Source organism: Anguilla rostrata, chromosome 16 (genome assembly GCF_018555375.3).
Source record: "Anguilla rostrata isolate EN2019 chromosome 16, ASM1855537v3, whole genome shotgun sequence".
NCBI classification, from domain to species: Eukaryota; Metazoa; Chordata; class Actinopteri; order Anguilliformes; family Anguillidae; genus Anguilla; species Anguilla rostrata.
The window spans coordinates 25,831,040-25,975,218 of record NC_057948.1 but is presented as its reverse complement, the minus strand read 5'-3'; the positions used below and the strand labels follow the sequence as shown (position 1 = coordinate 25,975,218).

The 144,179-nt window shown below is 41.5% G+C and overlaps 3 protein-coding genes across 9 annotated transcripts; all 3 read left to right on the top strand.

Annotated features, from left to right (window-relative positions):
- Positions 1-8,798: 8,798 nt before the first annotated feature.
- LOC135242594 (ubiquitin-conjugating enzyme E2 Q2-like) lies at positions 8,799-28,857 on the top strand. Of its 4 annotated transcripts, none has more exons than XM_064313744.1 (13): positions 8,799-9,423; positions 14,256-14,360; positions 16,720-16,842; positions 17,528-17,584; positions 17,675-17,818; positions 20,375-20,459; positions 20,888-20,948; positions 21,071-21,161; positions 21,285-21,343; positions 21,692-21,740; positions 21,832-21,927; positions 24,550-24,616; positions 24,842-28,857. In XM_064313744.1, exons 1-13 carry the CDS (start codon positions 9,265-9,267, stop codon positions 24,871-24,873), a joined length of 1,128 nt encoding a protein of 375 aa, XP_064169814.1. In that variant the 5' UTR covers positions 8,799-9,264; the 3' UTR covers positions 24,874-28,857. The 4 variants fall into 4 exon arrangements, with proteins under 4 accessions (XP_064169814.1, XP_064169812.1, XP_064169815.1 ...); XM_064313742.1 differs by having other exon boundaries at positions 17,675-17,833; XM_064313745.1 differs by having other exon boundaries at positions 8,800-9,423; positions 17,678-17,818.
- Positions 28,858-55,248: 26,391 nt separating this feature from the next.
- LOC135241625 (SH2 domain-containing adapter protein F-like) lies at positions 55,249-122,850 on the top strand. Of its 4 annotated transcripts, XM_064312165.1 has the most exons (8): positions 55,250-55,967; positions 71,726-71,855; positions 103,909-104,127; positions 104,719-104,820; positions 110,043-110,189; positions 116,021-116,195; positions 116,420-116,539; positions 121,884-122,850. In XM_064312165.1, the coding sequence occupies exons 1-8, from the start codon at positions 55,536-55,538 to the stop codon at positions 122,068-122,070; spliced, it is 1,512 nt and encodes a 503-aa protein (XP_064168235.1). In that variant the 5' UTR covers positions 55,250-55,535; the 3' UTR covers positions 122,071-122,850. The 4 variants fall into 4 exon arrangements, with proteins under 4 accessions (XP_064168236.1, XP_064168235.1, XP_064168238.1 ...); XM_064312166.1 differs by lacking the exon at positions 104,719-104,820 and having other exon boundaries at positions 55,249-55,967; XM_064312167.1 differs by lacking the exon at positions 110,043-110,189 and having other exon boundaries at positions 55,254-55,967.
- An 8,521-nt stretch (positions 122,851-131,371) lies between these two features.
- Positions 131,372-141,278, top strand: scamp5a (secretory carrier membrane protein 5a). Its single transcript, XM_064313976.1, has 7 exons — positions 131,372-131,586; positions 132,595-132,662; positions 133,264-133,383; positions 135,339-135,495; positions 139,585-139,686; positions 140,308-140,425; positions 140,867-141,278. The coding sequence occupies exons 2-7, from the start codon at positions 132,656-132,658 to the stop codon at positions 141,053-141,055; spliced, it is 693 nt and encodes a 230-aa protein (XP_064170046.1). The 5' UTR covers positions 131,372-131,586; positions 132,595-132,655; the 3' UTR covers positions 141,056-141,278.
- Positions 141,279-144,179: the final 2,901 nt, after the last annotated feature.

The following is a 144,179-nucleotide window of genomic DNA, read 5'->3' as shown; positions in this document are numbered from 1 at the left end:
CAGTTAGGCCAAATGAGGAGAGTCTGAGCCCGCTTTACAATGCTGATCCATAGATAACTGTTATCCAATTAGAGCAGCAAGGCCATTACTCCATTATGCTGGCTGCTTCGTAATAAACATAGTTGGTGTTTGTTTGGGTACAGATGCCTCGCTGATGGACTGTATGAGATTTACATACATATCTGAGCCCAAAGTATTCATTTCATACTGAGCCCTGACAATATTCAACAAAAGGGCCAAATGGACAATTCTCTGATGTCAGCAGGTTGTACAGCTGTACAGATAATCACAAATAATTCATTTTAACACACACACACACACACATGCCATACACACACACACACACACACACACACACACATACGCACACACACGCACACAAACACACAATCACAGTGTTCATGTGATGTGGTATCAACAGGGGCAACCAAAATTATGCACAGTAGAATAGCTAATTATGCGTAGCAGAGTAGCTAATACAAAATAGTACGTACTATGCAATCACTAGTAATTTTCCAGATTGCTAGACAGAGAACATGACTCTGCAGACACACTGAGGTTCAAAGGCCTTGAAGAAATCTCACCCTCACCAATGAGTAACAACATCCTACTGACTGGCACATGAGCTTTGGTGGTGCAGTTGTTTTAAATTTATAAATCAACAAATCAATTTTATTAATGTTAGAAGACTGTGTTTGTGCATGTTTATATGTGTGTTCGTGGCAGTGTAGTATCATGGTTAGGGATGAGGCTTGCAACTCAGCAGTTGTGGGTTTAAATTCTCACCTGGTTTGCTGCTGTTGTGCCCTTCAGTTAGTATCCATCTTCATAACAGGATTATAGGTGATAATGTAAACTGAGTGTAAACAGCACCACGTGCGATGCCACACTACAGCTCCACAGTCCTGGGTGTGAGCTGGGTGTGAATTATAAAACACAGGTAACATCTGGTGAGGCAGCAGGAGGTGCTGTTTGAGGCTTAGAGTTCACTCACCCGCAGGACAGTGTTATTTTCTTCCTTATTTGTTTAGTATGCATGCTCGCCTGTCACTTTTGTTTATATATTTTTTATGATGAATGTTAAATTCTTTGCTATGTAAAATACAACAGCACGTTCTGTGGCTGTGTTTCCACCAGTAAGGAGACTAATGAAACAGGACTAAATTAACCTAGTGCTAATTTTGAATGAATGGAAACCGTTATTTTGAAGAGGTCTGGAAGAGACAGAAAACAGAGTATTCTTCCTCAACATCAGAATTTTTTGTTGCTGCTTCTTAACTCAGGAATGTCCTGGCACTGTTTTACTTCTGAAACCACCACACCACCCTGATGTTGCCAGATATTACATAACATAACGTGCCTTGTTGCTCAAGGGTACAATGACAGTGTCCTACCGGGAAGTCAAACCTGTGATTGGAGCCTTTAGATTACAAGACCAGCTCCTTATCCATTATGCTACACATGCATATGAGCATGCACACACTAACTCTGAGGGACTCCGAACGAAAGTTTGTGTGCAGCCTCTGTCCTGAGCAGGGGTGTGTTACAATGATAGATCTTTCTATAAGTTTTGGCAGTATGAGAAGCTTATTTCTGTGAATGATTTGGCTGTTGTGGAGCCATAACGCCATTCACACAGCAATTCCTCACCCGCAGACATATTTCTGTCGCTGTCTTAAAAGATGCAATCTCATGTTCATATGTGTCTCTCTATCTCAAGATGGATAATGCCAAGTAATGCATTATACCTCTATGATACATAAATGCATCAGAAATCGGACCAGAGGACATCAGCTTATTATTACATAGAAGAAATACTGTAATGGGTCAAGATTTGAACTCTCCAACTCACACCCTTCATTATAAATGCAGCAAGAGCACATCCACTGTGCCAGAATGGAATTAAATTCTGCATGCACTGTCCAGTATGGAATATAATCATTGAAAACCTGTCCTAATTTGACCTATTAATATAGCACATTTTTGGCCATTCTTTCTTCATCTGATCTCCCCATTATGCTAGACTACATTTCCCATCTGTATTGTGTAGTAAAGAAGAAACCCCACTTTATATTTATCTTCATCTTGCACCTGGATTTCAAAAACCTTGATGTTTGTTATAATTTCATGTTTATTAATACAGCTTACCTTTTAATGTTTTCTGTGCTATACACATCAACATAATGTCATGCACACACACATCCAAGATAACACTTCTAGTTGTCAGAACATTGTCAAAGGTTAATTATAATGATTTTTGACACATAGTACTAATTACCGATATTTTAATCTGTTAGTACTGTTAAAAAAAGGGTTAGCCTGAGCAGATTTCCCTGAAAAAAACACAAAAAAATTAATTAACTTTTTTCAAAAACAGGAAAACCAAAAACTTGTATCTGGTACCATCTGCTGGCTAAAGTAATATATGTATCTTCTGCGATAAAACACTTAACTGCGATACTTAACACTCTGAATTAAATATATTGACTTCCATCCACCACACAAGCTCACATATGATAAAGGAGCTTGTCAATTTGCATGTGACTAGCACAGTGATAATGTGCTGATCTAACTGTTATTATCAGTACTATGATCAGTATTCATTTTCATACTCTGTTAGTGTGCGTGTGGTGAAGGGGGGTGCTATTTTTCACTGTGTGTGTATGTGTGTGGAGGGGGGTGGTATTTTTACTGTGTGTGTGTGTGTGTGTGTGTATGGAGGGGGGTGGTATTTCATTATAATGTGTTTTATAGTCTTAGTTCAAAAATGTAAATAAATTGAAGACAAGAATAACATTTCTCTCGGCACACAGTGGGGCTGTGTCAGAAAGGGATCGTTTGCTCCGTGTCCAGTGGATGGTTGTTGGTTGAAGAAAAGGCGCAGCCATGGGGGGTGCTTTCTTCTGAGCTGCTGGCTGATGCCCGGGTGAAAAACACTGCGTTATTTGAGCTGACAGCCCGGCTTTGTCCAGCTGCAGTTGGCTGCACACCCGCTTCTCTTAATAACAGGCTTACTCCTCAGCTATACCTCAGACTGTTTACTTTTAAAGTTTGGTATGCTCCACAGAACCCATCCTGGTTGTCCAGTCTAATTTGGGAGCCTTCTCATCTCCTGCTATCCTTGACTCCCCCATGCTTCTCCCTGTCTGTACAAGCAACGGTACCAATGATTGTGTCATTTCATGCATTTTAAAGGATTCTCTCCATTTTGTAATTATAAAAGACAATTCAATCTGCCTTACCGACCATGGACATCGGTTTCGTGAGGATTAAAAACTATAACCAAATCAGCAATGTTACAATAGGTGATGACTGCTTCCATTGCTACCCTTACCATAAGGTTTTGCCAAAATAAAATTTAAAAAAAGGAAATTTGTAAAATGTTGACGCTTGCAGGTGGCATGTACTTCAAAAAAGTTCTTAAACAACATCATAAAGCGTGAAATAAACACAAGATTCAGGTAAATTTAAAATATGCAATCACAACTCAGGGCTTATGATCACTTAGTGTGTAGTCAAAAAAAAAAAAAAAAACCTTACATGAAGTGTGTGATTCAAACTGCTGTGGTGTTGAAAAATGATACTAGTTTTCTTCCTGAAAATCAAAGTGGACAGCCTGACATCTGTTGGACAACAAGTAGAATTGCATCAAAGAAAATGGCTAAATAATTCCTTTTGGCAGTTCCCAGACTCACTTCTCAGGCGAGAAACCTGCACTGTGCATTTTTGGAGTAAACTGGCCGAACTGTAGACAGCAGTTCTTGTGGTTCTATCTGATTGTTCTAGTCTCTTAAAACAGTATTGAATGCAACTAGTCGCACAAAGTTCTGAAAACAGGGATTCCAATAATTTTGACACCTATTGCTTTGGGAAAGAATATTATTATTAGTTTTTCTATTAGTAATATATTAGTAATAGTAATATAATTAATCACTTTTGAGCATACAGTGAAGCTCTTTATCTGTGTTGTTTATTTTATACAAATGTCATCTTTATCAAGGATCCCAGTAATTCTGGAACTGACTTTATAGGTTGCTACAGTAGGAAAATATGACATAAGTGGAATGCTGGATTTCACAGACACACAACACATTTCAATGGTCTGGTTAATTCTTTCATTCTTTCAGTTTACTTCCTTGTTAATTCTTTCTTTCATTCTTTCAGTTCACTTCCTTGTACTTTCGGGAAAGCATTTAAATAGACCCCTACCAGTCTGGCTTCAGACCTGGCCACTCGACAGAGACCGCACTCCTCTCGGTCAATGAGTCGCTTCACGCCGCACAAGCAGCCTCCCATTCATCTGTCCTGATCCTCCTAGACCTTTCTGCAGCCTTTGACACCGTCAACCATCCCATCCTCCTGTCCTCCCTGGCAGCTATGGGGATCTGTGGCACAGCACTTGACTGGATTGAGTCCTACCTCTCCGGTCGCTCCTTCCAAGTCGCCTGGGCTGGTGCAGTATCAGCACCTCGCCCCCTTGCCACAGGAGTTCCCCAGGGCTCTGTCCTTGGTCCCCTCCTATTCTCCCTGTACACCCAATCTCTTGGTCCTGTAATCTCTGCCCATGGGTTGTCCTATCATTGTTATGCCGATGACACCCAACTCTTTCTCTCCTTCCCGCCCTCTGACACTCAGGTCTCTGCTCGCATCTCTGCCTGCCTGAGGGACATCCAGAGCTGGATGGATAACCACCATCTTAAGCTGAACCCAGGCAAGACGGAGATGATCTTCATCCCTGCTCCATCCTCTAACCTTCTTGACTTTTCTATTTCCCTGGGGGACACTGTGGTGTCATCATCACCCACCGCAAAAAACCTTGGAGTGGTGATGGACAACAGACTGTCCCTCTCCCAGAACATCACGGCGGTGAGTCGAACGTGCAGGTTCTTCCTGTACAACATCCGGAGAATCCGCCCCTTCCTCACCACCTACGCAACCCAGCTCCTGGTTCAAGCGATGGTCCTGTCCCGCTTGGACTACTGCAACTCGCTACTGGCTGGTCTGCCAGCATCCGCCATCAGACCCCTGCAGCTCATCCAGAATGCTGCAGCGCGTCTGGTCTACAACCTCCCCAGACATTCCCATGTCACCCCCCTGCTCACTGACCTCCACTGGCTGCCTGTTATGGCTCGCATCAAATTTAAGTCCTTGGTGCTTGCATACCAGGCAGCTAAGGGGTCAGCACCAGGGTACATTCAGAGGATCATCAGACCCTACACACCAGCCAGACCTCTCCGTTCTGCCACCTCTGGACGCTTGGCACCTCCCCCTCTTCGCGTCTGCACTTCCCGCTCCCGTCTGCTGTCTGTCCTGGCCCCTCGCTGGTGGAATGACCTCCCCGTGATGGTCAGAACAGCAGAGAATCTCACCACTTTCAAACGCAGACTGAAGACTCATCTCTTCAGGCTGCACCTCTCCCCACCCCTCCCTAGCCTATAGTTCAGCTAATTGTACCTAGCTAGGATAATTTGATTATGTTAGTGTATCTGGTAGGATTGTTTTTGTATGATTAGGCGTGATTCCAGTGCTAGTTTGTACTTTGTACTTGGTAGGATTCTTGCTGCTGAACAAACTTACTCTACAGGGTTGGAGTCCTGATCGATGTGGTCACTTCTGGCACTACGATCCTTACTTCACTCTAGTGTTTCTTTTGCGCCTCTACATCTTGAAACCTATGCACTTGTTGTACGTCGCTCTGGATAAGAGCGTCTGCTAAATGCCTATAATGTAATGTAATGTAAATATATAGTCCATATACACATTCATGCCATAGTTATATGAATTCCTGGGCCTATTACATAGCTATTACAGTACATCTCACTCATTTAGGCAAGTACATAGCAATATACATTTCCAGGCCATACATACATAGATTATTTCATCTTATATTCATTATAAATAGGCTATTCTTGGTCATTGTGTGGACTACCTCCCACTGCATAGTAGGCCTGTTCTAGGTTCACTTGCTCAGGCCAAGACACGAATGTTAGCCTGGGCCAGAGGGAAGAAGGTTCTCAAGAATCAATTAAGTTTCTTCTCCTATCTGTTTTACTTTATTTGTTTTATTATTGCAAGAACAAATTACATCTTATCATTGTGACAGAACTCCACAGTCAGCTCTTTCTGGAGGTTGGCTGGCAGCCGCCACCTTGGTCACCAGGGACTGTCAGAAGTTTCTCCCCCTTGTAAAGAGCAACCCTGTAGGCTTGGCCTACTTCAGAGCTCTCACTGACTGCCTTCTAGTTTCTCTCTCTCTGTCTGTATAGGCCTGCATTGGTTAATTACCCTCATTGTTTACATCTGTTGCTGCCTTTTCATCTCCTGAATCCTGTAGAGTATGACTTTGGATCTCAATGACCTCTTCAGTACGAAGAAATAATACCAGTTGGAACAGACTGAAAAACAAGTAACAGTGTATTACAAAAATATTTTCAAACCATGGCTATTATGTGTAGTGCTTTGTTGCATCAATAGTTACAACTATTTAAAATAATAATATTAATAATAAATATTAATATGTAACATTATAAAACAAAGTTGAGTAGCAGCTTAAAAGAAACACAATCACATATGCATCAACAATACTCAACCTACATACAGAGCCTAAATAAATAATGTAGGGTGAGGATATATAATTGCTGCATGTTATGTGGTTTTATTGGTGAACTGATAATAATTTAGATTGCCAGGAAGATGAGGTGGGTAGATGATTGGTGAATTGCAACTTCTGATTCTTTCGTAAAATTCTTCATAAAAAATAGTTTGTTGGAAGCATTATGATTAATGGTAATGTTAGTTGGAACCACAGGGTAAAATTAAAATTTTTAAAATAACAAAAACCTTATATTAATATTTTCACTGATGAACACTGGACAGCATTTTGTTCTTTTTTTTTGGGTGGGGGGTGTGGGGGGGTAAATGTAATTCCATTGTGCTTTTCTGTTGCCAGAACAGAATCCCTGCTCATAACTGCGAGTCTGGTGCTTTTCTTCCCATTGCTGTGTACCAAGCTAACTTCTCCAATATTCCATCGGGAGGCAGTCAAGATGTCTTGATTCTAAATGAGTTTTTCAAAGGGGCAACAGTTTGGAATTCAATTAAAATGGCATCATGATTTATGCTTGTGAATGGTTTATTGTATACCACTCCTGTTGCTTTCTTTCACATATAAAAGCATGGAATATTAATTGGAATAGCTTACCAGGACTCATAGTAGAGCACAGATATGTGAGTATGGAAGCCTGGACGACACATTGCAGGGTGCACTCTGGCCTGTATGTAAAATGGGCCTACATAAGCTAATTATTCTGTTAATGTTATCAAATGCTCTTGTGCTCTTATACTGTATATTAAAATGATGGGTGGGAGGTATTCAACTCAACATCTTAAGGAATTTCCCAAAAGAGATGGATGATTACTAGCTGTACAGCCCAGAAACCCACTCAACCATTACACTCAAACTGCTCAAGCCAATTCACTGGCCCATGCCCACTGTAGCGCCTTGAACCAAGCCCAAACCTCCTTTCCTGTGTAAAATACCACCTGCTGGGAGGGGCTATTGTGCTTAAGCATAATGTGACTATTTCAGGGCAGAATGGAGGATTTCCATGGTAATGGAGACTACAGAGTGGATGTAAATAATGTTCTGAATGTGCGCAGCAATCAATTATGAAGGTGGAGGGCAGAATAGTCATACAGTAGGAGGTACATACAGTGCATGAGCACTGTTCATGGCCTGGGTAAAAGACAGTTCATCAGTACCCCATGCAGACTGCAATGTGTCCTGCAGCTCTTCAAGCTTCATCTCACTTCAGCTATGCCCTTAAGTGTCTGCTATTTCAGCCAACTTTAACAGCTATCCCGAGGCCAAATCTTCAGCAAGTGAAGGCCTCACTTCCAAGACGATAAGGCGTCATCACTTTCCACAGAACAAGCGGTTCCAACCAACAAATCTTGTGAAGGCTGATCCTCTAAGTCTTTCACGCTACATTCCAATTTCAAAGAACTCTTTTAATACAATTTTTTCTTCTACAAATATTAGACATTGATAAAAGGAATAATATTTTGCTTATTACTGTACTGGCTATTGTCACTAACTTCTAGTAGGTTCTCGTTGTAAAATACACTTGCACTATCCATATGTTCTTTTGAATAACTATGATTTAAGGGTAGCTCCCCACACTAAGAGAAATGCATTCTTGTACACTGATCGCTATAGTGGGTTATTTATCATTAGAACAAATTATATTTGCAATGTGATACCCACATGTTAAAGTTAGCCACCTGAATGTATATTGGTGATGTTCCTGAAGACAATGTTAAAGGAGAGGAAATCCTAGACATTGGAGTAACACTGCATGACCAAATGCAGGGTCTTTTATTTTTTTGTCATTTGTCTACCTGTTTACTGGGAGTTCTGATCATATTAACCCTTTAAGGTATACGATCACATATGTGATTAGACTGTTCTTAACCAAACATCCTAATGCTGATGTAAAAGTCACTACTGGTGAGAGCAATGGAGTTCCAGAACATTGGCCTAGAATCTTAAAAAACATTCTAAACAAACCTACTCTTCAAAGGGTTGAACTGGAGAATCATTTATTTCTAAGATTAATCTTTTTATTATCAAGAAGCAACCTGGGTGGTGAATTAGTTTGTGGAAATAGATAGCTATAACTGACTGCACACAATACAAACTGTAACGCTATACACCTTTCTCCTTAACGAGCTGTGACTGGTGAAACTGGTTGTTTTTTCCCCTAGTCTTTCTTTTTGGTGCTCTCCACCCCTCTCCCATTGAACGCGCATGGTATGCTGGGACTCTGCAGGCTCGGGCAATAACGCCATCTTTAAACCCCAGAAAGAGCCACCGTTTAGCACCGGGATCAGCAACTCACTGGTTCCGTCTGGAGATTAAAATTCAGCGCGCTCCACCGGCTCCTAAACCAACTATAAACGCTGGCAATTGTTTACTTTATTATTTAAACAACGCCAGAGGCTAATCGAATGATTACAGGACAATCAATACCAAACAGCAAGGAAAGGCGGAAAAGCAGCGATCAAGCAAACAAGGCGTTGTTATTTAGCGAGTTAGCTACCAGGCTAGCGAGTGCATTAAGATTCAGAAAACGTTGATTTATAAAGGCGTTTTTTTCGCTTCTTTGTTGTTGTTAGCTGCGCTTGGTTTAGGCTCGACTGCGTGGTCGCAGTAGGTTCCGACTTCTCCCCCTCCCCCGCCGCCCGGCCGGAGATGAGTGGAAGATGTCGGTTTCGGGGCTGAAGGCCGAATTGAAGTTTCTGGAGTCCATTTTTGATCCAAACCACGAACGCTTCCGAATTATCGATTGGAAGCCGGACGAGCTCAGTTGCCAGTTTAACGTAACCGGAGAAAAACTTCTGATCATCCACTGCAACATCACGGTAAGCAGACAAACTGTAAGAGACTAAATTGGGCCCGGAGAGGTTTCAAGCAGCTTACGTTAGCGAGTCGAGGCCGAGTAAAAACTCGGAACACACGCATTTTCCCCGGACAGACAGACATCCATATATCCCGTACGGACGACTGTGGCTAACGAGTTTGCTATATATCCAAATGTACTTGAATTAATAATTTCTTGAGATATTTGAAGAAACATGTTCTCCCATAACGCCACGAAAAGTTGTGTGTCAGATGGATAAAGTAGCAGGTCAGTTGTAAGTAAACGTATTGCATGTTTTATTAACATCGCACATGAAACCGGAAGGCTAGCTAGCTAGCTACGTCACATGTTTTGGATTTTTTGTTAGCTAGCTTGAAAATTAGCGAACATTAGCGTTCTAGTTTTTTAAAAAAAGAAGAAACTGAATTAATATAGTAAACTGTGGGAAATTTTTCATATTTAACTGAACTGATTAGTTCGCAACGAACACTAGGTTTGCATTTAATGAAACTATAACAAAATGGTCCGTCAAATATTTTCTCAATGCATACTATAACGTCTGCTAAGGTTACAGAAGCAAACTACATTGTGTTGCTAGTGTAGGCTGACAGATACGTTCGCTAGTCCAGTATCATTCGCATAAGGTGCTTGTTATAAGGTATTAGTTATGTGTACGTAGGTAACCAAGAGTAAATGTGCTTGCTAATGACGATTTTGGTGTATAAGTTACGCACAACGTAAGTGACCATAAAAGTTGCTTTCTGGCTCGCACCTATTTCTGAATTTGGCTAACGTTAGCTTACTGACTAGCTCGCAAAGTTATATGGTTATCTTGCTAAACAATGGCTAGATACCAGTATACTCGTGTGTAAGTGACATTGATTCTTTGCTGGCTGAATTGTTGTAGCACAAGGCAAGCAATCGCGTCAGAAAACATTGGCTAATGACTATTCTGTATCCATAAAATGTAATCATTTAGCTAATTAACGCTAGCATCGACATGAAAACAGGAAGAACGATGTTCTGGCTGGTTACGTCACAGCGTTGGCCTAGCTAACTTTAGCTAACGTCAGTGTTGTGCATACTGCGCAATTTGTCTTTGTGATTTATTTTATATTCGCAAGCTTGGGAATGTGACACATTTGGCCAGCTAACCTAACTTGATAGTGGTGCCAACAGTCCCATCGATAGCGAATTTATAATTTTATTTTTATTTGGCGAGGAAACCATTTGCTCTCTTGGGGCAAGATGGAAACTTTGCTAGCCAGCAGGGTAGCGTTAACATAATTTGCGCATCTCTGCAACCGACCGAGATTTTTAGGTTTTGCCACTTTTTATATGGCTTAAGAAAAATGTATATCACTGATTTAAGGACTGGTAATTCACCAGTACCTTGTTGTTGTTGTTTTTTTTTTTATTTAGCTAGTAAATATAAAGTAATTTCTACGTTATTTTTGTTGTTTTCAGTTAAGTCATTTAAACCGATTGTCTGATACCTTCAATGCCCTTGACAAATGGTTCTGTTTTCGCAGGTTCCTCTAAATGTAAAAATAATAGAAACCGTTCACAGAACTATTTGTTTTCCTAATGTAACGGAATGTTGAATATGCTGCCTCTTCTGCGGATCTCAACATTCGGACGTTAAATGTGTAAGACTTTGTGCATAGTGTGGAGAATGTAACCAGTTTTACCTGGGCCATATCTGGCTGCATTTTGGTGACGTGATTCCCCAATATTCAGATATTATCGAATGCTCCCCCCTATATTTGTGGCTTATCATTGTATTTATCTTTCGCTGTCCTGTGACAACCACGTATGGGTTACTGACCGAAATAATCATATCATTTTTTACACTAAGTAATGATAACATCACCATCGAAGTTAATAGGCGACGCATAAAAGTCACTTATGCTTTCTTTAATGGGAACATTAATGCACCTCTGTCCGTTTATTGGATCACTATTGCACTGCACGCGCGGAAAATGTATGGCCCACATCCTCCTCTGTATGATTAAACTAATTGTTTTGGGGAATCTATAAGATGATGTGGTACTATATAAGGTCATTCCGATGCATTATTTAACTACAGTTAAATATAATGGTTTAAATAGCTGTATCGTTAGGTAGTCTGTAACCACCCATGTGAAAAAATAGTATGCTTAAGGGTTCATGAAGTGTACTATTTTATACGTAAGGATAATTTAAGTATCATTAAAGTTTCTATCTAGTATGCTTTGTACACTATGTTTTCACGTGGGAATGCAGCTGTCAATGTTCCTGTACGGAGGGCAACATTGAGCTTTAGAATGTAATCTGCGGAGTTCATGTTAATAACACGGTGGAATTAAGATTCAGTTCAATTCAGATTCACGGGTAGCACAGGCCACCAGTTTGTAGGTTGGTAGGTGGGTAGCTTGCTGACATTAGCTAAATCAAACGGGGAAATAAAGTGGCCTTCACTGATTTGACACTGGATGATTAAGCAGTTTCAAGGAGCCTGCAGATCTCCTGGGAGAATATTTTTAGAGAAAATGAATGCATTTGAACCTTAATTCCTAGTGAAGTCTGTGTCTGTGTGTCAAATAGGCATAGTTGTAAGTTAACTTGCATTGAATGAGTTTCCAGTTTGCTGTTAGACTATTTTGGCTGCTTAATTTCAAACTACAAGCAGTGAAAAGGACTGCAAGTGACACTTATTTGGAAAAGCACACAAAAGAGGTCTCTTGAGAGTAATGGGATGTGTGGTAGCAAACAATACCAGCAATGCAGCTATGTACATGAGAGATATAAGCTAATATAGCCTATCTTCTGGTTTTATCATTAAGCACAAACTGTTGCTAAACGATTTTTGAATAAAACAACATGACACACATACACCAGTGGTTTTCATATTTGCTATGCATTTGCTGTCTGGGCAAATTGAGGCAGAGAGGGGGACAACAGTAGGATGGTAACAACAATGAATGCTGTATAACAGAATACAGTGGTATTGTCTAATAGTCTGGCCCTCATGTAGACTCATGTTCATCACCTTGTATGTAGGCTATCAGTAGGTAGTTGAGTACTAGTTTTCACTGTCGCGTTTGCTGTGGTGGGTGCAGGACTGAGAGAGTGAGGTCAGTGAGGACAGGCAGACTGCACGTGTCATGGAGGCGAGTCAGGAGCAGATATTGAAAGTTATGATGGAATACATTGACAATAGTCTGATCCTCATTTTGGCCAGCTTGGATGTATTAACAGTAGGCATTAGTTTTCTGACTTACTGTCATGTTTGCTCTGGTGGGTTCAGGGCTAAGAGAGAGACAGAGTACAGGATGATGTTAACAGGGAAGAAAGAGAAAGTGACATGGAGGTGAGTGAAGCTTATTCGATTGGATTCAGATCAGGTGAATGACTTGGACAGTCAAGAATTTTCCTGTTTCTGGCTTTAAAAAAAAACTCCCTTTTTGCTTTAGCTGTATGTTTAGGATCATACCGTTACGGTTGCATAATCAATGTAGACAAGTGAGCTGGTTCTGCTGGCAGCCATACATGCCCAGACCATAATGCCCCCACCACCATGTTTCTCAGATGAGGAGGGTGCTTTGGATTGTGGGCAGTCTCTTTTGACCTTCACACTTTGTTCTTGCCAACACTCTCATACAAGTGAATCTTGGCCTCATCTGTCCACAAGACTTTTCTCTAGAAATCTGCCGGCTCTTTTATGTGCTTTTTAGCGAACTATAACTTGGTCGTCCTGTTTTTGCGGTTAATTAGTGTTGTCCATCTTACAGTATAGCCTCTGTTCTGTTTGTGAAGTCTTCTGTGGACAGTAGTCACTGACACGTTCACACCCGCCTCCTTTAGAGTGTTTCTGATCAGTTGGACAGTTATTTATGGGCTGTTAATTCTCTGTGGTGAAAATACTTCCGTCATTAATGAGAGGTCTTCCTTGGCCTACCAGCCCCTTTGGGGTTACGTAGATCCTTAGTGATCTCTCTTTTCTTAATGTTGATCCAAACTGTTGATTTTGGTAAGCCAAAGGTTTGGCCTATGTCTCTTAATGTTTGTTTTTCTGAGCCTCATAATGGCTTCCTTGACTTTCATTGGCACGGTTCTGCTCCTCATGTTAAAAATCACCAATAACAGACTCCAAAGGCAATCAAAGGCCTACAGTCCTGACTACATATTGAAAGCTGTCTTATACCTGCACTAAGGAAGCAATTGAACACAACGGACTAATTGGAAACTCCTGTAAACCATTTTTCCTAACATTATGGTGCCCTGAAATAGGAGGACCATGTATAAAAAGTCTTGTTATTTCTACATGATGAAACCAAAATGTATAAAAAATACCATTTAATAACGGCTGAGAATATTCATTTTAACCACATGTAAATTGGTTGATTATAAATGTAAAATTGTGAAATACAGAGCCAAATCAAGAAAAAATGTCTTTGTCACAGATGTTATGAAGCTTAATGGTTTTCAATGGAAAAAATATTTTTTTTGGCAATTAATATATATTAATCGGTAGTTCTGAAATGAATATTCTTACGGTGTTATTGTGGACAAGTGCTCATTAACACGCTGATTTGCCTAAAACCTCAAAAAATGTATTTTGTCTTTTTTCTTTAAAAAAAAAAAAAATACCCCCTCACTCTACTCTCCACGCCCACGTTTGTCATATTTGGCCCTCACCAATGTTGAATACATGGTTACAGCATTGGATTTTACTGTTGATTTATTGCTGCGCTGTTTGGCAATTTTGGCATTTTAAATTTGGTGCGGGAGCCGCACTTCAGTCGGCATTTATCTGTCCCGGGTGTGAATGTTTTCCCCTCCCTGTTTCAGGAGTCCTACCCCTCAACGCCCCCAATATGGTTTGTGGACTCCGATGACCCGAGCCTGACTCAGGTGCTGGAGCGCCTTGAGGATGTGAGGAAAGGCAGCACTCTGGTAAGGAACGCTGGGGCTGTGCACCTGGGGGGTGGGGCGCGGTGTTCTCATAAATAATGTGAAGCAGGAGCCCCCCCAGCCTTTTGTTTGAAGTTTCCCTCCTATTTATTTACCAGGAACCCTGTAGCCTATTCTGCTGCTCCGAAGTATTTCATTTGGTTTGCTTTGTGAATTTGTGTATTTGCAAGGGACACAGAGATGACGTGGCTGTTTTCATGGATAACCCAATGAAAATGAATGAGAAATAATAGTGTGTTGTCTATTTTAAGTTTTTTTTTTAAAATTTTATCTTTTATTTAATTGTTTAATTTATTTTTAAAAATTGGCAGCATACATTGTCACCTGGAAATACTCTTTCTCTTGTAGAATAGGCCAGTTCTGAGAGGCCCATTTTTGTTTTGAGTGATAATACCAACTATATGGTTATGGCTTTCTTGCGCCAAGTTTATTTTTGCAGCTCTGCAAGGATTGTTGGTTTTCATAGGAAACGGTTCTGTTGCATAAAATTCAGAACCCTAATTTAAAGCTGTAAAGTTGTTGTCTATTTGAAATGAAGTGACTATAACGATATGGGATTCTGGCAAGGTCAGAATGAAAAATGAGGATAGGGAGGCTATTGACGAACTTGAGCAATATGGAAAGCAGATAGTTTGAATAGGCCAGCTTGCAGCTCAGCAGGCGTCATAATCTCTGTACATTATTATGGCAACTCAGCTCTGGCCTGCTGTTCAAAGTGTCATCAAAAGTGTGCGGTTAATTGAGCTGGTCAATCTTCAGCATGGATGTTTAAAAAAAAAATTCTTTTTTTTTTTTTTTTTCTAATTCCAGAATTTTAAACTGAATGCATAACCTTATATGCATAAGCTTATATTTGGAATACAAGCCCACCTGACGTTTTCTTTAGCTAAGTCACATGTAGCCTACATGGTTAGAAAGAATGAGCTTCATGACGTGTGCTTTCTGTGGATGTTTTAAGGATCAGGTATGGCCTCATGATTAACCACTTGATCTCAGAGTAGTCACGGGCATTATCGTTTTTGAGAGTTGAGTGTAAATTTAATATTTGTGGGGTATTGTAGAGGGTCAAGAGACACGTCAGCGGAAAGTGTAGTCCCACCAGTTGAAAGGTGTGCTCTTGGCTTCCTGATGGCTTTTCCCCTCGGTCCTATCCCAAGCTTATTGAGCGACAAGTCAAGGTTTTTCCCAGCTAGAGTTTCCGTAATTTTATTTCAGATTTTGATTTTCCCTTCCTGTCCCTGGTTTCTCTTTTCGTTTTTGATTTTGGTGAGTCTTCCGTGCTCACAGCTGATGTGCTGGTGAAGAAGGCCTCTCGCTAAAGTGTGATGCATGTGCTGGATAATTGGTGGAATGAGCCAGCTTCCTCAGCACTGTGACCGTGCCCACACTGAGAGAACTGCAGCTGTCAGTCTGAGGATCCTTCACACAATGGTTCAGGCTTTACACTGTATTTCACAGCTTAGAGCATGTGAATATACTGCTGAAGTCGTGACTGCTATTTTTTTAATTAATATTTTCCAAGGATATTACAAGGATAGTTTATTGTTTGTGTCCTAATAAGATTTTTTTGACAACCATGGAAACCTTTTTCTTTTTTCTTTTTTTCTCTCTCTCAGTTTTTTCCTCATACAAGCATTAAAGAATGAACTTTTAAATTACCTTCACTGTGATAGCATGAGACAAGGTTTAGCAATGCTTGAAACTGCAGCAGCAGGATACTTTCAGTGAAAAATGAATTCTGTAAACGTGTTTTGCGTTTTCTGAAGGAAATGGGCCATCCTTGTCTAAATACTGCTGCACTGGGCAGAATGGGGTTTTGAGTTGGTATTAGTTTCTTCATTGTAGAAGAGGAAACCTGCACTGCCTGGTCCTGGTGCTGTGGCACTGCCTGGTCCTGGTGCTGTAGCACTGCCTGGTCCTGGTGCTGTGGCACTGCCTGGTCCTGGTGCTGTGGCACTTCCTGGTCCTGGTGCTGTGGCACTGCCTGGTCCTTGTTCTGTGGCACTGCCTGGTGCTGGTGCTGTGGCACTGCCTGGTCCTGGTGCTGTGGCACTGCCTGGCCCTTGTTCTGTAGCACTGCCTGGTCCTGGTGCTGTGGCACTGCCTGGCCCTTGTTCTGTAGCACTGCCTGGTCCTGGTGCTGTAGCACTGCCTGGTCCTGGTGCTGTAGCACTGCCTGGTCCTGGTGCTGTGGCACTGCCTGGTCCTGGTGCTGTGGCACTGCCTGGTCCTGGTGCTGTGGCACTGCCTGGTCCTGGTGCTGTGGCACTGCCTGGTCCTGGTGCTGTAGCACTGCCTGGTCCTGGTGCTGTAGCACATGCATGTCTTTTCCATGTCGCAGCTCCTGCAGCAGCTGAAACGGCTCATCTGTGACTTGTGCCGGCTCTACAACCTGCCCCAGCACCCGGATGTGGAGATGCTGGACCAGCCCCTCCCCGCCGGCCCAGTAGGCCAGGACAGAAAGGCAAGACCCACTAATGCCATCTTAACAAAGGCGTTTATTTAAAAGAGGATATGCGGCCTCCAATGCTGCATGCACAACACTATAGTTTTCATAGAATATTTTTATTCAAAAGTGCACATTTTTCTTATTTGTAGGTTTTAGACTTTTTATGCCTTTAAATGCTAACTCATCCCTAGGCTGTTCTTTTGTCTAAGTTGTAGATAATTCTAGTCAGGTGTTTGTCCCTGAAAAATAATAATTATATGTGTGCATTTAGGTACATGCATAGTTCACCCTGGGCTCAGATTACCCATCCTGTGGATCTTGGGGCTAAATCAATAGATGCATCATGTTGATAGGAAATGCAAACCTTTGTCTTCCTGACCAAATCAGATAAATGGAAGTTTGTTTCATTCTGAATGTGTCTGCTTATGTGAGTAGGGTGCCAAACTTTCATTGTTATGCGCAAATATGAGAACAGAAAAAAATCCAGAATTTCATTGCTTTAATTTCCCTCATGAATAAGCATCAGGGTGATGCACTTGGAACCACTGACTGAACCAAATAAATTAAGGAGGGTGGATATAAATTTACATAAAAAGTTTATATGAAAACAAACATGTCTGCCGAGAATTCTAGGGTTGGTGATGCTGGTTGGTGTAGTCATTTTTTCTGCAGTCTCATTCATGTATGTTGCCTTCCTCAGCATGGAACAACTGATGAAGTCACATCCGAGGAAGAGGAGGAAGAAGAGATGGGAGAGGTCTTATTCTTAATTGCATATGAAATGCATATTAGAAGTTGTTGTTGATGTTCTGTGTGGATATTTATTGTTTCGTTCACCTTGTGGCAGCAGGACATTGAAGACCTGGACCACTACGAGATGAAAGAGGAGGAACCGGTGGACGGGAAAAAGTCTGAGGATGAGGGGATTGAGAAGGAGAACCTGGCCATCCTGGAGAAGATCCGAAAGAACCAGAGGCAGGACCACTTGAACGTAAGTGCTCATTCGGTAAGGTGACTTTTCATATGTTCAGGGGGGGTTCTGGGAGTGTTTATGTGGTTGTCAGGACTACATGTGTTTTGTTAAAAATAGAATATGCTGTGAAAAGTTTAGCTATCATTGTTCTGGATGTCAGAATAAGTAAGGGTGTGTGAAATGTTCAGCACTTGTTTCATATCCTGCTTTTGCTGCCCTTTGATCCACAGATCTGCCCTGTGCTCTGTGTTAATTTGAAAATCTACTGCCTAGCCGCTTTATCTGGGACATGCAGCGGTCAGACTCCTCTGTGCCAGGCAGTACTCTCCCTTTGGAGAAGAGGCACAGAAGTGTGCTGTGACTGTTGTTACAACTATCCATGATGGGGATGTCACGATACCAAAATGTTGGTAGTCGATACCAATGGCAGTAAAAATTCACGGTTGTCGATACCTGATTTGACACTATGGTTAAAAAAAAAAAAAAAAAAAAACCCTGTGTACTTTAGCAAACACTCCTTCATTAACCCTAAAGTGTAATATCACAAATATGTACTTGTATCGTTATGCTGATGTAAAATCACTACTGGAATTTGAAAACATTGGAGTTCTAGAAAGCTAACTTAAAATTGAGAAAAAACCTTTTAATAAAACCTGGTCTTCAGAGGGTTTTAAAGTGGGTTTTCTTGTGACATCCCTAATCCATAGTATGGTCCTGTAACAGAGCTGAGCAGATATGTGAATCAAATTACATACTTGCAAAGATGTACGTTTTCTGGTCGTCGATTTCCTTCTCTTATAGATGGATTAGGAGCAGGACAGGCTGTCCTTGGTGTAGCCTGATGAACAACTCTCTATTTTCCTGGGAGTGTATTTTAAGAAGAGCTGTGCTTAATTTAAAATGCACCCTTCCAGTGGCCAGTCTCAACGCTGGGAAACTGATCTCTTCTTAACCATGCCCTCTGTTGCAGCTAATGCTGAAATCTACTCTAGAAATTGAACAAAGCAGGGTCTGTGCTTTCAGGGGTTTGACACAGAAATACTGCAGTGATCCGGATAACTGCAGATGTAGGAGGTGCACCCTACTGTCTTAACAGTAATTCTGCATTGTTTAAATGCAGCCCAGCTGGATTTAAGCAATGTGTGATTGGCTGTTATGGATCCTGACAGTCATCTTTTTTATATGCAGATGGCTCGAAATGTGATTTTTCAAATTATTATTTCATTGATTGAGAATTTCAATTGCCTTCAGAGGCTCATGTAAATCTTCCTTTTTACTTGTAATTTCACATTTGGGTCATTTTTGATCTCCGTACTAAATTTTTAAAAAGGCACTGACTTTATGGAAATATATACAGTATTACCCTTCCTGGCATAACAGTAATAATGTTAAACTCCTTGAAAGACTTGAGGTTTATTTGTTACTGGATCAGAGCTGTGAATGGGAAGGACTGTGTATCACTTCAAGACTGTGATGAATGTGAATATGTGGATGTGAATAATGTGCTTCTTTTCCAGGCTTGTCATTTTGAATATTGTCAGAAATTTGGACCTTTAGCCTACAGACAGATGTGCTACTCTGTAATGAACTGAGTTCATAGCTGAAGGGTTATGGATTTTAGCATGGTTGTACTAGCAATTATGAGTCTGCATTTTAGTCTGCCAGTAACCAGACATGCGTCACCGATGTAGATATTATGTGCTATTTTAAAGTTATTTTTACACAGAGAGCCCTTGACTTTGAAGCAATGCTACTGGAAATGTCTATATCGCATCCCACTGGTATCCATATCGCTTGGGAGAAAAGCTGAAAAGATGCAACTGCCAAAAAGTGTTATCCTTAAAAAGTTCATTGCAGAGTAAATGCAATTTTATCTTCTGATGTTGCACACACACACGCACACACATTTGTATGCATACACATCTTTTTTTATTTTATTTTACCTTAACCACAGATTTACAAGAACAGTTGTTGTATTTGCTGTAATAGTGTAATAGAAAATTTATTCAACACTGATACAACTTCAGAAGTGCATTGATAGTAAAAGAGCATTGACTTTTCCCAAGCAGACATTGCAAGGCTTGTCTGTAGAGCAGACTACTGTCCAGGGTCATCTTGTCTTTTATGGTGTTCAGAGGTTAAGTTGCAGCCTTCCTATATTGCGTTATCTGTCAGGAAGGAGCTACGAATTAGAGCAGCGAGTTGTAGCAGAGTGTTTGTCTCTTCCCACAGGAAAGGCTGCTTTTTCTCAGGCTACGATATCAGATAGTGACCAGATAAAGCTCGACCTTGCGCAGTCCCTCAGTGCTATATGGTGTCATGTCAGTTCATATTGACACCCAATTTAAAATATTTGCCACTTTTACACTATGTATTATTGGTAGTGGCATAGGAATTGCTCTGATTACATAATTATCAGGTGCAGATTGTGTTTTACAGTTATATTTAAAAAATATTTAAATGATGGCTGTACTTTTTTAATGAAGTGTGAATTGTATGAATTGTAAATGTTTTCTGTGTGTAAAGCGTGAATCTGTTTAAGTGAGCTGGAGTGCGATGTTTGCTGTGTTTCAGGGGGCGGTGTCTGGCTCCGTACAGGCCTCAGACCGACTCATGAAGGAGCTCAGGGAGATCTACAGGTCACAGAGTTATAAGACAGGTGGGAACTGGGCGCAGTTAGCATGCTAACTTCCAAAGGGAGATCTACAGATGACAGTTTTAAGACGGGTGGGAGCTTGGTGCAGTTAGCATGCTAACTTCCATAGGGAGATCTACAGATCACAGAGTTATAAGACGGGGGGAGCTTGGTGCAGTTAGCATGCTAACTTAAGCAGGGAGGACTACAGATCACAGAGTTATAAGACGGGGGAGGTTGGTATAGTTAGCATGCTATCTTAAGTGTTACAATTAGTGTTAAAAACTTTATTATCCGACTTTTCCAGTTTGTACAAATTTTCAGTGGACTGAAATGTCGGCTTCTTCTGTAAATTACTTGATGGCAGTGACATTGAAAAAGAAAATTTTTTTAGTTGACACTGCTTTTCACATATATAATATAACCAAACCTTTTCCAAATATCATTTGCAGGGATCTATTCGGTTGAACTTGTCAATGACAGTCTTTATGAGTGGCACGTCAAGCTGAGAACGTAAGTATTCTTGTGCCTTAGCTCTTTACCAAGCTCTGTGTCAACCGTAAAAGCTCCAACATCAAGCCTTTTGTGTGTCTTCCATTAACCATGTCAGTAATACTGTTTTCTTTGCCCTCCAGGGTAGACCCAGATAGCCCATTGCACAGTGACCTGCAAGTTTTAAAGGAGAAGGAGGGCATGGACTACATTCTCCTCAATTTCTCATATAAAGTATGTCGCTTTTGCCATTTGACTGCTTGTTTATTAACCATTAATCGCTTAATTCTTTTATTAATGGGTTGTTTGAAGAATGTGGTTCCAGGGTTCACTCTTTGTGCATTTTTCATCTTCCAGGATAATTTCCCATTTGATCCGCCTTTCGTACGGGTAGTGTCACCCGTCCTTTCTGGAGGGTGAGTGTTGTCTTTTTTACATTGTGATGAGGGTGTGTTCCATTTTTATTTCCCTCTCAACCATTTAGGAAGGGTGTCTTTTTCTGGTCCGCAATAATGTGTCGCCAACACCGACAGCTTGTTGTGAACATTGCAGATCTGTGCTGTTCTTCTCTGTGCTTATGAGAAAAGGACCTGGCTTGTGTTATCTTTATTCTCTGTGATTTCTCGTCGTCAGGGTATTGCTGTTTTCAAGTGTGCCTATGGTCATTAGTGACTACCCCTGTTGTTTGCTGGGTATTGTATTTATTGTATCTCTGTATGATTTTTGTTTAAGTTTTAAGTAATTCAGATCATTTTGTGTGTTAGTTACGTTCTTGGAGGAGGTGCCCTGTGCATGGAGCTTCTCACGAAACAGGTTTGGATTTTTAAAACAAATAAATGAAAAAATATTTCTGTTTTGTTGTAATTCTATGTGATTGTTTTTAAATATCTCTGTTTTATTACAGGGTTGGAGCAGTGCCTATTCCATAGAGTCTGTCATCATGCAGATTAATGCCACTTTAGTCAAAGGAAAAGCCAGAGTGCAGTTTGGAGCCAATAAGGTAAACTTTAAATACTGCATCACACTGCTTTTGACACACTACATGTATGTGCCACCTTGTGATTAAATACCAAGTCTACTTTAGCGCAGCTTGCATTGTTATGTCTAGGTGTGTTACAAAGAAAGCGGTAATCACTGTGAACAGAGCACTTTTGGTGTTAGGTCTATGATGACAGAAGGCTTTCCTTTCATTAATGCAAGCCTGTTCATGTAAAGGTACAAATTGGAACATTTTTGCAGATGCACAAAAGCTCGGAAAATATAAAAGACAAAAATAAAGTCACACAACTAGTAAAATATTATTTCCCAGACTTTACTGAGATCCTTACACGAGTAGCTGACTTCATTGTGTTTGTAATTACTTAACCCTATTCTAAGCTTTTACTACAGTAGGTTTGGCTGTATGCTTTGTCAGTCTTTTTTGTGGGTTTCCACTGTACAAAGCTGGGCTTGATGGTTTAGTTTTTATTTCCCTTTACAGTATTGTAAATTAAGAGTTCTGTGGCCTTGCACTTGGAGAGTCGGTTGTGATGTTGCTTCATTCCTTTTTTGTCATTGGTTGAATGCTGTCAGTCTTAGGGTTATTACCTAGCGGACAAAACTGAGCTACGTTTTTATAGCTCACTTCCTTGTCTTGTTGAGAGACATTGCTCTCTAGCTGCAGTGCCCCTTTCCGTGTAAGTCAGCGGTAACAATATGGTCAAAATACAAAGTCAATAATTTTCTTCCACAAGAAAATGTAGTCTCAATAGGTGTTTTTTCTTTGTATAGCCTAATGTTTCCCCATTTCCCTATTTAAGTTATTGTGTTATTTGGACAAGACCGTAATATATTGTGGCCGAGTCACTGTATCTCACACGCTTAGTGGACGACCAGACTTTGTGTCCCTACTGCGCAGTTTCTGGCTCAAATTTGTGCAACCTGGCGGTGCATATGAGCTTCACAGCGCTTTTCTCCAAGTCCATGGAGAGTCAATGGGTGACATCACAGCGGCTTTGTCCATATGTTTCTGCAGTCCATGTTTATTGCAAGTCAGGCCAGGCGGTCAGGATTGTCTTTGGTACTATCAATCAGTAATGAACCATAAAATAATCACTTTTGGTCCATCCAGCTGAGTGACTTAAATGACTACTTAATTTTTTACTTTAACACCGTTACATTCATCAGTCTTACATAACAGGACATAACGCAGCATGAATAAGGTGCTGATGATTTAGTAGCAAGCAGTGCATTTTCCAGTGTGGACATTAAGGGTACGTTTTATGAACTACAGTAAAGCAGTGAATGGGCTGACTGTGAGAAGGCATATGTGACCTTTTTAAGGAATTGAGGTAAAGCTGCTGTACCATTATGGGCAATCAGCTGGCTTGAAATGAGTAGGGGTTTATATACCAACAACAACAGATGGCAAATCCAAGGGCTGAGCCAACTTTTTTTTTTTCCCATGACTTCCCACATTCTGCTGATGAGGAGGTCCACTCCCTGTTTTCAGTGAGGAGAGCTGGTCTGCGTCTGCATCAGCCAGACTTCAAAAGTGTCGGGGGTCTTCATTTAAACAAACCTGGAGAGCCATTAATCTTTTAATGCCAAGGTTTCAGATGAACCTGCTTTATGCTGTCACACCTAGATGTCCTGGGCCCATAGCACATAGTAATCTCTCCACTGGGGCTGAGGTCTTCAAGCCCTGGATAATGCTGGAATAGTCTGTCAGGTAGCTGTTCAGGGCTGAGCATTTCAGTGTTTAAATGTCAGTGTCTGCAGAAAAATAACCCTCAAAGTGGTTTATTTATGTCTTGAGAGGGTGGAAGGAGGCAGGCCAATGAAATTATGTGAAGAACTGATCTTGTTTTAATGTTCTTGGTTCGGTTTTCAACACATTAGTATGACAAACAGGCAGCATTAGAAAAGCATTTTGCCCGCTGTCAGATAATGCATTCTTCTTGGTTAAATGTTAAAATGCACAGCTCTGCATGTAACCTTTTCTGGCCAATGTTTGTGGTCTAATGGGAAGTATGAAGACCTGCATGGCCAGTGGGTTGGTGCCAGTGCAGTGTATGGCATTTAGTACTGGCTAGCCAGACCTCTGAAATGGCCTAATTTGTCAGACTTTTCCCAGGTCTGTCGAATTAGGCCTGTCCAATCACGTAGTTTTCCATGACCATGAAATGCACTTTTGTACGTCGCTTTGGATGAAAGTGTCTGCCAAATAAATGTAATGTAGGTCATTATAGAAGGCTGACTGACAGGAGTGTGATAAATTTAAGCTATATTTAGTATATTTCACAACCTGAGTAAGACAAGACTGATATTTTCACATCTGCCACTCCTTCTGCAGTGTAGGGAAAGTGTTGAAAAGCATTCTTTCAATTAAGCTGATAGTATAGCTAGCATAGTGTCATTGTGCAACGGCTCTCTTGTTGGTTTAACCAGAGAACAATCTGTATGAACTTTACCGTCTGCTAAGTGAATGTGATCTGTGTGTGTGTGTGTGTTTTGAAACTTGAGTTTACATATTTGGCAGTTTAACAGTGGGGGTATGTTTATGTGACTGGTATGTAAATTTATATGAATTCATACTTAACATGGCAAAGTTAATTGTTTATTATTTTTTTATTTTTTTCAGAACCAGTACAATCTTGCCAGAGCACAACAGTCATACAAATCCTTGGTTCAGATTCATGAAAAGAATGGTGGGTGTCATTTGTTACATTTTGCTTGGTAACTTCACTCTTCACTCTAGAAACTCCAAAATACATGTAATACATACAGTTTATAGCTGACAGTTTTATGGAGTGGAATTGTGATAATTTAACCGTGGTGGACTCATTGAGTAATTCCACTTTTTAGACTGTTTTCTGTGTGTGCAGCATTTGGAAGGGTGGCTTGTGTAGAAGTGTGTTTGTGTGTCTCTGCAGGCTGGTACACACCCCCGAAAGAGGACGGCTAAGGAGGAGGCCTCCCCGTGTGTGCGCTGGGACCACTTGTCTTAGGGTCAACTCTTTTTCCCCTTTTATTTTTGTTTTCCTATTTTTTATTTTTTCCCCTCTGACTGAAGTTTTCTTTATCGGGAGTGTGACCCCAACCAGCTTTGACCCATTTGGTGACCATGAAATCTAACGGGTAAAATCTCCTAACTGACCTCTCCACCCACAGAACAACAGGCAACCCCTCCCCAGCTCCTCTCTTCCTCTCCCTCTGCCTCTCTCCCTCCTTCCTCTGTCCATTTCTCTTCCAGCCTAAACCAAGGGAAACTCCTCCTCTCTTTCCTTCCCTCTTTCTCTCCCACCCATTATCCTTCCACAGTCCTGAGTGAACTACTGCAATTCATGGGCTATTCTGTTTTTCTCTTCACTTGCCAAGATACATTTTTTTTTATTATTTTTTTTTAAAGCTTGGTTCAGAATGAAACCCATCTGTGAGCCACAGCGTACACAGCTGGAGGCTGCGAACTCGCTGATTGCCGTGCGCTGAGCTTGGCTAACAGTGAAGCGGCGCAGAGGGGCGTATCTGGGCTTATCTTGTAAAATCTTCACGGAAGCCAAAAATTTCAAGCGAGAGAAAAGGACTGGCGTTGTGTCCAGGCTTTGCCGCGTGTGGAAGGGACGTGTTGGCCTGGGGCTGGGGCAGGTCCAGCCGGACGCTCGCTGCGTCCTGTTTGTGATGCAGGACAGAGCCACTCCAGCCACGGCAAGGCGACAGCCTGGCCTCGAAGCTCCAGCTGGATTTACACACTCTTCATTTGCTTTATTCTCTCTTGACATTTTTTTCTCTCTCCATTTTATGTAATAAAATCTTCCTGTATAAAATGCTAAAATTCTAAAAGGAATAACACGCCGGAGATGTTTTATTGTCCTGCTCGTATAATAACCTGTCAGCGCGAGTCCAAAAGAAAATGGAGGAGATGGCAGGGCTTCATTAGAGATCTCCTGTTGTCTAATGACCGAGATCAAGTCATCCGTCACCTCCGCGTCTCCTTAGGCACCATGATGTATGACTCTTTGGGCAGCAGAGTGACAGGTGCCCCAGCCGAGCAAGAGGCAAGTCGAATTTAATCATTGTAATGTAGTTTGAATTTAACTCCATATAACTTGTAAAGATGTGTTTCTGAGATTGGATTTGATTGTTAATGTACCTTTGCGTGGGGTCTGGGGGTCTGGGCACATACCTTGTCAACACAGCCCTCATCAGGAAGGCATTTCTAGCTAGGTGACAATATTCCATTAGTAGAAACAGGAGGCTGATGTGTGTGACCATATTGGAGGGAAAGAAAAAAAAAAACTTAACCATGTATTAATATTAGCATTATGACTAATTTCCCCCCATTTAAGGATTAAGTGAAGTTGCCCTCTCTGACCCATGTGACTTGGTTTCTCTGGCAATGCTTCTGATCTCAGTCTTAATGGCAGCAGTGATGACGCTTTCTGTTTTATCAATGAGTTAGTGAAATGTTTATGGAATCTAAAGACAAGTGTCATTGCAGCTGAGCACCGATTTTTGCCATCGCCATAATCTTAGCCCTTTCACAGTAAGTTTATGATCCCCTTACTATCAGCATAACTATGCAGAAGGTCAGCTCTGTGTTATTACCAGTGAGAAGCTTGTATGTGTGTGAAATAAATAATATAAAAGGCAAAAAAAAAAAACAAAAGAAAAAAGAATTCTTGCAGTATCGTGACATTGGCTTTAGTTTCAGTGATGGGCCTGTAATGCCATCACAGTAGCAGCTGGCTTGTGCTCCTGAACCACCTGCCTAGAGCTCCCGAACTGCACCACAGACTGTCACGTGACCTGCAGAGACAGGCACCAAGCGGACAATGAGGAGCTCTACAGCGCGCCACCTCCGTTCTCGTCTTTGACTCCGGAGGGAAGTTTTTTTGTATATAAAACGGCTTCAGGTCCACTGTGCCCAATTATGGAGACTGCAAGATATCTGTACTTGCCTTATTAAGGACACATTACCTTTGAATGGGTTCGCATCCCTCTCCACAAACATGGGCCAGTGTCCCCCCCCCCCCCCCCACACGTTGTTTTTTCATCTCCTGTCCACACCCAACGCTTTCCCTGGAATTGTTGGCGGGATGCAGCATAGCTGATTCAACGGAAAACTTTATTTCTGTTATTTTCAATAACTGCAGGAGTTTGGAATTATCTGAGTACCGGTGCAAATATTATGCAGAGTACTTACTGATGCACTATATTGCCCCTCACAATGTTGTAGAAATACATTTTTTGGGCCATTCTACAGTGTTTTCTTTCAAAATTTATATTCTCTAAAATGACATCCAGATTGTTTTTTTTTTTTTAAATATACAAAATTAAAGGTTGAGTTGAACATTATCTTGTAGATTGTCCTGTAGACTGGCCCCAGTACTAACATGGCACTAGAAACATCCTTGTTGTGAAATATAGTGATGGGCATATATTGTAATGTTAAGATCCATCTTCCTTGTGTACTCTCATAATATCAGTCACTCACTTGTAACCTGACCCACAGTATATAATGTATTGTCAACATCACGTCAGTGGTATATGAATGCTTTTACGTCGAATACTCGCATCTTTTATGCTGGGGAGTGCATATCTCGTTCAGGTGGTTCCCTGTGTGTTTCTGGGCCCTTTGATAGCCACAGAGAGTTTAGCACGGCCTTGTTTAAAAGCTGAAGCCAATGGCCAGCTGTGGTGATTGGTGGTTTGGCACCTCCACAGTGTTCCCTGTACTCTGGTCAGTTGACTGCTAAACATCTTGCTGAATTTTTTTTTTGGCAAATTCCATCTGACAGAACACAAACTTTGCCGCGTGTCGCCGGGGTAACATCGCAAGCTGTAACCTGGTGGGGTTCTAATCCCCTTTGTGTTAAATCCAAAAATTAAGTTTCATGCTTTATCTATTGTGCAGAGAAAAGTTTCTCTGTGTGCATCACTATGGATCACCATTTGGAAAGGACAGCTGGAGATGAGAGCTTCGTGCTTGGGGACATTTAAGAGCACTTAATTTGAAGGCTTCCACTGGGGAGCAGGGCTGCAGTTGCACAGTCCCGTCTTCATGTTGTACCTGATCATCACTTCCTCCTGCGCAGGCATCAGAGGTTCCTCGTGTGGCTGCCGTGTTTGCGTTTGTGTGGCAGGTGACCCCTCCCTGACGTGAGCAGATGTGCGGTAACTGCACTGGCTCAGCGGTCCTGGACGTGCCTGTGGAGGGTGTTGTAAGGAAAACGCAGCATTAGCCAGGGGAGCCCAGAGCCAGTCTGTCTGGCTGAGGCCTTTGGTAAATAAATTACATTTCTCATTTTGGATATATTTATTTCTTTAATTAAAAGCTTCAGTTAACTTATTGGAAACAAGAACTGTGTAAAGCCACCAGTGTGGTGTGTGAGGCCCCACAGTTCCTTTTCCTTTCTGTGGAAGAAAAAGATATCTACATATATTTTTAATTTTCCACTGTCATGAAACTGCATAGGCCTCAAACCACCATCTTTCAAGATCACGCAACCAGAGGAGCAACTTGAGGCCTCTTCGTTAGACACACAAAGGGTTGTCATTTGACTTAACTGAAACGAAGGCTTTCGGGACCTTGCAGTGCTCAATACTAGTGTTCTGGGCTCACTCTGGCAGAGAGGATGGGAGTTTTCACTGTACAAGGATTTGTTTATTTTTTTGTGTCGTGTCAGATATGCTGTGACTTATAGCTTCACTTATACAAACGCAGGCCAGTTGTGGACTGTGTTTAAAAAAAAAATAAATAAAATATCCTGACTAATTGTGGATTCCTTATCTGGCGCCATATTGTGGTGGGCAGGTTATCAAGTTATGCACCGTTGGCATGCTTTGAAATTTTTTTCTTTTCTTTTTATTTTCATTGCAAGAGTAATTTTGACCATGTACAGTAATTTGTAAACTTGCATCAAGTTTATGAATAAAGAATTTTAAGAAATCTTTTGTCTTGGATTTTAATTTTGAAATTGACTTTGTGTTTTATTATGACCAGCAGGTGGTGACATTTTATGTGAAGTCTGGAGCCATATGCATTTGTGGGCAATCTGGGGGCAGTTAATTCTTTATAACACAAGGTTGCCGATACTAAGAAAATGAAATGCATCACTATTTTAAAGGCATAGTTATGGTATGGCTTCTAATAATAGGCTGATATGCTTAAATTATAATATGGATACATTAATGTAAATCCGCACACATTGTTTAATCCAAATTCTTATGCTATGCAAATAATATCCCTCAAACAGTAGTTGCATTGTATCTCTTGTAAGTCTGAACACTTCATGGCATCTAGTTTGCCCTAAGCAGTGAATGGTATTGGAGTTGTAATGAGCTGATTAGGCAGTACTCTAAATGAGACCAATCTGACACCAACCATACACTTTTGTTAAACTGAATTTTATCCTTTTCCCTGGCACAACCTCGTCCAGGCTCGGCCTGAAGAGTACATTTCCCTACGTAAGTGCTGTGACTTCCTATCATAATTTTAATGTTGTAACAGCCCCCGAATATACATGTACCAATGTCTGATTTATTGTTATTATTATTATTATTATTATTAACAATAACAACAGTTAATGTTATTGTGATTATTATTATTATTAATTTTGTTATTTTAACTATCCTGTTGGCGGTGTTACTATTGTTTATATGTCCACTAGAGGGCGTACTCATCTCGTATCTCACACTGCGGGCTTTACATCCCTGACCTTTTTTTAGATTTAGATTTATATTGTTATAGCTTATATTTATTTGATGAATAATGGTGATAATGGGATGCTCATTTGTTATTCACCAGCTGTCTTTCTATTAAAACAATCTTAATTGCCTCCTAATTACCCTTTATGAAACCTTGTTGTCTTTCAACTGATTTAGCAAATATCCCCATTTCATACACCATAAAAGTGTGATGCATTGCAGAATTAATGGATTTTTTTCCTGGTTGCTTTAATTAGACATATATTAGAAATGTAACAGGTTTATTACGTTACTTGATTGCCTGTAGTTAATTTAGCTGCACTGCTGAAGCGTGATCTCATGCTGTTAAAAATCCCCCTGGTTTGGAAAAAGCCTAGACAGCATGCTGATCATTTTTTTATGTGTTGAAATGTGACTGTCTGCGTGCATTTCATGCACACTAATTTCCCAGAATGGTAATGAGGTGTCATGTGCCAAGTAAGCAATTGGCTCACCTAATGTCCATGTTCTATGAGGATAACATGCAGCTGTTTCCATGTTAGTATTATACAGAGCTATTAAAACCATGATCTTTATAATGAGGTGTGTTCTCAAAATTCAGTCTGTATGCCCAAAACGGCCATACACAAAGACTACAATTGGGTCAGAGTTGTGTATTGGTCTGATCTGTTTCGCTCCTGATAAACTTGTTGTAGACTTGCTCTGTTACCATTGTGTTGCAGGTGTAGCACAGAAATGCAGGGTTTGTGTTGTTCTCTTTCTCTCCTGTTCATGGTTTCACTCAGGAGTGGGTTGGGGTGGTTGCTATTAAAGTTGCATGTATTCCATTGTGCATATTAACTCTGCTATGCACAGTTCTGACTAAATTTGTCAATATTGTTTAGTGTTAATTGGAGTGAGTAAAGTAGGCATTTTTGACATGTCATCTGACACTTGGTGTATTTAAACCCATGTGCTGTCGTCAGTGAGGAAGTACTTTGGTCATTTGGGTTATCTAACCAGAGTGAAAAAATGTTCATCCTGGATTGAGGAAACCTCTATAGAAACCTCAAGCCTTTAACATTGAACGCACAATTCTGGTTTACTATCCAAACCTTGCATTTCCAAAAGCTTTCAAAATCTACTATTGGTATGCAGAAAAGACTCTGTTAAGCAGTAGTATCGCTCACTTTTAAGGTTTAATGAGACATGTAAGGGCTCAGCAAGCATGGAAGCGACAGCAAAAACACATTTTCAGACATAAAACATTGATCACTGTCATGTTGCGGGTTTGCTCTGTCTGGTGTGCTGGCTCAATTGTTGCAGGAAGAAGAGCAATACTTATACTTTCCATTAAGGGGGAATTACCGTAATATTCCTTTTTATTTTTATTTATTTATTTATTTTATTTTTTATTTTTTAATCCATGGATTGAAAAGATTTTGGATTTGTACAGGCATGAACTCATTCATTAGATTTTATATCTGTGACTGAAGATACGCTGCTTTGTTTTCATCCAATATCAACAGCAATGGAAAATTACTATTCCTATATGAAATATCTGATTTTAGTTTTAATAAAAATGCCCTCGAGGTAAAGCTCCATGTCCTTCTCAGGCCCTTTTGGGACAGATGGTGACCGTGGAAGTAATGTAGAGATTTGTGCAGCCTAGCAGTTGATTCTTCCCAACATGCAGTTTTGTGTGAAACAGCTGTCCCTGAAGGGAATTGTGCGACCTGTTCCAGCTGTGTGGTGGGGGAGAACACCCTTGACAGCTCTGCAGGAAGGATACCATGCTCACAGGCAAGAGGATAAAGGATCTGTCCTTGATCGGTCCTCTGTTAATTCCCAGAATGTGTCTAAAATTAACAGGTAATTGTGCATCCAATTGTAAGTTTGAAGAATGATGGCTTTTTTACTGACAAAAATGACAGCCCACAGAGAAGGTGAATCACAGTCCTTTTTTTGCTTTAAGATGAGGCCTGATCTGGAGAGTGTTGCTGTCTTGAGATGACCTGCATATGATCATGATCCTGAGTGTCTGGTGCTATGACATCGACGCTTGGCAGTTTCCTTCTCCCAGGGTCTGTGAGTGAGTACCAGAGAGATGTGTCAAGTTACGCAGAGAACTGGATTTCAGTTTAAGATGCTTTTATGGCTCAAACTTAATGCTCTCACTTTCTGTCCTTGAATTTGCTTTAAGAAGTGTTCGTTAGTGCACGTGCTTCGTGACAATGTAGTATCACCGTAGTCGTCCTCATGTGTAATCAGAAAGTGATGACATTTGAAGTGGATAGAGTTTTTATATGATTTGCACTGTGTTCTCCCACACCGGAATCAAACCCATTTGTTTCCAATTTTAGGACCGTTTAATTGCAGCTAGTGCAATATAGGGAATGACTTTCATTGGCTTTTTATTGTTTCTTTTCATACATTTTCTCAAATATATTCATAATCTGCCCTTCACTGCGTAGTGCTGTTATAATCAGGAAATAGGGTGTGTATATTATACTAAAAGGCCAGTTTGCCAATTCAGTTTCTTCCCACTGGAAGTATAAATATTAATGGTATTGGTATCTGTATTTACATGTTTTGTTGACTGAACAATTCAACAATAGCACTGAATGCTTTCACCCCGAAGACATTCATTTTAAACGCAATCTTCCCACAGCGCTTTTGAAATTATTATATTGAAGTCTCATGCAATCTTATTCTCATCCATCAGAGTACTCGAGCCTTGAACTATCTTTCCAGCGATACACAGTTTAGATATAATATAGAGCACTCAGAGAGGGTCCATTCATGTGGCACATTAACAGGAGGATTTTGATTTTAAAAAGTGAGATATGCAGCACATGCTGAAAGAGCCTGAGATGAAACGATTGCTTTGGCGTCATCAGCATGATGTTCCTGTGTGATGACGCATGCTGGTTGGGCACACCCAGTTGCTCCCCTGTAATTTCAAAAACCCATCATTTACAGCTTACACTTTCACTCCTATTACTGACACATTGACTTTGATGAAACTTTATAAGATGCCATGCTTTTACACATTGTTCACAGCAACCAAGTGCCATACCATTGCAGAAGTGTGGTCTTTCTCTTCACTTACCACATGATAAAATATCTAAAATCTTCTGTGTTTGTTCACTGTGATGACGTACCTCTCTGTGGAGGGTTGTTGGTAAAACTAAGAATGGATTTAATTGGCTAGAACATTGTTCATTCTGGACATATGCTCAATACCGCTTGTAAGCACTAGCAGAAAGAGTCAGGGGGGAAAGCCATGGTTTTGAATGCTCAGCCCTTTTCTCATTTCCCTCAGTTGTTAACCCTTGGCTCCTATATCAGTTGGCCAGATAAGGTCATTCCACATGTGTCACTTCTGTGTTTACATCCACTGCACCTGTCCGTCTTATCGACAGGCCAATCATTGGTTTTGTGATACATTTTAATTCTGTACCTGTGTGCTATTCTCTAAGACTGAGATGGAGCTGGGCACACTGGGTCCCTCATTTGAGGCTCCAACCGCCCACTCCCTCAGAGAGCGAGCTAGCCCTGGGCTTCTGAGGTCAGTGTCATCCACTATAATTAAGCACAGCATCTGTGGGTAGGTTGTCTTAATGGCTCCATCAGATGACTGGGCTGAGGGAAGGGAAGCCAGCCAATCCTTCCCCTGGTCTCTGCCTCTTCTCATTCCTCTACTCCAAGGATGCATTGGGCTGGTGACAGATAGCCTCGGGTGAAATAAGCTAAAATGGCTGATGGATGGGAAGCCAAGGTTGGTCTCAAATGGCTCTGCTGCACAATCAGAATGAAGAACCAAGGTAGACAGAGTAGAGGACCCCATTATCTTGTAACAATGTAGTAGACAAGGAAGCAGTGACTGGACATGTATAGCCTCGATAAAGAGGACAAAATGATGTTTACCATTCAGTAAACAATGCCTTGCCATGCATCTGTGTGTTGGCCAGTATGACATTGAATGTATCTGCACTCAGGTTTGAAAAATTGTTCTACTACATTTTTCTAGCATCCAAATAGTGAACCTGAAGAAATAAGCAATACCATCTATGTTATTAAATTTCTTGGCATATGGCCTCATCCTGAGCTACTTCCATAGCTCATAGATCTTACTGATGCATTCATACACCTGCAAGCTTTTGAAGAATGTGCTTTGCTCTGAGGTACATGGTGCTCCATAGATTCAAACCTGCAACCCTCTGATAATCAACTACGATGGCACACTACCACAAATAATCCGAAAATAATTAACTGGTGCTGATGAAGTGCTAATGGATATTTTAAAGATGCTTATGGATTTGTTTGCTTGGGAGTTTATGTGACTACAAATCAAGTTAAGTTACCTAACCACTACCCCACAGTGTGCTTCCTCTGATAAGATGAGGTACTGTATGTGAACAGTATTATTGTGAATGTCTTGGCTGTCTTTGGTTATTAGGCTTTAGGTCCTATTATGAAATCTCAAAACTCCAACTCATCAAAAATGAAGTAAAAACTGAGCCAGTGTTCCGTTTTTTAATCTTATATCAGATGTACATGTCAAAGCTAGTAATCGTGCTACATGGAATCAAATCAGTGCCCCAGAGAGATTATCTACAGAGCCAGCATCAGCCACTTTGGCCACTGTATATGCAGAATTTTTAGAAATGAGAAAAGTTAAAATTCTCAATTTTTGAAATTATGATGTAGGATCTTATCTAATTTTTGGAGATGATATAGTAAATCACTGAAGTTTGAAATATATACATTACTAGTTCTCTGGGATTCATTGCACTTCGTTTTGCATGCCCATAAGATACGGCCTAAATAAACTGCTTGGGCCTTCTGCCAGGCAGACTGTAAGGTTGGGGAGACATCACAGGTCCAGGATCATCAATCAGCAGATTCATTCTGTTCACAAAGGGGGGTCCTCCTTCACTCCTGAAAGCAGTCGATATCTCGGCACACCCAAGCAACAGCAATCCCATTAAAGTGGCCCTCTGCACTAGCTTCAACAGTCTGTGAGGGGGGAGGGGTGGTGGCAGTCTAAAAATAAGAGAGGTGAAAACACCCTGGCCCAGTCTAGGGGCAGCCTTCTCTTCTGTCTACCTCTGTCAGGGGAGCGCATCACCCCAGTTTGAAGGTTCCTTTTTAGAGGCAGTGCCACTCTCTGTAGAAAGTCCTGGGGTGAGGTGAGCTGGCCTCCATTACCTGAGAGTCACACTATCCTGCCAATGCTGGCCTGTGAGCTTGAGCCCATCTGAGCATGTCCTGCTCTTATTTGATGCTGGTGTGACCTATTGACACTTGTCACGGTACAAGAAGTCTCGTTTGTTATTTGGAACCAGTGGACAATACTGTTTTCCTCAATTACATTCACACAAGTGCACAATCATTCCCAAATGCTTTCAATTACTTTTGCATAGATTCGATTGGTCATCCATAGCCACAGTGACCCATTAGGCTTACATCCATATGACCTGGGATGTCCAATAATTCCTTGCTCTGGTTTTTTTTTCTTTTCCTGGAAGTGTACAGCACCACTAAAATGTAAACATCACAAAAAGGTTTAAATGGTCAATGCATCAAATTGTTTTTTTTTTTTGTTATTCAACATGCTGAAGTCTTCTTTGGTATTCTTAACATCTTTAAAATATATTAAGAAGGACACTTAACACACTGGGCCCTAAAGCGTGGAGCAGAAATGACCATAATGTCTCCCCAGGGAGGATGTTGGCAGGGTTTCTCTTGTCTCATCATGCCAGAGTGACTCCTCTGGTCGATTGGGCAGCTGCAGCCAGCCTATTTCTGGAGTCTGCCTGCACCATTCACACACAAAGTGTACTCCTCTGACACTACGCCTACACAGATCTTCTGGCTGGTGGAGTGTGTACAGAAACAAGCCGTGGCTGGCAGCCCAGATACCTGTTTGTGAAGTCTCGATATGACAGAAGGCACAGCTGTAATTGGCATGATCGTAAGATTTTGATGCACATGATTCTGTGAATACAGGTGGGCGTGGTTGTGGTCTGCTTTAATTCAGATGTAACAGAAATATTAGAAAAAAAAACATATTTCTATTTTACATGTGTGTAAACTAGAAATGGAAAAATAGTAGGGTAAATACAGCGGAAACTAATGGTTTGATTTTACAACTTCAAAACATTTTTTAATGTTAGACCACTCTTACTGCTGGCACTAGCACATCTCTTTTTCAAATTAGTCATTGTCTGCCTTATTGTTTGAGCCCTGGCACTCAATCCATCTGAATTACCAGGTCATTATCTCTGCTGATTTTTCTGCTTGTGGCAGGTATACAGTATATTCTAATAATCTACTGCCAGCCAACCATGTCCATAATGCCCTGTCTAACCTTCACAAGCAGGGAAGAGATAGTGATCATTGCCACAGCTGTGTAAAGGACGATAAGGGAGATTGAGATGAATGCGCAGACATTGTAATGTTATTTTAATTTTAGTTTCATTCAAATTCAGTAAAACATCAGCAAATCCACTCGAGGCAGTCGTTGTCTAGATCAATATAATGGCATTAAAACATGTGGTCTAACTGTCTGTACTTAATGGTTATTTTGGGCGAGAGGAAAAAGCGTTTCCATTTGCATGCGTGAAGCACCAGTGGAGAGAATCGTTTTTGGATGTTTTGGTCTGACTGTGCAGTGATTAGACACGTGTTGTTATCTGAAGCCATGCCAAAGCATCTTGTGCTCTAATGAGTTTTGAATGGGGTTGCATTTTGTGTGTCCTGTTACTGGTGGGTGCCAGTGTTTCCTTAGGCGTTGTGATGAATCTCTATGCTGCAGCTCACCGATTGAAGATAATTCTTCCAGACTTCTTCAAGGGCAAAGGCCATAAGTGACCAATGTGACCCAATACTCTGTATTCTTCCCTGTCCCTCATAAAGGTGATAGTCACCCTCTACACAATAAATATTCATGGCAATGCAGTCCTGAGAGACATTTTGGCACAGAATGATTTGCAGCTACAGAAATTTCATACACATCCATGGTGATCATAACCAAAGCCCAAATGAGTCTGCTAATGCTAATGAGTCCTCGCAATTAGCTGCCGCCAGAGCTCCTCAAGTGCAACAATGCAGTGCCTGATTATTAAATGTAAAATAAAGGTAATCATCTTAACTGCTCGTGTAGCATCTCTGCTGTATTGGGAGTCTTAATCATTAGTCTTAATCAATTGTGTTATTTTAGCTTCCTACTGATGGAATTGCCTTCACTTCACTTATTATGCACATTTGTTGAACATATTGTTGTAGGACTTGGATAAAAATCCTAAACTGGCTTCTTGTCTGTGTGGCTTGCCTGTTTTTTTGTGTCTAGTCTGTTGAATCTCTACAGTGACCTGGAACAAATGATTTATCATACCATCTTCTATCAAAGAGACCCTCAAACATGCAGCCAAAATTTCAAACCTAAATTGGGCAACTGACCACCCTTTTCTCATCATCAAACATTTTTATGCTCTTATGGGCTAGAGGTCAAAAACTAAAGTGTTCTCTCTGTGTGAGGCTATGGAGCTCTTCATAATTTTGCCACTATCAAAGACCATTCAGATTTAGAATGGCAGAGATCAGAAGAACCGTTGATATGTAAAGTTCAGTATATTTTGAGACTGATTCTTCTGACAATGCAAAACTGAGGGCTCCTCTCACCAGCTGGCTGTCCCATCTCCTTAAGCACTGGGTAGCCTCTCCTTGCAGCCTTGGTTCTTCTCTGGCCTACCCCATCCCCCCTGATGGTGGATGGACCTTCCCCTTCCCCAATCTGTCAGGATGGCAGATTCGCTGGATGTTTTCTACATCTCAATATTTCATTTAATAATTTTTTTTTTTTTCAAAGGAAAGCCTCTCCTTTTATCTCGCAAGCACAGTGGAACTTACAGCCTATGATTGTAACTGCCTATTTAGCCCTAACCGTTTTTCTTGTCAGCCAAATGATAAAATTGTAAATTGTATGTACTGCAGCGTTATGAAAATATTTATTTTCGAAATGTGTCAAGCATGGTTGAATAAGTAAACTCTAATTGCTTTTTAGGTCTGGCTGAATACTTTCTGATCTTTAACTCTTTTTGTGAATGATTTGCAACACATCAACTGTATTGTTAAATCCAGAATCATGGCAATGCCAGCAGTCTGTAACTTTTTTTGTGCTCTGCAGAATAGAAACCCTTTCATAAAGACTGATGTATATTCTGAGTGCTTGAAGGGAAATTCTAATGGCTGTACTGCAGATACACTTGGCTGGGATGTCAGCAGAACAATGCAGAGGCTAACTGGTATTCATGTGATGTCTTACAGCACGGCACCATCTTACTGACTTTCTATATTTCTTCCTTTCTGACCTGTCTGCTGTCAGGTGATTGTAATGGAAATGTAGTGGTTATAGATTTGTGGTAATGGCAGTAATTCCTTGACACATATAGCTGAGTATGCTGGCATTTCAGGATCATGCTGGTGAATGCTGAAATAATGGGTGTAATTTTGAAACTGGATCCTATAATAATATGAGCTAAAGCTAATGTCCAGGCCCTGCACAGTTCAGCAATGATGACTTTGTTTCCCTGTTATCTCCCACAGAATTGGCTTATGTGACACAATATTGTTGACCAATGCTTTGAAGTTAAAAATCGGATTATTAAAAAGATTATATGCATTTGTTTAATCAAAGTGCACCTGCTGAATGTGTTAACTCTGAATTCTCGCTGAGGGAAAATAATACTATTGACTGCTAATTTGCAGTTGATCACTTGATTTGTGGATTTTTAAAAATGCTTCCATCCCACTGCACAAGCATGCATAAAGACACACATGTATTCACAAATAATCCTGGATCAACCTTTTACTGACCAACTCTTTTGTTCCTGCAGTCATCCAGGGGATCCCTGGACGGGTGGTGGTTAGAGGACAATGGCTGCCCATTAAAGATATGGCTGATGTATATAGTTTGTGAATTATCGTTCAAAATGGTAACTGTGTTGGTCAGAAACTAGCAAAGGCACTTACACTTTGCTTATCACTGCGTTGCGCTGAATGTAAGCTAGAGGTACACTCGGTGCAACGTGGTGGTTTGGTTTACTTTTGCGTTTGGGTTACCACCACATGTGTACTGCACTGGTGTACGATAGAGCCCTCAGGGTTGCAACACGGCAATAACCCAAACATGACAGAAAGCAAAACTGCCGTGTTGTGCCTTGTGTAAGATATATAGTGGGAAGTTACCCAAATGCAAGTGTCTTTGCTAGTTTTAGTCTGATTCATTTGTCATTTTCCCATCTAGCACCCACGCTGTTTAAATAGCTAATGACCTTACACCCATGTGGGTGTGTCTTAACATGAGGCGTGGTTCACAAAATGGATGGAGGAATGGATGGAGAATCCTTTCTGTCGATAGCAATAACACCCCTGGTATTGTATTTTTCCTATTTTTTATTGTAAGGGTTTATGGGTCTGGGTTTTCTGTCTCAAAAAGCGAAAACATATTGGTTGTGCAGCCTACCAAAGTTATGGCAGGAGTGATAAGGGGCCTGATTAATGAGATATGAATGTTCATTATTATTAATTTATTGCATGTATAATTACCTTACTTGCTCATAATGATTTGTGTAATTAGCCTTGTGCTGGTGGTACATTCTTTCATCTGCTAGACTTACAGCTCCGCAGCATCTGTAACCACTGGGAGAGTGAAAACTCCTTTCACACAGTGCATTTTCATTATTTTCCTTTGGTTATCTGATTCCTTAAAGAAGCACCTTATTTTAGGCAAGGCAACTGAACTTGAAACCGGAACCTTCCAGGTTCAAAAGTGGAGCGGGACACACTTACTGTGCCCTTGAGAGAGTTATAAACCCACTCTTGTGCAGTAGTTGTCTGGGTGTATAAATGGATTATCCTGGGGGAAGGCTTACAGTGGGCAAATAATGTCATGTGGTGAAATAGTTGTAAGCTGTAAAGTGCTGGAGGGAGAGCAGAGGTTAGGATGCATCATCTCGGCATGCATTTGTCCGGTTTACTGTTCTTATCTCTCTTCATGGTTTTCTCCTTATCGATATCAACCTGATATGCTGGGTTTCTGTCTTCCACTGGGCCCCGTCTGTACTGTGACTGCCATAATTGTTTTTGCCTGCATCTAATCCCTCCTGCTGAGATGAATAATTGCTATTTAATCAAAGTGAAGAGACAATGTTCTTAACTCCAAGGAGCTCTGAGAATGGCTGTTCTCTGTGGGACGCTTCTCCTGGTCAGAATGGATTTGGAGCCAGAATCTGCCTGTGATGGGCTCTATGGGAGCCCAGCCCTCTCTACACACCCATGTTCACTGTATCTATTCCCAAAGCCGAAGGACAGTGCAGGACTTATTTTAATTACTCCCGCTCCCCACAGGTTATATTAATGACCTCTCTGCCCCTTAAATAGGCTATTTATATGCAAAGTCTGCTTTTGATGGATTTCTTCATTACTTATCATTAATGTATTAATGTGCACCGATGGGGGGGTGTTATGTGAATATCTGGCTTACAGGGTATGGCTCTGATGGCGATAGAAAAAGAGGAAGAAGAGGTGATACAAAAAAGAGCAATGGGAAGATATATAGTCTGAATTACACAGCCCATGTAGTCATTCCGTTGTGCAAATGTCCTGAAGCACTGCGGAAAATCTAATCATAAATTGACCAAACCTCACCTGGAAATTGGCCTGTCCTATATTAGATTTTTGTGAAAGGCTATTTCATCGCTGCCTAATTCAGCCTTGTTTCGCTTGATGAATGGCTTCTTATGGATTCTCTTCCTCACAGTCCACGCTCGTCTTGCTCACCCCTTGAAGGACACCTCAGGTGGCACGGTTAAGAAACTCAGGGTTCATCCGGCATGACTTTGTCTAAGAAATCAATCCTGAGCCAAGGAGTAGAGTCTGTCATTAATCTGAAATTAGTATCCTCATTTCATTTCCTTGATCTTTCCTTTTTGGGAGGTCAGTGTTGAGGTGTGAATGGACAAGTTCTGCTTCATTAAATTGTTGGTCTGAAGCTGCACAATTAATCATTGATCCACTCATAGTGTAAAGTTCATTACACCCCACCCCCCCTGACTGTTTGTGTGATTTTTTATGTATAATGAATAGTTTGCAAAAAATACTGGGCTGTAAAAAAAAACAAAAAAAAAACTTTGCACTTTAAACAAATGATTCTTGCAACCTTTCTGTAGCCATGCTCCTCTAGAACGTGTGGGACTTTTCATTCCTCGCTATTTATGTAGTTTTCTTTGTAGTTATTAAGAAGACTCGTATGTGGCCATCCCTTTATCCTACTTCAGTTTCAGTTTCATCCATGAAATCTTGTCTGAAATGTGTCTTACCCAACAGGAGGGCAGAGAGGGAGGCGATTGCTCCTGTAATTAAGAGATGTGAATTACACCAACTTCATTTGAGGAAGTGGCTTAAGGAGGCCCATTGGAGAATACTATTAATTCTCCGCCTGTCTAGTTTAATAAGACTGTGTTAAGCCATGGCAAAGGCAGGGTAAAATGTCTGCAGTGGCCTCTGAATCAGCATTTAGCAATTTTCTCTCCAAAACATTAATCGCGTATGATGTGATTGCATTATAGGGCTAGATCACCCATGCATCAACATGGCAGGCTTCTGCATACGTTTGCAGTGTGAAGTATTAGTACTTCATGGGGCCGTGTTTGTAAGATGGAATAAGTCGGGTTCTGTATGATAGAACGCTTTTTGTTTCCATCTCTCTGCAGAGCTTAAGAACTACAGAAATCAGGGACATGGGTCACATGATGTTAGTACTTTTACTATTTATTGCACACAGCAAGGATTTTTAATTCTAAAACTGCAAGTGGAAAATGGATATGTTGTCCAACATAATTAAGGACCTTCGGACGTTTCAGTTAGGTGGATTCCAGGTGTCACTTTGCATCAGTGGTGGAGCGGGTGCCCATCTGTGGAGTGAAGAGAGCAGGAGATTATATATGATTTAAAGCATAGGGGAATGACATGCCCTGGCCAGCCCTCGTGTGTGCAGAGAACTGATCATATCTGCCGGGTCGTGCTCTGTGTGCTCACCGTGGTGATTTCTCAGTACCCACTGTACAGTAGCACTGTCCAGCTAAATGCAATGGAGATATTACAAGGGGATCTCTTGCCGTGCTGCTGGACAGGGGTTTGTGAACACGTTGGGGAAGGGGGTGGAGGGGGGGGGGGTTAAAATAAAGAATGGTTTGTTTGGGCTGCGGTTTATTTGATTTTCATGAAATGTCAGAGAGATGGATCGAAAGAAGCATGCTATAACAGCATGAAGGAGGCACCCAAGCAAAAGCTTGAAGGTGCGTGTATGTGTCTCTGTCTGTCAACTTGCATTTTAAAAAACATCAGAAGTAACACAGGGAGAATTGAGCCACACCAAGGCATAATTTGCACTTTCTATGCTTTATATATAACTAACTTAAAATGAACAGGATATGTATGCATTTATTGACCAGAATACATTCTTATCAGAATAGTTCTTATCTGAAATGTACTGCTCTGTTAGTGGCAGGCACTGCTGATATTGTGCTAGCTGATTTAGACACTCTAAATGAACCTGAATAGAAATCAGCTAGATTAGAAACCCAGTCCTCTTACTATGTTGTCAATTGCTCTCACATTTGCCTCCATATCACAGTTGATATGCACTGATGCATTTTAAGTGTCACAATCTCTACATAAGGTAGTTTTCGGAGTTTTCCTATAAATGCTGTTATATTTTCTTTCGGTCTTTCTTTCTGGATGTGTGTCTTTTACTCTGAGAATTTTACTCTTGTTCTCCTTCAGAGAGCATCTAGAGGATCGCTTTGAAGTCCAGACCCATTTGTATCTTAGCTCTCTGGAGGTGTGATTTGTGATGCAATTTCATGTTCTCAGAATAGAACCACTGATGAGCAGGCTACACTTCCATCAGCACTACAGCGGCAAGAAGGGGAATAGGACTTCACTGGCTGCGGCTGAAACACAGCGTTAGCAGTCATGTCATTACTGGCCTGGCCTGAGGGATGCAGATCTGCTAAATGGATCACCATCTGAAACACACATGAACACAAACATACACACACACACACTCACATGAACACGAGCACACACATGCACATACACGTACACACATACACATGAAAGCGAGCACGCACATTTACACACACACAGCATATCAAACTGAACCATTTAATTTGCTTTTTAAGTCCCATTCTCTCGCTACTTTTTTTTACTTCTAAAGAATGTTTGAATTAAATCATTCCAAAAGAAGAATTCCCTCCTGATTCATAATGCAAATGTGTGAGGAGGAAGACTTCCATTAAGTTTTATTATGGTAGGAAGATGAGCAGGATTCGACACATTTAATTATTTGACTCTTTACCGCTCAAACACGTGTGAAGTATTCTCTATTGTTCCCTGTCTCACCTTCACCCCTCACCTGACTTAATGTAATAACACCGAATGCAACACGGAGATTTGCTTTTCACCTTGATTAGTGACATTTCCCAAGTGTGTCACTCCGTATGGTAGTACGCCCTTCTCCCTCACTGGAGCTGTGGAGAGATGGGGGTTGGGGAAACCACGGCTGATTTGTCTAGCCACCACAGCTGTGTTTTAAGACACTTGGAATTCCAAGAGTTATAGGCCTGTCAGCTGTTTACTGAGCAGCCATTGGGTCCAAACAGAACCAAATCTTCCCCTCCTGGAGGGTGGACCTTGAGTGTAATCGCTCTTCATTCACACACGTCACCCCGCAGATGTGAGATGCTTCGATTTCGCATTTGTGTTCATATGAAGCATGTATCAATGTGTCTTCATTCCCTTCCCCCGAGTGAGCCCTCCCCCTCTGCCACCTGCCCAATGAGATGCTGGCTGACAAGCAGGCTAGGCAGGGTCACCTGGACAGGTTCAGATTAATGCGCTCCATTGGGTGGGTGAAGTGGGCCAGCCTCTTTCATTTTTTCCATGCTGAGAGGGTGGGGGGGCGGTCTCGGACCTTCTGCCAGGTAATGGTGCAGAAACGCATTACAGGGTGGAGGCACAGTCCCTAAAAACAAAAGTATTATGCTCAAAAATAAGTATTAGTACTTTTCATTCATTAAGATATTTGTAGCTCTCATCAGGGAATGTCGGGTGGTGACGCAGGCATGTACAATCTTGGAATGGAATTCAAACACAGACACACACTCCCAGTCATTCCTATGTGATTCCAGTCATATCACATAGGAATAGAAAAATGTACAAGCAGACACTTGAGAAGGCCCCTGTTCCTGGAATGCATGCTTGTCATTGCGGCTGTCTTACATTGCCATTTGTGTCTTCTGTGAGTGTCTGCCAAGCAACTTACATACTGTGGAGATTATGTACATTGCTGTATAGTATGAAGCATGAATCTGATTCTTTGAAGCAGCACCTTATGTTGCGTAAGAATGGGAGAAGTGAATGAGGAATAAACCCCCTCCCCCGCACCCAAGTTCTGAGCTTTGTAGTCTCTTGATGTTAAGTTAAATTAGCTTGCCTTCTCCTTTCTTTCAGGGGAGACATAAACTTTTACGTGAAAACTGTTAAATGCAATAAAATGCTGTCATACATAGATATACATAAGAAGAACCAAGACTGATATTACATATTACTTCACTTTAAAACACCACACTGAGTTCCTCAAAAGAGCAATATATGTTTAAGCTCAGAGCGCTAGTTCTGCTTAAGCACGGAGTACTGTCCTCACAGGTACAGAGAGTGCATTGGGAAACATGTGGCCATGGCAGTATTAACCATTTAACGATTTAAGGAATTTCCCCTGCTAGACACCAGCCCTGCCAGAGGTATCTGTGAGAACGGCTTATGCACAGAAAAGTGAAAAGACAAAGACTTGTCAGATAGGGGAGTTTTGTGTGTGTGTGTGCGTTTGTTTGTGCGTGCATGTGTGTTTGTGTTTATCACGGTCGGTATGTGACGGTGTAACTGTTTGCCTTTGTAACGTTCCATTTTGTCCACAATCCACCGAAGCCATTTTATCTGATGAATGCAGAAATGTAAAACGCTTTAAGCTTGTAATCTTTTATAATAGATTTCTTTTCCAGGCAGCTCAATACTACTTACGTTTAATTATCCCTCAGGATCCTTTAGTTCAATTAGATATATTGTGTGTGCATGGCTCCCTTGGGCCTTGTTTTATTACAGAGTGCTTGCTAATCATGTCCATGAAGGAGGAACGGGTATTACTTTTTTAAAGATGTGCCGTGGGTGGGTGAGGTAGTGCAGACTTGGTTACAAGTTCAAGGTCAAAGTACGAGTCTTGTATAGAGCTGGCTCCTGTTCTTTTCCAAAGGGTGGATTTCTGTCCTATTGCCTCCAACTAAACCCTGGCCATGCTCAGCTATAGCTGAATCTGTATTAGCAATAGATTAATGCCAGAAGGAGTATTGTTTGTGTTTATCTAATGTGCAAACCCGCTTATGAGAAGAGGCTCCAGGCCTGCTGAGTGGCTTATGTTGTTAAGGCACTAGTGCATGGATCCAGACCGTGCCAGTGCCGTCTGTGGCTTGTACCCCCTCAGGGCGATGCATAATTGAATTTAGCTTTTCCCAGGTATGGGGTGCCTGGAATGATAGCATGTCATCATTCACCAGGGATCTCGCTGGTCGATTGCTCACCCGTAAGTCCGCCTGATATGCTGCTCGTGATGTGTCTTCCTCAGGCTGATATCTGCACAAGACCGACTAGGAAACTACAGTGTGATAAGAAGCAGCAGCTGACATCTTTCCCAGTTTGATAAGTGAAATTGCAGCAGCGATCATTGCGAACTACAACTGGGCATTCCCAAAAAGAATACAATTTGTCTTGGAAGATTTTTTTTCTTACAGGTGAGGTGCAATCAAATGAACAGACAATACTGATAAATTACAACCATATTTTTAACATAATATCAGTGACCAAAGCCATGCTTATTGAAATACAGCAATTATAACACTGCACAGATATACTTTATTTATAGGAATGAGATTTTTTACAACTTATTCTAAATGTATATTTTATTCCAAAAATGTGGTGTTGCAAAATTCACTTTTGGTACATGCATAAGCCATTGTATACATGTCATTATGCCATTCATAACTTGGCAGTAAGGTTGCTCTTTGATAAACATGTCCAGTTTTAAAGAAAATAACTTCAAATATATGTGTGCTCAAACTAGCTTTGCCAGTTCACATTCCATTTATGTCTTCCTCATTTGTCATGATTTTGCCCCTGTCTTTAAGATTGTATGCTGGGGGATGTTCAGAGACGTCTTCTCATTTTCATTTTCAAACTGAAACTGAAAAAGTATTTTAAATTGGTAGAAACCTTTTTTTTTTAATGTTGTTTACTGAAACATTTTAGGCTGTGAGATTCGGGCAGCTTATATAAAAGGATGCACAGATTTCAAAGGAAGATGCCTTTTAATTACCTCATTTAATATGCTGGAAAAAAAATGAAATGACAAACACATTATCTGGTATGAAGAGATTATGCAATCTAGGACTATTGTATTGATGTTAATGTTTTGACTGAACTGAAAATTATTCTTAGGATTGGAGTGTTTTATTGGAGTATTTAATTAACATTTGAGGAGGAATAATTCAACCCCATGGATTTTTAACACTACATCTGGGATATTCTTATCTGATATGCTAACAGTGGGTTCACTGTATTGTTTTCTGTATATATTAAAGCAACCGTGTTCTTGTTTGTGAATTTGTCTCAGCTGGGGTCTTCATAGACTTGAAATTAATTTAAATTTTAGGATTTTCTTTAGAAAAATCAGTCGCATTTAAAGCAAGGTACCTTCACGGAAATTTTAATGCTGTATGGTAAACATCTTATTTGTATCAAGAGGTGACAGATTCTTTCAGAAGTGTACAGTGTGAAGTGTAGTTTGGTAATTTCCAACTAAACATAATTTTGTTACATTAGTGCCATTATACAGACATTGGCTGATAGCTTGGAGGAAACAGTAGTGATTTTATTATCATTATTCGCATGGTCCTGTGTGACACGCAGCTCATTTGAAAGACGCTGCAGAGAAAGTCAATATTAGGCATGATGGATATTGTGTTGCCCAAGCAAGTGGTTGTCCTTGACACAAATGGAATTTATTGGCATGAACATCATTTGGAGCTTGACTTGGTGGCTGACCGTAATTCTGCAGGAACTATGAGGCTGTGTTGAACCCTGGGCTAATGCTTCTGGAAAGTGGTTTAATGGACACAAGGACTTACTTAATGAATGGTTGTAAAGTCCGTGAGAAGGCCTCTTCTCAGCAGAATTAACCCCGGATTTTCAGTGAAGAAAACGGGCGTGTATCCGGGTGTGAAAACAGGAGAGAGAGAGCTGAGCCTGGTGTGAGTATGGGCTGTGAAAGAGAGAGACAGATATACAGTGTCCACTCTCTCTAATGGGTCCCTTGCTCCGCTGCTCAAACACTGCAAGGAGGATTAGTCTCCCAAGATGGAGAAGGACAAGATGTTGTGTGTGTGTGTGTGTGTGCATGTGTGCGTGTGTGTGTGTGTGTGTGTGTGGGTGAGTGAGTGCGTGTGTGCAATATGAGTGTGTGTGTGTGTGTGTGTGTGTGTGAGTGTGTCTTTTAATCAGTCAATCCATCAATTCTCCTCGTCATAATGTCCAGGCATGCACGTGGAATTCATTAGCTTTCCACTGTCAGGCAGAAAACCCATTAGTCAATGTCTGTTCCTGAGCTTCCTGGTTCTATACACAAATGTCATCTCTGACAGGAGCACACACTACATACACAGACTGGCAGTGAATTATGGGATATATTAGTGATGGGTTTCCATGAGGATAGTTTTTATTTGCCCCCCCCCTCCTCCATTTTAATCCACAGTGCTGACAGCTTTTAGACTAAGGCATTGCATGCTGCAGTGGTCACATTCAACTGTAATTACCAATTTGGCAATTAGATTTTTTTGCATACATTTTAAAAAATATACTTGCTTTCTTCGATGCCCTTATTCCCTAAGGTAGCACTCATGGCACCCATTTGACTTTTTTATATTCAGATAAACAGTTGGTTGTTTAACTGAAGAAATGCAGGTTAAGTGTATTGCTTACAGGCTCAGAAGCAGAAGCTGTCCTGGGAATTTACATTGTCTAATTACCAGTTTCTCTTAAAGCACATTTTCTATATTGATGTTTCTCTGGGAGTAAAAACAAAACAAAGCAGTCCAAGGAAAAGCATTTCTGGAAATTCTTTGTATCTCTTTTATTATCAACCCGTCTCTACCCAACCCATAATATTTCCCTGTTTAATGCCGGAAATCAAATTTTTATTCCAGGTTTTCCCGTTCAAAGTTCCAACATGTAATTGTGATGTAGTCTGAAGTGCATAAACTTTCCAGCATTAGGGGTCAATGACTGATATCAACTATTGTAAATTATATTTGATATTTAATATCAACAGAATGGTAACTACCAGATTGGCGCTGCCTACCTCCTTAGATTTTGTGCATCTACCAAATTGGAGGCCCTACTGTGATCCTATTTATCCAGAGGTGATTCAGCACGCATCTCAAATAGAGCAAGGATTATAAAATCACCTGTGTGCGTCTCACATGATAGACCATTTAAATGGCACCGTGTACATAATGGTCACAACCACCGATTGAAATCATCGGCAACTGTGTGGTCCGCACGTCCTCCTCAGACCCCTGGATTGTACACCAATCATCAATCATCTTCAGCATCTAATCATCCCCTAGACATCCGAGCATCTACTGAGTCACCGAGATTGGCTCTTCCACATCATCATATTCCGGAGGAAATGACTTATCCATCATTCACAGCCTGGTGATCACCGCTCGGCTCTCACCATCTCACCGTCGTCTTAAACGATTCTGCCAACTGTCCTTATTTCTCTTTTTTTGTTTGCAAAGTAGCAAAACGCTTGCCATACAAAGCATACCGCCTTAATTTCCCCAGGGTGTACTTCATTAAAATCAAATCGGCTTGTGTCTAATTCTTTTCCGGAAAGGTGCTTAACTTAAGGTATACTGGAAAGCAATCTGATTCGTTACCTAGTCGCATATAAAATATGCAAAATAGGCAAGCTTCTGCACTTGGAAAAAACACTTGCACATCGGCCTTAAAATGTACTCAAACATTCCCCCAGTGAACTAATATGTTTAATCAAACTACTTTCATCTACATGCATTTCAGAGCAAAAAAAGCCAGGGTGATCATGTACAATTTTTAAAAATTTCATTTAATTCTTGGTTTTATTTATGCATTTAATTAAAATTTGTTTTACTTAATGAAAGTTCATATATTAATTCACACATTAATTTAGGAAAGTTGACCGTCAGTCTACACATATAGTTCTTGAGTGCTGATTTGTAAGCACAAAAGTCACAGAACAACCATTGCACAAAATGGAAATATGTTCAATCCAATTAAAGAAGAAAGCCTTTCCAACAGAAAATAAAATGTTCAATGTAACTTGGAAACAAAATTACTTGCATGCCAGGGTAATTAATCCTGAAAGCATCTTGTGGTCTTGCTTGCCACACAGACAAGTAAAAACAACAGTTCCAAATTCCATGCAATGAATCAATACATAATTAAAAGGCAAGTAAAATATTGATATTTAATGAAGATTCTCCCGAGTCATCAAAACCAGGACATTAAAACACAAACAAGAAATCAATACATAATTAAAGAGGCTGGAGACACGAGTTAGCAATTTCATGACTGCAGAATCCCCAACACCTCTTCCTAATTTACTATTTGGTTAAAAAATATTCTAGTGCACAGTACAACTATGTTTCCTTGTCTATGTTCACAAATTCACAGAAAACATGACAGACAGTAATGAAGCTGGTAGGTAACAGTGCAATACAGTAATGGTAGACAGTAATGGTAGAGTACCATATGATTACATCACTGTAAGACCTGTAAGACTAAGTGATTTTTGCACTGACTGTCACTGGGCTTACATGGCTGTCTCAGTCAAAATCAAATGGGTGCTATGACAACCATCTGTCTCAGGCTATATCTTTCACTTCCACTACTTTTTAAATGGGTGCCATCTACACCTTCATAAATCATAAAGAACACACAGAGCATGCCATTTCTGTAAGGACCCAATAGAAAAAGCAAAAGTAATGTTAAATTCACACCCACAGTGTGCAGTATCAGGGAAAGCTAATGCAGTATTGCTGATACTAGAAAATCACTTAATAACTGTCACATGTAAAAATGTGGCTGCTACATTTCCATGAAAATAACTGTTGCCAAGTTGGGAAAAAGGGGTAAATAGCTTTCCAACATTTTATTAAATTATCAACGTATAATAAAGCTTTAAGCCACTATTTTTCCAGGCTTGAATGAATTGGATTTTCTATTTTCTTTTCTATCTTTTCTTTAAATGGTAAATGGACTGCATTTATATAGCGCTTTTATCCAAAGCGCTTTACAATTGATGCCTCTCATTCGCCAGAGCAGTTAGGGGTTAGGGGTTAGGTGTCTTGCTCAAGGACACTTCGACATGCCCAGGGCGGGGTTTGAACCGGCAACCCTCCGACTGCCAGACAATTGGTCTTACCTCCTGAGCTATGTCGCCCCTGATAATTTTGATATATGCTCTTTAAATGATTGCGGTTTTTGCACTTATGTATTTCTCCCTAAATTTTTTCATTAATTTTGTTAATTTTGTTATGTGTGCATAATCTGCTTTTACATTCTAATGCTGTACCACAGAAATGACTCATTATAGCCAGCTGATATCTCAAAAGACCTGTGTTTGCTTGTGCGTGAACATTAATTTGACTAAACCCATGGTCAATGGCAGATTCGTGACTCAGAAAACCACACAGAGAGGTGGTCATTATCGACCATGTCTGGTACACTGCAGTGGGTCAAGAGTAGCCCAGTCATGTGATCACATCTCCTGAGGCACAGTGACTCACAGAGGACAGCTGGCATATACTGGATTTCCAACTTGGATATGAAACCAGGCATGACACTTCCACATACAGTATTTTTAGTAATATTTAACCTTTATTAACCTAGAAATACAACTGATATATAAAATCTCTTTTACAAGAATGCAACACAATAAGTGAAAAAATGATACAATAACAGACATCAATTACACACAATATAAACAAAGAATAGCAGTAGCTAAAAAGAGTTACATACTTCCAACATAGTTTCCTAATCTATATTTTATTTTATTTATTTATTTGTTAAATTATGTCAAGGAAATCAAGTAACCTGGGCAGGGTGCTTTCTGAAGGTTACTCCAGAACTAAGGAACCAGGAAAACAAAGCCTCCCAATCCAAATCAGTTCCCACTGAACATTTTTGTGGTGAAAAGTTTATGAAAATTTGAAACGCTGTCTAGGCACTCAGGTGAAAGCCCAGCTACATTTGGTTGACAAGTAAATGTTTTCTAGCCAATTAGGAAGTTGCCAGACAATACCAAGGTAAAAGATGAGCTACATTGAGGTTAAAATAGTTTGTTTATGTCAAAACATCTCTCGACCTCAATTTCCTCCCCTCTAGATATCTAGATTCCAGCTTCTGTTCACTGGGTTCCTGCTCCTGGAACCTGGGATTTAAACAAGTATCGAGAGCTCATATTATAAGAACTATGATTATAAGACTTTATTGTACAAAGATGCGGCGGTAGAGTACCTAGCATAGCTTTTCAAATGAAAGTGCACAGATTTTTATTATGTGGGTTGCCGAAAAAGGACATTGCCAACTTATCATAGGTTTACAACCTACGATAAATCATAAAGTCTCATGATACAAGGCCAGGATGTATAAGGATGATATAATGTGCATATAAATTATGTTATCAAAATCAAGTACAGGAAGAAAACTTGCAGAAACAAGTTTTGTTTCTCACAGTGAAAAAAAAAAAAAACATGGCTCATGCCAAAACAATAATACAGAAAACTGGTTCCAAAGTCAATCATGAAAAAATAAACTAATAATAATGAACTAAAACGAAAGGACTCAACCCCCTAATTAAGACACACACACACACACACACACAGACACACAGGTTTGTCTTCCAGGTGTTTTTCAAAGGCCTTACATAATGCACACAACAGGTGCTTGCCTCTTAGACGAAATCCTTGGATCCTAGATGAAATGACTTGATGCCTTTGGAATATTACACCTGAGTCCATGGCATTAGATGCATTCACACAAATCACAGTGGTAATCTTGTAATCTTGCCCACCTGCATGGACCAGGGAGCAACAAATATTGCATTTCATTTACACTCCTGAGGCTGCTGGTGCTAGCGTATGTGTACTGCATGGACAGTTTCCCCTTACCTGACAAGCAGGGTCCCCCAACACTGAGCCTAAGGAAAGCTGGGCAGAGCTGCTCATTCCAACATTAGTGGCAGTGAGGCGGATTAGCTCCCTGGCTCAAATAAAGATGAGAAACTGAAGCTTGGCTCTGCTGCAATATTGATGGGTGGCTGGGGATTCAGGTGGCAAATTCTGCTTTGCTCGGTGCTCATGCACTTTAATCTTCCCTAATACTTAGATCATTTTGTATTTCGTGGCGCTACTTTATACTTGTTGTGCAAGCTTACTGACGGCCACGGCTGGTGCATTGCTTTGGAATGTAATTCAAACTGCGTCTGGGTCTCTTTCCCCCGAGACCGCAGCTATCTGGAACAAAGGTATGCTCTCTGACTAAAGCCTGGCTATATCCACTGGCACTGAGAAGCTGTCAGCAAGGGCTGCTGTGGGACTGCCTGATGTATTTTAAAACTTTACCCTTTGTATGAAATGCAATAAACCTTTAGACCTTCAAATTGTTGTTGATCCTTTGAAATTGATTACATTTGATTTATATTTGGAAATTATATAACGGATAAATACATCCTGTAACATGTAACTGATAAGAGAAAATCAACATGCCTCTTTTCTTAGTTTCCAGCATTACTGCCATTGTGTGCCTTGATTAATGCAGCAATATATCAGAAAGCACATTATGTGAATGCACATTGCATATATTTGATCTTATACTGGCCAAGAAGCCGAGAAACAGCTGTCCAATAGATTTTCAGCACATATAAAGAATGTATGTGTTTTGCAGCTGTAAAAAGTTGAAACATGTAATAAAGGAAATGCATTTTCCATGCATAAAATACTGCAAACATCTTGACAAAGCATAGTCCTCTACTGTAAATATTGGATTTGATTGCAGTGAAGTCAGCATGAATCCATGTGGGGTATCTGTAGACCTAGCACTTTGTATTACCTTATTTCAGTGCCTTTAATCTTCTACTCCAGCAAAGCTTTATTGCTTTGTATGTTAGTTCATCTTTTGACTGTAGCAGTATATACTCATAAAATTCCATTGAAATAAATAAAAAAGCTGAAAAAATAAAAACTGTGTGGGGCTCCATGCAGCTCTCATTCTCTTTCGGAGGAGAGTTCATGGCTGTGGATGTGAGTTTCGAGATTACATTTGGTGAACAACTGCATTTGTGATTTCTTGTAATTGAAAGCTTTCTTGTTTTGTAAATGCAAACTTTCTTATAAGAAAACAGTGAGGTGTGGAGTTTTTCTTATTGTAAGATATGATACCTGTGTTGTTTCAGCAGATTTTTATTTTCTGTTGTTGATAGATAAGAGCCTCAAATGTTACTTTGTGTTCCCATATTCTCAGGAAATCGCTTTTATTTTCACAAGTTTCAAAAGCATTTGTATTCTGATGTCCTTACTTTCAACTGAAATGCATTGTGGATAAATGGAACAATTAACATGGACAGACGACCGTCACGCCAAGGTGGCTGCAAATTAAATGAGCAGGCTCAATTGTATAAAAGGGTATTAATTGGTCTTGTTTAGACTCTCTCCCTGCAGCATGGCACTAGCCGTGCAGAGGACTCCCTGGTTCCTATGATGATGCACATTGCATATTATACATGCTTGTAAAAATAAACTGTGAATAAATAAATAAATGTGAAAATGGCAGACTGAAACACATGGCGCACTTGATTTTGAATAGATTGTGGCTCTGTGGAATGCAATGTTATTGCTTCATTCAAATTATACATTCTGTTTGAGTCAATCAAGTTCAAGAATGGAAGCACAAACTATAAGTCAGCTGTCACCAGCAAATTTTCAAAACTTGGCCAAGGCTTGATCTGAGTCCTCTAACCTTTTTTTTTTTTTTAGCACTTACACTAATTATTGTTTTTTACACTTTTTGAAGCTTCATTTGTAAATGTCATTGTAACAATAATTAGTAGCCTCTATGATTGGTCTGGTGTAAGTACTATTTAAGTGAATTATATATGGATTTATGTGTCCCTGCTTGCATGTTTGTCCATAGAAAAGGAGAAAAAAAGAAAAACAGTCTTGAACCAAAATGTATTCAGAAATACAATGCTTATTCTCTTTTTAGGGTCTGTTTAGGGTTATACTCCCAAATGCACCATGTGCTCTTTTTAGAGATGAAGATTTATTGCATCATATAAAGTCACTATGCCACAGCCCTGGCTGTTGTCCACATCTGCTGAAGGCTGTTCCTTTGTATGTCTGTAAAAAAAAGAAAAAAAAAAAGAAAAGAACTGATGTCAGTCTACCTTTGTAGATTTCAAAGTCAATTACCCTTTGCCACATGATTTTGAGGCTTATGTTATATGTGGGTGACCTTGGAGTGAAATGTGTGTGTGTGTGTGTGTGTGTGTGTGTGTGTGTAAATAGCTGTGAAGTGTGTTCAAGCCATATTTTCCCTCAGTCTTCTATACACAGTAGGTGTCACTAGCATTTTTTATTTCAAATGGAAAACTGCTCTAGGCAGGGCAATATTTTTATCCCATGCATGCTGACAATATAAGGTATTAAAAGGTCTACATTTTCACAACATGATTCATTCCACAAAAGCTGCATTTCAGATTTAAAGTATATTTTTTAAGTTGAGATGTGCCAATATAGGAAACCATTGCATGCAAATTAGCTCATCTGCATGCCATGTTTGTCAGGCGATGAAGGATTTGTGATGGTGCCACCGTAATCACTGCAACTTTTCTCCCTGCTCACGGTCATTTGCAATTCTGATGATCGCTTCAGCCAGGAAAATGGACATGACGACATGCATGCATCTCACTTCAGTCTGCGTGTTGGCTGACACATCCACCCCTTCCTGTATTGCTGTGCCAGAATGCTGTCATACATGGAAATATTGAACTGTTTAGGTACGTAAGGTAGGGTCTGACAGAATGTTCATCACCAATTACAAATTTTATTCTCCCGAGACGCAAATTATTTGTGGGACAAGACTAGGAAAACCTGCTCTCGAGACTTGGAAAACATCAGTTATTTGCATCAATAGGTTCCAAAGAAAATGCTGATGGCATCTTAACTACAACATATTAATAGGCTACTTGACTTGTACCTTTATCTATATATAAGTACACGTAGTTAATGTAACTGATTCACATTCATAATAGTTATGTGGATGCGAACTAGTCACCGTTTTTGTGAAGAGCTATATCTGACTGTTTAATTAACATATTGGTCCAGTAGGTGGCAGTGAGCGTTCCCAGGTAAGTAGACAGAGCAGATGACTTTAAATACCCAGTTGCCAGCTCTCCCATATTGCTTAGCGCTGTGAGTGTGCTGAAGTGTACAGTAGCTACTACGGCTGTCCTTGCAATTTAGTTCTAGTAGTTGGAGAAGGTTTAAGCTTCGCAGACTCCTGAGCGGCGGAGGCAACAGAAACGGGATCTGACCTAAATAAATAGTCAATACTTCTGGTCGGGGAGAACCAAGGACCCGGACGCGGAGAGTAGATGAGGACTTAGGACAGGAAAAGTGGATCGAAATTTCAAAACTGACTTGTAAGCGATGCGCTGGCAGCATGGCCAAATGGTTCAAGGAACACCTAGGGTTCAAAACCACCAAAGCGCCACCTCCGGCTCCCCCAAAGCCGGACTACAGGCATTGCCTCTCCGCTGTGTCAGGCAACCACCAGCCAAGCTCGGCGGCCACTTGTCACTACCCGAGTCCCGCACAGCCGGACATTCTAGCAGCTTACAAACTACAGAAAGACATGGATTTCGAGGACCCTTACACAGGAGGTGGAAATGTTTCACTCTCAACAGGTTTGAGTTCTTTGGGCTCGCCAGATATAAAATACGTGTCACCAAAGCACCGTCTTATCAAGGTGGAAACGATCGAGAAAACCAACTCGACTCCAGGCAGCGGCATACTACCAGCCACAGCGGTTTCTGCTGTGAACGTGAAATCTCCTACTTCCCCTCCCGCTGAGCAAGAAAACAAACAAGAAAAGGTAAGGCACTTAATTAATATGCAGCGTGAACACACGTGCAACTTTGTAGTTTGTATAACAACAATCTAACCCTTTAAAGTTTCAAAGAGACTGTAAGGTCAGTGAGAAAAGTTGAGTACGCGATACGCATTTCGTGTAGTCAATGTTTGTGTACGCGTAAAATACAAAGGATACTCGCATATAAAAAGCCGCAGTGGATAACCTAAAGGCTAGACTGCTTGTAGTTTCCTAAATATTCAAAGCCGTATTTTTTGTTTTTGCGTTTGTTTAATCTATAACTTGCAAAACGGTGTTTTAGTCCGTTGCTTAGGGTGGAAATTAAATTTCCGCCAGCCACTTCCACGCTGGTATCAGTTGGCTAACCTGCAAACATTTTCAAACATGTTTAGCCCCATCATGTAGGATATGCTATCGCTTCAAAACACGCGTTTATTCCAGACTACCAACATAAACTAAGCCACGTTTGCACACGTTCTGATTGTTTAATTTATGTGATTGAATAGATATACGCAAATAGCCAAATAAGTTGGCTCAGGGATTTAAAAAAGGCACTGAAGTCTAGTTATGGCACAGGAATTGTGCTTGAAGGCGATATTTGGAATGGAAGCGTTGAAATCATTCCAGGAAATGTATTCTTCCGACATGCAGGTGCCATGTAGTTTATGAAAGGGGTTACTCCTCTGCCTTAAACAAACATTAGCCTGCGTTCTTTGTTCTCAGATAAAATACATCTGTACACTATTAATTTTTACCGAACAAATTTAGATTTCTTGTCAGTACCGCTTGGTTTACTAGGCTGTCACTTATTACAGAAACAATACACAGAGACCGATTTGAAGGTGAAAACAACCGAAAATCCGATTTAAAGGTGCTTCTAGAACATACAGACTAAGTACTTTAATCACTTCCTAAAGCAAGGGTCCATTGGATTTATTCACTAATCATATCAGTTTGAACCTCTGATAAATGTCTGACAAGGTGCACAGTTCAAAGATCATTTGCATTTTTAAGAGCGCGTCCCTGTGACTTTTTATGGGTAATATTATTAACCCATCCAAGAATACATGGGATTCTGTGCCGTGACATTGCTGCTTCACCATATATCAATGCGAGGAGGAGGAGACGATCCAGGAACTACACCTACGCTTTTGAGAAGGGGTGCAGAAGTATTGCCCAATGTAGGCAACACCCTAGCTGCACAACTCATGTACTCACCATTACCACTCACCACGTCAAGAAGTTGCTTAATTTCTGTTTGCCAACTTGACTCACCATGACAAGTGCCATCACGGGAGTGTGGAAAGCTGGGTCTTGCCAGAACACAGTGATATTGAACACAAGCACAATTCTGATGTTTTGCCTGTATTTTTATTGCAGTACATAATTTATGTCACCATGACCTCCAACCCATAAATGTGTTACTTCCTCTGAGCTTCATGCTCCACTCCCCTTGCCTCAGGGTGTGACGAACACAGGTGCTGCATTTGTAATACTTGGTTAGAACTAATGTGCAGGTTGAGGGGGAGGGATATCAGAAAAGGAGAACATTTAGGCTCTTGTCGTTGCACACTTTCTGTTGAGCTGTTCTGGAGGAAAATCTCTAGTAGTTCAAAGTGATGTAGAATAAATGAAGACTGAAGTAATTTCAATAAATTGCATTTAGTCTATTTGTCTGCGAATCAAACTACTTTATTAATACTGGGCATCTTACTGTGTAGTCATAGTAGTAATTTAAGTGCTCATTTGTTATACTTTAATGTATGTGTTTATTTACCATAGCTAAGACTTCTATATTATAAAATCCAACACAGCAACAAAAGCTACTAACTGCAGGTAGTTTCATTGCATTATGTGATATTGTTCATGCAATGATTGTGTTTATGAACTCAGCCATTCTGAAGCAGCCCATAAAGAGAATAATGCACAAATCAAAACATTTATTTATTTATTTATTTATCTACCTGCATACTTACTTAATAATTGAATAATTACTCTTTCTCCCTCTCCCTCCCCCTCCCTCTCCAAAAAAGACCTTCAGTACAGATTCTGTTGTCTCATTGTGGTTTGATGAAAGGACTAGTGGCAGGGAGCAATAAGGAATGATGTTTCACTTCCACAAGTAGATGCTATCTATGTATTTTAGATTCTGCTGAGATGTTTCTTTTTACATCTCACTGGAGTCTGCAATGCCTACGTTTGCTTACTGTGAGCATTCCTTGGTGGCATTCAGTGGGCAGTTGTGCCAAACTGAAGAAAGCATGTGGAAATGCAGGAGAGAAAATTAATAAACTCTTTCTGGATCAAGGAGCACTAACTGTGGATTGATCTTCAATGAAAAAACATACTGGGTATTTAAAAGCATTCAGTGTTGCAGAGGATATGAACTTGAGAAAGATTGAGAAGTTGCATTTGGTTTAGTTATTGTATTTTTGCTTGTGTTATTAAACCATATAGTGCTGTCAGTAGACATCAGAGGTAGACCAGTACAGAAAAGCCACCTTACACCAACTTTACTTGCTCACAGTTGCAGTTGGGAGCAACAGCTAAGATTAGAGTCAGGTTGTGGTTAGGCTTTGGATCGCATGGCTGTAGGCAGGGAAATCCATGAAAAAGTAGTCTCATCCAAACCAACTCTGTCTCATATCAAACAGCAGCTAAAGTGCATACTTCTGTTTTCGTATAAATAAACTATCAGTACATGGCTTTTATGTTACTTGGTTGGCTCAGTGATATGACTCAGTGCTAATGCCTCAATTCCCCCTGATTTTTTTTGTCTTTTTTCCCCACATTGCATTGCCACACTTTCCTGTTGAAACAAAGTGAAAGAGTGACACAGACAGTGAATGAGTGGAGAGAGGAATGCCACTGCTCTGTGGATATTATAGCTCATTCAGTATTAATAGCCCTTTTTAAACTCCCTTTTTTAATAGGTGAATCAGACATAGGACAATGCTTCGGTAATGCTTACAAATATTTTTATTTTGATGAGATGGATGTGTCAGCAACCTTGGAGGAAAATCATCACTGTATTCTCATCACAATCAGAAACAATCAGAATAGCTGTGCGCAATATGGATGTCATCGGCCAAACCTGCTAGCATTGGCAACTGCACTTAATAAAGAGTGTAAAGAATTTTTTTTTTTTTTAAATAAACAGCCAATGGGCTGGTAAATTATGATGGCACACAAGGGTCCATTTTGAATGGCTATGACCAGAGAAATTCAGGCTACAACTCCTGTTTCTTCACCACCCATATTGCCGTTTTGATTGGGATCCTTCAGCAATGCGTGGTAATTCTGTACTTCCCGAAAGCCTGCTTTATCTTGTCCAAGCAGTGCTTCAACATGTGCTTTGTAAGTTCATTATCCTCTCTAGCTGTTTGAAATGGTTTGCGCAGGGGAAACGGACCCTGCGGCTGTCTCCATTGGATTCTTTGATTGTGCAGTTTAATATACAGTGATTTAAAAAGAGTGCAGGCCACCTGAGGTGGTTTCACCGTTTTAGCTATTGAATGATTGGAGTTGTGAAATAACAAGCACGGCACAGAATTTATCATGGATGAAAGCACATGCATTGATTAAAAAAAAAAAAAAAAACAAGTTTTTTGTTTTTGTTTTTTTTGTTTGTTTATAAGGTACAGTGAGTCATAGTGGATGATTAGCCTACCGTGCCACTAATTAAACCTCCCTCTCTCAGCTGCCCCAAAAGTCACAAAGAGGATGAATTGCAACCTCAATGTTAAAACAGTTCCCTTCTCCTCAGTAGAATATTTGCATGCTGGTGTTTGTGGCTTGTGTATGCTTGACTGGGGGGGGGGGGAAATCACCCATGCCAATCATAATTTGTTAGTGCTAATATGTTTTCTGCCTACTGTGATCATTTGTTTACTTTTGGGAATGTGAATTTCACTGTTACAGCTCTATTTTAGTTATTAAGTTCATTGAGAGAATTTCTGTGTTAGACGTTGGAAGGACCAGTTCTTTGCACTTGCATTGGTAGGTCTTGTCTATAGACGTGCTTTGTGTTTATAATAGTGTACTAATTGGGATGTGTCATGACTTTTTTTTTTGGGCTCTCGTTTGCTTCTCTGCCTAGACACACATCTCTTTTCCACTGGAACTAAGATAACTTTTTGTACTTAGTGTCTGATTGTCTCAGCTCAGTGCAAACGTGTTACTTGTCAATGCTGGCATACTTAGTTGAAACGGTGGATTCAGTCAGCCTTTTTTCCTCTATTCAGTGAGATTACTTATTTCATCACAAGCACAGCTTAGTGAGTTCAGCAATCTCCAAAATGAAGTGACGCTTGATTGAATACACGCCAAAGAGCTGCATAACTTGTGCTTCCATCTGCGCTGACGACAAAAATGAGAGCATCATATGCGTAAAAGGGGATGGACAGTCTGCTTTTGATCATTTTGACCTGGGTTCAAATCATTGCGTAAGTGATATGATTGCTACACCAATTTTTGATTTCACAAAGCCTGATTCTCAGTCAATATATAGGAGCAATGTGGAGTTTATTTTGGGAAAACCTCAGCTTTGGACAGGATCCACCCCTGAATTGCAGGTAATGACATGGAAGAGCAGCTGCACTAGGATCAGTCTGCTTTAGTTCCAGCTTGTGCCAGGCCTATGCAGTAATCAGCCAAGTCTGATGGTTGTATAACATCAAGGCCATTACAGACAAGTATTTGATTGCAGCCTCCTTAAAGAACAATGACTCTAGCTAATCATCCATCACAGTACTCAGTTTTTAGACACTTTCAGTACTGTTAATCTGCAGCCTACTGAGGCTTTCCATAAAGCGCTAAGTACAGAGTTGTGGTTGAACATCTGAGATGATCATGTTGCTATGTCTATTGTATACCGTGTGTTCCCCTCATTAAATTACTTAGCAGTGAAAACAAAAAGCACTTATTTCTCTGAAACTTGTGCAGGAGTATGGCAATTCTAATAATTCTTTTTTCTTTTTAGTTTTTTTTTTCAGTTGCTAGCCCATTTGATCCCATTTTGCTAGCTTTTGAACTTTAAATCTCTTGTTAACTGCTAACATGGCATTTATGTCATTTTAAGGAGTAAAGAACAGATGTTTACATGTGACTTTAATTTTCTGTGTTGTCCTTAGCCTTTGTATTCAATTTTAAGGTTAGTGATGCTGATTTATGTTAATTGCCTAATTCTTTGTCAGATGTAATTCACAGGGCCAGGGCCCTGTCAGTATGTTTGGAATTCACGGTTTGATAGGAGGCCTAGGTGGTTACAATATTGTCAGATTTTCTTCTGATGATTTGAACTGATGATGAGGGTTTTTTCTGTGATCTGAATGAGTTTTTGCTTTAATTATGGGAACACAGGGCACCATTCCCAAACCATTGGAAAGGAAGCCGTGAGAACCAGGAGTGTTAGCCTGGTTGCCAGTACATTTTCCCACAATCTCAAGGTCTGTCTGTTTTAAGGTTTAAGTTTGGAAAATCATTTCTCAGGTTTAAGGGGGAGGGCTTAAGGGTTTACTGCATCCTTGCTAGGCCTTTGTTCTCTACTGGGCCCACTGTCTGCTGCTGGCTGCATATACATGTCGGCAGGGTTCCTGATCTTCTAACGGTGAAATCGCTGTAAGATTTTCAGTTTTATTTCAAAGCATTGCGCTCAGGCTGATGGCTATTGCACATCCCCCCTGTTAGCATCCAGTTAAACCTGTTGGGTTTAATAACCACTTCTGCTAAATGTCAGAACTGTATTGGAAATGGCCCTCTTAATTCAGTTTCCAGAAGTCAGCATCTTTTTGTGCAGCATAATCTGTAGGCAAGAAATTGCATGTTTGGAATATTTCTCTTTTTGTCACCTTTGAGTCTCAAGTGTAAGAACGACCGATTCGTTTGCACTACCATACAGTTAAGGATATCTGTCTTGATTGTTTTTTAGATCTTATAAGTCAACATGAAGAATGTAGGAAGTAAAACAGGAGGACCTGTTCTTCACTGTCTGGCACCTTACAGTGACAAGACTATCTGTTCTGAGGAAATTCTGTCAGATTTATCATTAGATTATGCACTTAATACATATGCAGCTCGGCCACCAACCAAACAATAACATAATTTATTTGGGATTTTGTATAATTAAAAAAAGAAAATCCCATGAACAGGGAAAAAGGTTGCAATGATACCTACATTTTTCAATAATATCGACACAACGAGGCTGAAATGTGTGTATATTGTCTGCTTAATTAAATTAGAAGTTTTTAGAAACTTTCTCACAGTCGTTGTAGCTCCATAGAGAATCTTGTGTCCTCTCTGAATGTAAATGAATATCCGGATATTCAGATACTCATTTGAAATTTAAAACTCGGGTAATGCAAATGAATAACAAGTGCTAAATTCATTTCCATAGCATTCTTATTCATATCAAATTCTGTAGCCTGTGTTAAAACTCTTATATAAACCTTGTGTGAGTTAACAAAATAATCAATTTGTTTAATTTTTACCCATCATTTTTGGCGTGCAACCTACTGCCACTGCCAAGTATTTGAATGCTATTCAAGTAGAGGGAATGAGTATCCAAATTATTCATTTATTTTACTTCCGAAGCCCTCTGCACTATCCAAAATCATCTGATTTGAGCCTCTTGAAGTCTTCTTTGGGGGAAGGAATTTGACAGTTAGAGGTGTGTGCCAGTACTGGCTGTGTAATTTGTATTTTTTATATATTCCAGCTCATTATCTCGGTGATGTCACTGGAAGGACATTGCGGCAGGAAGATGAGTTTGACCTGGGAAAGGAATTTTTCTCAGAAATTTTGGCTACGTGCTGTTTGGAGTTCAGAACTTCTGATTTATGCCTTTTCTTTAAGTGTATGTGTGTGTGTGTGTGTGTGCACGTGTACGTGCGTATGTGTGTGTGTGTGCCATTTATATTTTGTCTCATTCTAGAGATTTAGACTAGACTGAATATGCTCGTGCAAAGCTTAGGCTGGATTTATCTCTTGAGACACCTCAGTATGTGAAGTCTTCTCCTTCAATCTCTGGCAAAGCACTGCCTGCCAGTAAGAAAGCTGTGCTGGTCAGTGTGTTGAGAGAACCAGTAGACACATGGAAGTGTTTTATTTAATGACAAAGTGCTGCCAGCAAGAGGGAGCAATGGTTGGGAAACCAGACCATTACAGGCTGATTAAAAGGGGAACAAAATGGAGCCCTGAGGTTCTATGCCATCTCGCGCACGGATGTTCGGGCCGCACGAAGGTTGGATATTTTTAGCTGCCTCGCTGGTACATCTTGGCATGGTTCTCTCTCTGAATGAACAACGCTGTAATTGGGATAATCAATTCCAGTCCCAAAACAACACCTTGCTGTCTGACCATGTTTTCTTCTCTGCTGTTTAAAGCATTGGAGTGCTCCCTAATAGTGTAGACTAGCTGTTTTGGACTCTGTTTTAACGAGGTTAGAGGAGAAACCTTTTATGACCAACTGATGTGGGTCAAAAGCGTGAGATCTGTGCCTCTGATAGTGGCGCTACCTTGTTAGAGTCTTCAGTCACTGACGAGTTATACTGGTGGGAAGCATGCTCCTCTCAGCTGGACTGTGCTGTGTCAGTTTCCCCTGCTCGACTCTGTTCTGCCCCTTGCTGATGTAGTGGGTTTGCCTGAATGTGCCTTTGCCTCCATCTGCCGTGGGGGAGAGAGTCGTTTGCAGTGCAGGCTTGGAGATTTTTTCCCACTGTCCCACTCAGGTTCGCCTCATTTTCATCAGTTTCCTCATGTTGGTGCACATGTATGCGCACCTGTCGGGTTCACTGGCTGGACCAAGTCTGGACAACTAATGTTTGAAAAATGCTTCATTGATGAAACCTAATTATATTGTGTGTTTTTTATGCTTCTTTAAAGATACATCTCCTTATGGTATAAATGCAGACTCATGGCAGGCCCCTATTTGTTGCTATTATTTCACTCCTAATTGAGAATACCCAGTCACATTTATTGACCCATCCCACTGTACCCTCTACATTGGGCTTGTGTGTGTAGAGAACACTGAAAACCTGCGGCTCTTGTTTCTTTTTCCTCTAGAGACCCTTAGCCCTTTCCTCATTATACGGGAGGACTAGCATGTCTTTGACAGTTAGATATTCACATTTTGAATCTAATAGAAAACATAATATAGCCGCATCTTGGAAAATGTCTGAAGTTTTATGTTAAATTTTATTAGTCTATTTCTGCAGTATAGTTTGAGCAAGCAAAGGTCATAGTTTCAAGACAAAATCCCTTGCCTATCTCTATCTTAATGTATTTTCTACTTTACTGGCAGGAAGAGCTTTGTAGTTAAGGAGCACAGAAGGAATCATTTTCTTTGAGACTAGAGGCAGGCCATGTTTACTTCTGCTCATGGAAAATAATGGCCAAGTGGGCCATTTCAGGATTAAGGAAGTGCTCCCTTTCCTGAGAGGAAGTGTTTACAATTTGGTGACATTCCCTTTTCACTGAGCTCACCACTTGGAATTCTGGTAGGGTCAGTTTATTTTATTTTATTTTTTGCACACATTAAAATCCAATGGGAATTCTTAAGTTTATTCAGAGCTGTCTGACAGTGTGAGATGTCCTGGAGAATCATGCTCTCTTGGTCAGTATTTTAGATGTAATGCCCTGTGAAGATGGTTGTTTGATATAGGGCGCTCCCAGTGTCAGCCTGTCTCTGGTCTTAATTGGTTGAACTGTACTCTCACCACAGAAAGCCTGAGGTCTGGTGAGTAGGCTATACCATGAAGGAAGCTTAACTTGCCCAGGGTTTCTTTGCATTAGCTGGCTTCACAAAAATGAACAACCGCAATTCGAGCCTAACCGGTATCACAAAGGTGGTTCACTTGCTAAAGTGAATATGGGCTTTGTTAATTAAGCTCAAGGAGCATTCCCATAAAAGTGGCATTGCTAAAACAAGCCTTTGGCAGTACTGCATGGACTGTACTCAAGCAGTTTATTCTTTACTCAAGCAGTGTATTTCTCGCCTGAGGGAAAACGACCGATAAGGACGGATATGAAGAACATAAACTAATCATAATGTAAAGAAGTATCACTATTGCCGCCAACAAAGCTGGGGACGAGGGTTTGGCGAAAAGATTGCTAACAGTATAAATTTGTTAGTTAAATACCTTATTTATCTAACCACTACTTGCAAATAAATGTACACACATAAACTGTCCTACAGTTTATTTCTAATGTGACTGCTCATTCTAGAACGCATGAACCTTATAATTGATACAAGATTTATCGTAAAGTGAAGAATTATGGGACTTTGGCTATGTCCCATAATTAAGGGAAGTAGGTATGGCCGCGGAGGGTTTAAGAAGCTTGCATATGTACTGTACTCCCTCCGTTGACAATCTACATCTTTCATGTGGTGTATCCAAGGAGAAAGCCAGTGGATTATTTCAGTCTCAAAATAATCTCTGCCCTGTGGAAACACCCCTGTGTTGTACAGGATCGATCCTGCAGGAATGGAGACGCCCCTTTTCAAGTTGATTGGTCAAAGGGCGGTGCTTTCAAGTCTGATCATGAACATAACCTGCTCCGGAACAGGTTAGCCATGCAGTTTAAATTACTATTACCATACAGTATACCCCAATTTAAAGTGGGTAAACCCAGGATTAAATCTTAAATTAGTTTGCTAGTCCTGTAATCTTGCTTCCTGACTTGGTGGTTGTCTACATTCTCCCCAAACATCCCATCTTAACAGTAGTAGCACAGTTCAGTATTCTGCACTGTCCTATTATATTACAGAACAGTTTACTGTAGCTACAGGTTGTTTTTACTCACGTATGCAAGCCCTCTTTCAACACCTCAATCCAGTGTCGTTGGGTTGTTGTGTTAAATTTGCAGAGGAATAATAATTGCATGGACATGTAAATTTCTGTTTCGTGTATGTGTATGCTTACGCGCCCAAATCCATTCATCCGTAACAAATTGCCTTAAATGATATTATTTTATTCTGAACAGAGGCTGTGACGGATAAATCTGTAACGCGGTTCGAGAGAAGTGCAGTGAAAGGAAATTGGATTTTGTCAAGCATGTCATCAAGTTCTTGATCTTGAGTACCTTTTTGTATATTAAGAGTGCTTTAATCCAGTAAAGAAACACTTAAATCGAGGTCTTGACAGGAGTCGTTTCAGTCAGCGCTTGGGTCACTGCGAGCTGTTCCCAGCGGGAAAGGTGCAAATGCAGCTTCTCCTCGTATCTGGACTGCACAGACAGAGCCAGCCATGGAGAGGGAGAAGGGCTGAGCTCCCTAAAATGAAGGGAGTGAATTACCCATGAGGTAGAAGAGATAAAAGGGATATTTGATCCAGGAATTCCAAAGAGATTCAGGCCTTGTGGGGCAGGGACAGAGGAAGGGACAGCGCTGAAAACACCTGCTGTAATTTGGGAAATGGAAAGGCATTTTTAATGAGGTTATTAAAAGGGGATGGGGGGATGCTCTCTCCTTGCTTTATTCTGTGACTCTGCCAGCCATGGGGTAATTAACGTGTTAATCTTTCCTGTGAATTTGTAAAGAGCAGCTTATAAATAAATCGACATTAAGATCTAAACTGTTCTAAAGCACAGGTGATTGTGCTTTAGATTTTATTTAATGATGGCATATATTAATGTCCAAGCCATTTAATGGCTTGAGTAAATGCACACATCACATATGTCTCATGTATAGGTAAAAAAAATGGCCTGCATATTGATGAATCAATTAATCATGACCTCAAAATTTTACCACAGAACCGAGTACAGGCAGGGAGGCTAATGATGCTTTTAGTTCCATACCCTTTAGGGGTTTATCGCCTAGTCATTTGTCTTAAATTGTTTTTGTTTTTTTTTGTTTTTTTTGCCCCTCTCTTTATTTACAGCATTGAGCCACACATTTTTAAGTTCTGTTTTTGAAGCTTTTAGTGAGGCTGAAAGCAAATCTTGTAAATTAATTTACCTGTGGACTTACATGCTTTTACTGTGAGAATTTTTCATTTTTCCATTCATCTTCCTTTTTAAGCACACAACCCTTTTGTTTGCTGCTTTACATGATAATGATCTGATTCCTTATTGGATGCAATCTTCTCTCTTGAAAATAGTTTAGATTGCTGGCTGTACATCACATTGACCAATATGACTTATGTAGGTCTTTAGCATTCAAAAAATAATAATCTTATTGCAGTATTGCTAATCTCAGGACTTATTTTACTAATGCAAAAAATCACTATGTCACAGTACAGAAAATATGACTTTGAGGCACAGGAGATGAGTCTTTAAAATTATTTAAAATAGTGTTGTTCAGTGTTTAAATCCTGAAAGTACTTGATGGGGGCAGAACATCACCCTGGCACTCACTGTTGATCCTGAGCTGGTGAATGAGGGACACACGGTGAAAACTGTTCATCAAATATTAGGATTTTGTTTATTCCAGATTAATGCTTAAGAGCAAGTGTTAGGTGGTATAATTATAAAAGAACAGCTGCCCCTTGTCGTCTTTAGACTAATGTAGAAGTGGTAATAATGCACATGCACCTTCATGACATTTTTTTTTTTTTTTTTTTGCTTCCCGGGAATTGTTTTTGCAAGTGTTTGCGGACATGTGGCATCTCCCAGGATTTCCCCCAGGGCTTACAGTGGGAGCCCGCTTTTATTTCCATCCTGAAACTGTTGTGGTCGATTATCCCTGATTGTGAGTTCGCTCTGGCTTTGTTTTGATAGCAGTTTTTTTTTTTAATTAAGTGGCAAAGGAGTAACCGTATCAACTAGATCCTCCAAACACCTGAATGCAGTTTAGTGGCTTGCTGAACCCCTGAGTCTTATATCCTTGTCTTTGGCTATGATCCTGCGTGTACTGAAAAGACAAATGCAGTTACTCTGCCCCCTTTTCTCAGTGTGTGTGTGCACTGTGTGTGTGTGTGTGTGTGTGTGCGTGGTTGAAACACAGGGCCACCAAGAACCCAGCACTTGGCTCCAAAATCTCTTTTTTTTTGGGTAAAGAGAAGATGTACCATCTGTGTCGCTGCCTGTTTTCGTGTAGTAAGCAGGCTGTGTCTGGTTGGCAGGAAGGGCTCCTGTTTGTCTGTTCGTGCATGCTTGTATTATTTTGTTTACTATATAAGGATTTCCAGATCTGACACCACAGGCATGCACCACCTTTGACTTTGGTTTCTGTGAAATTAAAATGCAATTGTCATTATTTTAAATATCACTTAATATGGTTTGATTCTCCCTGTTGAGGTAATTCCATTGCCATCAGGCGCATGATTGAATTTTAGCCAGGGCGCCTTGAGGAGTACGAAGGCAGAATGGAATATGGCTCTGACACCATTACAGCTGAGCTAATGTGCTTAGTTAACTTGGACTGATTTGAAATAGACTTCGGTCCCTGAAACCCCGTCATGCATTTTAAGCAGTCTCCGCCTATTTTCCCACATGACTACAGGCTATCTCTGTGCTGGCAGGTGTAAGACATGGTGAAGTTTTAACTCAGCATGGTACCGGAGTTCAAGTAATTGAAGAAATCCTTCTCTCTCTCTTTGGCATAGTAATATGCAGAAGGTTCACTGGATGATGTGACTTTGACTGCAGGGTTGCTTTGTAAAGCCCTCTGAGCCAAGATATCTTCTAGAGGATTTTGGACAGTGCCTACTTTCAAAGGGACCTAAGCCTATTTGTGTGGGGAATTTATGGAAGTGTCATTTGTGGAAGTATTTGGTCCATCTTTTATAAAAGGGCTGTATACTTTGTGTGCTTGTAAAGGCCAAAAAATCCTTAGGTTTAAAAAAAAATGCTTATTTACTTTTTAAAAAAAATAAAATAAAATCTCTAACAGTATATTCATATTTTAAGGAAGACTACTGATCAGTTTTTAGAGAACAGGCCATTGTGCCCTTCAGGAGAGAGTTTGGTGCTGTGGGGGAATATGACTTCCATTAAGGTCTTGACTCAACTTTATGTGACACACCCGCCCTTACCAGCCAGCAGATGGTTCCTCAGCTGCCTGCCCTCCTCTCTGAGGAGGCTGGTTTCTCCATGTCACCCTGTTATTACTGCGGTCTGTTAATTACCCCTTGGCAGGGTCGCTCCGAGGGACTGGGAGGAGTAACTCTCACTTCCTCCACAGCTAATGAGGAACACCTTTGCTTATGAGTCCTGATTCCGCTTCCCACCTCCCCCATATTTTACACATTGGCTACTGATTGCATGTAGTTCATGTGACTGTTTAAACTGTCAAACTGGTGACTGTTCATATTGACATTACCAGCTTTGACTAGCAATCTTGTTTTGTCCGTATGTTCTGTGACAGAAACCCATTGCTGCATACGCTGTTGTCAAAGCCGTTTAATGGCCCTTTGGTGTATATCAGTACACTCTCACAGAGCCTGTCAGTGTTTTAAACATGAAAACAAATGTACTTTGTGCTCCTGCTGCATCCATTAGTGGAAGAGCTTGCCGTCACATTCTCTTATCTTACTTTTCAGTGGCTATTGAATTAAATCTAGCCTGAGATAAAGACACCATGTATGATTCAAACAGATGGCTTTTAGCATATGGTCAAGGACTCATACATATTGTATGTTGTCGACAGCCCGTAGGCCTGTTTTTTTGTCCATGGAACACATCCAGCGAAACTACCAAGCTAGGGCTTGGGTCCTTTTGATTCCATTCACTTTCATGTATTTTGCTAAATTTCTTTCCTGGTTTGGTTTACATTTTGTGGTGTTATGAAGACCAGGTTACACACAAATGAGGATGATGAATCACAATTTTGCTAGCAAAGTGAATGGGATTGAAATTTTTTGTGGTCTCTGCATGTCTTGTCCAAGCACCATGGTGTTTGGTGTTTGGCATGAAAATGCATGCAATAAGAACGGTCTTATTTAATTAAAGTTGTGTGCGAGGTACTTATATTTGTGGTACAAGAATAAACCAAGGCCTATTTGACTTGGATCTTTTCTCCTTTAAAATCATAGCGGCAAAACAGGGCAGGAACTTGTAATTATACAGATCAAAACTGGGCAACACGATTGGCTAGTAAAGTTTTTTTTTTGGGGGGGGGTGGGGTGTGAGTGAGCAAAAGACAGAAACTCACATACATTCTGAATTTAACTCTGCATTTGACGCACGTTTGAAATCTCCCTGTAAAGCCCATCTAATCCCAATTTCGTGTATCTGGTCTGTTTGAACATGCAGCCTGCTCATCACCATCATTCCTTACTGTTCTAAGCAGTTCCTGCTTTCCCTGCAGTCACATTGTCTGCATAGAAAGGAATATTTTACTGAGCATTCTTTTCTGTTTGATCACATTTTCATGTTGTGTTCAGTGATACACCTATTGCAGCAGGAGTGCACATTTCCAGAATGGTTTCCTCCCTGGTTTGTAGGAGGGAGTGGGAGGTTGGAGAGGTGTATCTCGCGGATGCATGTTGTGGAGCTTAGCTTAGCGTGTGCACAAAAGCTATTGTTGCCAGCTTGCTTTCCCGCTTTCTTGTTTATTTACTTGATGAATGGTGTCCTATAAAAGACGCAAAAGGCCTTTCCCGGTATCACCCAGCACGACTCATTATGGGAGCAGCAACCATTTCACTTTCAGTTCCAGTTTATTGGTTTTATTTCGCTCATTGTCTCTGTGTCTCCCTCCCTCTGTCTTTGAATCGGAGAACTGACAGGAAGCTATGTGTGTGCGTTTGGTTGAGTTTGTTTTTATTTGTACCCTAGTTTCCTCATATATCCTGGAGTCCAGCAATGTTTGTGTCTCCGTTTCCTTTGGAGACCGTGTCCAGGGAGCTGTCATTGGCTGGTGTGGAGTAGGGGGTAGAGCTTATTCTTATTCTTATCCTTTAATGCCAAACAGGCTGTTTATATGCTGCTTATGACCTCCTGTTCACAATGGATATTTTCAGTGTTTCATTTTAGTAGTGTATTAGATATAAATTGATGGAAAATGGGAACTAATATGAATGACATATTTAATGAATATCTGTTCACACAGACACAGTTTTATTTCCAAAGGTTTATGTTATGTTCATGCTACCTTTGTTATACCTTGATGCAAGGCCAGACCTCTCTTGTATGAATAGTTGTGGCCAAAAGAGGCCTGAAGTAAGCTGAAGTAAGCAGGCTTATTTCATAGACAATATAGAGTGAAGAATCCAGATGTTTTCGTTCACGAGGAATGTCCATTGAAGCGGGGTATTTTTAGGAATGTGTTTGCTTACTCCTGTTGACCAAAACAAATTGAAATTTACAGCATGTGTCATACATCGTAAGTTTACATTCCCAGTTACTTTATTGCATCCGATTGCTTGACCTGAATATATAAATATTCAGAATATCCTGAAAGCTCACAGGTATCCTACCGTCTACCATTCCTTTATATTTCTTTACAACTGTTTAGTTTGTGGAATTGCACACATCAAAGGCGTGTGTATCAAAAAGTGTTTATGCGATTATTATTCATGTGGAGAAACCTGTGATGCCCCCGCTGACCACCTCTCCTTTCGTCTCCTCCTCCTTCCTTTGACTTTGAGTCAACACTTCAGGAGGAGCTCCTGGGCTCAGCACATGCCGTGGCACCCCGTGCCTCTCTCTCTCTCTCCAGCTGTTCAGCATCCCCGCGCTCCCCTCCGCTGGTGTTGTGGAGATCTCTCGGAAGGTCTGTGCTGTTGTTCAGTCAGACAGAGTGGCACGATTTACTTACTTGTGTTTTTATCCTTTTTTCCCTTTTCTTTCTCCCCCTCTGCATTTCTCCTTCTCAAACTTAGCCTATTATCCTGGAGGACTATGCTGACCCTTTCGATGCCAAACAGACAGGCGGGACCCAGGCCACCACAGAGAAAGTCCCGGAAAACGATGGCTACATGGAGCCCTATGAGGCCCAGAAGATGATGGCAGGTAGGACCTGGATGGATGTAGCCTACTGCTAAACAGATGGATGCTGTATTTGCAAATAAAAAATGGCTAATTGGCACATACAAGGGTGAAGGGCACATACAAAATGAACTGTTCTTTTGGAGAAATGCTGCTATATATGCAATCTATTTGTCCTTGATGACTTGGGTAAAGTTTTTTCTTTTTCTTGCACTCTTTATGGGAAGTGACTTACCGTGTCTTGTCTGTTGATCCCTTGCATGCCTTGATAAAGTACTGTTTTGCCTTGGTAACTACTTTGTTGTTTGTTGGTGGTTATACACAAAGTGCTACTAAAATAAGCCCGCATTGTTCCGGTGTTTTGAAAAGGTATTCTATGCAGGGTGTGTATATGACGGCACAGTATGCGGATCGCAGCTGTCGAAGAGGTGCATATGCGCATCTTTTATGTCTGTCTCAATAGCAGACTGCCATACAGAAGCAGTAGGCTTTGTTCAGAGATAATGATTCATGTGTCTGTCAAACTTTACAGGAACAATTCCTGTGCTACTACGTTAACCATTTCATCATCTCCTGTCAATTCACAAAGTCTAGACAAATTTAATATATGACTTATAATCTGAAATTTAAAAAAAAGATGTTTGCGATAGAGCGATTTTCTTTGTGTTTTCTTCAGTAGCCAACTTGTGATGTCAGTGTTCTTTCAAGCTTTTATACAAAGGTCTTTGTGCCTGCATCCTGCATAGAACTTTTTATTTTATACTGTAGGTACATATTTCTCTCTTCTATAGTAATTTAGTTGGGTGTACTTGTATTCTCAATGGGAGAATATCTCTGTAGAAAGCAGAAGAGTGAGGCTTCTCAGTTTTTATAACTGTCATCCTATGCTTTGCATCTTCCTTTACAATGAAAAGCATAGCATAGCTTAAAGGCGTTTCACAGGCTCCATCTGTTCCTTCTGAAATCAGAGCATATTCAGCCTTGCCTGGCCCAGGCAGATAGTTGGAAGGGTGAATGTGCCCTTCTCCTGTTTGGCACTGTTACAGGTGAGGGGCAGAACACCTGGGAGCCTGCAAGGTCTGTTTCCCACCAGCCTGCAGGGCTTTGAAGCCAAACGCCATGCAGTCATCTGCCAGGAATAATTTCATATTCGCGAGTGCTGATTGTGTCTGGACCAGCAGCCATTAGCGGTTCCCTGAGGCTTAAGTTGCTATGAAAATCGGTTTTGTGTCATCCATCTCCCTCCCCCCTCCCATCTCGAGTGTGCTAACGGAACCATTTTAGACTCCTAAATCAGAAGAGCCTTAATGGGCCTCGTGTCAGTCTGTTTTTTTTTTCAATGCGATTCACTGCTTTGACCTCTGACCCCGTGCTGTCTCTCCAGCACACTGCCGATCCCCAGTTCGGGGTATTAAAATTTCATGAGACGTCTAAGTGTCCCGCTATGAATCTTTTAAGTGCCTCAGTTTTCACGGTTGAGGTTCAGAGCCTACATGTTAACAATGTTGCTCTAACAAAGATGGGTCAAGCCGCCTAAATGACCTGTCTTCCTCCCTCAGATAACAACTGAGTCACATAATCAAGGTTTTTGCAAGTTTCCATGTGTAAAAGTGTGATTCATTCTTAGAATTGATGTAGCAAATTTCCAACACGTGTAAGAATTTAGAACACTGAAGGCTTGTATGAATTATTTTATCATTTCCTGAATTGAATTACACTGCTCAAAAATAATAATTAAATTATTGATTATAGGGTGCATGATTCTTGTTGCTCTACAGCTGTGACTGTATCAATCACAAAAAGGTGAATATTGAAGTTAATAAATGATTGGGTTGAAGGTATTTTCCACTGAACAGTTCAAGATTCATCAAGCATTTTCTGCCCAGAATATTTGTATTTGTAAAAATAACTTTTTAGATCCAAATGGAACCATCTTGAGATTCTCCTTTGAGTGGAATTACATTTGTAAATGCGTGGCTGTCTGTACAAATCAAGCTGGTTCAAGACAAATGTGCACACATTCATCTTTTGTGGTAATGATGAATCATAATCAATACTTTTCTTTTGGTTAGGTAGTCATAGCATTCAGGTCTGTCAGTGTCTGGAATTACTATAGGAGCGAGTAACTCTCTTATTTCCTTTAATAAAAATGTATCTTACATGTGCAACAAAAGTGGAATAATAAAGATACAGAAATTATGCATTTTTGGATATTTGTATGGTTCCATTTCACTCTCTGTAGCCAGTAAATAATCAGCTATCTCAAAATCTGGAACTGAAACAAGTGTTTAGAAAATAGAAAACATGGCTTTCTTTACTGAGTTCAGTGTAGGCCCATTGTACAGCCATGCACAGCCCTTGCAATCCGGTTTTCTCAAACATAAGCCCTGAATCTGTCTGTTCTTGTTTTTCTGGGTGGGACTGCTATTGAGTGTTTGAAATTCTAGTGTCGCTCAGCTGTGGATTTATTTGACCCACTTTAAGCCAACTTCCTCTTGATAACCAGTGCAAACTAGCTAGCACAAGAGAGGTCAATTTTGCAGCATTGAACTCCTTCATCAAGCTACTGGCAAACAGTGAGGCAAGAGGCAATGAGAGGGTTGCGAAACACTTCTGAATGTGTTTTTAAAAAGAACTCTTTCTCCATACCTATGGTTTTGTAAAGTTTTTAATGAAACTTTTATTACTTTTCTCCGTTTCATTCAGAAAGCAACCACAGAAATACTGGCAATTGATAAGTCACCATCAAATATAGTAAAATAAGTTAAATTATAGTTTTTTTATGTAACATTGTATACAGTCTCTAATTTGTTGGACTAACAATGAAAGGTAAGCTATGGCTAACCGAGGCATCACTTGATCTTCATGAATTGTCCGTAAAGATAAATGGAAAAATAAGCCTTTGTCCAGCATCAAGATATTTCTGATGCCAGTAAACAGCCTACTATTGATCTATGAATGCATTGATAATTCCTATGATGGATATAGCCAAAAGCCCTTTAAACTGTTCTGAAATTTGTGGGCGAGCGAGAGCTATAGAGACATATAGAGGGACGCAGAAAGAGGAGAAAGAATAGTGTCACCTGCTTAGCTGTTACAGCAAAGCCCAGTGAAGTGTGGCCTAATTAAAATCACCTATCTCACTTCAGTGTAAAAATAAGTTGGTCATGGTTCTGTGGTCCTGGTACTCTGGCTGGTAGCCAGGTCAGGAATTGATTCTGTGCTGAGGGGATTGGGAAAGATGGAATGGCATTTTTTTAGTTCCTGAAAAAGAGGATTTTGTGAAACCTGGTTTGTGCTGTTGCAGCTCTGAGTGCTTTATGTCCTAGATGTCCAAAATAGGCTTGACAGAGACTGGTATTCGTGTTTTCAATTTTCATAGGTTATACCTCATGCTGTATATTCTCTTGTCATTCTCAGGAAATGATGTGGAACCCACATTTATTATTTGCACAAAGTGAACAACGCAAGTGAAAATACATTTATCACATGTCCGTGGTAGCAGAATTATGATTTTTCCTCATGAAAATAGAGATTGTAGTTTTTTTTTCAAAGTTTGAAAATGAACCCAAAATTAATTAGACTTTGTGATGGAGGAAAAAATTCACTGAGCAATGATCTGTTATCCTAATTCATTGTGACTGCACCTACCCAATAAAAATCTTGAGACATTTCCCACTGGATTGCAATTTTCTTCAATTTTCAGTCTACTGTTTCTGTCACTGCTCGTGTTAACACTGTCTGCAAAACTTTTGATTTAAAACATACTCTTATATAGTAACTTTCTATTTCATCCTTTGTGTAATATTCTGGCCGTATCTCTTTATAATTGATGATTCTGGGATGTCACTTTTTGGAAGAAGTGTTTTGTGTGCTCTCAGTATGCACCAGAACTCACTAAAGATGTTCACAACAGGCTTTGTCATGAACTGTTTGTTTTAGTACAGTAATGAAAATGTAAATTTTTCTCATATGCAAAACTGTTGCACAAAATGGGGCTACTTTTTATTTTATGTCCTGTTTTGAACAGAACCAGAAGAATGGCTACTGCTGTAATAAGCAAGTTGGCAAAGCTACAGAGTCCTTGGCTACTGTGTGGTCCTGGTGCAGGTGCTGAGACACTGAAAGTCCCCTCTGCTGCTGACCCACTGACTTCCCCTGGCGGGTCTCTGCCTCAGAGAGCCTCCAATCTGCCAGAGCGTTAATCTACTGGAGATGGGGGTCATGGCTTTGTAACCCCCACTGGCCTGCTGGTAATGTCCTCCAGGCGCAGAGAGGCAGGCTGGGAGTGTTATTCTGCTTCTGCTCCACACTGCAGCTCCTCCGCACACTGTCATTGCACCATGCAGTGTCCCACTGGATCTTTATATGTGTGTTTGCCATTGGCCACAAGGAATACGTGCTTCCCCGCTTCCCCTCCCGGCTGTTCCTTTGCCCTTGCTGATTTATCTCGAAAACATTTTACCGTAGCCTTGCCTGCCCTGTGGTGCGCTATGCTGGCAATCCTCGTATCGGTCATTGCCATTTTTTTAAGTACTCCAGGAGTGCCAAGCTGAAGGTAAAGCAATGTAGGTGTGGCCTTCTAAGGGGCAGAAAAAATTGTCAAGGCAGTTAGAGGTGTTCCTCTCCCTCTCTCTCTCTCTCCCTCTCTCTTTCTCAGCCTGTCTTGATCTCTCTATCTCTCTCTCAGACATGCATAGTGTTGTTCTGGCTTGTCAGGAACTGGTAGGGCAAGGCTGGATTTTGCCTGAGGGCTGCTTTGTCCAGGTTATCGTTCCACATCTGCTGGTGGCTCTCACTGTGTGCACTTGCCTGTTGTCTTGCTGCGCAATCATGCTTCAGTGCCCCGGGTTTGGTAGAAGGTCAGTCGCACAGGCGTTACATGTGATTCAGTTCAGATGAGCAAACCGAGCTAGCTGGGATATGACTGGCAGCGGGATCCTATGCATATTTAATGCTACCCCATTCCTTAAAAATGTGTCCCTGCGGGTGAAGGAATAGCACAGCTAAAATGTTTGTCCTGAATGTACTGCTGTTAGTATGAAACTATGGGTGCATCACGTAAACCTGTTTTAGGTGCAATTTATTCTGTTTTATTCATTGAATGAGACCAGGTGCATATTTAGCTGAATGTAGTGAAAAAGATGGTTTTCTCAAGGGAGAACTGACTGTTTTACTTTTCATTATGGTAGAATACCTTTGTAGCTTTTGTGTAAAAAATAAAAAACAAAATGAAAAATTCCCAGACACTGGTCTCTGTCTTGGGAATTGAGTCTTTTTTTGCCAACCTAATGTTCAGGCTCTGCTCAGGTTATTTTCTAAATAACTTGTCTTGTCGTTCTACAAACTCTTTCCAAGATATTAGTTCATCGTTTTGTGGCCCTACTTATCGGTGGCATGTGCTTTAGGCAGATTGTGGTTCTTGCGTGGTTTATTGCAACATATAGTTGTGACTTTATTTATTGCAGTTCTTATAGATGAATAAAAGGAACCCCATTAAGCAAAGTGTTTTCTAACTGTTTTATTTACGGAAGACGCTTCAGGCTAGACATTGCAAGCCAGGACTACTTTTTTATCCACAGCCTGCTTTAGCATATAATCTTGAAGGCAGTGTCACAATGTTTTCAGTACATATCATTTTTGTTGACGAGAGCTTTATTTAGACTTATGACGACTCTGTTAGCGGACATTGCTATGCCTTACTTTGTTGCACTCTCCCAGAGATGTGGATGTGCTGTCCTGACCTCTCCTATGCAATGTTCTTTACATTACATTATCTGCGAAAGGCTAAGTCAACAATCTTTCTTTCTAAAAATCTAATCTTGGTCATGGGAAATGGACATAGTCAGTGGTAATGGTCATCTGCTTTTCAATATTCCATCTGAACAGTGTAGATGGTACTTAAATTATGGATTGACAGCTGGACTGGGTGTGGTCTTGGACATTTTGTTTGTGGTGATTGAGTGATCCAGGAAATATTTGTTAAAAGTAACCCTGTCAGCCCAGTCATGGTTCTGCATAATTTAGTGTGGGCCACAGTTGGATGGTATTGCAAGTGGAGGCCTGTATAGCATTCAGTGCTTTTGCTGCTAAGTAAGACAATATGTCTCGATTTGTGGATTTATTCACTGCCGGGCTCCTCCTTAAACATCCAAAATCATAATTTTGGCTTGTTTTTTAAATGCACAAACTTGTAAACTTGTTATCCCATTCTCAATAAAATATAATTTTGCTGCTTTTAAAACTGATAATAGATTCATTCATAGCCTTTTTGATGGCTTTGTGACGAAGGACTGTTAACGGACTTACTTGTGCTTAGGATCTACCTTCCCATTAGAGTCCAGGAATGTGCATTAAATGCGTAGGTGATGAGTGAACTGAGTCTTTGATCTCCTGCAGCTCTGTTTGAAAAGCAGCATCTAAATGCATTACTGTATTTCTGTCAATCAAATCCAAGATATTCAAGTTAATCTCTATGTATTATGTAAAACAACCTCACTGTAAAGATTCCTTATGCCACAAAAAAACACTGTGTGGGTACTTTACGGAACAGCTCTATAAGTTCCTGTACTGCTCAATGAATCTTACTGTTTTCTGGGAAAGCTTTTAAAAAACGGTTATTGGGTTTTTATTTTCCCTGAGATGATTTCTGGTAACTGCTAAAATCAACGTTTAGCTTTTTTTTTTTTTTTATTCTCTCCATATGCTTGCAGCGCTGATCTTGTTAGCAGGCCGCTGTCTTTGTTCTGACAGGGACCCAGCTTGGCGTGGCTGATCCGTGTGACTGCTCTGTGTGTCACTTCTCTTCCTGATGTGCGCGCGGTGTGGGGCATTCACATCTGCTAGCCGCCGAGCCCAGTGCGCTAAGCGCTGCACCAGCCCGACCGCCAGGCTTTCTCTGTCTCACTCATGCCAACCACAGTGCTCCTTGGGGCTCACTACAGCCAGAGCTCAGCCTCTGTCATCCATAGATCATTAATCCGATTGCCCAGGGGGTAGGGAGCATATGTACGGGCTTGCCATGTTGCACTTTACAGCGCACGCTAGGGCAATAAATGTAGCATATAGCATAAAGGCACATCCAGGCACGTCGCTGGGGAGAGGTTAGATATTTCTAGCTGTGACACATGGTGCCTTTGATTGATAGTCCAATGGCCCTCTCTCATCCTTCATTCCACAGTAGGTGGGAGGGACATAAAAGGGTATAAGTGACATCCATGTTCACTATTGGCTAATGGGTCCATATATTCCTGTCATGGCTAAAGTAAAGATGGGCCAGATAATCCCAAAGTTCATCTGATTTCTCAGCTTGGTGGTACGGGGATGTGCAATTTTAAACATTCTCAGTGTCACATTCCAAATACTTGACAGCTTAATCTTGTTAAGGATACCGAATATTTATTCTGCCTAGAGTGAATATCCTCGCAATTCAGGTATAATTATGCCTCTATGCATGAGGCTGTCAGGGTAGTGTAAAGTAAGAATATTTTAATTGTATGGTTTTGTCTTGAATTGGCAGCCTTTCTGAAACGTTCACTTTTTTCCTTTCTAGCCTGTGGCAGGTTTAATTTTTCTGGTTGTGTAGAGAGAAAAATCTCTGTTTTTTTTGTAATGGTGAAGCATTTTGTGAATTCACCAGTGTGTGTTGCAGAAGCAGATGTTGAAAGATATAGGAGAAATGAAGGACTGCATATTTGGGCATTTGAAAGTGCTCAGATAATATGATTGTATAGTTTTGAAGAGTTCTGCGTCTGGATTGGACTGTGGATTCACTCATTCAGATTTGCCTTTTATTCATGTGCTTTCCTATCCTCCCAATGCACTGTTGAGACAGGGATCTGTTAAGTCAGAACAATGTCCTGAAAAAGACCTCAGGGATTTATAAAACTCTGCAGTGATATCTGCAGTAAAGGCTGAGGTAATGTTTTGAGGTCTATATTAAGGAAAAACAGTGAGATAGATGAGGTGAGTCTGGTGGTGAGGAAGTGGATGAAGCCGTGATGTGTCCACCCTGAGCGTGCTCAGTAGAGTGAAGCTAGAGCAGGAAGTCGGATTGACCTAATGATCCGTGACTTTCCCTGTAACAGGCTTGTCCTCTTTCGTAAATAGCCGAAAGGTCATTGTGTTTTCTCTGCCTCTCCATTTCTGAGCCAATTTATGTATGACATTTATAAGGAAATGACCTTCCGGGACTCTCTGCTTGTTTTTCAGAGTGGTTTTGTTAACCATGTGCTGGGAAACAGTTCTATACTATAACATTCATATTTTATTTTGTTTGCCTCGCAAGTTGCATGTCCATAATCTCTCAGTCCAATGCATGCATGTATGCATGAATGCACACACATTCGCACGCACACATGCGCGCACACACACACACACACGCACCCACACATGCATGCGCACACAAACGTTTGCACACACACACACAAAATAAGTGTACACCCGCATGGCTTAAAAAATTCTAAAGTTATGTTATAAAAAGCTGTCATTATTTTTGGTTGAGTGCCATGACTTTGTGTCTTGTTCTTTAAAATCTAAGCACTTTATGCCAGTACCCCCTACCCTGCTCCTTTTGTTTGAATAAAATAATGCTGTGGTTCATCTGTATGAGGTCTGATGTCTGATAACCAATTTCTGTTCCTCATGAAGATTCTGTTCCTGTGTCTGAACCAGCCAGGCATTTCAGCATACTGCTTTTAAAAAAATCTCAATGGCACTGCATTCCTTTTATGCCCCCCCTGCACTTGTCCTTTCCTCATTTGGAGATCTATTATATGAAAAAACCTATATCGCCTCCATTACTCTCTGCTGTGTGTGTGTGTGTGTGTGTCTGTGTCCGCGCGTGTGCGTGTGCGTGTGCGCGTGCGCATGCACGTATGTGCACATGCACGTGTATGTGTGTGTGCGTGTGCGTGTGTGTAGCTGATTGTGTGCATGTGTGTGTCTGTGCTGGTGTTTTCTCACGTATGCGGCTCATCCATTCTTTCCCTCTCCTCCATAAAAATCAATCACAGGCCTGTTTATAGAGGCCCTGTCAGCAGCTGTTAGAGGACCGTGTCTTGATGGCTGCGTGCAGAGCCACTTTTAGAGGTACGAGGCCTCAGGCCAGTGAAACTGGGCAGTCTGGTCTTAAACCCGCAGCCTCCAGTGGGGAGCTGAACTAGGTGGGTGGGACTGGATCACAGGCTCAGGAAACAGCTGGTGACAGGAAGTCATAGGGAGCCATCAAATTGCCTTAAAGTGTACAGCCCACTTGCAGGAGCAGGGCGAGCTACCTCACACCTGCCAGTTCAAATGAGTGCACAGGACCCACAGAGACCCAGTGAGGCCCACAGACCAGACTGACTGTATTCAATGGATTCTGTTGCCTAGTGGCTGTTTGCATGGTGACTGATGCATCTCAAGCACAGCTGTCTTCCTAATAGATCACAGTCCTCTGGCGATGGTAGAGTCACCCTGGAGTTTCCACCTCGCGGCCCACTTGCAGACAGACCCCCGCTTGTGGCTCTGATCTTAAATCACTGTAACCAGAAAGTCAATAACACTGCTTGAGTCAATTATACAGAAAAGCTGCGGTCACTGGGCATCCGGGCTTTCTGTATCCAGGCGACCAATCTGTCTGACAGATAAATCATACTATGCTTACTGCACTATTAGTAATGTACCTCCTATGTCACCTCTTCAGTTTCTTACCTCACCCATAAATGGGCATCCAAAAAAAATATCAACCTATATTTCAGAAATGTCCTCCACACCTGTCCCTTCCTCGTACCCCTTTTTAATCCAGGACCATTGCTATCGGAGCAAAGCATGCCTTGCCTGTGTCCCTAATGAACCCCTACATTGAGATACCATATCAAATTAACGGAGAGCACAATGCAATTACTATTCAACCCCGCCAGCCTGGCTGAGGAGGCCTGCTTGTAGTCCTCTGTTGTTGATTGATTAGCACATGTTTGGCATATGCAGTGACATCTGGGAGCTGGGAGAGGGAGAGACACTGCTGAGAAGGATGGGCAAATTTTGCTCGTTAGCAGGATAGTGCGAAAGAGGTAATTTGTTTTTCTCAACGGCGGCCATATTCAAATAAGTCTTCATATGTATCTTACCAACGTAAAAATGTTTGACCCTGGTTATTAAGTATGGAAGTATGAGCGGATTAGACCATAAGCCTCACTGCTGTATTTATATTGTTAATGCTGACATTACCGGCCAGATTAGGCTGGAAACTCGTATTTCCATTTGTACGATTCAGCAACTTTTAGCCTGCAGATTGTCTTCCGTTGCTGCTGCCTATTTCTCATTCCTTCATTTTGTTCATTACATCCCCACCTCATTAGCATACTGGTGCTCCACTGGTGACACTGTCTCCAGGCCTATTCCATGCAATCCCCAGCGTATACTCAGTTGCTTGAAACTGGTGTCTATTTGTCAAAAAGCACTTTGCTAATGTAAAATTAGTGTCAGGACACATTTGTGATAATCGCTATTAGCCTAGGTAGTATCATTCTTGATAACTGGAATCGGCTGTTTTGGCACTTCTTCTGCAAATGGAGAAGGAAACAGAAAGGCCAGCGGTTAAATGTCACAGGTCTGATCGGGTGACATTTTCATTGTATGGTCTCGGTGGAAGTTGCGTTCCTGTGACACCCTCACTTTGTGTAGGAAAGACCTTTTGGCGAAGGTTCCTCTCCCTGGGTCCTCAGTGTGGAGTCTGTGCTCTAAATGTTTGTTGAGGTCAGTGCTCATTAAAAGCAAGTGGATTGGACAGGACAAGGAGAGCACTTTTCTGAAGGAGGGATTGTTTGCAGAGTGCAGCAGAAGTTGACCGCGGTGAATGCGCCAGAGGTTACTGGTCACGGAGGAAAAGTTTGCACCTCACCAAAGCCACTGGCTTTCAGACGGATCGGTACCAGGTGGTGTTTTTCTCAGGGGTGAAGAGGAGGGCCATCCTTTTGAGAGTGAGACCATTTTACAGGAGTGGCTTATAAATCTCAATGTGATATCCCAATAAAGGAAAGGTGGTGATTATCCTAGCGTAGCATGCGATCAGAACTAACGGACCGTTGCTTTGTGGATATGGCAAAAAAGAAAAATGTTGATGCAGTGTAATGAGCTGTGAAATAGCTTGGGTACAAAAAGCTCTGGGTCTTTTGTGGGTATAATCAGCAGATGTCAGGTTAGGAGAGGAAAAAAAAAGTGGGAGACAATTCAAACTCCTAAGATCTATTCATTATGACTACCAGTGTGGACATATGGCCATAAAGCACTTATACTGCCCCTCTGCCATCGTGTTTCACTTATTTTGAGGCACAGGTTAAAGATTAGCAGGGTGTCAACAGACTGTGGGCTCAATTATTATGACGGATCTCACGCTCTGTTTATAGTCGGTGCGCGACATGCGTATGGATGAGATTATGGGTGAGATTTTCAACAGACCACCACTTTTTTTTTTTTTTTTTTATTTTTTAAACTGCCATTTCTTTTAAGGAGTATTAAAGCATCGCATTTTGCAAACGAGAGGGAAACCGGAGAGAAGAAAATGACACCATGGAAAAGTCGTGGTGAATTTTTAACACTTGAGAGCCAAAGCAGAACATCTTGGAAAGTTCTGTTGACTTATAAATTCCAGGGGTCACGTGTGCCGCGGGGCGCGTCGGCGCCTGCGCTGGAGGCCCGCGGTAACGAGAGGCATCCATCAGCCTCCGTCGGACAGGGGCACAGATGCCTGGCTGTAACCGCGCGCGATAAAACGCTCACAGCTCCGCGGCCCCCTTTCAGCACGGCCCCGTCGTTGTCAGCAGGATCCGCGGGGGCAGAAGAGAAACTCCGTCGGGGGGTCTCCCACATGGGAGGGGAGGTCACAGGTGAGGTGGCCGTGTGCCCCGTCTGGACGGGTCACCGCGGGGTCCGGGGGCATTGTGATGAAGGAGACTGGCGTCAAGATGGCCCGTGTCTAAATCAGCACACGACCACAAAAGTGTGCTTGCGGCTTTGTCTCTGCTCTAAAGGAATTAGTATTGACTGGGATACTGAAAGGGCCCATTGTTTCCCGTGCTGTGCGTTTAGCTCCCTTCTCTTCTCACGACAGCTGTGCCCTCATGCACGGTTCTCCTGTAGGCTTAGTGGAGCTTCTCCGTGCTCAATTACCCCAATGCAACAGCTGGCCAGTCGAGTGCCACCCTCCATTGAACTGAATATTTCCTTTGATTTGGCAACCACCTCCCTAAATAAAGAGAGAAGTACTGTGGGGGGAAGGGGGGCTGGAATATGGAGAGAAAGGGAGAAATGGAAGGGGAAGAGGGCAGAACTTAAGATGCTGAGCACTGTGCTGCAGATGTGCATCTAGTGAGGTTTATGAAACCCTGGCAAGTTATGTCAAGAAATAAATTGATTCTTGTTTTAAACAATATTTGCAATGTAAAATAAATGCATTCTATGCCACAGAACAGCCTTAGGTTACTTTTGAGGAACACAAATTTGGAAATTTGTCCAGAGAGCCTTTGTCCTTTTGGTTGGAGCATAGTTATGAACAAGGAGCCAACTCCCTCAGGGGTAGTATAAATGGCTTTTGACCCTTTACAATGTCTACTGTGTGGCTTTGTGAGGGTGAATTATCCTGTTTCAGGCACTTCAGTGAGCATTCAGCATGAATTGCCCCAGGTGGGTCATTTCCTGACTGCAACAGAATGTTTACTAGACAATCATTACCATAGCGACTTGGCGAGAATGAATGCCGTTCTCCACAGACAATGTCAATAATTAAAATAACAAAACACTCCTAAACTGGAAGGTTATAAACTCCATTATTACATTTACTGTTTTTATATCCTTTTTGCCTGTTGACTATCAACGACTTGGTGTTGAGTGTGTAGAGAATTGTTTGCATGAATCACTCTGTTGAATTGGCACATCTGCCTAAATATACAGTCACAAGTGCCATACAAATGTGTTTACATTTTCCTCCCACATCTACATGTATCATTCAAAACTGTCTTCTGCATTCTTATTCATTATTGTTTATGTGCCTGAAGGTAAATTCAACATGATAAACAGACATATAGGACATTTTGGATAGACTGTTTTAAAAGGATCATATTATTTATTTATTCACTTGGTGCGTATCTGATATTCAGATATATTAATCTAATAAATAGAGGTATTAGGATAGAAAGTCTTAGCTTTATTTGCCATCAAGGGCAACCTTGCTTATTATTATTGTCCCACTGTTGGTCTGACTTGCACTGTGCAGGTCAAAGCAATTGCTTAGAGATACTCTTATTCATAGATGTGTCTGTGGAACACACAAGTACACAATTGTGGTTGTATTGACAGTAATTGGACTCTGTTAGATATGGCTGCCTGTGCATGTTTTCTGCTTTGTACTCAGCACTGGTGTTAAAACAAAGCTTGAGGTCAAATAGGAGTCATGGTGATAGACAAAATAAATAAATTTGCTGAAACCATCTGCCACCCTTGCATTTTTGTGCTGCAGTTTCTTTTTGCTCCTGGACTGGTTATCCTTGGTTTAGAATTTACCCATGAACAAACAAATTGTCTTTCATTTGTTTTTTTTAAATTTTTTAGTTCACATTTAAAAATCTATTTAAATCAATCAAATTTTAATGTAACATTTTCCCTGAAATATAAATATTTCTTATGTTCTTATGTGTCACATCTCCTTTGCTGGCACAGATGAAGAAATGACCTTTATTGGGAATTGTGTAATTCATTTACTCCTTATGACTTCCACAGTCAATGTCCTATTGACACGTGAACCAGGCCCCACTCAAACATTAATAAACGCATGTGCGTTGTGGCCAAGTCTGTGTTGGCAAGTGTTCAAGGAGAGTCTGTGATCTCAAACAGCCATTAAGCTTTCATTGAATGTCTCCATAGAGGAAGCACTCTGGTTGCCAGTTAGGGACTGATAAGTCTACAAAAGGTCACTTCCTCTGGCTATTATTTTCTGCGTACTCTTGATTGCAGAGAACCTGAACCCTGTTATATTTGCAAGTGCTATTTTAATGCAGGTCTGGAGCAAGACCCCCTCCATCTGTTCAGGTCTCTCTTCTGTGAATACAAAGAAGCTTTCTTTATTTTGGTTTTCCAAATGAGCTGCAAACAATGTGCGGAGCGGCTTCCTGTTTGAGTTCAGAGTAATTTAGATTTTATTATTATACTTTGTAAGCAAAATGCATATGTACAGAGAGCATATCGAAGGAACAAGAAAGACATGAGTTTATTGTGTCAGGCACTTTTGCTTCTCTGTCCCACTGTGGGTACAACTGGAGCTCTTTCAGGTGCTCAAAAAGTGGTACGAACCTATTCTATTTTTTTTGCACTTGTTGGTTCACGTTTTTACCAAATGAGTGTTTCACAAAGAAACGCACAAAGAATAAAAATTGCGCTCTCTGGGACGGACTTAACCTCCGAATGAGCAAACACCACCCAGGTGAACTCGAGCCCCCGTGCTACTGAATAACTCTTCAGGGAGCGTTAATGATTAACCAATAGTAGCTCAGAGTACGATACACAACATTCCACCATGTGACTGGACTCCGAGACAAGCATTGAACTTGGATTATTTATTCAGGAGGAAACGGTGCCCGAGCTGTTCGGAGCATCGGAAATTGGAAGGTTAAGGTGCTTGTTAATTGCCTTTGATCAGTCATTAATGCATTATTAAAGTCTTCAAAGGGAGTTCAAGTGGTTGCAAAGTATTGAATTGGAAGGAGAGAGCCAGATTGCACACTAATGAAATGTCTGACTTTGGTTGAACTTGTGGCATAGTCACTTGAAAGGGCGGTTGGAATGAGCAATGGAAAAAGGGTTTGAATTTGAAGTGGAGCAGCATGCCAGACTGCAGGCATTTCTTTTGGTTCTGTCTGGGACATGCAAAATATTTGACAGCAGAATGACCCATTCAGATTGCGCTTCACTAATTAATTGTATTTTCCTCTCCCTGTATATTGTCTTTTTAGTGACAATCACAATAAACAGCAAAGCAATGCTGAGGCCTAGATGTAGCAGCAGTATATTTTGTACAAAATATTGGTTGTGAGACTTAGTGGTGACTTATTCAATAGCTGTGAGACATTTCATTTGATGAATTTAACAAAACCTTTGGGCAGAAATCAGAAAACAATTGACTCAATAGTGCATTTGTTACTCAAACAGACGAAGCACAGCCATCAGATTAAAGCTGGTTTAAATTCAAATGGTGCTGCATAAACATGCTTGTGAATTACTCAAAAGTGCATGCAATTGGAAAATGAAACATTAATTTAAACAATTTGAATATGCCTACTGGTGTTATGGATATATTACCCAGCAGATGTTTCTTGCAAGAATATATTTTAAAGGGCTAGCTGGCTTAACAAGGTTCCGTTTTTTTGTCCAAATGTTTTGCAGTTTCTTTTGATAAGTTAAATTTAAACATACCCACACCCATTGTCTTTTCATGTGCAAAAAGCCTAGACCATATCTACTTCAGATGCACTTAAACAATTCTGAACTCCTTATTTGTCCATACCTGTGAAATGCAATTTATTTTAGAATGGAATAACTAGGCTAAATACATTGCTTCACTGGCCCTACTTAGTCTGTTATTGGTCAGTCTACCCAACCAGTTACATTATTTTAGCAAAGGTCTTTTTTTAGGAGATTATAGTCACAGAGTGCACATGAGGTTTCAACAGATGTTTCAGACGTCACCTTTTCCTGAAATTTTCTAAAATCTTTTGGGTGCTATGAAAAAAAAAATATATATAAGAATTCTTGTACTGCTGTAGGATATTGAGTCTTACCTCCAGGCATCCAATCAGATTTCCATGCAAAGACATGTGCCCAGGACATTAGAGCCTTAACTCTGTCATTCTGCATAGGGTTTAGGGCATTACCCTAAGTAAACACTCCACTCTGCCCCCTAGAGGAATATGATGGCAGTAACTGTACTGCAGTACATGAGAAAAGCGGGCTTGTTTTCTTAACGTACAATGCTGTCACGATTAGTCCATGCAGACCTGAGAATCACTTCCATTAAATATAATTTTACTTGCTATAATTATTTTGAGGGAGACCAACCGTGGCGTCGGTGTTGTAAGAAGAGTTATCTCATGCCGCTTCATGCTTGCGAAAACAGATAGAATAGAATTTACAGAGCCCTATGCCTGCACGTGGCTCCTATTATTAGCATGTGATAAATAGCTTGAGAAAAATACGCTCCCACTAACAAACATACATTTAATGATGTCCCTGGATCTGGGCCCAAGGGGCCCCATCCTGTGCAGCTGTGCAATATGGCTACCAGTGTAGGGAGAGTATTCCATTTTCACTCGTACCTAAACCACTCAGACAGATTGATGTGAATTCGGGAAAACATAAATCAATACAATGCTTCTGAAATTGTAGGTTTTTTTAAATGCTTAAAAGCAAGTAATATCTTCACTCCTGAACATTGGTGTTTTCAGCACCACAAGGAAATCACAGTAACTTGTAAATATTTAATATAATGTAAATATTATGAGAGTACGAGGTCTTCTTTATGGTTTTCACCACCCGGTGCCTTTGCCTACAATATAACATGTATAGAACATAAATCAAAGTCAATTTAACTACCCCACATACTTTAGAGCTTTAAATTTATATTTGTAGAAGTCTGTCTTTGTAATGGCAGATCTCCGCCCTGAGTATTGCATTGTTTATGACTGCCGTGCTTTCCACTTTCAATAATTCAGTATTGCTTTGATGTTTATTTTTAAGATCCTTCTCCGAGGGCCAGTCCTTTTTACATATTCTGAATGTATACTTGTGCTCTACAATCCTGCAATATTTATTGAATATTATTGAATAATGTTTTATTGAATATTTTAGGTGGCATAAGCAGATAAACTTTCTTGCTGAGGGCACATTGTTGTTTATTTTCCTTTGATTGAGGATTCAGCTTTAAGTCAACTGCTTTAAAAATTTGCTTCATTTTTATAGAAGAACAATCGAGCCTTTAAAGTCGCTTTAAACCCAGTGCAGAAGATGGGAATAAAATAAACTTTCACTTAATGAATACCATCATGGCAGTGGACCTTGACCAACCTTGAACCGTTGTGATACCAGTGTATATTCACGCACCCATGCACGCCCACACATGCACACACACACACAGGCTTAATAATATTGAGACAAAGCATTCGGCCTCATAGTGATGTTGCGTGGTGAAATTACATGGTAAATCATGCCTCCTAATCCAGTGATTCTAGCGGCCCTGATACAGACCATATCATTGCTCTTTGTGTTATTTTCCCTCTGTCTAGTTTTACTGTGCAGAAAAATTGGCATGCACCACACATCTATATCTTCCACAAGTTGACATGGATTGCCTCCCTGTCAGAAAACTAAACTGACTGTAGATGCACCGTTTTCAATCTGTGGGCTGTGCTGTATTGCCGTTTTCTTTGCTTAGCTATGAACAGTTTATGTGAATATGTCCCTATGGGTAATTTCAAAACAGTGGCACCAACCCCTCAGAGTAAAATGTTTTTCTCATTCAGGCCAAATTTACCTGGGCCAATTGTTTGGCGGCCATTTTGGGAAGAGCAAATGTCCCTGATTCCTGGTGAGTCAAGCAGAAGGAAGTGTGTGTAAGTTTGGCCAGAGACAATGTTCAATAGTACCATAGTCTTTTTGTGATGGCCTCTAACAAATGGGAGTATAGCAAAAGCACACATCTGGATTTCTTCCTCTATTCAAACAAGTGGGGGCTTTCTGCAACATTTCTTCATTGAGGTTAACTCAAGTCGAATGTTGGAAAAGCGCTTTGACTGAAACTGACTGCACTTTGTTGAGCTGAAGATATTGTGTTCAATATTGGCCCAATATTTAATTTATCAATATCATTGTGGGGTCAAGGAGTTTTAAGTTAGGCACTCATTTATGTCTTCTGACAAAATCCTTTTTATCCAGTAACAGGATTGCTGGGAAATGTGGAAGTTTGGCTGGATTTATTCATTTTAAATGTACAGTCGAATCTTGTGGAAGGGTGACCCAAAAAATCTCTAACTTTAACCCACGCTGTATGAATATGAATTCCATGGCTGTGAACGAGAGGTGGTCTTATAGCAGTTAGATAGGATTTACATTTGGACCCTTTAGCCTACCTGCAAGGGTACAGACACTCAAGCAGGAAATACAGTAAAGCATCAAAGCAGCATATGCATGAGGAAAATTTCATTCAATTACTGTGCTTCCATTTTAGTGAGCTATCAGGCTTGTAAACATTTCTGTACACTTTCTGTGATGTCCCTCGCTGTTCTCTGAGCTGTGTCTCCTGTTTACTCAGCAGTGCTCCACTCTGCAGTGAAATTGTCTCATTATGCCATGCTAACTGCGCAAGCTTGGAATGTTGCCTGATTTCGGAATCGTGAGGTGCATGCATTGTGGTGGAATGTACATCCTCCTTGAATGGCTAACTCGGCTTTCAACAGAGATTTAACAAAAAAAAAAAAAATCATTCACTTGGTTCTTTATAGGACCCCAGAAACAGAATTTCTGTTTCCTCACAATCATGGTTTTGTGGCTGTACCCCATGTTCTCCTAATTCTGCCGTAGCGGGAGACAAGAAAAGTGTAGGCTCCATAGAAACACTTCGATGTCGTTCTTGGTCCTTCAGTATGCTTGCAGGACTGGCTCTTCCTATATGCTGGTAATTAGGAGATTCTGCAGCTCAGCAGTGAAGTGTATTACCTAAGCATGCCTTGCTCTGCTACCCATATGTTTTGTATTGCTTTCGCTTTGCAGAATTTTTATTATTTTTTTAAGTTTTTTTTTTTCTTGCTGGAAGCACCGAGGTGTAGGTACACATATACCTCCTCTGTGATTGATTGTGAAAGTGGACAACAAGCATTTCATATCTCCATAGGTACACTTGAATCCACAAGAGAGGAGACACTTTTTTGGGCACATACACATGCACAACTTTTGACACTTGTTAGACTGCATAGTAGACTGCTGTGAGCAGTGGCATATTCTGCTTTTCTTTCAGAGAAGTGGCTCACTCTGAGGTAAAAGTTTGCACAGACGCTGTACAGACTTGGGGTGAAAGAGAGGGTATGTTAATTGGGATCCAAGGAGGATGGCAGAAAGGAGTATGCAATCTGATGTTATCTTTTCGGGATCCTGGCAGGCAGCCACGTCTTCCCATCACAGTAAACCCAGAAGCGTAATTGTCATTTTTTATCAGATTGAGAAACTGCTTCCAAGCACCTTCTATATCTAGCTCTATTACTCATTTAATTGGTACTTTACCAGGGTGTGAAATTAGCAGCAGTTGACTGGCAGGAATAGTAATAGATTTTTCCTTGATAAGGAGGCCTTGTGATTTATTTAATTTAAATCTTTCCTTTTTTCTGGTTAGCCAAGGACATGTCGCTCGGAATGGGGAGATGGCTGAACAATGTTAGTTTCGACAGTAACTGACAGTAAATGAGGTACCACTCAATCACTTCAATATTTACTCACACACCAATGAGAGGAGAATGCTTTGAAAATTGTGGAACTGTGTACTGGAATAGAGGACAGGAAGGAAAACATTCCTTGTTGACGTGACCCCTGTGGGCTGGGCCTAATTTTAGATGAGCCACTTGGTCCTTTTTTGGTGCATTAAATTGTTGCGTGTTTACATTCATTGATTTATTAATCCAATATATTTTTTTTGAATCGTGCTGCCTTCAAGTTCTCTTGTCATATGTCCTTGCCAGGGCCCAGTCCACAACAGCAGATGGCAGATTAGCTAGGAAATGACCCATGTTTCCGCTTGTGTGACCAATCACAGCTGACAGCAGTGCACCCTGCACAGGCCTGTGGGTCTGTTGGTGGTGCTGGTATGAGGTCCAGCTCCGCAAGAACGGCTCTGAGGCTCTCACCACCTGGCCTTCCTCCTCTTGATTTTTCAGCTTGAAGATTGAGGAACAATAGTAGGTGGGACATTGATAAGTCTGACACGTGGGGATTGGTTGTGGGGGGGTGGGGGGCTGGGGGGTGGGGGGGGGGTGGTTGGTGCAGTTGATCCAAACCTGATTATAATGTCACAAAGTTGAAAAACAGGTGGCAAATTTATTGAACATGCACATCATTGGCTTTAAAGGTCCCTGGTGCAAGACATGCATCTTTAACTGCCCACATTCCTACAGGCTTATATAACCCTTTTGAAATAGTCTGGATACTTCGGGGGCGACATAGCTCAGGAGGTAAGAGTGGTTGTCTGGCAGTTGGAGGGTTGCCGGTTCGATCCTTCGCCCTGGGCGTGTCAAAGTGTCCCTGAGCAAGACACCTAACCCATAATTGCTCCTAACGAGCTGATTGGTACCTTGCATGGCAGCCTTTCACCGTTGGTGTATGAGTGTGTGTGTGAATGGGTGAATGAGAGGCATATATAGCGCTATATAAATGCAGTCCATTTACCATTTACTTAGCGCTCCTTTGTCAATGTGCAGCCCCTGATTATGATAAATTAGCCTCTTAGGTGAAGCTGCAACACCGCAGTGAAAAAAATGTCTTTCCTTAACAGGGTTGCAGTGCTTACTTTACATGGGCTGTGTAATTGCATAAGGGCTACCAATCACCCTGAAGAGATGGCAGGTTTTCAATCCTCTGTTCCAGATAGGTTGTGAATGCCTAATGAGGGTTATGAATGGGAAAGCCAGGTCGCATTTAAAGGCCTGTCTATATTGGAAGATGTGTGATGGCTAAAAAAAAAGTAAAATATTGTGACCGTCCTTCATTCGTCCTTCTTGAAATATTTGCTCCCTCCCAGGACTGAGGTTTCATTAAACCCCAGTGCTCTGTATCGTTCCACGGCCGTGGTGCCATGTACGTGCCCCATCTTTTACGTCTGTTACCACAGCAGAAGAAGAGCACAGGAACCTAATTTAAATATTTAAAAAATAAAAAAATGTATTTAACCTTTATTTTTAGCAGAAGTCCCATTGAGATTGAATAATCATGTTTGCAAGAGAGACCTGGCCATGAGGCAGCACAATCAATAAAAAAAACATGTAATAAGACTTCCATTGCCGGGCAGTCCCATCTGAATCTTCCCAGTGTACACTTGCTTTCCTAGCTCCATGCCAGGTTTTGTTCAACACGATGCATTATTTCGATTCCTCTGTACTATGAAAGGGAGCCTGCACTTGTGAAATCTGCATAGCTTGCAGGCACTGGGAGAATATATTGCTCCATCCAAAAGTGAAAGGAAAAACTGTCACGGGGGTGTGTTTAGCGAAAAGCAGACGGTGGTTTCCTAGATCTTTGTGTGACCGGTCAAGGGATATGGGTGTTCTGCTGCTATGAATGAGGTGGCGGTTTTCCAGCCAAGGGCAGGAAAATGCAAGCTGAGACTCCTGACAGCGAGGCCCCTCCCATCCCTGACAGGAATCTCAGAACTTCCCGTGTCACCGGGGAAAGTACAGGAGCTTTGAGCCATCAGAAAGCCTTCACTGTGCGCACAGACTCTGTTCCATGCCCATAAATACTCCATGCCTTCATAAAGGCTTGTGTTGTCAAGCTCTTGAGTTCAAAAGTGCACGTGCATGCAGTGCACATGTATCCAAACCACAAACTGCCACAGCCACATACTCGCTTACATATTTCTCTCTTTCAAGTTCCTGAAAAGAGTCCTTCACTTAAGAACCCGAACCAAGGACAACGTGTGTGGGTGTGGGTGGAATATCAGGCAGGGCTGTATACCCTGTGTCCATATTAAGTGAGCGCAGTATATCTGGGGTCCATGCTGAGTGACCATAGTATACCCTGGGTCCATGCTAAGTGACTGTAGCATACCCTGGGTCCATTCTAAGTGACTGTAATATGCTGTGTTGTTGTTAATTGTATTTCATTGACCCCCCCTCCCCCCGCCCCATTTATTTATTTTTTATTTTGTTTTATGATCCTTATTATTATCTTGTGGAGTCTGTTGCCGGCCATATCAGTACAATGTAAAAAGGTTTCTGTTGAGCCTAACTAGTGCAAAAGGATGGCTGTTGCATTTTAACTGAATACATGTCCCTCATATTGAGTCATTGGCAGCTGCAGTGGGAGTGATGTGTTGGAATAGGGGGAGGAACAGGTCAGAGAAGAGGGGTGCTGGGGTGCGCTCTTTGCAGCATGTCATGTCTGTACCATGATGCTCCGTATTCAAATGTTGTAGTGGGGGAAGGATGAGACTGTGGAAAAGCCTCCCATAGATGACGGCTCTCCTTGAGCCCTGCCAAGCGAAGTGGATCACATGACAGCCCATCGCCGTGCTCCGGGGGAGGTGTGCTGCTGCTCTCCTTTTTTGTTTGTCAGTAATGACCTGTGCTGCTACTGTGCACCACTATCCCATGTCAGCATTATTTCACATTGGCTGCGATTTTTCTCAGTGTTGAAATATGTAAGCTGGAGGTTATTTATTTTGAATACTTTGCTCAGTGCTGTTACAGGATGTATGACATTCGTTATTTTTTGTATCTGTGACAGAAAACCAAAGGTTACATCAGTAGCTTGTTGCCTGACTACCATTTCTTGGAGGGTTCACATATGCAAAACTAAAAATTGAGATTTTTTTATCTAGTTAACACCAAGGTGTGAGTGTTCAGATATTCTTCATGAGTTTGAGTACCATTGTTCTGCTAATTGATAGACTAAGAAACACTTTCTCTCTTTGTATAGGATTTTCATTTTCATGTGTACAGTTGATGAAAGTATTTCGTGACAGCTAGTGTATGTGTGCCTTGGATTTGAGTGGAACACCACCTTTCAAAGTGAAATATCTTTCTTGTTTACTCCCTGCTGCAAATCATGGTTTGATATTCACACATATTGCATAAACCGTGGAGACCACGGTAAACTACTTCCCCCTGAATTGTTGATTACTGTACATGTGTGATCATGTCAGTGTCCTTTCAGAACTGATTCAAGTATAAAATCAGTAAGTACCATACAAATTAAAGGTATGAAGTTGAAGATAGCTGAAAATGTGAATAAAGGAGGTACCACTCCTGATTGAAGAGTGGGGCTTAATGAGGCCCAAAAAAAGGGGTGGAGCCATCTTGTTCAGACCCACAGTACGCCGTTTTCAGTGATGCACTCATTTGAGCCAACTCGAGTGCTTTGCTGTGGACTGTAAAACCGTTTGTTTGGTGGAAGTGTCCGTGATTGATGGCACATGCTGACTCCGCCCATCACAGGCTTCATGCTGACTCACTCTTCCATTGCTACTTACCACCTTCCTCCAAAAACATAACAGGGTTTCTTGCTGTAAAGTGAAGTGGTCGCCACAGTTTCTTTCCTTCCTACACTGACAGTTTGGCAGCAACGGGGAATTGTCCTGTGGTGAGACTCATTCTGTTACGGTGGTTTGGTTCTGACTGTAATGGGGAGCATTTAAGGCAAAATTTAAGGACATGATTTTTCTTTTTGGCATTTGGGCTATTTTTCACAAGGTTCCAGGAGCAGGCCTTGGGTAATGAGTCATCATTACAAACCTCAAATCAAACTCTGCAGTACATTTATGGGGATGTTTCTCTTCAGATATGTGCACGGTTGCTCTTGAGAGGCACTGGTGCATTGCATGTTTTTGCCACGGTTTTGATTTTTTTCTCACCGTCAGGTTAAATCAGGGGACCAGTACATGAGTGCCTATGGTATTCGCCTGCAGTCTCTTTTAATGTCCAGACCAGCTGAGATTTGCCAGACATTGATCTAATGGAAAGCGAAAGGGCGGCACCCACACACTGGCCTCCAGCACGCACATGCCCTCTGTGCCTATGGGTGCCCCGAGACACATGCTTATCAGCAGAGTAATTTACAGTCTGTAATCTACAGTGAATGATAAGAACTCTTTTTGTGGATAAAATGCATGGTTTTCCCTATTGGGTTTTTCTTGTAGTTATTTCTGGCAATTATCGTAAGAGGCTGTTTCCTTTTGACTTCCTTATAGTACAGTCGAACACAGAAGCCAATCCAAGTGTGCATTCCAGCTTCTCAGCGTCGCATTACGACATCTCTGAAAGCTGGAAATGACCTTCGGCCATTCAATGAAGGAGCGTGGCGAGATCTGGAAAAGGGACACAGTTAGTGTTAACTTCTGTTCCAGAGGCTTCATCAGAGGCGTGTCTGGGGCAAAGTTTTTGCTTTGGTTGATCTGTACTCTGGTCATGTTTTCTATGCAGTATGAAAGTCCAGTCCGAAGAAATTGTTTTTTTTTTTCTGTAATCCATCGACAGTAATTCTTTAACATGGATTATAGTCTATAGTCACATATAGATTATATGTTTTCAGCCTTTACTCAATCAAAAAATGTATTATTTAATAATGGAGACTGTCCTGATCTATATGTGGCATTGTGAAGCCAACATTTTGCTAAAATATGAACTGATATCTGTTCTGTGTATGATTCATACATAGCTTTGCATGTTGATTTAGGGCCATCCAATGTTGCTTCCTTCCTTTACAGAAGGAACGTTTCTTTTTCGAATATCTAGATCAGATTCACTGCTATTATGCTAGGCTGTTGAAAAGTAAATTTTTAGTGTTACAAGATCCCACTGCTTGTTTGAGAAGCATGCAGGCATCCAGCTCTTTCCTCCCAATGCAGTATGGCAGTGATTGACTTTCAGTTCCCACATGTTTCTTATGCCAGCGTTTCCAGCATTGTGGTGCAGGGAGGAAAGACAATAAGCTTATCGGACATTACGGAACGTGTTCTCATTACCCTCCACCAGAGAAAGGCCTTTTCCTGGTCACATTGTAAATATGCATTTGCCCTGTCCTTAAGGTGCGGGGTGTGTGTAGCACTGAATGATGCAGGCGGTTTGGAGAGGAAGCCATTACAGCTTCTGCATGAGACAAACAAACACAGACCGCTTTCTCAACCAGTTGCCGTGTGCATTTTTATTTTTGCTGTGCATTGTTGTTTAAGAGAAATTTAATTGGAACATTGTCCTCCTCTTTTTGCTGAGTGCTTGAGGGGCAGTCCATTGCATTTCTGCCTTCTTCCACATGGGTCTAGAGCAGATCTGTGGCTAATCTACGTTCCCCCTGAGATTTTTGGGGAGAAATACCCTGTTGCTGGAGGCCTTTCACAAAGATGGATTCAGTAATAGGCTATTGACCCCCCAGTGGGGAGGCAGGTCGAGAGGCTGTTTGTCACTGCTGCCTGGCCCCGCACTGTCTCCTCTTCGCCATCGGCCCATCTGTGGGGGAGATTAGCCATCGGGCATGCTCGGTTGCGCTCAGGCCTGCGGTGACTCCTCCAGTTGCATCCCAGTCCCGCGTTCTCTGTCTGAGTGCCCCCTCCTCCCCCTCTGAGCCATGTCTAACCCTGCAGAGCAGCAGGTAGCCTGTTTCAGAAGAATGGGATATAGGAAGTGAGTTTTTTTTATTCTACAGGAAATGGGAGGTTTTGCTGCCCGCGTACACACCCGTACCCGTACCATCCATCTGATTCAGTCTGAACCCTGGATCCTTAAGAGCTAGAGAACAATTAGCTGGCCTCATAACGGAATGTTTTAACTTTGCTGCAGTATAGATGAACTTTAGCTAATTGGACATTGCTACACAATGATCAGGGTGAAAGCATTCTAACTTTGGGCCATCGGGCTCCTTTTGAATCTCCATTACCTTCCTGCCCTTCATTTTCTACGTGTCTTGCACTTCTGCCATCTTCGATTCAGACATGTAGTGACAGCGGGTCCTGAGTCAAAGATTCCATTTATCTTCCATTGATGAGCCTTCACCAGAGTTCTAATGAGCTGTGCCACTGTGGCCTGCCTGGAATCAATGCTTCAACCTACACTACCCGTAACTCTTTGTATCAAGGGGATATCATCGGATTCCTAAAATGGGGCCCTGTAGAATCTATAGTTCCCTGCAGTACCCCAGTATTCCTGGTGGAATATGGCACCTGCTTCCATAGTCATTAAATTATCTTTAAGATGTGTTCAGAATTTTTATTTTTATTTTGGCTGTTTCTTTGTTTGTGTTTGCATTCATTCACTGTTTACATGTATTTAATTACTTATGCAAAAGCATCATGCTTGCCATGCACAGAGAATAATTGTGGTTTGTCAAGCATGTTCAACTTAATTAAGAAGGCTTTGGGGAACTGAACACCAGCTTGGAATTGCATACCATTGTTCCAAAGAATTCTTAATAAATCTCTCATTACTTTGTCTCAGCTGACAAAACCCTGAATAAATATAAAATATACAAATAAACACTCACTATTGTTTTTTACAGTAATATCCAGATCAGTACAACAGTAGACTCACTTGTCTCTTTGATATAGACAGACATCTCTCACCACTTAAGTTTCTATTGGAGCAAAGGCTCTATGCACCGTTTACATGTGTCTGTGGAACACCATGTGCCTCTCCCTTCTCTTTGTGTCCTTTGGATAACTTTCCCATTTCGGCTTAGCCACCGCTACAGGGAGAGAAAGGGTTGGTATAGGAGGGCATTCAGGGAGATGATGCATTGTTACACAACCTTTCCTTTGGGCTATGCTAAAGTGGGAGTGGGAGAGTAGGAATTCTGCAGTGTGAGGGACTTCATGTATTGCACTTAATCTTAAAATACCAGAGTACCAGAATTACAGTTATTTAAAAACAAATATATATATATATATATATTTATTTATTTTTTTAAAGAAACTTCACTGCATTTATTTCTCCATGGAGTGCGCTGGGTGTGCGTCATAATTAATGGCTGTGTTGAGCATTTCACCAAACTAAAATTATGCATTTTATTTGTGAGCTGTCTGACATGCACCATGATAATATCCACCAAACCAGGGGGATGTCACATTTGTATACATTACTGTCCAATAACACTAAAGTCCCTTTGTGTTTCTGCAAACAACAAAGAGCTAGCATGTCGTCCAGGAACAGCTGGCATAATTTGAAAGGAGACGCTGGCCACAGAAGGAAATGGAGCCCAAAATATCAGCTCTGCTCCAAACACACAGATGAATGGGAGGCAAGCTTCGGTCTTTCCCTTGTCCTCCCTAAAATATTTTTTGCGGTGGTTACTGAGGTCCAGTTTGTACCCTCTGGGTTTGGCAGGCCATGAGTATGGACCAATGGAAAAGCCTGATTGGTGCTTTTTGTATATTCGTAGGACAATCGAGAATGAACGACAACATGGCTGCAGATTTCGCTGTCACAGAGACTTTGTCCAGGCTTGTATTCATGCACACACGCACACATACACACACGGACGGACACTCACACCACAGTGGTACAGACATGCACGCAACATTCAACCGGCGCAACTGGGTAACCAAGGAGCGTACAGGAGTGCTAAAATAAACTGAGCTGGAAGTGATCACACAACACACACACACACGCACACACACACACACAGTAAGCTGCACATTCACTGATCGAAAATGAGATGGTAATAGGTAGGTGAGAATGGGGAGCTCACCAGAATAACAGTGGTGCCTTTGTTGCAATTATTTATGCAGTCTTCATTCAACAGTCATTTGATTCTTTTCCCAAAATGCATTTGGTTTCATCATTCATTTGCGCTAATTCCCTGGTAATATCTTTCCCGAGAACTCATTTACCTCAGGCAGCAGCAGATTCAGGCTAATTTATTTTCTTTTATCCATCCAAATTCACTGTTCTCAGGATCTTTATGTGTAGAAGAGCTTTTTGCAATGTGTGACCTTTGGGAACCTCTATATCAGCCTTGTAGCAATTTATGACAAGACTGTGCATAACATATTAATCTACAGCAGCTATTCTGATAATTTTGCTTCAAAGAACTGAGCCACTGTTGTTGTGGTCATCAGCTATTCCAGCAACCGTTATGTTTTCCTTGGGGTTTTTCCCCCTTGTACCATCTGTGAGAGCACAGAAGTACTGTCAAAATGACAGTATCCTCGGATATTGAGGGAACGTTGTACGCTCATGCAAAAAAATTGCCAGGCCAGTAAATTTCATCACTGCTGCAATTAACAGTTGTCAAAACCCTTCTCATCTATATTCGGGATGCGTTCCCTTGATGTTCACCCGGCCTCTAGCTGCTCGGCTATCGGGGATGTCTTGTTGATGGACTTCTATTGTGTAGCTGCTGTCATGAGCGTCTGCTGGGAACAAAAGGAAGACCCTGCTCAATCACCTTATCTCTCCAGTGCTTCCTGAATGCGTAAGGTAGGAGCCAGCCACTCCAGCCTCTGCACTGGGGTCAGTGTGTGAACGGCTTTGATTGTCAACTCCCGTGAGAGCGGATATGGAATACCTCTGCTTGGTCTGAGAAAGCCAGAGTTTCTGGTGCCTGATATAATGCTTTGTGTTCATAAGGCTGCATTAAAGTAATAGCATTTAAGAGAAATAAAAAATCCGGTAATGAGAGAGAGAGAGAGAGAGAGAGAGAGCTATGCATGTGTGAGTGCTCAGTGAATCAGCCTCTTACTGTATCAGTGTCCCTGTGCAGTCTGAAACCGTTGCAGATAGCTCTGTCTCCCTGCTGATTTTCTCTTACTGTATTAGCTTTATTACTTACAAGACTGCAAACAAAAAAAAAAAAAAACTTTAAGCACAACTGTGCAAATGCTGTCCTCAGAAAGTGTGCTGGACCAAGGCTGTTCTGAACTGCAAAGTTGTCTGTTAAGCAGCTTGAATTATTTGGGTGTTTTGGTGACTCGCTTCACTGCAAACACTGCAATATATATGCGTCAGTGAAATTTTGCAATGCCTCTGGTGACCTACTTTAAAAATACATCATATGAGACTGCTCACAGGTTTAAAAATAGTGTCTTTTTCTCTATGTATGTCAGAACAGTGAAACATGTATAAACTCTGCGGTGTTATAGAGGGTGACTGGTAGATACAATAGCTGGGGAATGAGCCTAGTTGACATTACAGTGCTGAACTTGCTTTAAGATTGGCATTCAAGCAGAACTGAAAGGCCAGGCCAAACCTCTGAACTGTGTCTGGTCCTTTTTTGCCATCATTTGAAGTGCTGTGAAGTTAATCACAGGTAATCCTGAGCCTGGTAGGGGGTGGGGGAGGGGGGCAATCCATCTTAATCATTCCAGCACTGTCAGGCCAGAAGCCGCGTGCAGCCAAAGTACGGGGTTCTCTCTAATGAGTGTACAGGCGCATTGAGTTGGAAGGTCATGTTTATTTTATTTTCTTCTCGGATGCCCCGAATGGCTATTTGTATTCATATGTGCACCGCAGCTGCTGGCTTCACACATATCTCTCTGCTAATGTACGGACTTGCATTAGGGTTTCAGTGCAGTCTGGGGGATTCAGGTGGTCTCACATGTTTTGAATCCATGTGAGCTTCTCCCCTGGACTGGCCAGACCTACTCAAATGGGACCACCGGGAATGTATTACAAGTCCCCCTAGCCAACAACCCACCCCCCGCCCCACCCCCACCCAAATATTTATTTCTGCAGGTTGTGAAGTACATTACATTACATTACAGGCATTTAGCAGACGCTCTTATCCAGAGCGACGTACAACAAGTGCATTAGTTCACGGTGCAGAGGTGCAAGTAGATCTACTTACAGTATGAAGACATGATGCATCAGAGTTTTATTTTGTTGTAGGAAATATTGTTGATTTAATTCTATCAAGTGGTATGTTTATTTTGCAGAATCCATTTTTAGGAACAACTTGCATGGCTTTCTTTTAAAATGGCATTCATTTAGGCAGTTAGCAGAATGTCAGCTGACTAGGTGCTTTATTACTGGGCTCAGTTATAGCGACTCATCTACTGCAGATGCAAACTCTGAAAACGAGGGCAGGTTCCACAGTCCGAGTAGCCTACATGTCCATAAGCGAACTCATAACTCATAATCCCCCACCCCCACCCCCCCCATGACCTCAGAACACATCTCGCTGCCACACAAAAGACGCTGGTGTCCACGGGAAAAGCAACCTCCTGGGCCTTTTTAATCAGTTGGTTTTGGGTAGCGTGCTCCCAATTATCGGTCCCCTTAAGCTGTGTTCACTCCAACCCCTGCTCTGACCCCCCAGTCCTCCAGCACCCCAGTTTGATCTGTCCTTTCATCAACATGCTTTCCCCTTTTTCATGTGTGTTTATTCTTCAGGCGGGAGTTTTCTGCATTTCTCAGCAGGGTCTCGTAGTGGCGGAGACTTTTAACAGGGAGATCAAAGCGACGAGGCTGTGACTTGAGCAGGATTATTCGGGATTGGCTACCACCATTAGGATCCACACTTTTCTCATTTTTTTCCACAAGCGCTCCCTTGAGCTAAGAGGCAATTATGCAGTGGTGTGGCATAATATTTCATCCCCGCCCCCCCCCTCCACTTTGCACTACTGTGAGACAGAGCCAGCTGCTTGCAGCTTCATACCACCAGAGAGAAGGAAGGAGGGAGAGGAGAGGAGAGGGAGAGAGGGAAGGAAGGCAGGCATATACCTTTGAGCAAGGGGTTTGTTTTCTCTTTCTACTTTTTCCCCAAATGCAATAAAGGCAGGTAACGCCCTGGAGCCGCAACTGCTCCCTTCTATCCAGAGACACCGCTGAGCATCTCAGACTTCTTAGTACGTATGCTGCATAGACCGCATCACTTTCCTCATTGTGCTGAGTCCTCTATTACCATGCTCTGCTTTTTTCCTAGCCGGATGATAGAACATTTTACAATCACACAGGTGGAATTGTGCATTATTTATTGCACGTTTACTGTTACTTGGTGCTGACTTGCTGCCTGGGTGGTTTAAAAAGTAGGCAATTCCTGGGGTCTTGAGTAGGTTTTGGTTCACTCACACAGGTGCTTGAGTACCGGGGTCTGTCCTCTCCATACTCACAGCCAGAACATCAGCAAGAACCAGGCCTTTATAATTTACTTTCCTGTCAAATATGAGGCATTTCATAGCCAGGACTGCTGCAGGCAGTTGTAAGCTTGTTCAAATATGGCTACACCCTAGTGTTAGTGGCAACAAAAACATGAGCATAGCTTATTTCTCTACCAAATATGGGTCAATTTCAGATTTGAATGCAGGGTCATATCTTATCTAAGGTGAATAACAGAACCAGAGTCATATTACTGAGTGCTTCACATCCACTTTAATAGTGCTTAGTTCCACAAATCAAGTAATTGGATGTCAAAGGTGCAGAGTCTGTAGACATGTTGGGCTGAAACCTTGTGTATTACAGCATAATGCAATAGCAATCACAAAGTTCTGTACTTGCTAAGATGTCAGAAAGTGTCTTTAATTTATTTGTACTGTAGCCCAACTAAACTCACTTTAAAACCACCAAAAGTCTCATTTCTACAAAGTTACTTTATCAGTTGCACATAAACTCAGGTGTGAGTAGAGGTAGATGTCATTTTTTCTGTCCTCAACAGCAATAACGTTGCATTTTGTTCCAATGAACTGTAAGAACATTGCGTTTCAAGGCTGCTTGATGTAATAGAGCCCCAGGAGGTTATAAAGAGCAGGCTGGATGCTGAATCTCAGTATGCCTTTGAGAGTGCTGAACACATTTCTTTTTAATTTAGTCGCTGCAATCCCACATTACAAAATGGCAATTACTGATTGGCAAAAAGTGGTTGCCGTTTATCATTGAGAAATTCTAGCAAAAATGATGATACTTCCATTATTGATTAATTATTTAAATATGTTGTATGTGTCTTTGGCCCAGTTTAAAAATGTGCTGCAAAGTTGCATAAAGTTGCTATTATTCTAGTGTTTGAGCTGTGACCATGTTAGCATTTAGACCAGTGCACACATTCCCAGCAGCTGTTTATTTAAATAGCAGCAAAGCTTGGAGTATGCCGTGTTCAGCGCTGGCCCCAGAGGACCATTAGATCCTCTAATATCGGCATTATTTTCTGGCTGGGAATCGCTTCAGCAATACAATAGAGAAACTTGCAAAAACTGTGTCATGGTGGAAAAGGGAAACGCTGTGTACAAAAACCTGTGACAAATATATTGCAGTGCTGGAACATGTCCTTTTGTGGTTTTGTATGACTTGCACAGTGCACATTTAATCTGTTGCCCAGTGGCACTGCAGGTTTGAGCTTTGTCTTTTTTTTCTTCTTTTCTCTCCCTTCCTGTCAGAGATCCGAGGTGGGTGGGGACCGAAGGACGGCCCAGGGCGGCAGCAGCTGCCCCTGTATGACACGCCCTACGAGCCGACGGAGAACGGGGGGGACCTGGACCCGGAACGCTCTCGCTGCCCCCGGGAGAGCAGGCTGCCCCAGGACGATGAGAGGCCCCCCGAAGAGTACGACCAGCCCTGGGAGTGGAAGAAGGACCGGATCTCCAAGGCCTTCGCAGGTACAGATGGACTGAGCGGCTCCATTAGGAGGCCATTTTACTGCACTGCACTGCTGGGCTGCGCTGCTCAATGTTCACTGATCTTTCAGGTGCTGCTTTTTGCAACAGCCAAATCTGGATGGGTTGCTTGTAACGGGGCACTGCCTTCCTCTGTGTTTGTTTGTCTTCAGACATATTTGTGTTTTTTGTTTGCATTCCCGTATATTATGCGCTGTTCACCTGTTGAGTGGAGGCTTGTCTTGCCGTGCTGTCTGTGGGTGATTCCAGCTCAGAGAGAAGCCATTATGTGCCTTAAACTCTTGGGTTAAGGGAGGACTGCCCGTGTGTGTCTCTTTACAGTCGCTGTCTGGGGAAAAAAAAGTGTTTTTTCTGTGTTGGAGAGAGTGCCAGAGTGGCTAACACAGCTATAACTGAACAGGGCTTTTCTAAATGGAAAAGGTGATAAAAGAAGAAAATGGGGCAAAGTGAGGGAATACAAAATCAGGCCTTTCATCGATTTGCACATTTTGCCATTTAAATCCTTGAAAGGTTTTTTTTTTCTTTTTTCTTTCCTTTTCCCTGCTTTTCTTTCCTCTGTTTTTCCTTGAATAGCCCTGCTTTGTTATGACTGCATTAGCTACGAGGGCACTGTACCCGCCATTGGATCAGACTCCCAGAAGAGAAAGGAAGACAGCGTCACTAAACCCCCCAAAGGTACCGGAGCAAACAGGCCAAGGGAGGCCTGGGACGCCTGTCTGTGTGTCTGTGTGTCTGTCTGTCTGTCTGTCCATTTGTCTACATGTCTGTATGGCTGAGTTGGTCTGCCTTATGGCAGATCTTAATGTAATGAAACCAGAATGCAATTGTGATGTGCAGTGCTTATTGCCATTTTGTGCTGTCTGTTTTTTCCCCTTTGATCAGTTACTGTTTATCTTAAATGCATTAAGGGTCTTTTTCACTGGCACATGTATGATGCAAATTGATAGGCTTCTTGCTTATTGCTCCTAGCTGTTGTTTTTATTTATTATTTTTTAAATAAGCACGGGATTTTTACACTGTGTCATCTGCAAAATGGTATATTTTATGCTTTATGAGAATGAATTTTGTTTCAAGTGGGACATGGGGATTACTGCTGTACATTTGATGATTCAGGGAAACATCAGGTCTTAAGCTTGCAGATGAAGCGTTTCATTCCTGCACAGTGCTGTTTTCTTTCATATATATAATATATATATATATATATATATATATATATATATATATATATAAATAAAACTGATTTTCTACAGATTTTTCTAAATTACCCATTTAAATAAAGTAAGTCCAACAGATGCATGTCCAGCAAACTTCACTCTGATGCCCTGTCACATGTAATTGTGAATACAATATTAAGGACAGATTTATTCAGAAAAAATGTGTCTACACGGTGCATAAATAGTGAATATGGTAGTATGTATTTTAGAAAGTTAACTACACCGTAATATTATTTTGCATTTAAGCATCCATTTGCTCCTAAATAAATTTAATCAATTAGTGAAATGCACTGTTGGACTTAACTTAAAGCTAATGAAAATGCAAATCACATCCATTCAGGGGACCTGCATATTACTTGTTGTCATTCATTCCAGGGTTTTTAGCTCAACAGATATTTGCTGTTATAGAGAATTAATTCATTCTTCTTGTATTGCAGTACTGTTTGTTTTTAATGCACTCCTGATACATGCTCCAACTGCAGCTAACCCCTCCCTGGAGCTCTGCTATTTTGAGTCTGTGATTGAGGAGATTGTGGACAAGGGCAAGGAATATCTGATGGGAATACTGTATCTGATAGTCATCTTATGAACAATGCCTCTATATGGATGTGGAGGAGGCGTGTGTGTGTGTGTGTGTGTGTGTGTGTGTGTGTGTGTTTCCACCATAAATAACTAATACATAGACATGGTCATGTGGGCAGTGGGAATCTGAGACGCATCTCAGACAATGTTACTTAATCTTACCCCCCACCCCACCCCACCCCCATTCCGTTTGCTAACTGCTTGCTCCATTAACTTGGAGCAAGGCCAATGTAGTCCTTCCACTTAATGCAGACTGGATATGAGAACATACTTCTTAGCCTTCAGCGTCAGGCCTGGACATGATGCCTCACAGCCTTATGGGTTTTTAATGAATCCTCATGGGCTTAATGACCAGGATCACAACTCATAACTCCAGCAAATAGCTTTATGTGGTTAAATCGTCCTGTGATTATTTTACTGCAGTCAAATGCAGGGAATTGGCGGATTGGCACATGCTAAAAAGGTGAAGCGGGTGACGGGGCATTGTGATCGCTGTGCATCCTCAAGTTTCTGCACCCCCCCCCTCCAGCCCACCCAGCCCCTGGGAAAAAAAACCTGACCTGTTCCCCCACTGTCACTCTGAACTAGTATTTAATTTCCCCCCCGTGCACCCTGTGCTGATAAGCGCGGTGACAGGCTTCTGTCATGGCTTTTCTGTGAAGCTCCCTGTGCCTTTAAAGGCCCGCGCACGTCCTGCTTATCTCCACTCGGGCACATTGCCTTCTCCCGCTCCAGGGCTTTCCTCTCGTCTCCGTGAGGGATGGACTGACCACGGCTCTGTCCCCCACAGGCTGCTGTCTCTCTGCAACTCTCTTTTTTTGAGCACTTGAACCATACTAAACAAAAAATGGGTGCAATCCTCTTTCTTCCATCTGTTTCACTCTGTTGATCATTTATTTATGTTCGATTCACTTATCTACAAAAAGGACAAACCTGTTGAGTCTGTGTTTCTTTTGAAGAGATTTTGTTTTGTTTTTTCAGTGAAGAGCTTCACTGCAGTGTATATCATTGAATTGCATCAGGGCATCTCTGTACACAATCTAGGTAGGACACGGTCTTTGTGCCCTTGAGCAAGGTTCATAACCCGCAGTGCTTCAGTATATATCCAGCATTATAAATGGATACCATGTAAAAAATGCAAAAAAACTGATCTGGGTAAGAGTGTCTGCTAAATGCCTGTAATGTAATGTAACTCTACCAGGCCACAGTTTATCCATCTATAGAAGCATCGTTTTGTATCAAAATGGCACAGGCTGTGTCACGTGACAAGGCCCCGCAGCTCTGTCGCCATGAGAGACGGGCTCCCTATCCCTGTCCCCCTCCCTATCCTGAGAGTACAGCAGTCTCATCGAGTCTCACAGATGTGACATCAGGGGAGATGAGCCACGGGTGAAAAAAACACGGGCACACATGCAGTTTGGAGAAATCAACGTTGAGGACTATTTTTAGAAGAAACTAAGTTTGCACATTGCTACTCCCATCGATTCGATTGAATTTGAGCTCATGCAAAACATTTCTTTACAGTATGATTTTAATGATGGCAAGTATAGTTTTTTTGAAAAGCCACATACTAGCTTGCATACTGACCTGACACGCTTAATGGTGAGTCATTTGTTGAAATCCGTAGAACCTTCAGATTTTTTGAAAAATTGCTCTGGTTTGTTACCTGCAGCACATTGCTAAGGATATTCCTGCACAAGTGAAACTGTTTTTTTTGTTCCAGTGGTGCCAGTAGTCAGTGTGGAGAGACCAAGCGGACTGTGCATACTACAGAGGATAAGTTATTCTAGACCCTGGTAGAGAACAGCAGAAGAGACTGTGTCCTGAGGTGAAAACAAGGTTGTGCCATTTCCCCCTGGAGATGCACGTTTGGGGCATAATAATTATTTGTATATATTAGTACAAGTATAACGAGAAATCTCCCTGCATAAATCTCCCCACTCCCCACATTACATTACTCCTAAGAAATAACTTCAGCTAGAATCTGTGCCAGCTGTAGTGAGCACATCTGCATACGCAGTATTGTGTCAAAGCTGTGTGCACTTCAGTTCAATGTAGTATTTGTTTCTCCTGTTTGAGTTTCTTGAAGCACATTGGAACTTTCAGATGTGTGACTCCATTCTCTTCACTTCTACCAGAAGTTCAGTAAGAAATAGTATGCTACATTTGGTCTATCAAGTTTTGTATTCATTGGAAAACGTGTCGGTGGACTGTGTCATGGCCTTTGGACGCACTCATCCATGCCGAAGCACAAGGTGAAGCTGAATTGCATTCAGAAATGGCCTTCTACTGACAGCAGATTTAAACAGGTTATTGGGGTAAGAAGAAAATGCAGTTGCTTTTAGGTATAAAGACAGCAACATGGATCAGGTTTAGTCTGTCAAAGTCTATTGTGACAGTTCATGCTATTATTGTATGGTGTGACTGAATGACTGGCTTGTGAGAATCTACTCTTTGTATTAGGATCCACAGTGCATATTAATATGCTATGGGAGCTGTGAATTGTGTTTCTTAATCATGGCGCTGAAAGACCTTGGTGTTGCCCCCTCAGAAGCCCAACTAATTGCTGTAATTTAGCATTCAGTAGTCTGACCTCTCTGTGACCTTGTCTCACCATGCCATTGATTGTCATTGTGAGGAGTCTGAAAATGTCACCGTTCTCAGATGCTGACACCCTGACTGTCTCTTAAATGACTCGTCTTCCTTAATCTCTCTTTCTCTCTCTGTAGAATAAGCCGACATCTTTATTCATTAAAATAATCCACAGCCTCTCCCAGAAAAATCTAGGACACATTTTATATTGTGTATTTCACCCACATCCACGATAAATATGCATTTGAGAAGCCTGCAATATCCAGATACACAGGCTGCTGTCATTGTTCAATCAGCGCTATTTCAATGATGCAGAAATGAAGATTAAGCTGTTCTCTGGGAAATCTGACAAGTTTATGATGCCAAAAAGTACCGTTAAAAAATCTTCCTTTTTTGGTTAGCTTTGGTCCACTTCTGCATTTAATCTCACAGTTCATTGTGTGTTGCCACACCACAGGTTTGGCGCGGGTTTGTTTTTCCTGTCAGCCAGACTGAAGTGATGTTATCACCTGATGGTGTTTTACTGCCCTTTTCGATTAAAAGAGAGGGAAAAAACTGGGGGGAGAAATAGGAGCAGTCCTTGACATCCACCCACATTTCATTAAAACTGAGGACACTGCCTCTGACTCACATGATGGAAAATGTGTTATTAGAGTTGTAGAGCTTCCAGTAGTTTTATTAGTGGCCACAGCATACACAAGCTCAACAATATATTATCTCCCCTCCCCACCTCCATATTGAGTGTCTGCTACACAGAGTGCATCTGCTGTACATTCAAAATGTGCACCTGGAATCAGAAGTAGAACTCCCTTTCCGAACTTCAGTTCAGTGGCTGTGATGTCACATCGTGCTTGATTTACCCTGTTAATATCCCTACTTTGGGTCTGAGAGAAATGTTTAACCAATTTGCTTGAATCCTGGTTCAACTGCAGTTCTGATGGATGAGAGGGAAGAGTGGGTGTACTGCATTTGTATTGAAATTTCTGCCTGCCTCATTTCAGTGGCGGATGTTGCTCATAGCATTGCGTGTTGTGCATGATAATGTGACTGGGAATGCATATTTTCTTAAAAGGAGTCAACCTCAGTATAACTAGGTGTCTTGGAGTGCTAAGAGCTAATTGGCTGCTCTGCATTTGTACAATAAATTCACGGTTCAAATGCTATGGTTGCTGAATTCAAAAAAGTAGTAAAAATGTACCTTTATAATGAATCCCTTGGGCATTTACCCTTGTTAAATGAAGTCGAAAGAGCATGAAGGGTTGTTATTGAAGTAAGATTAACTCAACTTATTTTCTGTGCTGTGAAGTCTTCTCCTGCCCTCCTCTGTGGTGACCTCTGCTGCTCACTGTAATGCGCCTCCCTGGGCTGGTTTGTGCTGCACTGTCCTTCTTTTCATTCTGCTTTTCTAATGTTTCTCTCTATCTTTCTCTGTCTTTCTCTTTCCCTTTCCCTTTCTCTCTCTCTCTCTGTCTCCCTCCTCTGCTCTGTCAAACCCCACGCTCTTCACAGTAGAGATTAAAGTCATCAAGGACCTGCCCTGGCCTCCCCCGGTCGGGCAGCTCAACAGCAACAGACCATTAGTCGAGGGTGTGGAGGCTCCACCCCCACCGGTACAGCCTGCCCTCAGACAGGCTATCTGCGACCAGCATCATCACGGTGGGTGTGTCCCTGATGCCACGCTTTTCGGTCACTAAAGTCCATGGTGATCCACCCATGCAATTCATAAGTCCCTCCCTCATGCCCACCCTAACCTCATTTTCTCTCTCATCCTATACATTCCATTTCTCTATCATTTCCATTCAGTTCTTTCCATCTTGATCTTTTTCTGTAAATGTGTTATTTGTCTTTTTATTTCTGAAGAAAAACATGAAAAAACTGGAGCGGATTGAGCTGTTAAAAGTAGCTAAAGGTCAGCGCAGTAGCACTTCATCACAAAAAACAAGGAAACTAACACAACACTGCTGCTGTACTTGTGTTTTATATTAAAAAGAGAAGCCTAAAAGCAGACATAAATAAGATTATGAAGATTTATTTCACCAGATAAATTGAATTATACATGAAATGTAAGTAGCATTGTCCCATAACTGAAGGGTCTGGAGGTGGTGACTGTGAGCGTGTTGCCTAAGAGGCTTTTACGGGCACATGAAAATTACATTTGTCTGCACACCTGTGTCCTGAATGCATCGCTAATGGTGTTTTCAGCTAAGTTGTGTACAATTACACATCTGCTTTGTATGAAGCAGGAAATGGCTTGCTCTGATGCAGGCGAGCACAACAGGGCTGCTTAACAGCCTTCAACACAGATAATTGCAAGTGTAGTATACCCATATTCCCAGAGTTTATACATGCTCATTAATCCTATCAATCTCTTCTCTTTCCAAACACTAGACAGACAGAATCTAAATCATTGGTAGAGGAATAACCAATAATAATACGACCATCTGTACTTACTTTATTATCTCATTTCGAGCTTACTGGAGTAAAAAACATTATTATCTTCTAATGTGTCTTTAATAAAGGATTAACTGATTGTAATCTAATTTTACATAAAGGAATGGCTTTGATTTCAAAGTTTTTTATTTTATTTTATTACAATGTATTATATTTGTCTTAAATGAAAAATGGCAGGAGAACCTAAGTCCAAATGTAATATAGAAGACTATGCTAAATAGAATCGGTTTACTTGAGTTTATGCGTTTCCACGCGCCACACGGTAGGTCCGATCTTTAAGGTGAGAACTCAGCACTGGTTTTTCTGTGGTCCTCAGCCCCTCCATCGTTCCATGTTTCTCATCCACAGCTGGCTGACACATTGAGCCAAAGCAATTGTATGATCAGAGACCGGAGTCCCTCTGTCCTCAGGTCTGTCTCACACAGTGGTTCGCAACCATGCTCCTAGGGACCACTGTATATGCTGATTTTCACAATTACAATCGCAGAATTTTAACGAGCTGTTAATATTTCTTCATTAGGTGCTTTTAAAGTAGCTGAATTATTTAACTGATTGAATTAAAGACTGAGGTGAATCAATTGGAATATCAATAACTGGTTGAAGTGTGGATATCTACCATTATCTACCATTTGCAAGGTATTGAAGAATTCAAAGACAAAGCGAACGATAATGAGCCAAACCAGCATTGTGTTAAGATGTTAAAGGAAATAAAATGTGAAAGAACTTAAACATATGTTCAAATTAGGGGCCTCTTGATTCACCCCAGGCTTTAATTTGATCAGTTAAATAATTTTTGACATTTGTTACCTATTTATGTTATATTACTTGCAATATAGCACAATAAGCACAATGCGAACATGGGATTTTATTCTTCATGGCATGCACAGCTGTTTTTGACATAATGTGGCTTAAGAGGGTAAATAATCGATCAAAGTGTGAAAAGAACCTAATTAAGAAAAAGGAACAGCTTATTAAAATGTTTGGATTGCAACTGCGGTTGGAATGGAAACCAGCAGTCCCCATGAGGTTGAGATCCGCTGGTATAGCAGGAACACAACCTGAAGGGTAAGGTGTGAGATCTAAGCTGGGGAAATGGTGGGACTGTGGGTCCTGTGCCTGGGAAATCCAGTGAAGATGGCTGGTGTAATGTCCAGCTTGTGCTTTTCCCTCTCACTGCATCCTCTCCCTCTTCAGCTTGTGCAGTATATACACTCAGGAACCAAATTGTCATCGCTGTGTGTTTGTCCAGCAGCCAGCAGGCTCTCAGCTCACTGCTGAAAATGCTGAGAATGTGATCTGTGAATCCTTCATTCCCCTACTAGTTGGTCAGATTTGGGGGAGTTGTTGGGGATTTTATTTAGGGTGAATCTCAACAGGAAATCTGATCTGCAATTGGTGTGTCATTATACTTTCCCAAGGCCATACTTATCTGGTTCCTACCAGAACTTTATTCCAACAAAGCTGATGAGCACTGCACTTTGCTGTATCTGTGCAGATTGATAGGTCACTATAAACTATCTGTACAGCCTCCACAAACTCCCCTGAACCATATAGACATACACTGTAATCTCCGTACCTTTAATGCATTTTTTTTTTTTTTAGAACTCGTAAAAGTTCCCCAGGCGCGATTGAGCATAGTGTGTGGGTCACTTTAAAACCTGTGCGTTTTCATTACTGTCTCTCAGTGGTGAAAATCTGTGTGTAGTTTCAGAGTGGAACTGTGCTTCTCTCATCCAGCATCATTAGCATATTTGAAAATGTTGTTCGGGGAAAAAGATTTCATCTGCATATAAATTGAATGACAGTCCTTTGTCTGGGCTGGATGAAGAGCTTGTGCCTTTGTTTTCTGATGTGAATTAATTATCTGCCAGTAGGGCAGTCTCATACTCCTCTTCCTTCTGCTGATGTTATGAAAGGAATCCAGATCTGATCTCCATAAAAGTTGGTTTCTTCTGTGTCCTAGTAGCATTTTTGCTTGAATATTCCTGATTTGTTTTCCTCAGTCTCATTACTGAGGAAAATGTATTGATGTTTAAATCTTTTTTGTTGTCGTTGTTTTTATTGTTATTTATTTACAGCACAGGCATCAATCAAGGCACCAAGTGTAATAATTTTTAACAAAACAGGGTCAGGCCTGCACACTTCATTCTCTATGCCCCTAGCTGCACTCATTAATCATTTCAAACTTCAAACTGGAGAAGGGGGTGGGGGGGAGGATTGTAAGTTGCTAAGCTGCTCGGTGGAGCAGTGTGCAGATATGTTTGACCTGCCATTTGTAAATGATGTAAATGAGAATTAATTAACTGGCTTAATTAGTGAGTCAGTTTTTAATGCTTGAGTCACCTCTCTGTGTTACTGTGGGACTGAAGTGGCTTCTCTGCAATAGGCAGCTCCCCATCCCATCCTGTCTCCTGTGGCAGATGAGGTTAGGCGGCATCATGACTGACATGCAGTAAGCACAGCCCACTCTGCACCTTTGGCCCCCTCCAGGCCCCCGTCCGCGTGGATCACTTTCTGCTTATTACTTACAGAACCTGACTTAGGGGGAGGCGGGCAGATCTGAGGATAGAAGAGAGGCAGGTTTTTTTGGCCATCACTGTCTGGTTGAGAAGTGTTTGTGATGCAAGGATTCCAGTCACTCTCTTCTAGTACAGACATTTTTAACGTGTTGTTAAGGCATGACACTGTGTAATGAAGAGAGGTTAGCACTGTTGGGGCAGAAATGCTTCCGATGCACCCCCCACATAGTCAGTGTGGTTCTCCACTGCAGTGTTGGGAGAGGGGGTGTTCCGACCAGCTCTAAAGGCAGGTGACAGAAGAACAAATATCAAATTCTATTCAGCTATGAGTGGTAGCTCCATCCTGAGTAATTGATGGGAGAAATTTACCTGTATTTTCTAATGAATTCGCTTATTGGTAATTTGGTCAGGTAGCCTACTCTAGGTGAGTGGGCAGGGTTGAAGGCTGAGGAGGAGAGTGATTGCAAACAGGACCACAGCAAAGCTAAAAAAAAATCCTGCATAGTATGCCTTTAATGTGCCGGCATTGGTTATCTCAGGGAAATGTGAGTTTTTAAAAAAACGGCTGTGATTCTGTGTGACACATACCTGTAACTACCAGAGTAACCAGCAGAAAGGGGGAATAGAAAGCAAGACCGAAGACCACAGTGGAGTTCACAGCTTGGCCCTCTCTTTATTTTGTGATCTGTCACAAATGACAGGTGTGTGTGAATTCGCCTCCCCTCACTCAAGATGTTTCCATGGAAACTGACCCCTTAACTTATACACTCTTACTGTATGAACAGGAGCATGAACATGACTAGCAGAGGAAAAAGTGGCTTTCCTTAATCTGAACTCCCTTCAATAGCCACTCACTGTTTTTTGTGCTGGACTATCACAGTTTTTAATATTGTAAAATGTGCAATTATTTTCAATTGCCCATGACGCCTGGCATAGACCACAGTACCTTTTAACAGTTATGGTAATTTTTGGATCAGATCTGCACTTAAACAAGCTTTTTGTCATTGAGTTCTGAATTGGTTTGACAGTTCTCAGGAGGTGGTGGGGGAGCCCCTAGTGTTCAGTGTGGAAATAAGCTATACCTAAATTTGAGCCATGAACGCTGCTGCATGGAACATTTTTACTTTCTCTAGCAACTTTGACTGCACTGTTTTGTATGTTTATTGGTGATGCAGTGAAGCTCATGCTTTGTATCGGCCATCACGCTGACATCAGTCGATATACCTGCTGTTTTTTTTGACTGGGCGGAATCCTCTGAGAACTGTGTGAGGAAACCTGACGTCTCGCTGGCCATCAATAATCAGTAGAGCCATCCTCTGGCTCCAGATCTGGTCTAGACAGCAGAATTCTCCCCCAACATTGACACATTGTGATTCATGGGTCTCCTCATCTGCGATTGTTTTGTTGAGTCAGTGTAATTATAGCCGTCCAGCAAGATTCTCCATTAAAGTGTGGCAGAAAGCTTGGAGGAATGTGGTCTACCACTGTTTTACATTCTCTCCTTCCATCAGAGTGATATTTTGAAATGTTGGCCTTAAATCTTAAGCCTGGCAGGCTTGGGAAGAAACTGAGAGTGTTTGTGCTGTAGCAGAGTGACTCCCTGTTATGGCTGAATGGCAGTTTCACCCTGCGCACTAACTAAACGAAGCTGGCCAGCCATTTTGGAGGTCCCTTTCAGAGGTGGGGTCCACTTCCCACCCCCTGCCCTGACATGGCCTCGGGCGAGGAAGTTTCTGCCTTTGTGACTGCTGGGTCTGATCACACTTCCTGTGCCACTGCCTGACCTCACGTCAGTGGAGGAAAGAGGGGGGGAGGTGACTGCAACGCTCCGTGGGGCCACACGCATGCCAAACCCCCCCCCACTGCTGCGGTCCCAGATGCTCATTCTGAAACGAGTACCTTCAGCACCCAAAACACCACTGCCCCAGGAAGAGACAGGAGGTCCTATTGCTTTAATGGCGTCTGTGGCTTTGTCTCCAGGGCCAGCTCCATGGTTATCTCATACTTATTTTTTTCTCACTGGAATTTGAGTACAGGCCACTGTGTAACAGCATACATTGCTTTATGGATTTATTGTATTTTTGCCCGTTGGTTGCCATTTCAAAGAGATCCAGTTTTTAAAAATGTTTCAGGAGCATACAGAGACTCTGTTCCTCTTCTAGCAAACCTTTTTTTCCAAGTTTTCCAAGTACAAACGGAATGAAAATATATTGAGCGTGAGAAGGTATTGCACAGCGCTTTCCATAAAAGCCCAATGGTGTATAATATGTGAAACCTTCTCTTGTTCTACCTGTTAAAATTTTAATGCTCCTCACGTACTAAACAAGGAAATGGCTACTGTAAAATCCACTTTATCCCTATTAATAAAGCTGTGGTAGACGGTGCTGTAAAGGTTTTGAGCGATGGTCCCCACTCACACGACAGCCACCATACTGCTTTAACTGCGGTGAGCTGAGAGGGAGTTCTCTGGCAGGACGTCTCCATGAACCCCTCCTGTCCGTCTGTCCTCCCCTATAGTGCAGTTTGACGGCGTGGAGAAGCCCCAAATCTCGCCCACCAAGGAGGGCAAGGCACGTTTGTCCCAGAGGCACTCCAGCGGCTGCCTGGTGAACACCAAACTGGGCTCACTGGACCACTGTGCCCCTGCCCTAGGAGAGCGAATCGACCCCTCCATGCCCCTTGAGAGCCAGTTGTGAGTAAAGTCTGTCTCTTGTCACTCCGTCATGTTTTCTATTAGGTCTGATTGCTGAGGAAAGGGGTTCAGTACACTGCCGTCCCACACTGACAGGCTTCATTTAATATACACAAGCCAGACGTGAAGCGGGATAACATTTGACCTTGTGTGTGAATATAAAAATATTATGATTGCTCTTTTTTTTTTAGGGTTAAACGCTTTCCTCTCCCTGTTCTTCCCAGCTGGTACCATGGAGCAATCAGCCGGATCGACGCGGAGTCCCTGCTGAGACTGTGCAAAGAGGCCAGCTACCTGGTCAGGAACAGCGAGACCAGCAAGAACGACTTCTCCCTGTCCCTCAAGTAAGGCCGACTCAGCGTGACTCTCATTCGCACTGTGTGTGAAACAGCCCCTCTGTGCTCTCTCTGCAAGCTGCCTCGCACGTCACATCGCGCTTTATCTCAAACAGACCGAGCACCACCTCTTTCACTCCCATTTGCACAGCAAGTGTACAACACCCTCTCTGACGTGTTTCCTCTGGTATTTTCTTATGTAAGCAAACGGCATACAAGCATACTCTCAATACCACTAACACAACTTGCGCAACACCGTCCTGTACACTACCTGCATGCACAATGTTAATGGAGAGTGAGGTCTACCATCTTACATCTTTTATTGTGTGCAGCTGACTCAGGCTCTTCGGTATCCAATCCTGTCTCTCGCTGCCCTGACCTCGGTGACCCCACTGTCCACCCCATCCATAACGCGGCTTTCTAATGCAATCGGAGCTGAGAACGTCATTCCTCCACACTCGCCCACACACAGTCATTTGATTTGTTTGGGCTTGCTGTGACATTGTGGGCAGGTCACCTGGCCATGACCCCACCGCGCTCTTACCTGACTGCAGTCATTTCCATTGCCTCAGAATAACTGGAGGGTGGAGGTTGACAAAAAAACAAACCCCAAAGATTCACCATTTATCAAAATGATTTAAAAATAATTAGGAAGAATTTCAGGAGACTCATGTCAGTGTGGGGGTTTTGTCCACCATACTAAATGTCAAATAATCATTTAATGAAGTTCTATTCTTCAACTTAATATAATTTATAAATGTTATCATCTGACAAAGTAATTCTAGAATAAAACCTTTAGTTAGAAGATTTCACAGACATTTTACGAGGTTGGGGCTTTGTTCTGGAGTCCCTGTCAGCTCAAGGTGTGCTGATGACCGCGGGCTGGGAAGAATGACGCTCTCCAGTGACTGACTGCCAGCTCCATTAACTTCAGCTGTCCGCTGCCCCCTCCGCCTGGCCTTGAGGTTGAGGCAATTACTGTTCAATGCTTGATTGGGCCGACAGGGGACCGCCGGTGCTGCAGTCGGGGGGTGGAGTGGGGTGGGGTGGGGGGTGGGGTGGGGGGCTGGGGCTGGGGCTGGGCGGGCGGGCGGGCAGTGGGGGCAGTGGCAGCCTGCTTGCCGGTGGCACTTCAGTGATAAATGATGCTCCATAACCCTGTTAATGAAGCTGTAGTAGTTCTGCAAGGCTTAGGTACTATAGAGGCTTTAAGTGCTGTTCCTCACTCACACTACTGTCTGCTTACTTCTTTAACATGCGTGACCTGAGGAGGGGTTATCTGGCTGGACGCTTCCACAAACCCTTGTAACGTCTGCCATCCCCTATAGTGCAGTATGGTGGTGCGGCCAAGCCCAGAATGTTGCCCACCATGGAGGGCAAGGGCAGGCTTGAGGAGGCGGGACGGGCCTTTGGGCTGCTGTGAGGACTGGATGTCCTGCACTGGAAACAGTGACATGCTGCAACGTGTTGTGACCACTCATCTTTCTCCTTTTATTTTTCGCTTTATTTGGCTGCGTGGTCTTTGTTTGGTATCTGCACTCATTACAGAATTCATTGTCATTCGGTCTCCTCAGAGCTACATGGCTTATCTTTTTGTGAGTGTAAGGCCATATATTCATGTTGGAGCTACCTCACCTCCTGCCTGTATCAGAGCCACTTCAAGCATTCCAATGAGAAATCCGAAAAAGAACAGGAGGTAACTGTCAAAGAGTTGTGTGCATATAGCTTCAAATCCTATGCAAGCAGTATATCTGTCTGAAAGGTGTAACAGAGCTTTCTCACTGATATGTCCCTTATGATGTCTAGTTTTCAATTTTATGTCTGAGAGAAGGTATTCCATGTTTGCACATGACTCTTGTCAGTTCCTGTCCTCCAGACAGCTGTGCAAATGCTACTCTGGGAATATGGGTTAGCAGGGTGTTTCAAAGACATGTCACTTAGCCCATCTCAGGGATGTTTTGCATGCGTCTGGAATCTGAGCATACGTTATGTTGTGCTGGTAGCTGGTGCTACACTGTTGGGTTTGGGGTTGGAAAGGAAAGCCACCAGGCGGAGATAACAAAGACAAACACGGGTTCTATGTGCATGAACCATGGGCACATGGGATGTATGTATGCATGCTGTTTTACTTCTGATCTTAATTGCTTATATCAGCCCATTGCTTGACCTCTGTAGCATGTTTAAAATTGTAATCACATCTAAATGTGTCTTGGGAAAGACAGGTGTTTCGATATGATGGATTAATTAATCAAGTAAAAGATGCTTGGGATAGAAACCCAAACTCACGCAGCTGGATTAGTTTCGATCCTCCTCACTATAAGGGCACCGACAGCAAACTACCCACTTTAATCAGGCTTTTTGAGACACTGAGCTCACAGTGCCTCTGTACACGGAGGGTAATGGTCCAGTTCAGTGTGCTAATGCTAAACATTTTCTCCCCCCTTGGAAGTCTTTACACTGGGGACCCTGCACGTAGACGCTTCATGTCTCACGCCCGCTGAAAAATTCATGATGCCATTAAGCTGCGCTTTGGCGCTTTCCGTGGCTGACGAGGGTGCCGTTCGCAGTGCGCCCTGGGTCCGGTCCTCGCCTTCCTGGAGCAGGAGAGTCTTTTCATGTCCTGTCCGAGGCGAGTGCCCTTTTTAGAGTTTTGACATGCCCCGGGCTTTCACGGCCCTGTTTAAACCGCCCGCGCCTTTGTAGTCTCGGGAGGGGCCCCGCAGGAGGCCGGGTGACAGGGGCGAGCTGGGAAGAGCGATCGCAGATGAAAGACAACACACACCGGGTCAGGCTTTGAGGCCGGCTGATGTTTGACCACATGGGGAAGTTGAAAGGTTCAGAGTGTGTTTTTTTTTTTTTTTTTTTTTTGAGAATTTTTTTAAAAAGAGCAGCCAGGGCTCTTAAATCGATAATTCGAGCCAATGTGTCAGAAGAGTAGAGAGAATTTCCTTTTCCAGTACAAAAAGGCTTCTCTCTGGAAGCCTGCCTCGAGAAGCATTACAATTTTTTTATTTTTTATTTTATTTATTAATTTATTTTTTTGTCAGCCTCATTTACAGTATGAACCAGTACCCTGATAACAAAAATATAACCGATATTTCTTGCATTCCTGAGTTTATCTATATGCAGCGTTACATTTTAAAACCCACTTGCTTTTTTTGAAAACTCATACAAACATTTGATATTTTGGAGAAGGAGTTTATGGTCTATGGTCTATATAATGTGGATCTCAAGAAAAGACGTCATTTTGAATAGACTGCACTTCACGGATACGCAGAGCTGAATTATTTGTCAGGATATTTATACAAGGTCCCATCCCATCAAACAATACTTCCCTCAAAACGGGAAGTTAGTTCATTGTTTCATGTATTTTGTTAGGTTGTCTTTAATCTTTGTCATTGATTGGCTCAATAATTCTTATTGTGATTATTATTTATGGAGGAAACTCCATATTTTTGTAGTTCACTTGTTAACCGGCCACCCTTGACTGCACATCCTTGTTAGTATGCAATCTGGGTAAGGGGTATCATGTCCGTATGGTGGATAACTAAGCCCAAACTCCAGAGGAAAATGCTGAAATAAATCGTAAGGATAGCTCTTGACAGAAGGGTCTCCAATATAGCCACTGTTTCCTTGCCAGCTGTTCTGTTTCTATTGCGTCATAGCTTCTCAATTCACCCGAAACATGAGAAGCGTGAGGTTGAAAGATAAGTAATTTGGGAATTTAAAATGCATATATTGATGCCTGTGCCTTCTAAATGTAACCCTAGTAATCACTGAATATGTATTGACCTCAAAATTGTAGCTAATTTTAAAAATTAAAAAAAGAAAAACTTATTCAAAATAATTCCCCCAGAAAACTGATTACATTATATATTTTATAATGGTTTGATTCCATCTGGAGGGTATTATTATTATTATTATTATTATTATTATTATAAGGGGACCAAGCACCAATATTATTATTATCATTTTAAAATAGAATTTTCTGGCCTCTTTATCCCTCTGTACCCTGAAGCCTGTTTCCTGCTTCTTGGAGCAGGATCGAAAATGGTGTGCTGGCTGCTAAGCTTAGATGGCAGGAGATTTCAATCAACAGTATGTTTGCGGATTTGATGCTGACCATACTTTCTGTTAGGACTTCTGTATCATCCTGCTCCATGGTCAGTGTGCATGTTCCCAGGTCTCCTGTAGCCTCTGCTTGGGATTCTAGTTATTGTAATATCTAACTGGTCAGACCTCCAAGAGCACTGACCTCCATCCACTCCAGACAGTCACACCTCCAGCCACTTTAATCTACAACTACTCTATGCTACAGCTGCTCTGGGCTCCATTTGCTCTGAACCGCAGTACAGGCGGTGCTCACGTGAAGAACAGTGGAGAAAAGCTGTGGGGGCAGCTTGAGGTGTCCTGGTCTCACGGATGTGATTTGGTGGCTGCGATGCCCTGTACGGCAACTCTATGCGGTGGGGTTCGTCATTAGTCTTCTAACCATCCAAATGTGTTTCCCTGTTCTTTGTGGGTAACGGACTGTGAGTTTAAATTCAGGGCCGGGTTAGCACTAATATAACATAGAGATGCTATTAAACAGCTGTGTGCTTGAGTGGAGTGGCCAAAATTGAGAGCACTGTCAATTTAAAGGAGAATAAATGAAAGCGACAATCATCTAGAGTAGACCATGCATGCTTTCTCTGAAAGCAAAAAGCTTTTTGCTCATTTCGTCTTCTGCAGTGGACTTGCTTCTTGAGACACTCAGCTCCTTTTTGTGTATACACACATGGATAGCACAGGCATGGCATGAGAAGCAGTAAGAGTGTGATTAGTTCCCTTGGTTGGAGCTTAGCAGGCTTATCTTGCCTTTTTGATGTGCGGATAGAAGCCAAAATCTGCAGCGGACCGACCCCCACTGCAGATGGCTCCACGTTTTTGAAATTCTTAAAGAGCAAATGGTCTTCTTCACCAGCAAGCAGACATTTTAATCTGTCAGTGCTGGCTGTGCCAATACAGCATTTCTCTTGATAGACGTTATTACATGTATCCCCTTGAGGGTCTTTTACGGGGCATTGAAACGGACTCTATTTCACAATACTGGGCTGGTACGGCGGTGTCTTAAATATTTGCTGTTCTCAGAGATATTTGCTGGGCCGTTCTCCCAGTGGTCGCAATTTGAACTGGAGTATGTGGTAGAATTTGCATATTTCTCATTTCGACAAGGCTATAGAGTCCAATCACACAGCCTGCCTCTCTCTCTCTCTCTCTCCCTCCCTCTCTCGCACTCTCGCTTGTTCTCCCACTCTCTCGCTCTCTCACTCTCTCACACGCACACTCTCTCTCTCTATCTTTGTGATTTCAGGAGCAGCCAAGGCTTCATGCACATGAAACTGTCCCGGACCAAAGACAACAAGTACGTCCTGGGCCAGAACGGCTGCCCCTTCGACAGCGTGCCCGAGATCATCCACTTCTACTCCAGCCGCAAGCTGCCAATCAAAGGGGCCGAGCACATGTCCCTGCTGTACCCCGTGGCTATCAGAACACTGTAGTGCAGCTGCGCGGCACGCCCGCAGAGCCCGCAGGACACGGAAAAGAGGGGTCACCCCAGGGGCATGAACGACTTCCCCTCTGGGCTCCACTCCACTTCCCCTCACCAGAGTCCTGGCCCTAACTGGTCAGAGGGAGTGGTGAGGAGCATATAGGTCAAAGGTCAGAGGGAAATGGGCGGGGGATGGTTACACTGCTGCGGCGGCTTCTCTCGTTAACCCTCCACCCTGGTCTCAGAGCGGAGTCTTTTTCTCCATCTCTCACCGCATTCCTAAGACCTCTCCACCGGAATGTATGTGAGGAGCCAAAGAGCTCAGCCAGTGCCAGCTCCCCACACCTCCTCTTCTTCAAGTTGGCCCTCTCATTATTTTGAAGCAAGGAAGTAGAACATTTTTTTTAAACGAGTTATATTGTGAAAGTTACTACTGTTTTTTTTTCCCTTTACATTTTGTTCAATCAAATGTGATGCTTGTATTTTGTAGTACTTGTGTGTTTCTCTGCCACCATTTGTTGCTTACAGTGCAGTCTTTACACACTGACCATCTTTTCGGGGGAAGGAACCTTCCAGAAATCATGTAGCCTGTATCTGACTAAAGGGGTGGAGCAGGAGTGGCCAATGAGAATCCATGAGCATGTTTCAAGCCTATCCCCTTTTACATGTTTTGTTTCCCCCGTTCATCTTTCGTTAATGTAATTGCTCTTATTTCGGTTTGGTTGTGCACATGTGACAATAAATTATTAAAAAATAAGATAATAAAATAATAAACAATATGATGAAATGACCTGTGTGTCACTACTGTATATTTGTAACAGTTCCATTGAGCAGTTAATATAAGAAGGAGCTGCAAGGGGAAGCATGGCCTCCGTCAGCAAGACACCGAGAGCCCTGTCTTGCAGTAAAAGCGTGTGCTTGTGTAAACATTCACTGTCATTTCTGGGCGACTTCCTTCAAACCTCGATTGTCAAAAAAAAAATTTCTTCTGTAGTGTATAAAAAAAACACACGCAGGGGAAAAAATTATACTTCCTTATACTTTAGCTGTAATTACAAAAACTTTAATTTTGCTTCAAGTATGCCAAACATCAGTGATAAAGTATAGTTTTCATATGGGAATTCAGTAGTTTGTGCAGTGTCAAAGATCTTAGTTTATGCCGGCCACTCGATTGGCCCGATGTACGTCCGAGCCTGCGTCCACACCGAGGGTTTTCATTCACCGCGTGTACAAAGCTGACGGTCTGGAGGGCAGCGCTGATGGAGCGCCATGCGTGTGTCTCCTCCATTGATCAGAGGAAGAAAGGGACCTCTGTAATGAGTGAAATTACCTTCAAAATCCCCACGCTGAGATGGCACTGAATGGGAAGAATGAAATATACAGTACCTGTGTTGTCTACCTCAGAAAATCAATTTCATTCGCCCATCTACAGATCAATAGGTACAATGGGATTGCAAATATTGATTTTTTTTAAAACCCCCTGCCCTCCCTTCCATCTCCTGTTTCCAGAAAATTGCATCTTTCATTTAAAAATACTTCTGCATTAAGATAAGTTAATCTGAAGAGGCTTCGTTTTCTTTCGCCTAAATTTCATGGACCCTTGTTAGTATGTCAAGTCTGTTGTATTGTGAATGTCAGTAATACATGTTTGGTCAATGCCTTATAATGCATGGGTAAAATAAGTACTATATCTCATCTGATTCCCACTGGTATGCCTTCAAAGATTTTTCTGCAGTTGTCATTTATTATAGGGGAATTACTACTGATGTTTTTAATAAAGGTTACTGTGAGATATTGCAGTCAAGCTTGCAGGCAGTATGTTTGTGTGGCATAGCTTTAAAACTGCAGTATGACACTGTAGTTCTTTGCATTTGTGTTTGATATTTTATAAGCTTCTGTGGCCTGTTAATACACCTCGGGGTGTCCAATAACAATAGAATTGTTGAACTTCAAGTAATTATGTAAAGCCTCTGGATTAGAGCAAGTCTTATTCCCCGATGGGGCTATGTCAACAGATAAGATTGCCTCTCAATACAATTGTGGGTATTTGCATTTCTGAAATTTTTTTGGAGATATCTTATCTATGGAATTTTAAAGAACTATAAGAATTTTGGATATTCAATACATTCCAGCAGGCACTAAGTGGTGTTCTTCATTCTTTAAGGACAGCATACAGAATAAAGTCATTCCTCATGGTCATCCTTTTTCTCCCTCTTTTTTACTCTATCATTTCCATTGTGGTTTTTTGAGCCTAGGCTGAAAGTGACACAGATTCTTTCATTTGCTGTGTGCACAGGAGCGCTGTTATGCCTGATGTAACCACCGGAGGGCACTAATGCTAGCTTTGCGGACAGAAAAAATCGCTTTTGTGGTCCAAGAGATTTTCAGGCTTAAAAACAAGACTAGTTTGTAACCAGAATACCTAAAGAGATACTGTAGACTGAGATAATCTATAATTATACCTTGTCACTGACCTCTGCTTATATAGACTAGCATAATCTTCAATTATCCTTTGTTGCTTCTCATCCTAACCTTTAACTTTCATAAAATGTATGTGTATTACTACAAAGTATCAAGTACTTGCATGAACAATCATGTCCTGAATATCTAGACCTTTACCCTGCTGTCCAGACAATTGCAAACATTTAGGGTGGAAATATTTTACAAAACCCTGTCGGGAAAACTTGCCTATTTTGGAATGTAACGCTCATCACAATAAGAATCCTTTGGAAGACATATTGTTTGTGTTATTGTGTGGGTTGTGCATGGTGAGTGTGAAGTTTTTGTTATTTTTTTAACCCCAGTTGATCTTAACAGATAACAACATTGACTGAAACCCTCCTCCTCTGGTTATGCTGCTACCTATTACAGTATGCATGTGCTGTGCTGTAGGGCTGTCTGATATGGTCAGGATGTGATACCAGATCACTGGCATCGCTACTACTCTGAATCTTGCTTTAGCGGTACGATCATCCGAAAAGCTCTGTTCCTCTTCACTGAAAAAAGCAGCCCTTCTCTTCCAGCTGCTCACCCTCCAGTGAAAGGATTCACCCATCGTCTCTAATTTTGTTTTAGCTGTCACACTTTTCAAACCATTTGTAAGCAGCACATTTGTCACCATGCTCAAAGTGCACCGCAATAGTTTCATGGTGAATCTGTTGTCCGTTGGCCACAGACTGCGATGAAGAGAAGCAAGGGAGCAGCATACAGGCTAAACTCAATGTGACTTTGAGCATGGTTCTAATTTAGCAGTCTGCCGCATAATAACTAGGGTATCTGATCCTAAATGTATTGTGTCAAATGCTATACCTCAAGATGGCAGAGGTAGCAGAACATTGCAGCCCTATCTGTTTTGTGTGATACCTTCCATCTATCACTTTTCACTTAAAAACTCATTATAAATCACTGCAGAAAAATACCTGACACCCACTGAACAGTGCATTGTAGGGTCAGAAAATGCAATATATAAATGTATATATGTATATAAATGTATTTATGGACCATTGTGCTCTGCATTATTATAGTTCTCTTCACATTTTTTTCTCTGTTCCTACCAACAACCTTTTTTGTGTGCGAACTGCTGTGGAGTAAAGCCTGTGATGGGCGGGGCCGAAGTCTGGTGTGTGATGTAGCGACTGTCCTAGGGTAACCTCGGCGGTCAGGACCGCGGTGGCCCGGTGCCAACGGTTCGAGAGGCAAGACCTGCTTTCCCCCGCCAGACACTTGAGTCCTCAGGCTTCTCTGACTGGAGCCTGCAATCATCCCATTTACCACTCTCAGACCGTCGTCCTGTATCTGACCTCTGGGTGCTCGTGTCTTTCTTGAGGGCAAAAGCACGTACTGCTGTACATGAGTGGTTTGAGTGAGTGCACTGGCCTTCTCCCACGTGGCCAAATGTATATACTGAATGTATTGTTTGGGGGGATGGAGGTCTCGATATGCAGTGGAAACTGGAAATAAAATGCAATTTAAGAGTGCAGATCCTCTGTTCTCTTCTCTCTGTGGTTGGATCTCATACTTGTTTTTAAACCACTCAGGCTCTAGGTTTGAAAACTAATATTTTCTGGCATGTTAATTCAATTCATTGTGTGTTGGCATGTTATGCAACTGAACCGAGGCTAGCTATCATGTTCTTTATTTCTCTGGCCCCTCAGATTTTCTGTAAAAGGCTGGTGTTCGTTCGTACTGATCTCATTTTAGTTGGGATTTAAAAGCTATCCTCAAAAGCTAATTGCCGAGAATGGAACACTGGAAGCAGATTTCATTCAGAGCTGTCAAGAGCCTCATATAATGCTTACATTTGTGCTATTAAGCTATGAAGCCTCCTTTCATTCACAAGGATGTGTTAATCCATGTTATAATGAGAAGCAGTGGCCATCAGTTTTTATTCCAGATACTGCTAAAACACAGGAGTTGTGGATTGTGTGTCCTTCCAAAGCACTAGCTCCTGATGCTGTAATGCTTGCTGAGCTCTGAAATCGAACCCTGATCACCCCAGTGCATGGATAGCCATAACGCCACCCAGCACAGCAGGGTTTCAATCGACAGAGTATAAAAATCACCTTGTCGAATGATAGCAATTCCTCTGGTCTGCTGGGGGCAAACTGTGCAAGATGGAGTCCTCCGCAACAATGGCTGTGCTGGCCAGCTGGGAGACTGCAGAGTTAAAGGAAGTGGCAGCTGGCTTCATGTATAAGGGAGCAGAGCTGTCCTGTGCCGAGCTGTTGCAGTGAGGTGCTAGACTTACCATTGCAATTGACATGGCAAACCTATCATTAAGTAATACTGAAAGATTATTCTCAAACCTTGGATCCCTTTTCATTAAAAGTTGGACTGGCATACTTGTTCCCTGCAAGCTTTGGATATGTGGAGTCCTCACAGTCTACTCTGCTTTGTGATTGACAGAGGTGTACAACCTGAGTTTCACTGCAATCTTCTAATACCGTGATCGGTGGAGTTACTTTGAGATGGCGCATGACTTTAATTAGTCAACAGGAAAGGACACTTTGTGCTAGCTGCAATCAGCTGGGCTTTGGTTGATGCCCCTGTGATTTGTTTAAAAACTGCACAGTTAATTATACAAATGGAAAGGCAGGCTGAGAGGTGGAAAACCGCGAGCCAATTAAAACGAGAACAATCCCCTTGCTCTGGTAATGTTATCCCTGCTCAACTGCAGCTCCAGCTGAGTGGCCTGCCTGTAATCAGGAGCCAGGAACAGGGGACTGTGATGGCTCAGCTTGAATTCTCTGATGTACTGCTTTAGTACGGACCCGTCTATTTCTGAATGAGAGCATAAATATTGGGATGCCGGGACAGGCCGTTCTTCCTAGCGGAGAGCTGTGCAGTGGCTTGCCTAGGTTGATAAAGGGGATGGTCACAGCCAGGAAGCCTGGGTGTTTCTGCATCAAACACAATCTCTTTCCCAGTGAGTGGGGTGAGGTCTCATTACTGACCGGTGTACAGTATCTCTCCACCTCAGCGGGTGAGTTGTTGGTCAGACAGGGAGGTATGGAAGCTTGGACAGCAGGGCCAGCTTGAATGCTATGGAAAGGTCATCTGTGCCACTTCATCCTTTGTGTTTTCGTTCTCCCTGGTCATAAAAATCAGAAGAGGATGAGAGCTCAGTTGTTTGTTTAGATTATTTTGTGGGGGAATGTAGATGTATGTTTTTGGTGAAGTGTTTGTGTGAAGTCTGCTTATGTCCCAGTTAAAACAAAGAAAAATCAATTGAATCGATTTTGAATCGGCATGAAGTATGTTTAACAAAGCCTTGAAGATTATGTGGATAGAATATCAATGAGTGAGACTAGGTGTCATCTTACACTGTCACCTTGAGTTTTGGCTTCCTAGGAGACAAAAAAACTCAAGCAGAGTATCCCACCAGAGCCAAGACTGTTTTATAGAGAAATTCAATTATTTCCCTCCTTGGCTGCTCTCGTTTTCTGTTCCGAGGAGATTGCAGGTTTCTAACCTCCCACACCCCCACCCCCTCCCACCCCTCCCCCTGCTGTCTGCTCCACAAAGGGTATTATTCACTGAGGGTTACCCCACACCCAAGGAAACGGATAACGGAATCCTCTGAGGACAAAAGACAAGTAAGAGGAGATGGGGGAGATGAAGGCATGGCCTGAAAGCCCTGTGCGGGTCTGCCGAAGGGGGAGAAATGGCTCCTGCCAATCACAGGTTGATTTCACATTCTCCTCAGTCACCTCCAGCTGAAAGCAATTTCAGGTAATGGACCTGGTGCTGGGAACCCGGGGATTCCTGCATTAAAATGCCAAAAAGAAGCAGGAGAGAAAAGGTCTCTTTTGAACACATAATTACAGATGTGACCAAGCACCACCCTTGTCTGATGCACCCATGGCATCAGTTTGATCAGCTGGGAGTTTGTACTGTTTAAGCAGCCTATTGTGACGTAAGGACGTGAACCTGCCGTAGATTTCCAATGATCACTCCCAGGGAATGGAGTGACAGTGGGGTTCCTGTGTTAGAATGCCTCTCATGAGCAAGAGGGCGGAGCTGGTGATGACAACAGCCAACAGGAGTTGTTAAAGAGGTGGAGCAGGATGCAATGAAAATAAATTAATTTTTATTATTTTTATTCTCCCCTCCTCCTCCTCTTCTAATTTCACTCTCATCTCATCAGCTCTTCTGCTATTCTGACCCTATTCTGAGACAGTGTCCAGACTGACCTATGCAATTGAACCTGGAGAGAGAGATGCAGCAGGACACGTAGGTCCAAAACATGCATGACTGGGGATTTTCAGAGGTAGATCATCCATCATTAGGAGCTGAGCTGAGTCTGTGGTGTAATTGCAACAGAAAATGTTGTGATTCTACAGAATCCTGCCTGAATGTATTAATTCCACAGAATCCTGTGTGAATGTTGTGATTCAGCAGAAACCGGTCTGAACGTTGTAATCCCACAAAATCCTCTTGGAATGTTATAATTCCACAGAATCCTCTTTGAATGTTGTGATTCCAAGAATCCTGTCTAACTGTTGTGATTTCACAGAATCCTGTCTGCATGTTGTAATTCCACAGAATGGAACGATGTGATCCTACAGAATGATGCCCGAATGTTGTCATTCCTCAGAATGCTGTTTGAAATGTTCTACACAAAATCATTGAAGCTACACTGATGAAGGCTGTGGGGGTCTTTTGTTGGGTCAGGGATGCATAACAGGCAAAAGCATGATGGTGTGGAACACACCACCTGTATCATGCATCACCATGGCTGTGGAGTGCGAGAGGTGGACACTTTGTGATTGTAGCAGCTTTGTTCGTGTGATTCTCATATCTCTTCCTCTTCTCTACCTGTTTCAGCCACATCAGGTAAATTCTTACAGCATTGTGTAATTCCATATTGAATTTGCACCCGATTCAATATTGTGCCATTGACTGAATTTACAGCAAAGCAGTCAGGCATTGCTACACCTACATACAATAAATAACCAATATAAAGCAGGCAGTATTGCTTTTTTGTCATAATTGAAATAACATATCTAGTTTTGAAACAGGAAAAAACAATTTGTAAGATGTGAAAAGTATTGCTTTCTTAAACTTGTAGCATACTGATGTATAATGGTCGTAGACAACTGAGTCAGTCCTTTAAAATGTGCTCTTCTTCCAGCTCTTTTGTTTAAAAAAAAAAAAACATTAGTATATAGACCTAAATAATTCAGAAACTGTATTCAAGAAAGACCCACACTCACAGTTTTTAGTGAAGATGAGACTAAGATTCAAATGTTTTGGCACATTTCCTAACATGGTTTTGTGAAAACAGTACATTTTTAGGAATTAGTAATATATCAGGTGACTACAGTGGACACATATTCATTATGTCATGAACCATCAGTTGTCTGTCGCCAAACAATTGTGTTTTCTGGAAAATAAATTTATCTACCTCCGAAAATTTGTCCAACAAATTTTTTTAAATCAATTTCAACATAGTTTCAGTGTATTTACCAATGTAATTATGCATTACTGTTATTTTAAAAATGTAAAACTGCATTACCAAGAAAATGTATACTCCTAACAGTATCATTAATCACAGGGCATAAGGCATGACATAAGAAGGGACACATTTCAACCATCAGGGAATCTAAAATTTCTTTTTTCAGTATATGTCGCCACCTAGAGTATAATTATAGACATAGCATCAGAAGTTGGACATAAACCAAGAAAAGCCACTGTGAAATCTCGTTTTTCTGTTCTTCAGTGTTTATTAAGTCACGGGATATATTTTTTCTCCACATAACAGGAAAATAATAAAACATTCCCTTTGATTTTGAAGTTTGATTTGATGATGAGGCATGGTGGAAGGTAGTGCAAGGTAAAAGACCGTAGGATACAGTCAATTTGTGCCCTGATCCCCTATATGCTGGCACCAACTGTCATGAGTTAGTGGGATAACGGGAGTATTATCTATCAACTCTCATGTTGTCATTTCACTCACAAACCTGCTTCTTAAGCAAAAGCAAAAATAGGTTATCGCTTGACTGTTTTAATATATTGTATATACATTACAGTGAATGTCTGTGCGTGTGGTTATTTGTGATTAAGCAGGGAATACCCATGCCCATAAGCAACACTGTTGGTGCTCATATTATCATTTTGTGTTACGTAGCGTAGTAGCCGCAACATTATTGTAACAGCAGAGTAGACGCGACACAGTAGTATTGCGTTAGCAAAACATCCTGTTCTGAATATGAGATTTCAGTACCGCGGAGAGCAGCAAGGTAAAAGGGGGAAGATACTAAGTGGAAAACGAGAGGGGAGAGATATCGCGAGTGTGGAGCGACTTTCCTGTTGGTCAGAAAAAATCAATGACAACCATAGACAACCATATTTAAGTAGATTGACCGTCACGCTTTCAGCTGACTTGTGAAGTACAGGAAGTGAGCTGTACTGCGCATATTGAGGGCAAAATATTGACGCGCCCGTTAAAGTCAATGGGGAATATCAAACTCTTGAAGACTAAATTAAACGTCCCTGGTCGCAAAAAAAAGTGTATTTTGTAATACAATATGCGCATTTCTTTAAATATGTTCCTAAGACGTCTGGACCAAAACAACCACTGTTTCAGAAACTGCTGCACATAATGAAATTTATAATCACAAAAAACGGACAGATGATGTTTTCTTTGGTTGTTAAATCACCTTGGTTTTCTACATTTAATTCAATGGGCAGCAAACGCTTTTACTTTCAAGCATGCGCAGAAGAAGTTGTTTCCTGTTACTTCCTAGGCTTCACCGCCTGGCCAGTCCTACTCTCCGGCTCCTATGACCGCTCTATGATGACAGCACAGTTACGAACATAGGATAGGAGGAGCTAGACGTCCCAGTGTTTTTCATACACCCACGTCCTCGGTGAAAAATTAAATAGCAGATAAGGAAGATACATCCGTTTCCTGCATTTGTTAGTTGGATCTTCATTGTTTATTGTATTTAATAGAAAATAATTCATAGAATGCAACCACAGGACATTGCATTGTAGTCAGTTGTATCATTGCCCTGAGAAGGAGGTAAGATGATTTTGTGCTATCCCATTGAAGCCTATCTGTGCAGTAATTCCAGGCCCCAGTGATTCAAGGAAATCTGGATTTATTTGGAATTGATTTGTATTTTATGTAAGAAGAAACGGGTGTTGTATGATCTGGCACGAAAACCCTTAGCGTGTAACGTTAGGCTTGTAATATTTGTCCTAAATTATCGTGTAGTTCGTGCACATTTATCTACAATTACCGGTCTCAAGCTCGGACTACAGTCGTTTCAGTACGGTCAAAGCGAACGCTATCCAAGGTATTGGTGTCGGTCCATTTGCTGAAACATCACACGACAGTCAGTTGAGCAGTTGTTCGCGTTGGAATGTATTGCTGTACTCGAGCGTTTTCAGTTTTAACGATTAGGATAATTTATACTGAGTCCATGTAGCTGATAAACTCGTAGGTATAGGCTATGGGTGATACCATGGCCTTCGTCTTTTTTTTCTCCTTGAGCACCATATCATAGCCACTGAACAGGCTATGGTATATAATATATGCTATATATAGACACAATTGTTCTGCATAATCATGTTAGAATTAAAAAAATAAATAAATAAATAAAAAAGCCTAAAAGTCTTAAAAACCTACGCTTGTCAATCATAGGAGGCCCTGTAGTATCTCGACAATGGACTTTCCGTTTGAGAATAGCTACATGAAATGCAACACTGTTACAAATAGCATACATTGACATCATTTCTATCAGGTGTGAAACATATTGGCAATAATACAATGTAGCTCTTTTTGGAAGTCAGCTAGTTACCTTTATTGTAGTTTATTATGGACAATTTGAGTTATACCTACAGTATGTTTTGAGTGTGTATTTTGAAGTTGTGCATTGGAATTACAAACGTTTTGAATGCATTTTTTATTGTATTCATTGGTGTCATGAGTGGCACAAATAGTAAAAATGTTGTGCTGAAATTGAATGACTTATTAGCATTTCCTCGATATATGGGAAACTTTTTATTTTTAACTATTTATTTTTAGAATTCAGAAAGAGAAGAGAAAATTCACTTTAAATACATACGGTGGAAAAAATCTTGTCTTCATGGCAGGTAAGGATGTTTTCACAGTTTGATGTTTTCACAATAAATACATGTTTATGGCATATTACTTTTGACCTATTACTTATGGCCTTGCTTTTCTGTTCAGTGTTGCTTGAAATTAGTTTACATTCATGTTGTCATACATAGGATAAGTACATAAGAGTCAAGTGATGTATTACAGTAAATGTGTAACTTTTCTTATTGTTGAGTGTTAAATTCCTGAAATAGTCTTAAATTCAGCATTAGTCTTGGACATAGAGGTTTTTTTTTTAAAACCTTAAAATTGAATTCATGCCTCTCACTGAGAAAGTTGTGTTGTATGTATTTTCTCATTTTTAAGAAGTGCTAGCCTACTTGTTACTTACACAACATTTTATCTTTAATTCCAAGCTGAGATTAGAGATATATATTGGGAATTTGCCAAAATAAAATAATCTCAATTTATGCTTCATTCAGTTAAAGCCTAGCCGTACACTGAGCGGACTGAATCTCTGAGTGCATATATTGGCTAATATAAGAAAAAAAATGCTCAGGTGCAAGATAGATAGATACTGTAGATGTTTGCGTGATAGAATGTGAGTGGAATGATTTTATTTGCTTTGGATTGCAGAAAACAATTTTCCTCCCCTGCCGCGGTTCATTCCCCTGAAGCCGTGTTTCTACCAGGACTTCAATGAGATCCCTGACCAGCACCGCACCATGTGCAAGAGGCTGTACCACCTGTGGATCTGTGAGTACAAACAGATCTGTGTACGCTTAGATCATGATGAGACAGCGTTACCTTTCCTGCTTTTTTTCTGTCCAAAAGAGCTGCATCAAATGCGTTAGTGGTAGATATTTTTTCATGTATGCATTTATTATGCACATTTTTATTTCCCAATTAAGAGGGCCCAACTGCAACTGTTTGCTTTTCCAATCATTTCAGCATCCTCTGACAATCGGGGAGCGCAGGGACTAGATGCCCATCCTAATGCATGTAACTAGCTGCCACTTCTTTTCAGTGGGTAGTTTCAGTAGAGCTGTGCAGTCAGTGTGCCAGAGAACAGGCTCAGGTACCCTACTGACATGATAAGGTTGGAGTATACCCTGCTAATGGACCACCCCCCTCCCCCATGGAGACTTTTGTGGTAAAAATCTGGTGTGATGCCATCTAAGTGTTCAGCTGAAAACTTGGCTACGTATGGTTGAAAAGTGAAAGTTTTCTAGCCGGCTAGGACATAGCCAGGCTATATCCAGTTAAACCTGAGCTAGTATATTGAGGTTAACCTAGTTTGTTAATGTCAAAACGATATTGAGGTTAGCCTAGCGAGACTCTGGCTTTTGCTCGCTGATTCTTGTCTCCCTGGGAAATGCTAAAGCAAGTTACGCATCACCCCAAAGGACTCCACAGTTGGTCCTGGCATGGTCTGGATTTAGCACTGATCTGTGGGGTGCACCATTGCATATGGACCTTTTCCACCCGAGAGCCCTATACTGTTGTAGACTTGTGGTGGTATAGCTCCTCCTTATCTGCCCAAGGGGTTTACTGTTACAGTGTTTAAGATCCAAATAGCGTGACACCTGGGAAGGGAACGCGGTCATCAAACAAGATGAGCAACTTTCCCTATCCTGAGGCCTCTTCCCGCCAGCTGTCCTTCTGCTGTGATAACTAATGACTAACCTTTACTTCTTTCGCAGATCCTCCCCTTATAATGATAAAGATATGAAAGGTATTCTGTACCTCTGCTTGTTTAGCCTAATGAGGTTTGTCTGGTTTTACTCTGAATGCCACAGTGTGAAGTTGCTCTGGATCTGTTTCCCTGCATTTGGCTTTGGAGTGCTGACACGGGAGGTGCTGCTATTTTTGGTGTTTGTGCTTTTGTTTTGGGCTAACAAAGGCGCAAAGGCGCACTCCTTATTTCTTACTTTCTGGGACTAACTCACTTTTATAACTAGATTCACAGGACCCTTTTGAATATGCAAAAGCCAGCACATGAGCAAAGAGAACACATGATTTCATATGTCTGTTTTCCTTCATTCAGGTCCTTTATTACCAGAAACTGAAATAAACAGCTTATGCCAGGTAACCTGAGACATACTGTAGGACTGTAGTGCTTCAGGACTAGTATGACTAGATTGCAGTGTATCCTTTAACTTTCAGAATAAGAGCTTAAGACTAGGATGTGATGTGATTATAAAGGATGGAAAAATGGCATGTCTGTTTTCCCACAATCCACACTGGCCCTAATATTTCCTTTCTAAAATGGAGAGCTTTTAGACACGTCTAATCTCACTGTCTGGTCCTGGTAACGTCAGTGCAATAGACCTAACTCTGAGTGCAAAATATCCTGTTATTTAGCCATTGAACACTGAGCTGTAAACATGAATACTTGCTTCCAAAAACATGAATAGTCGGTTAAAAATTTAAGTTGAAGAAATATTTGAGATATACGTGTCATGCTAGTCAGGCCAATAATGGGTTTAATATATTGTCTGGTTAAAGTGCTTGACACACAAGTCTAACAGAGTAGACAAAGGGTTCATAAACTCCCGGACCAGAGAGTGAAAGCAGTGCTCTCATTGTTTGCTGTTCTGTGAGTGATGTAGGTCACCATCTCTCTACTGGACAGATGGCTCAGTGTCACCCTGTGGCTGAATGTAAACTTCAGTGTACATGCAACAATGTCCTGTTTGTTATCCCTACAGTGAATAGTGCTACACTGGCTTTTAATCTGATTGGCTGCCTGGCATGGATGTGTGGTGGGGGCGGAGCCACTAACTTTGGCATGGCCATTCTTTGGCTCATTCTCTTCACACCCTGCTCCTATGTGTGCTGGTTCAGGCCCATCTACAAGGCCTTCAAGTAAGTGAACTACCAACAAGCTCTCTTGAATATTCCCGACATGGCTGATGGTCCTGCACATTAGCCTAATGGGGTCCAGTACTTTAGATGTATTTCCTAATCCAAGTAATTCTCCATCAAAAAAATCTAACTAATTGCAATAACTTGCACAGCTAAATTATAACTGACGTTGCAGACCTGCAACAGAAATAGTCAATATAGAGTACACTTGAATAAGTTACCTTTTTTATTTAAGTCCAAATATCTGCAAAAGAAAAAAAAGTGTTCCTACAAAACTGGTCTTTGGACTTTTTGTTAGTAATGTGATTGTAGACTGGCAGAAAAGCAATGAATTCACTTGGAAGTCATTAAAAATTGTATTCGGCTTGTTTGTGTTATAAAGTAAATTGCTCAATAGTGAGTACAGTTTTGAATGGCTGTGGGCAGTATGAGAAGAAATCGCTCCATTAGAGACTGTGTTAAAATATCAAATTGGTGTATTAAAATTGTCACACGCCAGCATGACACCCCTGGGAGGGAGATGTGGCAGTGCCGGGAAACACCATTGGTTGCCGCATGGAGAGTGCACCCACACAAACAGAAATGAAATAAACGCAATCTTAACCCTTCCCCCTCACAGGTTCCAGGCAAAAACAATGAACTAAAACAACAAACTGAAATAACAAAGACAAAAGAAAGCAAAACTGAGCGGCAACTTTTCAGTTCTCCGCTCGTAGCTGGCCGGATTTTCACCTGGCCAGCTTCTTCCACTTTTCAGCAGGGGTTCACTTTTCCCCATCTTATTAAAAGCAATAAAACTGAAATTAAATGCAACTCAAATAAGGAAACTTGCTCTCAATGTAAGCTCCCAATCTCAGCCCTGAACTGTGGAGAGCAGCACACCTTTAAGCACCTGGGCTGATTAGCAACCCAGGTGCGTGTGCTCTCTCCACCAGCCAGCTCAGCTGAGACCAATTCGCCTGTCCGGCGGACGGAATGCGACAAATACATTTTGACTTCAAGTGTTCCATCATTGGTTGCTTTTAATATAGAAAACAATCACAAAATCTTATGTATCTATGTATGTTATGCTATGAATCAAACATGAATACAAAAGGTGGCAGTGTAGTGTAATGGGTAAGGACCTGGTCTTGTAGCCTAAAGGTCACAGGTTCAATTCCCAGTTAGGACACAGCCGTTGTATCCTTGAGCAAGGTACTTAACCTGCATTGCTTCGGTATACATCCAGCTGTATAAATGGATGCAATGTAAATGCTATGTAAAAAAAATGAAAAAAATATAAAAATATGGAAAAATATGTGGATAAGGGCATCTGCTAAATGGCTGTAATGTAATGTAACAAGACACACAATTACATTTGTGTCTCGTATGAGAAACCTGTTTCTCCAAAGTGGCTGGAAGCTGTTCAGAATTTCTGTTCAGAACCTGTTCTGTTCAGAACCTAGAGGGAAGCTCTGAGGCGCAGTCCCATTTGTCTGTGATTGCTGTGTCCTGGGTGACACAGGATTTGTCAGCAAAATGAAAGCCAGGTGGTCTTGAAGTGTGGGGATTTTTCAGCAGTGGCTTAATAAAACCTCTGTAGCAGTCACCTATCCCACGACACTCACTAGTTTTCTTTAGTGCATGTTTTAGGTTTTGTTTAAATTATTTCGATTATTTTCTTTCGGTTTTTTAATCTTGATCTCATAACTCAGTCAATTTGAGATTCAGTTGACTCAGCACTATGTGGATCAGCTGTTAATCAGTGTCTTGGAGACTGGCAGTTAATTGGTCATTGAGAGCAGCTGTGGTGCATTTTCTCTTGTCCAATAAGAGTGTGATGACACCCATCCTGTTGGTATTTAAAAAAGGCAGGAAATGGCATGTTCAGGTTGATTTATGATTCTACTCTGCATCTCATGTTAACAGCTTTAGCTGTAAACTCTGCTTGTCTTTAAGAAGTTTCTACTTCAGATGTACTTTGTTTTGGTTGTCAGGCCTATAGAGGATAGGTGGTAAGAGTGTGGTGAAGCTTAGCTATTTTCACGGTGTTCTATAAAAAAACACCTATGCTGGGTCAGCTGTGCTAGGGTGATTAGCAGAGCTAGCTTTGGCTAATCATTGAAAGAAAATATTTGTTTCTGAAATAATTGTCTAGCCCTACAGGCTTTGTTTTATTTTATTAAATTTAAGTTCTTAAAAACCCTACTCCCATCCGCACAATTTCTGTTTATTTGGTGCTTTGTAGAAAATATTGTAAATTATAATGGGAAAGGGAGGAAAAAACTCCCTAGTTTTCTTTAGCGGCATATATATATTGGTATCGAAAAGGTACAGTATTTGTTTATTGACCCCGCTGAATATTCAAGTTAAGAACAGCTGATTAAGATGGTCATCCAGCTAAAATTAGCTAGAAGTGTCGACCACAGCTTAGCTAGTTTAGGCTGGTTTAAGCTGGGATTTTCAGATAGGAAGGCATTTGTTCATCGACGTTTTTGTTTAATGCAATTTTATCATAAGGTTTTGTATATTTCATGTGGTTGGAACCAGTATTCCGACTCCTTCCTGATCATCTGGAGTTTGGCGATAATGGTACTGCCACACCTTTCCTTTAAAACCAAATGCAGGCCGTCTGACACGAATGTGATGCAACCCTTCTATTTATAAACCATGTTCTAACGAGTACTCTAGTACATGAAATGGTTTATTATACACACAGTATACGTGCTGGAGCAAAATTGTTGCCTCACATTTTGTGTAATTTTCAAATTTTAATGTCCTTAGTATTTAAAGACACATATTCAAACAATATCATGAATTTTATTCACAATTATAGTGTGACGTGCAAAATAAAAATAATGACACCGTGAGAAAACAGGATGAATGTGTGCACTCACTCAACAGCACACTTCCATGTCAATCTCATGATCAGACAGAGCCATGAAAGAAGCCACGTGCAGCTGTCCACCCCCAGCCCCTGCAGTTTACGGCCAGGGACGTAAAGTTGATGGACGCAGACACATTGACAGCACAGGTGGCAGGAGCAGCACCGAAAGCGGCAATAAAATGAATACAATTGAAAGATAATTAGTAAAGCAGACTTAATGGGTACACAGGTGGCGAGGCACAGGACAATATACAAGCTGGCATTTGTATCAGAGTATGCCAGGCTGGACTCTCAGGGCACAGAGGGGGACGGGTCAGATCAAATGAATCTAACGAACTGACTGATGATTTGGTTTAGGGCACACCTGGGGAACCGGGTGAGATGTCCTGCTTTTGCCACATTGTTTTCCTTCTGTGTAATGAGATCACACCAGCATGCAAAAATGATGTCACACTTCAAAATGAACACAAAGCCTGTTTGACATGTAGAACCACAGACAGACAGTGATTGTTCCAGTTGTGAGACCAGGCGTTCCACATGATTGTGACCTCAAATCACCTGGAAATAAAATTTTGCCTATTTGGCTGAAAGCCTTGGCTAAGCCACTGTGGATTCACTTGCCTTTTTCATATATACATACATATATATATTTTTTTGGGTGAAATTAGTCCATGCCAGTCAAACAGATCCATAATGACACTTGCAGCTGTTACCCCTAAATAAAAAAAAGAAAAACATGACAAATTGTCATTTTGTGGATGAATGTAATTGTTTCTGAAGCCTCTTGTGTTTCTGTCAGCTGTTTTGTGTGATTGAATCTACTCTAATTGTGATGCATGGGTTGTTTTCAAAGGGGTCTTCATATGCACTGCTTCCTCCTAGGTGTATTGAAAAGAGATTTTTATCTCAGTCAGACACTCTTAGTGAAATGAAAAATCCCTCCAGCACAGCATAGGTTATGGCCCCCCCTAAGCATATGGGATCATATTGTCCCAACATTTCCTATGAAGTCAAATGCTATATTTCAGTGGTGTGGGTGGGTGAGTGGGTGTGTGTCATCAAACCTTAGAATTAATTATTATTATTATTATTATTATTATTATTATTATTTTGGCTTTAAGCTTACATTATTTTTACTATAATGGTTCTACTAGTGTTTGAACCCTCAATATCTATTATGTTTATGCATCCTCTCACTTAGTTTGTTTAATCTCTCTTCACAGAACTGACAGCTCCTTCAACTTCATGGCCTTCTTCTTTGTCTTTATGGCACAAGTGGTGATCAGTATTATCCAGACAGTGGGGATCCCAGGCTGGGGAGTGTGGTAAGGGTTCCAGGCCCATTGCATTACAGTAGGTAGCAGCTGCTCTTAGCCAGTACAGTGAAAGAGGACATATGCACACCCCAGAGTTATGTGGGTGAAATCATTCCTAGGCCAGAGTGTAAGTGCAGCATCCTTGTCATCACATTGTTCCAGTTCATCTCAACAGTGTGTCACGCTCCACAGGTGACCAGTTGTCATCAGTGAAATCTATGGGTGTTCTCAAATTGGCCCCATTATTAGTTAGTGGCCTGTAGAGTGAAATGGATGCAGCCATGCCAGCAACTGCAGTGCTTATTCTGTGGGTAAGGGCGGCACAGTGGCGTTTAGAGATGCCTAAAAAAAGGCTGGTTACATTATAAAGTGGTATTTAGTACATTATCATACAGTATAGCATTCATAGTCTGGATGGAAATAAGTAATTGCTTAAATCTCCCTCTTAGCTGCAGGGCAGGAGGTTGGTGACAATGATGATAATGATGATGATGATGATGATAATGATGAAAATGATCCTGATGATTATAGTAATGGTGGAGATGATGGTGATCTTAGGGTGCAGTATGTCCTTTTTGTGTGTTTCTGGTCTAAACCCTGTCCTTGTGTCGCCTGCTCTCTCTGTCACAGTGGCTGGCTGGCAACCATCACCTTCTTCAGCACCAACATCGGCTCGGCTGTGGTCATGCTGATCCCCACCATTATGTTCACTGCAGTGGCCGTCCTCTCTTTCGTCGCCCTCACCAGGGTAGGACGTCCCGTCAGCCCACAACATTCACCTGGACAGAGGCTTTACGGATGCCCCGCTACAGAACACTGTTAACACCCTAAAAAGCTTTCCCTTCCGATGAGTTGTTAACTGAGGCCCTGGCCCTCTCTGATCACTGAAGAGTCTGTGAAACTTTTCACAAGCGTAGAGGGTACTACTTAAATCACCTCGAGAAACTGGCTCTCTACATCTGATGCAGCTGGGTTGATTATCCTTTTCCAGGCTTCTCACTGTGAATGAGAATACGTTTCTCACTTCTTAGCTGCCATGCATGGTTAAGTAAAAGTACGATTAAGCAACTGCATTCATATTTAAATAATCTGATAACCCTTTAAGTGTATCAGTGCTTGCTTCATCAGCTCCTTATCCTCCCTAGGTTCTAAACTTCCAGTTTTCCTGTCTGTCCGTGTCTTGCTGCAGGTCCATAACCTGTACCGGGGCAGTGGAGGCAGTATGAGCAAAGCCCAGCAAGAGTGGACCTCAGGGGCCTGGAAGAACCCGCATGTCCAGCAGGCCGCCCAGCAGGCAGCCGTGGGGGCGGCCCAGGGGGCCGTCAATCAGAACGAGTACTCCTCCACGCCCAACTACAACTACGACAACCAGATGTAGGGCGCGAGGAGGGAGGAGGGAGGGGGGAGAGGAGATAGAGGTGAGCATGTCAAAGCGCGAGCTGGCACTCCGCGCCAGTCGGCTGAAAGGCCAGAGATGAACATCCTGTCATTTCCCACGGTCTGCTTAATGAAAAGAAGTGTTTTTTTTTTTTTTTTGGATGCAGTATTTTTATCTGCTTGCCAGACCCCAAATAAATAAAGGTGTCCCAGTTTTCCTTGCATGTTCCCCTTAGCATTTCCATTTTTTGGCCATTTTAATATGTCTTGACAGGTACTAGTTATAAACAGGGCTGTTCTGAAGCATCGTAGCCACTCTTCCCAAACAGTTTCACTGGAAAGGGACAGCTTTCTACCCCATGTGTCTGTATCAGCTGTGTCTTGCATCAAATGCACACAGTTCAAACACTCCTAGCCTGAGCCAATTCAGACAGTTCCTCCATCTTTATGTCCCCTAACATTGTACATTTACAAAATCAGACACTAGGTGGCAGCAATATATCAATTTTCCCAAGAAACATTCCACGAAGAGGTGAAGTATCTGATACTACAGGATATTTTAAATGAATATGTAAGGAAAACAGTCTGCTTATGCACAGACTTTGAATCTCTGTTCTCTTCCAGCTGCATCAATTTTCTGTAGTTCAATTAATCATTTATTTGTCGTCTTAGGCCTTAGGCTGTGGTTTACCAGTGCCTGCTCGCGATTTGTCATGTCTTGGCAAATATTCTAGTGTTTCGCAAGTTTCAATTTTTTTATTTGATCATTTATTTTACAGAAAAATCCTCTCTGGGTTTAAATGTACACTAGTGACTGTGAACGTAGAACTCTGAGCTGCCATACTTGAGTGTTAATGTGCAACAAGTATTTGTTTTTTTGATTTGTTTAATTTTTAAAGTGGTAAGAATCAGAACTTTCTTTTTGTAATCCTGTAGCAGTATCATAAAACATGTATAATCCAAAAAATATATAGTTAGATCATGATATGGTGTTCACTATTTAAAACAAAACAAAACAAACAAAAAAATTGAGTGTGCAACTTTAATCCAGCCTTTCAGAGGGATTTTCTATTTGCTATTATTTACTTTAAAGTATGTTTGTGTTTTTAATTCTCAGGAAAAGCAGAACTTTGGACTATGAATCTTTTCCTGGTTTTAGGGCTTTTAGTTCATTTCTGTACTATTAGATGCTGAACTGAGTCTGTGAGTGTTGCTAAGGACATTGGTTGTGTTTGGCTCATTTAGCTTCGCTAGAGCTTGAGTGTCACCAGCAGAGGCATGGCTGTGCTCTCACGAAACAACACTGCATTCATTTAAAGTGATGTAATACATGCAGGTTAGTGCAGTAGGAAGTGGCTGTGTTCACTCCGATCTCAGATTTTATGTAGCCAGTGATTAGATGCGTGTAGACGACTGAAATAAGGATTGCCACAGCACAGTAACATGTGTCTAGCTTCTTATCTCACACAACGTATTAAACCATCCCTCTGGGTTTGCAATGTCTCCTGTAACAGGAGCAGGACGAAAGCTGTCCTTACAATCCGCATTAGGTGAGGCTCCAGCCTGTGACCGAAGCACAGCTATGTCAGGTGTGGGGAACCGAAACGAAACTGGCCCCTCTGCTGGTGACACGGGATGGCCGGGGTAATGCACGCTACTGCGGTGCTGGGGCTTTGCTCTGCTCTGTCCCGCACGGTTTAGCGTGTGTTACAGCACACAGAACAGTTCCTTTTAAGCCATCTTTTCACCAGTCCTGAAATACCAATCCTGTGCGTTCAGCTCCTTCAACCAACTCTATAAAAAAAAAAAACCTAAAAAATTGTGTCTGTGATAGTTGGATGTTGTGGATGACAAGTGTAATATAAATGTTGCTGTATATGTGAGTGATTAACACAGAATGTTAATTATGATAAAAGTGAATTGGCCCTAAAGTTCCTTGCTACAGTCAACACTGCGCAGTTCATGTGTGATTCAGGACCGGTATTGCGTGCTACGGAATTTCTTGTGGTCTCTTTAACAATCACTGAGGTCTAGCCCTGTGCGAATAATCAGTTTTACTTTGAGGCAATCTGTCTCCCGGTGTAATTGAGCTCAGCACTGCATTTGAGAACAATGCTTTTTATTACAAACGGTGAACTGCTTATTCCTGTTCCTGATTACAGACACTTGAGGGGCAAGAGGGACATAAATAATAATTCAGCAGAAATAGAGACGCGTATTTATAATCTCACAGGCGGGGGTCCAAACAGGAGGCTTTCAACAGAGCTGGCGGTCATTTTTCTGATAAATTAAATTGTATAGTTCAAGTGTGTATGTTGTCCAAGAGTCCTATTATAGGCATGTAACATAGTGCCAGTAATTTCAGTAACTTGTGAATTGACTGACCTGTAGGTGCAGTGGTGTTCATGTGCTTTTTTTTTCTAAATGAAAGTGTTCAGTACATAAAATTGTTTTTCATTATTATTTATTTTTTTAATTTGTGTTTTTTTTTATACCCATGTAGAAGTAAGAGTGTATGAAGCAGTGTTGTTCTGTGTCTTGTTCTGTGGCTGTTGGCAATGGGGACTGGGCAGCAGGGGGCGCTCAGGTGCACATACTGTCCAGTTTTGCACTAGAGCTGCACTGTCACTGACTTTGCTATTGAAGCACATAGGCATATACATGTTACTCTGTCATCCAGCGCCCTGTTTCTCCATGGCATCAGACAGGCGCAAAGAGACTTGGGAGAAAAACACCAGGTAACCCAAAGAGAAAACTACAGCTTCACTTCAAGGTTAAACCTGATTTGTCATATAGAGGCATATGGGTGAGCGGATATTAAGATGGTAGAATCTGCTCAGATGGAAGACAGCTTGCTGAACAATATCAGTGTGGCCTCATGTATTCATAAGGATAGTCAGCTAAAACTTGTCATGGTAAGTTTATCTATCTATTGTGCCCTCATGGTGGTAGGTACCAGTCAGACGAGGTTCCTTTTGTTCTTACTGTGGCTCAGAACGTAACCTCAGCATATAAACAACATTTGTGAACAAGTGTTTTGTTCTAACGTTAGAAAACCAACAAAGCAGCGCGGGCTCTCCAGTCCCTACCTGGTAGAACATACATAGGAATCCAGAACATTCTAT

What these genes read in the sequence shown, in the direction of transcription:
- LOC135242594 (XM_064313742.1), top strand. Translation starts at nt 9,265, where the DNA reads ATGTCGGTTTCGGGGCTGAAGGCCGAATTGAAGTTTCTGGAGTCCATT. An exon ending in GTCACAGAGTTATAAGACAG is followed by an intron (nt 20,460 to 20,887) that starts GTGGGAACTGGG and finishes TATCATTTGCAG; the next exon opens with GGATCTATTCGGTTGAACTT. An exon ending in TGCAGTTTGGAGCCAATAAG is followed by an intron (nt 21,928 to 24,549) that starts GTAAACTTTAAA and finishes TATTTTTTTCAG; the next exon opens with AACCAGTACAATCTTGCCAG.
- LOC135241625 (XM_064312165.1), top strand. Translation starts at nt 55,536, where the DNA reads ATGGCCAAATGGTTCAAGGAACACCTAGGGTTCAAAACCACCAAAGCG. An exon ending in AAGAAAACAAACAAGAAAAG is followed by an intron (nt 55,968 to 71,725) that starts GTAAGGCACTTA and finishes TCTCAAACTTAG; the next exon opens with CCTATTATCCTGGAGGACTA. An exon ending in GATCTCCAAGGCCTTCGCAG is followed by an intron (nt 104,128 to 104,718) that starts GTACAGATGGAC and finishes TTCCTTGAATAG; the next exon opens with CCCTGCTTTGTTATGACTGC.
- scamp5a (XM_064313976.1), top strand. An exon ending in GCTGTACCACCTGTGGATCT is followed by an intron (nt 133,384 to 135,338) that starts GTGAGTACAAAC and finishes TTATCCCTACAG; the next exon opens with TGAATAGTGCTACACTGGCT. An exon ending in ATCCCAGGCTGGGGAGTGTG is followed by an intron (nt 139,687 to 140,307) that starts GTAAGGGTTCCA and finishes TCTCTGTCACAG; the next exon opens with TGGCTGGCTGGCAACCATCA.